Here is a 107501-nt window from a genome sequence, read left to right on the forward strand (position 1 = left end):
ATTTAAACTCAAAACCAAACTTGTTTAATGAAAGCTGTTTGATAATGTGTCAAGGTTTACCAACACGGAGAAAGTTCTCGAAAATTGCAATGCGAAGCCCAGAAAATCGCTGTGCACGTGGTGATCGATCTTTGTCATATTCTGTTCAAGTGATGACAAACTCATGTTTCGGAATAAAATTGTTGCAACAAGTATAGGAGATGACAATGTCTTTATTGCTGTGTGTTGGGTGACAATTGATTCATTGTACCTGCCACACGATATACGCTATACGCATGCAAAAATGGTCATTGGCATAGTAAGCTCTCAGTTAATAACTGTGGAAGTGCTCATAAGAACACTAAGCTGAGAAACAGGCTCTGTCCCCGTGGGGGCGTAACGCCAGAAAGAAGAAGAAAATTAGTCAAACTGATGGTTTTATATTAAATTAAAACATACTTCGAACATGATTATTCAATATTTCTTAAATAATTAATATTAGCTTAGCTTAGCTTAGCTTAGACTGACTACACATATCAATGGTTGCTATTCCGTGATTGACCGAAGTCAGTGAAAATGCACAAAGAATCAACTAGAAGTTCGGCTGGGATTGGCCATAATCTTCTTCAGTGTGCATAATTCAGTGCCTCTATTTATACAGGGTCAATAACGGCGCCGGCCACGTCCTTGCAGTCAGGTGGGATTGGGGGAAGGAATGTTAGTGTGTAACCTTTGCTATTTGGAGACCGTGTTTGCCTCTGCATCTCCACAAAGGTTACTGGGAGGGATGTTTGTTAATGGGGAGGATCGTTGGGTCATAGGATTCACTTTGATAAGCGATTAGACCATGATAAACAATGATTTGTGAGATATATACATGCTTATACGTAAATATAATATTTTCTTTTGATATGAACAATTTCTATGTAGAGGAAAATTATGCCGACACTTGAGGTGACGAACCATTCAAAGTTTGTTGAACAAATACCTAAATGTAACATTCCTACAGCTGTCAGGACGCAAGCATGTGTTATTATATTTTACTCATTTGAAAAGAAACAAAAAACTCGATTGGTTGGGACATCATAGAACACTCTCATTCTTATGCCGACACTTACAGTGGCGAACCATCCAAAGTTTGTTGAATAAAGTGAACCTTTCGCAAGTCTACACTTGTAGTGTTGAACCATTCAAAGTTTTTTTAATTACAAAAATAAAGGTATATAAGAGGTGTTCTGAAAAAAAAATGTTAAACATAAATAAATCATGAATCAGAGTTTGTGTCGACACTCACAGTGACGAACCATCCATAGTTTGTTGAAAAATCATATTTGCATCCCACCATTGTAACGATTGAATGTGCAGTCATACATATTTTATAGATTAGAAATAGTAGCATGAAACGAGCTCACCAATTGATCCGTTATCCTTGACTGAGCAGCCACAATCCACTTTCGGCTTCACTCGTTTGCTCGGCTATAAAAAAGCACTCAGGAAAAAAAAAAAAATAAGCGCGCGACCCAAAAAGAATAATAAAAAAAAACTGTTCGGGCTTTCTTGACGCACTGCCCAGGAGCAAGCGTCAAGGTCGAAGGATCAAACAGAACTAACCGATCGCGGCACTTTTTCAGTTACTCCAACCGAACTCACCGATCACGCCACTTTTTCACTTACGAGACCGACGCGCGACATGTTTGATCCTGCCCTCGTCGCTTGCCCCGGGAAAAGCAAGTGTCAAGGTCGAAAGATCAAACAGAACTCAATATTTCTTAAATAATTAATATTTTCTATTAACCCCTCTACCGGCAGCTTCATTTTTACCGCTATAAAAATATTCAAATCGCGATAACTCTTTTGTTTCACGATATTTTTGCACCATTTCTTAAGAACCATTAAGTTTAAGAATCTGTATCGATATTGATAATTCTCGATTACTTTTTCAAATCGACGTAAGTAACTTTCATACGGTTTTGAGAAAGTTAATTAAGAAAAATCACAACCTTCTTTTTAAACCTGTTTTAAAATAAATCCCCTTTTAAACATTGTTTACCGTGTATATCGCTTAAATTTTGCATGCAATCAGCTCGCGTTAAAACCCTAGGTAGTTCCTATCATTTCCCACAAAAAATATGAAAAAATGTGTGACAAAATGATAAGCCGTTTCAATCAGCTACTTACGACGTTTTTGTACCAGTGTAAAATCGTAGTGTTTTGTTTTGATTCGTGGTTAAGTCACTTTGACTCCCATACAACGGAGCAGCGAAAGTAGCGGTTAGGTTGCGAAAGTGGAGAATCTTACTTTCGTCGTTTCGTAAATCCGGAAATTAAACGTTCTAAAAGTGAAACATCGAATTGGTTTAGATCGGAACGTGTAGAATTTCGACTGCGAAACACGTAGGATTGATAAAATAAGTTTGTTAACTTTTCTGACTTGAGTATGTTTGAATAAGTCTTCGAGAATTGGTCAGCTGGATCCGGAGATATTCCAAAACTCCTTGGGGGACCAACACGTAGCCATAACCCACTCAAATATCTCAGACTACAGAATTTTTATCGTATTCGGATATTCACGCCTTGGAATGATACATCAATGCTAATATGTTGGGAAAAATAAAGCAATTTAGTGCAGCCGTCTTTAAGTAATGGGCATTTATGTTTCTGGTACCATGCTGGACAAATAAAGATCTTGAAACTCTAAGAAACCTCACTTCGTAATTTCAAGATTTTTCCAAATATACAGAACCGATTTGTATGATTTTTTCAGATTAGCTCCTTGTCACCTCCCATTGTATAGTACACATTTTATTTTCTTGGTAAATTGATACCTACCTAACCTTGGTAAATTGACCAAAAACAAAACGGCCGCCAAAAACATTTTGTATGGAGAATATCGGTCCCCCAAGGAACATCGGAATATTTTGAAAACTAGATCAGCAATGGTTAATATTAACACGGATTCCTAAGCTAGAAGAGTTTTTTGTGATCTTGTGAAAAATGGTTAAAAATATCATGAAACAAAAAGTTATCGCGATTTGAGTATTTTTTAACGTTAAAAAATGAAGCTGCCGGTAAAGGGGTTAATATTTGAGCTTCACTGTCAACCTTTGCTAACTTGAACCGTAATTTTAATAGTTTATTTATTTGCAAAATATATGAAATTTGTTAAATTAAAATAAGAGTTTTGTGATGCAAAAATGTGTCGATTCCGAAATCCATATGAAATGGTTACCTATGTTTTTATGGACAGCACACCTCCACATTTTTACAGAATGAGTTAAAAGCTGCAAGCTGCGTACGCGGATAAAAGTGTTGACAACTGTACCAACGATTTTGAATCAACTTCAGAAACATAGTCAACATCACACGATAGCAAAGAAAGTTAAAGTCTCGCATAATCTGAGATAACGCCCTAAAAGCCATTGGTAACCACGTGTGTAGCTCATTGTTTCTGAGCAAATTAATGAATAAGCATCCAAACCAACACCACCGACAGGTAGAGAATGATCCTTTCTTCACCATAGAGTTGTTGAATAAAGTGTAAATCTATTCAAATGCTCAGAAACAACGAGCTACACACATGGTTACCAATGGCTTTTAGGGCGAGATCATAGATTATGCGAGAAGTGTTCAAGCGATTAGGGAGGGGAGGCATTAGAAGTTTTGTCCGACCTTTGTATGAAGGCACACCACTGTGCAACCGTCCTTAAAGCAAATTCTTACAAAATTGCAGGCGCCACGACAACTTATGACCGATACTACGTTGCACTTGTTCTAGTCGGTTTAGTCCCCGACGGAGGGTCTAGTTTACTCCGATCGTGACCGATGTTCTCTTCAACAGACTGACTTGTCGAATGCCGAGATAGGTCCGACGATTCCGGTGAGATGTTGGCTTTGGGTTCATCGCAGGGTGGCCACCGAATTCCGATTTTGAAATTCCCGCTTTTTTCCCGGTTTTCCCGGTATATTTTACATAATTTTCCCGGTTTTTAATCCATTCTTACCAACGATTTTAATTAACTTTTCCTATATCAAAAACCGTTTCTATTAAAAGCACTGCAAATTTTTTTTCTTAATCGATTTTAAATTTTTTAGCTGTTTTATTTTCGCGTTCGTTGAAAATCAATGGAGCTCTGGAGTTATCTATCATGGAAAATTATGGAAATTATAATTAATTATGCTAATAAAACAGATCCAACTCTTGACACGACAGGAATTTAATTTGAATGCTATTTGAATCATATTTTCCAACAATATGCCCTTTAATCCAAACTTCGAATTGCCAAGTTCAAGTTTTAAGATCTACAGAATCTGACAACCGTTCGCGGTGAAAATTTGATGGATTGGTTGCATGATAAAACGCTCACAATTTCAGCTTAGAAAGCCTGGTTTGGTTCTCAAAACTCGTGCTATTTAAATTTCGAGGTTTGGCTTATAATTATCTTAAGTGCATCTTAATGCTGAATTTCAGATATTTGGCCGACAAAAGACCCAGGTGCCTGAGTACATCATCAAGATGCCCAAGTAATTCTTCACTGTAATTGAAATTATTTCAATTCTTAATCCTCTGAATTTTCTTCATAAAAATAAAGAGTTCTCTAAGGCAAATAAGTTCAAAGCTTTTTGTATGAATATTCTACACATTTCATACGAGCTGTAACAGCTTGATCGTTTTTAAAATCGTAAATGAGCCCTTATTCAAAATGTTGTCGATTGGATCACTACTGACACATTAGAAGCATTCATAGATAGGCTTGTTTTCCAAATAAGTTGTGGTATTGAGTAATTACAGAAGAATGATAAACCAATCTGCAATAAGTAATTAAACTTTGATTCAAAACGTGAGTAAAACAAGTAAGAGAGTTCAAAAAATATTAGCCCTTACCGTGCGAGGACAAAAATTAAAATTAAAATGTTTCGAAACATTGCTAAGAAAGGAAGGAGTGAAACATTTCTAAGAAATATGGTGTAGCATAGTAGAAATTAAATCATTAATGTTTGAAAGCAATTGGTTCAAAATTGCCGATGCCTCATGGAAATATCATTAAGCATAACTACTTTCAATAACTTATTTTGGAGGTTGGTTTGTAGATTACAGCTTGAAGATGTTCGTTCAAAACGATTTTCCCGGTGATCGTCTCAAATTCCCGGTTTTCCCCGTCTTTTTCCCGGTGGATTCAAATTCCCGTCTTTTTCCCGCTTTTCCCGTTTTTCCCGTTTCGGTGGCCACCCTGTCATCGGTGGCCACCCTGTCATCGGTGATCCGATGACCCTACGTCAATCGCTGCTCTCTGCGTCTCATTTCGCTACTTTGCTCGCCAGTTGCGCTGTAAGCCAGACAATATTTATTTGCCATACGATGTTGGTCATCATATTCCAAAGATCGGGATACCATACTTCTACGCTGAAGTATTCACCGAAAGCAGCCGCCACCGTGTTTCGTACTATGTTGAATTACGGGCAGTCGAAGACAACATGTTCTGGCGTTTCTTCTATCTCCTCAGGACAAAATGGTGAAAACGCATGGCCGAATCGATACAGTTGTTTGAAGCAGCCGTGACCTGACAGGAACTGTGTCAGGTGGAAGTTTACTTCTCGGGAGCACCCAGGCCGATGGATTCGGGATGTGCTTGTTTGTACACTTTCCTTTCTTGCTGCCACTTAGACAGCGAACAAATTCTGGCCAACTTCCTCGCCTGCCTGGTTTCTCTTTGCTGATAGCAATTAATGTCTTCGGTCAAGATGATGCAGATCGGGATCATCCCAGCGATTACGCATGCCGCCTCTGACGATATAGTCCTGTACGCGTTTACAACTCACATAGTAAGTCGGAACGCGCTCCAGGATGGTGCACCGTACCTTAGTAGCGATGTTGATACGGCAGCCATAAGACGCCTATTACTGCTTCTAGGACCACCTATATTGGGCATAATTCTTGTGAGCGCATTGCTTCGCCTTCGCCGCCTTATCATATGTATAATCGACGTGACCGTTGAAGTTCAGCCGATCGTGTAGCATTATACCCAGGTGTTTAAGGGGGCAGGATCCGTCATCAATTTGGGATTTTTCAAAAGCAGTTTTTTCGTTCAAAATCATAAATTTTCTCGTGAAAATGCGTTCACTGTATTCTATTCTCCAACCAAAACACAGTGAACACATTTTCGTCGAAAATATTTCAGTTTTGAACAGAAAAACTGCTGTTGAAATTTCGATGATGACGATGATTACGATGATAGCGTTGAACGTTAAGCGTTCGCTGTGATGCTATGACAGTGATCTCGGCGTGCATGACTGCTTTGCAGTCGCTAACTAGTAGCACCGCCGTGTAGTTCCGGCGTCCAGAATAGAACTACGGACAACCCGTTCCGGTGGTAAGAGTCCACCAAACGGGGTAACCCCAATTCAAGGTGTGATGCGAAAAACCGTGCTGAGGAATGAATGGTCGAAGGGGTGAAAAAGATGTTCGGCCATTAACGGAGCCTGTGGGGCACCTGGGCACCCCTCACAGTATTTTGTCCCTTACCGCGTTAATGCAGGGCTCTGGCGTGGTGGACCTCTTTTCCCGTGCTACTCGTGGGATTCAAAAATGAGTACAATATCTAATCAAAACAATAGTAGTAGTGCAGGTAGTAGCAGTAGTAGGGAAGCGAACCCCTTCGCAAGAAGTGGGCTAGCTAGATCTCCGTTGAGGAGAGTAGAAGCAGGAGGAGGCAGCAGTGCACGTAGTGCCAGTGCTGGAACCCATATTTCATCCCCGGCTAACGCATCGGGTGAAGTTATGGATGGAGCGTGGTTGATGAGGGCCATCAATAAAAGTAGAGATGGGCTCTCTGCGATGGAAGTGGCTGCACAGCAGCTCGACTCCATAATTGACTTTGCGTCCTCGAAGTCTAACATCAGCAAGGACCTCAAGCAGGCCTTGCTTAGACTTCGTAAGTCAATGTTGGCGGCCAAGCAGAACCATGCTGAACCCATGGTGACTGTGGCTGCGGCAGAACCCGTGGAACTGAAGGTGCCGAAGTCTACCCAGACGGAACCCTTCGTTTTCGCGGGCAGCCCCAAAAGCGTGGAAGCGAATGCTTACAGTAAGCAATCGCAGAAGCGCGCGAGGCAGCCGTCAGGGGAGGAGCTACCCGGCGGCGCTCGTAAGGCCAGGCGGATACTGACCCCGAAAACAGGCAGAAGTGCCGGAAAATCGGACCCCAGCCAGGCGTCCCGGAAAGCCGAGAAGGGTGGGCCCGAAAAGGCTGGCCCCTCACGGAGTGATGGGAACAGGGGGTTGCGACCTTTGAGAGGTCCTCCATCACCACAGGTCAGGGCGGAGCAAGGGGGGGACGCCCCCTGGACAACCGTAGTGAGGAAGAAGAAGAAGAAGAAACAGGAGAATCAGGAGCGCAGGGATACCAGACCTAAGAAAGGTAGGAGGGTAGGTGCCAAGCGCGAAAAGGGTGATGCGATCATCATCAAGACGGAAGAGTCCAAGTACTCGGAAGTCCTGAAGGCGATGCGCAGTGACGCGAAGCTTGCGGATCTAGGAGCCGACGTACGCAGTGTCAGACGCACTCGTACAGGTGAAATGATCCTCGAGCTTAAGCGCGACAAGGAGCGCAAGGGCGCCGCCTACAAAAGTTTGGCGGAAGAGGTCCTTGGCGCTGGTGTTGAAGTGAGGGCTCTGACGCAGTCAGTGACTCTGAAGGTGATGAACCTTGACGAGATCACTAACGCAGAAGAGCTCGTCACGGCACTGCGGCAACAGTGCGAAGTGCAGGTGCCCACCACCGCCGTTCAGCTACGGAAAGGTCCGGCAGGTACTCAGGTGGCCTTAGTACACCTACCTGTGGCAGACGCAAATAAGTCCGCTAAGGTAGGTAAGATCAAGGTTGGTTGGTCAGTATGTTCACTGAACATACATGAGCAACCAGTGATCTGCTTTAGGTGCAGGGAACCTGGACACAAGTCCTGGGGCTGTAAAGGCCCTGATAGGACTAAGTTGTGCAGGCGTTGTGGTGAGGAAGGTCATAAGGCACTAGGCTGCAAGAACCCTCCCAAGTGCTTGATTTGTTCCGGCAAGTCCGTGAACAACAATCACCCAACGGGAGGCTCAAGGTGCCCGACCTTCAAACGAGCCATCAACGAAAAGTCACAGTGCAGGTAACGCAGCTGAACCTGAACCACTGTGACGCAGCTCAGCAACTGCTGTACCAGTCAGTTGCTGAGTGGGGGACGGACATCGCCATCATATCGGACCCATACCGAGTACCCGCCGGCAACGGCAACTGGGTCGTGGATAGATCCGGAAAAATGGCGGCGATATGGACAACGGGTAAATACCCTGTCCAGCAGTTGGTGTCTACTACCTACGAGGGCTTCGTGATCGCCAAAGTAAACGGGGTCCTCTTCTGTAGCTGCTATGCGCCTCCGAGTTGGTCGACCGAGCGGTTCACGCAGATGCTGGACTGTATGACGACCGCGCTGACAGGGCGAAGGCCAGTTGTAATAGCGGGTGACTTCAATGCCTGGGCCGTGGAATGGGGAAGCCGTAACACGAACCAGCGAGGTCAAATCCTGCTAGAGGCACTGGCCGTGCTAGATGTCGATCTGGCTAATGTTGGTGCCAAAAGTACCTTCAGCCGTAACGGAGCGGAGTCGATTATCGACGTTACTTTTTGTAGTCCTGGCCTAACGAGTAGTTCGAACTGGAGGGTAGACGATGCCTACACTCACAGCGACCACCTGGCGGTTCGCTACAGTATCGACTACAACAACAGCAGGCAGCGGGTTGAGGAAGCGGCTAGGTCAAGGCCAAGCCCTCGTAGGTGGAAGACATCGTACTTCAATGATGAAGTACTTAGGGAGGCGCTCCGCCGTGAGCGTAACCTACTCGGACTAAGCGGGGACGAACTGGTAGCGGTGCTTACGCGTGCATGCGATGCGACCATGCCTAGAAAAGTCCACCCTAGGAATGGGAGACCACCGACATACTGGTGGACTCAAGCTATTGCGAACCTGCGCCGTGCCTGCCTACGGGCCAGGAGACGGATGCAGCGAGCACGTACCGAGCAGGAGCGTGAAGAACGACGGGCGGTGTTCACCGCTGCCAAAGTCGCGCTGAAGTCCGAGATAAGGGCAAGCAAAAAGGCCTGCTTCGAGGGACTCTGTCAGAGTGCCAACGCGAACCCGTGGGGTGATGCCTACAGGATCGTAATGGCGAAGACAAGAGGTGCAATTGCTCCTACGGAGCAATCTCCACAGATGCTGGAGGGGATCATCGAGGGGCTCTTCCCGCGCCACAACCCTAGCCCATGGCCTCCTTTTGTAGGACAGCCGGGGATTGGGGCTGGCGATGAGGATAGAGTAACTGATGAGGAACTTGTAGGGATTGCAAAATCCCTAAGCATGGGGAAGGCACCAGGTCCGGACGGAGTTCCAAACCTGGCCCTCAAAGTCGCAATCTTGGAGGCTCCCGGTATGTTCAGATCTGCTATGCAGATATGCCTGGACGAGGGAGTATTTCCAGATGCGTGGAAGAGGCAGAGCCTGGTACTATTGCCAAAGGCGGGGAAACCACCCGGTGACCCGTCGGCGTATAGACCAATATGCTTGATTGACACGGTGGGGAAAGTGCTCGAGAAGATCATCCTCAACAGACTGTCGAGGTACACCGAGGGTGTAAATGGTCTCTCAGGCAACCAGTTCGGCTTCCGGAAAGGGAGGTCCACTGTAGACGCTATTCTGACGGTTAAGAAAACCGCTGAGATAGCACTCCAGCGTAAGAGGAGGGGTATTCGCTACTGCGCAGTAGTGACTCTGGATGTAAGGAATGCATTTAATAGTGCCAGTTGGGCGGCTATTGCTGATGCGCTCCTGCGTCTGGGGATACCCGAGTACCTGTACAAGATTCTCGGAAGTTACTTCCAGAATCGGGTATTAGTCTATGACACGGAGGTGGGTCGGAAGTGCTTTCACATAACCTCAGGAGTCCCGCAAGGTTCCATCCTGGGTCCGGTGTTATGGAATGTCATGTACGACGAGGTGTTGAGATTAAAATTCCCGGCGGGTGTGGTCATCGTTGGCTTTGCCGACGATATTACGCTGGAGGTCTACGGTGAATCGATCGAAGAAGTGGAATTGACTGCAGCCCACTCGATCGCAATTGTGGAGGAGTGGATGAGCTCCAGGAAACTGGAATTGGCTCACCACAAAACTGAGGCTGTTGTTGTCAACAACCGAAAGTCGGTGCAGCAAGCGGTGATCAGTGTAGGCGACTGCACAATCACTTCGAAGCGCTCCGTCAAACACTTGGGGGTGATGATCGACGACAAGCTTACCTTCGGTAGCCATGTCGATTATGCCTGCAAGAGAGCCTCCACAGCTATTGTGGCACTGTCCCGGATGATGTCCAATAGCTCTGCGGTGTACGCCAGCAAGCGTAAGCTTCTGGCCAGTGTCGCCTCGTCCATACTGAGGTATGGTGGCCCGGCTTGGGGCACGGCTTTGAGTACCGATAGCTACCGTAGCAAGCTAGAGAGTACTTATAGGCTAATGTGCCTGAGGGTTGCGAGCGCGTACCGTACCGTGTCACACGATGCACTTTGTGTCATCACCGGTATGATGCCTATTGGTATCCTTATCATGGAAGACATAGAGTGCTTCGAAATGCGCGGCACAAGAGGCATACGCAGGACTGCCAGACTGGCCTCCATGGTCAAATGGCAGCGTGCGTGGGACAGTTCCACCAAGGGAATGTGGACTCACAGGTTGATTCCGAGGTTAGATATCTGGGTCAATAGGCGCCATGGGGAACTAACATTCCACCTAACACAGGTCCTTTCGGGTCATGGATGCTTTAGACAATATCTACACCGTTTCGGTCATGCGGGTTCTCCCGAATGTCCAGTTTGTGCAGGTTTAGAGGAAACGGCGGAACACGTTTTGTTCGTGTGCCCGCGTTTCCGCACAATGCGTGACCGCATGTTTGCCACATGCGGTCGGGACACGACTCCGGACAATTTGGTCCAGAGGATGTGTGCAGACGAGTTTGGCTGGAATGCCGTTTCATCGGCTATCACCCACAACGTCTCGGAACTCCAAAGGAGGTGGCGTGTGGACTCGAGGAGTGACTAGTGCAGACGCTAATCAACAGGTAGTCCAAGGGTTCGCAGTCGGCTACGTAGGTCATACCGGTGCCCTACGGTCGAAATCGACCCTTACAGCGATTAAGTGGCCGCGGGGAGAACATCCTGGTAGCGCTGCTGTCGTGGCGCCGGCCTACTGGGTGGATACGAGCCTCTGGTTGTTCGGGGCAGGTGGAGGCCCCTTCGTCAGCAATCCCAGCTCGTGCTAGCTGATAGGGCCTGAGCCTTCAGTAGGTCAAATTGCGAAGCCCGCAGTATCAGTTCTTGATACCTGCGGTGCAGCTGGGCGCGGGCTTAGTGGTCGACCCTGCCCGCCTTCAGCGGACAACGGGAGGTGAGGACCACCCGGGAAGCTGGCAATGCGCCAGCATGCTACCTTGGTGGACCCCCATAAGCGTGTCATCGATGTTCGTTGCTGCATGGCTACGCAGCTAACCTGGAGGATGCGATGTGCAATAGCCCCTCTCCGAAGCAATGCCTTCTTGGTGGTCCCGGAGAGACGAAGGGTTTGGCGGCAATGGAAATGGTTTAGTGGGTCGGGGGTGTAGTCCTGTTTACTGCTTGTACGTAGTAAATGGTCCCCAACCCCACACTCCCGGACCTCGGTCCGGAGTCTGTTGAGCAGATTATCCCCCCATTGCTTAGAAGGAAAAAAAAAAAAAAAAAAAACTAGTAGCACCGCCATTTTGTGGTGGGCAAACTCCAGCTTGACTCCCATCTTCAGCTTGACTCCCTCCATCAATATTTCGACCAGGTCAATTGCCCCCGTTGCCAGCATTTCTACTTCCTTCTGCGTCTCACCTATTACCGTTAGGACAACGTTATCGAAGCCGACGACCCCGACCCCCGTGGGTAGCTCCAGGGATAGGACAGCGTTGGACCCATTATGGGACTCGTGCCGTTATTCTTGATTCCTTCGGGCCTGCGTCGGTTTCATACCACAGTACTTGGTGCCTTTGTCCAGGCATTTCTGCATAACCTTCAGAACCATATATGGGTACGCAAAGACCACAGCTTTAAGTGCCACGTTGGGGATTCCGTCCAGACCCGGCGTCGTGTTCAGCTTCAGCGCTTTCACCGCTGCTATACACGGGAAAAACATCTGTGGTAAAAATAACTATTTTAGCTGACTACGCCCATTCTTAAAACTACCATGGAAATTCAGACCAATTTACTATGCTTACGGTACACCCCACCGCATTACTGGTAAATTAATTTACAACAATCTGATTCCAACTACAGACAATCAAGCTCATTTCTGGTCTGCTGAAAACTACCCCCTAAAATGGTAGTTTATACCGCACAATTTTTTTTTCCGTGTATGCTCATCGTTGGAGATCTGACGAGCTTCGGCATTTCCTAGCTCTTCACTGTCATATGGTGTGACCGGCCACATTGTAGGGTCATGCTTTGGAAATATGGGAATGGGACGATGACTCTCAGCTTGCCCACGCACGTTTCGACCGGCTTCAATGGGCCCATGATTTTCGCCATTATCATTCGATAGGCCTATTCAAATGACGTCTCAAATCAGCTGATCGGGAAGCACTTCTTCTATGAAAATGACAGGCCCGTGTTAGCACCGGTCCTCCACCGATGTAAACAAATGCATAGACGGATCTGTCACATGAAAAGGCCTATAGGCATACCTCCAAAGATTAGCATCATCTGCTCGGCACAGCTCTTTGAAGCAGTTACATTTGCTCAGCTTGTTCTCTAGTTTCAAAACCGCTCTGGCTTGCTCTCTGATATCGTCTTCTGGCTTTAAGACAAGCAGCGCGAAGAGTGCAGAGTGCAGAGTGTTTGGTGACTTCCGTTGGCGCTCCTGAAACGCGAGGCAGCAAAAGTTGGACCTGTGATGAATGCGTCCAAGACAAGGTACATGCTAGTAGGTGGAGCCGAGCGTGACAGGGCAATTCATGTTGCAAAAATGTTGGAAGAGGACCACAGCGAGGGAAACTCGATACGTGGAGCTGCAACGTGATCCGTCTAGGAAGCAGTGTCACGATAGACGGGAACTCTTTCAAGGTGATTGACTAATTCGTCTACCTCGAGAAAGATTCACCCCGCACTAAATGCACGATATACAAAATGCTCAGAGGACCGGTACTCCTCTACAAGCATGAAACGTGAACTATGCTCGAGGAGGATTCGCAAAACCTTGGGGTTTTCGAACCCCGGGTGCTAAGGACGGTATTTGGCGACGAAGGATGAACCTCGAGCTCGTCCAACTCTACGGCGAACCTAGTATCCAGAACATAGCCAAAGCAGGTAGGATACGCTGAACAGGGCATGTTCCAAGAATGCTGGACAACAGCCCTATAAACATGGTTTTCGCTTCGAAGATGATCGGAACAAGAAGGCGTGAGGCACAGCGAGCTAGGTGGATTGACCTGGAATCCTGGAGAGCTTGGGTCGAAGTCGACGATGGAGAGAGGCTGCCATGAATCGAGTAAATTGGCGAAATATTGTTGGCGAGGTTTTATCAAGTTAATTGATAAAGAACCAATCAAATAATAATGAATATATAAATAATTATTTCAGGAATTCCTGCAGGAATATTTCCAGGAAATTTCTCCAAACGAACTTCTAGAACTTCCACCCCTGGATACCTCACCTCAAGGAATTCGATCTATAAACTTATCTAAACATTTCCACAAAAAAAAACTACTACAGGGAATCCTCTTAAAATTTCTTCTAAGGATTTATTCAAAACTTCATCAGGTGTTTCCGGTAAGATATGCTATAGAGATTTCACTAGAATACCCTACACTGATTACACCAAATCACGTGGAAGAATTATTTACACAGTACTTTTTCCAGAGAATCAAAGTTTTTTAAGTTTTTTTTCTATATCTAAGCAAACTTCTAGAAATTTGGTCAACATGTTGTCCAGAAATTCGAACAGTAATTTTTCAAACGCTCCTTCCAGCAATGTAATCAGGGAATCATCAAAGGTTTAACGGAAGGTTTCAGAAGTGCTATTAAATCCTGAACAAGAATTTTGAGGAAAATCCTTGGAAGTTAATGCCAGATGAATCCGCGAAGGGATGCTTGGAAGAATCCCATATGGAATTGTGAAGGAGTTTCATGAATAACCGATGCATTTAATTTATAATTCCTAGAAACATTTTCTACAAATATTTAAGAGAAATTATTATACCAAATATTATTCAAATAGCAAAATTTCCAAGTTTTTTTCTAATCCAAATCCCGCGTTCAGTACTATGTAGGCATAAGTGCAATAATGGATTTCTCTTTATTGATTTGTGTTTGAACTGTTACGCAAAACTCAGACGATTTCCATTACTTTGCAATATTTTAAGAATCGTAAGTCGTTCTACGATGAGAACTGAAACTGTCAAAATCTTTCGCCAGGCCTAGCTATGAGCGGTAGAGAAAATTGATGAAGAGAAATTGATCTCTGCAAATATGCCTTTATGATACTAAACGTGAGAAAAGATTTTTAAACCAAAAAAAAAATCATAGTAATCAAAGTAAAATTTCAGGAATATTTCATTTATGGAAAGATTTACAAAGAGATTACGGTTTTGACACCAACTTGTCTGCCTATTTAAAAACGGATTGTTTTTGTAGATACTGTTGGACGGTGATATATCACAAGATAGTTCGAACACTGCTGCCTCATATTTTCGAATAAATCATTTATTCAAAACATTAAACTTTCATAAATACATCATTAAGACACTACACATATCATATATAGAAATCCTATACTCCATTTCAACATTTATAAACTAATAAACATTAACACTCTTGGAGGTGTAGTGTAAAACCTCGTAGTACAAAAATTCATACATTCATCAGCAATCAAAAACATACATTGTTTAGGCTTAAAAAGGGGTTCAGTTAGACTAATTAGGCACTTTTAAACATTGATTTGTTTGGGGTTTGTTGCGTTTAAAATGCAGCATCAATAAATAATACTTGCCATATGAAGTCTTTCTAATTACCAGTGAATTACCATTTCACCTGTTATATGCTTAACAATCGACAGTGAAACTTATCGTACAATTGACTACGATCTTAGCTTAGCAAACTCAACCTTTCGCTGCCGTTCTGGAGAGAGCGAAAATTACCGTCAGCATACAAAATAGGGGTGCGTTACGCATAACTTACCTGCTCTTGTGTACGGATTCTTATGTGAACAAGCAGGGTTGCCAACTCCAACTCCTCGCTGTACTTATTTCTTAATGGAACACTTCGATAACCTGTGCGTAATGCATTTACCTGTTGACGGAAACAACATTGAATCAATTGAAGAATTATGTACATAAAGGGTTACAAACTTACCGGAAAGATTGCTTGGCCTATAAAGTTAGGCTCTCCAAACATGTCTTCATCTTGCACCTCGAACCGTAACAATGCAAAGTATGGATTGATAACACGGAATTCGCAAATTTCATCCCATATAGGATTAAATCCATTGTCAGCTGCAAACAAATGAAATATAGGTTCGCTATTATACACCTACTGTTATAAATTGATATCGAGTCTATTAGTTTGAAACGTGGGATGATTTGAAGAAATTCAATCTGTACCTGCATCCGCTAACCGAGATGTGTAGGGATAAGAATGGAGGCACCTTGACGGACGAACGTAAGGTGATTGAAATGTGGAAACAACACTTTGTTGAACACCTGATGATGTTCTGAGTCACAGACAAACAGGGTTGTTATATGCAGGAAGTGTTCAGTGGACGATGTGAACCAACCAGCATGAGGTTAGTTAAGGACGTCACCAAACAACTAAAGAACAATAAAGCTGTTGGTAAGGATGATTCTTCTTCTTCTTTCTGGCGTTACGTCCCAACTGGGACAAAGCCTGCTTCTCAGATTAGTGTTCTTATGAGCACTTCCACAGTTATTAACTAAGAGCTTTCTTTGCCGATTGACCATTTTTGCATGTGTATATCGTGTGGCAGGTACGAAGATACTCTATGCCCTGGGAATCGAGAAAATTTTCTTTACGAAAAGATCCTCGACCAGCGGGATTCAAACCCACGCCCCTCAGCATGGTCATGCTGAATAGCTGCGCGTTTACCGCTACGGCTATCTGGGTAAGGATGGTATCGGAGATGAATTTATAAAGATAAGTCCGAAGAAGCCATTCCTGTGCGCCTTCTGATAGGCATCTAGAAACAGAACAGCTACCGAGCAAGCCTAGCGCCTGCCACTTGCTCGATCGAGGAGTAAGTAATATGCCGCATCAAAATAAATGAAGAAATAAAAAAATAACACTTTTTTCATTTTAACAACATGTGTCCACATCATCCTATTCTTATACTTCTCATCATTGACATGACTAACAGGCCCTCGGTTTTGTGGCTGTTTGACTTCGGTTATCCGTGCTATCGATTGCGTCAACTTATTTGTTTCGACATCTCTACCTCTTCTAGCATCTTGCCTATCTCCGTCAGTGAAGTGTCGTTCGCAAAATCAAAAATCTCTCACTTTATAAGCAAACTTAGTGTCAACTAGTGTTTGTATGATACTACCCTTAAAGTTGTGGCAACGACAACGGTACGGGATTTGATTGGTGCTGGTCAATAACGAATTGCTTTAGCTTTTGCTTCTGCAAATCTGGAGCGTCTGTACTCCACAGTGTTGTGAAAAACTCAATTTTTCATAACTCACGCTTGAGATTTTCCATGCGTGAGTGGTCAATTACGCAACTCACCAGTCAAAAAATCATGGATGAGTTGGGTCACCTTTTTGACTCATTGTCTCGTATTTCCACAGTTTACTCACACACGGCAATAATTTCTCAATTCATAAGGGCGTAACTGCAATGATCGATTTCTCTTCATCGACTTTCTCTTTAGAGAATAACTTGGCTGGGCAACTATTTTTGACTAATATTTTTGATTCAATAGAAGCTACTCATCGTCCTTAATCATGCTGCATCGTAAAATGTTGTGAAAATCGATTGAATTTCGTGTATTAATCCAAAGAGAAAATCGACGATGAGAAATCGATCACTGCAGATACGCCTGTATGATACTAAATGCAAGAATTGGTTTAGCCGCCTCCAAGAATATGGCCATTTGTAGCACCTACTTCCAGCAAAGCCTTCCATACTGATACACCTGGAGATCACCACGGCAGACAGAATCACAAATCGACCATGTTCTGATTGATGGACGGCACTTCTCCGACATTATCGACGTCAGGACCTATCGTGGCGCTAACATCCACTCTGATCACTATCTGGTGATGGTTAAGGTGAAGATAAATCGAAGCCAAACCTCAAATTTTCAAGAGCATAAATCTGGAGAATCAAACATCCGTTTAAGTTGAAAACTTAATCGATTGGTCACTGACTGGTGGTGGTTCATCTTCACCTTTAACTGCGCTCAAAACTCTCCGTCGCCGCCCCGGTACGACCTAGAGCAGCTTAAGCATCTGGATGTCGCAGCGGCATACGCGCAGCACCTCGAGGCTGCATGACCGTAAAAGGGTGAGCTGGATGAAACCCCTCGTGGTGACTGATGAAGAACAGTGAAGGCAGCCATCAACAATGCAGCTGAGAGCAACGTCGGGTACGTGGGACGGAGTCGACGTAACGATTGGTTCGACGAGGAACGTAGGCAGATTCTGGAGAAGAACGCAGCGCGGGCGGTCATGCTGCAGCAAGGGACCCGGCAGAACGTGGAGCGCTATAGACAGAAACGGCAACAGCAGACCCACCTCTTTCGGAAGAAAAAAAACGCCGCATGGAAGAAATGGAGTGTGAGGAGATGGAACAGCTGTGCCGGTCTCAAGAAACACACAAGTTCTATCAGAAGCTCAACGCATCCCGCAATGGCTTCGTGCCGTGAGCCGAGATGTGCAGGGATAAGAATGGGAGCAGTTTGACGGAGGAGCGTGAGGTGATTGAAAGGTGGAAGCAGCACTTCGACGAACACCTGAATGGCGCTGAGAGCACAGGCAAAGAAGGTCGGGACAACGGAGGAAATACTTTCGTCGATACTGCGGAGGATGGAAACCAACCAGCCCCTACTTTGAGGGAGGTTAAGGATGCCATTCACCAGCTCAAGAACAATAGAGCTGCTGGTAAGGATGGTATCGGAGCTGAACTCATAAAGATGGGCCCGGAAAGGCTGGCCATTTGTTTGCACGTTTGCACTGGCTGATAGGCACAATCTGGGAAACAGAACAGCTACCGGAGGAGTGGAAGGAAGGGGTGATATGCCCCATCTACAAGAAAGGCGACAAGTTAGATTGTGAGAACTTTCGAGCGATCACCATTCTAAATGCGGCCTACAAAGTATTATCCCAGATTATCTTTCGTCGTCTGTAACCTATAGTAAGCGAGTTCGCGGGAAGTTATCAAGCTGGCTTCGTTGACGGCCGATCGACAACGGACCAGATATTTACTGTACGGCAAATCCTCCAAAAATGTCGTGAATACCAGGACCCAACGCATCACGTTTTCATTGATTTCAAGGCGGCATACGATAGTATCGATCGCGTAAAGCTAAGAGAAATCATGGACGAGAACAGCTTTTCCGGAAAGCTCGCGAAACTGATAAGAGCGACGATGGAAGGTGTGCAAAATTGTGTGAAGGTTTCAGGCGAACATTCCAGTTCGTTTGAGCGGTGCTGTTATTTATGAGAAACGAGTGAATGGGGCACCACTCAAACGCAAATTAGTGAACTCGTGCATCGGACCATTGGTCCATTGATTTTGAAAACCAACAAAAGCAACAAAGTTTTTTAACGATGAAAATGGTTATGAAGCGAGAAACAGAGTAAACAGAGACGATGACGGTCGAACTGTGGAGAAATGTAAAGAATTGAAAGCAAGCTGAATAACTATAAGCCTGCTAGAAACCACGAAACCTCGGTCGAGCAGTTGATTCAATGAGTACTTCCGAAGGTATGAGGGGACGAAGATTTAATGGTACCTCATGCCATCGGGATTCATTTTTAAATTAAAATTCTAGTCACCTTACGAACAACAAAAAACGTACATCAGGTTACCCCTTTGGCTGTTCCATTTCACTTTACTCCATGAGCTAAATGACGTTTAGCGGAATTTGGGGCAAGTGTGCCACCCCTGATTTTTGTAAAAACTACAAACTATATTTTTTATTTGAGCTTAACAATATGTTCCCTTATAGTCCATAATACAATGCACAGTGGTCCAGGAATCAGTTTTACGCGGAAAGATGCATTTTGAGGTTTAGAATGAAACATTAGACAAAAACGGTCTTCTACAAAGTTGTTTGTATTAGTTGAGCCCTTTGTTTGGTGTTATTGAAAATTAGGGTGGACAACATTTTCATAGAAATTGTGTAACTAACTTTCTTATTTGTAGAAATTATATTATACATGCTTCAGCAAAGTTATAGACCATTCAATTTCAAGCAACTTTGCCAAAAAAAGTTTTTTTGTATCTCTTAAATTGACTGATTTAGAGCTTTTTTCCTGCAGTGACATAGGGTGGTCCGAACAAAACTGGTTTTCTGGCTCTAGAGTTTTCAATTCAAATTTTTCATCAAAGTAGTCTATGAAACACTTTTGGAGCTTTGAAAAATGCGTAATTTGGTGAGTGAAGAAACTCGCTATCTCCTTTCGTTTAGGAGTTATTGTTGTTTTTCTCTCAAAAACATGCCTACTTTGATTGTGAATATCTCTGATTGGGGCAAACATAAAAAATATCTTTTGACGGCATTCAAAAGACAAAATAAAATTGTATATTATATCAAAAAATTACAGATGTGTTATTGTAACTTTAATAACTTTTGAACTAAAATAGATATCAACAATATTTTTGCATGAAAATTTGCATTTTGTTAAGTTCTAAAAGTCGTTCATAGACCGCTTGGACGAGAAATCTGAAATAAGAAAGATAGGGCTTTAAAACTATTTTGAAGATTTTCATAGTATGTATTTCTATATTATTTTGCATTTTGAGCATGAAAATGAAATTTTAGACAAAAATGATCTTCTACAAAATTGTTTCTCAAAATGTAAGCTTTCATACTGTGTGATTTGAAACTAGGGTGGTCCACAATATCACACATATCATATTATCAACTTTTTTATTTGCAAAAATACTAGTATATGCTCTTAGGCAAAGCGGTAGAACTTGAAATTTTGATCAACTTTGCCAAAAAAAGTTTTTATGTAGCTCAAAATTTGACGGATCTAGAGCATTTTTTCCTAATCATCGCAGGGTGGTCCAACAAAAATTAGTTTTTCAACTCTAATTTTTTTAATATTATTTTCTCGTCAAAGCGGTCTATGAACGACTTTTAGAACTTAACAAAACGCAAATTTTTAATGCAAAAAGATTGTTGATATCTGTTTTAGTTCAAAAGTTATTAAAGTTTTTGTGATAAAAAATATTTGATTTTCAAGACGTTTTATTAGAGTTACAAAAATAACACATCTGTAATTTTTTGATATAATATACAATTTTATTTTGTCTTTTGAACGCCGTCAAAAGATATGTTTTATACTTGCCCCAATCAGAGATATTCACAATCAAAGTAGGCATGTTTTTGAGAGAAAAACAACAATAACTCCTAAACGGAAGGAGATAGCGAGTTTCTTCACTCACCAAATTACGCATTTTTTAAAGCTCTAAAAGTGTTTCTATAGACTACTTTGATGAAAAATTTGAATTGAAAACTCTAGAGCCAGAAAACCAGTTTTGTTCGGACCACCCTATGTCACTGCAGGAAAAAAGCTCTAAATCGGTCAATTTAAGAGATACAAAAAAACTTTGTTTGGCAAAGTTGCTTGAAATTGAATGGTCTATAACTTTGCTGAAGCATGTATAATATAGTTTCTACAAATATGAAAGTTAGTTACACAATTTCTATGAAAATGTGGTCCACCCTAATTTTCAATAACACCAAACAAAGGGCTCAACTAAAACAAACAACTTTGTAGAAAACCGTTTTTGTCTAATGTTTCATTCTAAAGCTCAAAATGCATCTTTCCGCATAAAACTGATTCCTGGACCATAGTGCAATGGTCAAAATATGACACAAATTGCTCTATTTTTCACGCATTTACATCGACTTTTGTGAAAACCATAAAATTTCAGTGATTTTTTATAAGATTTCGTTCGAGGTAAATTATTAACGAATTTTTCAAACGTACTGTACATTGTGAAGCTATACAAATGTGTAAGTAATTGTGGCATTTGAACGAAAAAAATATTTAGTTTTACATACAAAATCCATTTTGGTTGAAATCTATACTTTTTGGGGCAAGTGTGCCACCTATTTGGTAAACAAAAATGGTTGGGGTGAAATTCATAAAAATGTAAACATCATCAACAAAATCATGATAATGAACCAAAATAAGGCATCAGTAGTGGTTTTTGAAGTGTAGAAAAGGAATAGCGAACATTTTTGCTCCCACAATAATTATTTTCTCCAAATATTCGATAATAACATGGTTTTAGGCGTTTTAAGAACTATTTTACTTATTTTCATCAATATTTTACCTTTATTTAGTGCTGATCCAATGTAATATTATACAGATCCTCCATAATGAAAGAGTAATTCATATATCGCATTGAATGGAGACAAAAAAAACCAATTGTAGTTATTCGAATTGACTAGTAGAGAGTTCCACATGTGATGAACCTTGTTATAAAGCATCCCCTCATGACGGTAAACCTAAACATATTTTTAAAATTGTCAATTAGGCTCTGATTTGTTAGCAATATTAACAGGAAATAATGAAAATTTCATTACAAGTAGAATTGCATGAATGTTCATTCGATGGCCGTCTTGCCTCATAAGGGTGGCACACTTGCCCCATAGTGTTGAAAATCAGGGTATTTTGGATGATATTTGAGGAGCTCCAAAACTAATACTTTTTGAAATTATTTTCTTTTTAAATGGCACAGTGCTTATGAAAAGATGTGAAACTAACATCGTGAGGCTGAATTGGCGGGTTTTTTAAGCTTTAGACAAAGTTAGAGAACAATTTGCTTAAGGTGGCACACTTGCTCCAAATCCCGCTAAACTATTTTTAATCTGAACGATGTGCAAATTGAAAAGTGTTCAGAAAGATGATCAAACCTGCGGGGGTACCCGTTATCATACACCTAATCTACAGATAAGGGCACATGCTGAAATACGCCAATTACAGAGAGATTACCTTAGTCACCTTGTAAAAGATGCAAGATAAATTGCGGTAGTACAACTTGCAGACCCATTATCTGATCATTTATTTCCAAGCAGCGTACGGTTCTGAAAAAAGTTATAAGCTGTGGTAGATAATGTATGAACATGGTTTTCCGGCGAAACTAATTAGGGTTATAGAGATTGCAGATGAGATGTCAACTTCGTGTGACACCATTGGAATAGATCACAGGAATTTTGTGAACACCACACTTCGAAAGCATTCAAACCAATCGATGAAGCTATCGGATACGCCACATTATTGAAGTTTTTGCAGGAACACTATCAAACGCCGCCTTCCATGCCAAATACACTGCGTCCACCTGTTTTTTCCAACTTCGTGGGAATACTCGGCATCCAAGTGAACGATTGAACAGCTTCACCAGAGATATAAGCAACGCTGAGCATCTTTTTAGTAACGCTGGTGGAATTCCGTCTGGTCCAGGAGTGTAGGAAGACTTCAGCTTGGTTATCGCTCTTCCTACTTCCCATTGAGAGATATCAAACATTTCATAGCTGAACACATCACGGCTAGTATCATCCAATGCAGCATGAACTTGCGATTGCGCAGCAACGAAATTGTTGAAAGCGCGTTGGAACTGTATCGCGAAAAGTTCGCATTTGTCGTAATTGACTGTTAGTTGTTACAATTCATAAAACTATCGGCCATATTCGGCCTGATGACCCTTTCGCCCTAACGGCATTCGGCCCAATGTCCATCGGCTTAAAGACATTCGGTAGAATTGGATAGAACCCCTTCCCGTTCCCGTCCGCTACCAATGCCAGAAACTTGCGATTAACCCCTGGCTCTTAGGTAAACTTGACGCATCATCCAATAATCGAGAGCTGTGCTGGCCACGTCCTTGCGAAAACGGAGGGTTTGGAAGGAATGGTTAATTGAACATCTATTTATGAAAGAAGCATAGAACTCTTCGACCTCTCATTGGCGTAACGAGATATTGTAGAATTTAAATAAGAAGGGAAAAGCCATAGGATCCTAATGTGATATATAGCGCATTGATAGGTTCCGTCTGGTCGACCTTTTGGGAAGTATATGGAAATTGCTACCATGGAGACAGAGTACTAAGTACATGGTTAGACAGATACAGTGAGAGGCCCAATGGTGTAAGTGTTGAGAAAGTGTTTGGTGAGGATGTGACTGAAGCTATTGTCACGTATACGTTGACTGTATGCAGTGGAAGAGGATTTGAAAACCCTATATGTTTGAGTCAACTGGAGAAGTATCGCTTAAGACCAGCGAAGATCAAGATCTACAATACGCTCGGCAATTTCGTGGAGCTACGTTGTAGCCTACAACGTAAGAGGTAGGTATAACTCTCTTACAAGATAAAGTATATGCATGTTATGGCATAACGGTTATGCCATCTGTTTGTTATGCAAAATAACCAAGACCTTAATGGTTACCGTAAAACGGGGCGAATAGAAAAAGTGGGGCGAATAGAAACAAAGCGACCTTTAGTTAAAAATGCGACTATTATGCAATGATAAACTTTAGAAACCTACAGAAATAATTTTTTTTCATTATTTCAATAACAACAGAGTATCGCTAAACTATTTTCAAATTAAAAATTTTGCTACATTTCTCATTAAAAATTTGAGAAGAAAATATTGAAATCTCAATCATTTTTGATAGCTTGAAACATCCGCCATTTTGGCTGATTTCAAAAATGATCTAAAATTGAACTTGGTTTCAAAAATTTTAATTTTTTTCTTCACTAAGTAAATACATGTTGATATTTCTTCAAGATGCAGTTAAAAATGTGTTTATTTTCCCATTTAAATAAAAAAAGTATTGATATTTACTGAACAATGTTTCTATTCGCCCCATTGCGGGGTGAATAGAAACATACAACATTTTCATAAATATTTGTACGATATAATTTTTATTTTTAACAGCGATTGGGGTCTTAGTAAAGGAAGACGCGACCCATATTTAAGACTAATAAAATTGGATTTTATCCACACGGTTTAAGTTGTACACATTCAAACATGTCGGAAAGTGTTTCTATTCGCCCCATTTTACGGTATGTGGAATAAAATCTGAAAAATGAGGATCACCTTGCTATTGAAAAACAAATCCCAAAAACGTCACCTTGCTCGTTTTTCGTATACTAACCTACTGCTCGGGTTCGATGTTTTATGCCGCTATCGAAAGACGCACCAATCAAGTCAATTTCCACCAGGGGACTTGTAATGTTTCGGCCTCCTTTACAGAGATGCCTTGCGCCGATGATCCGTATTTCGATCACCTTTTCCTCTACACCGATCAAAGTGTTTGGATCATTAGGATCAAACTCATCTCTAAACATGAAGTCCGGCTTCAATATATAACCACATGCTCCGTTGTCGCGGAATTTAGCCTGATTCAACTGCATGTTTTTGTCGGGCGTCTGGTAGTTCAGCGCAATCATTTGAGATCCTGTGTTCCACAGCGGAACCGGGTTGTAATTGGAAGAATCCAATCGTTGACCTTTTGGATAAACCCGACTAATTTGATTGCGATGATACCGAACAAACAGTTTTGTTTCCTGTTGCAGAAAATATTTTTCCGCCTTCGTTTCGGGGAAACTGGACATCTCATAGAACACCCAGCCGCTGTTTTTGAACGGAACACTTCGACAGTAGATTATCATGTCGGACATTTCTTTAGCAACGCGAGAGTTGCGTTCCATCTTTTTACGTTCGTCCTCCAAAGCGCTGGCATTTTGAGCAGCTTCCTTAATGGCGCACATCCATTCGATGGCTTGCGCCTGGGTTTGTACTCCAACTTCAAAAACGTTCTGCATTGATGGGTTTTGTATGCGCAGGACCCGTTCCAACTCTGGCATAGGGCCGTACGTTAAATCTACTACCGCTCCATGAACATCCAGAGATCCTGCAACAGGTGCATGCGTGAACAAATGAAACGGGAAACTGAGAAAATACTGTAACGTACCTTTTTGTAGACTTCCTAGCATTAGGCAGTCACTACCACTGTCATCACTATTGCCATCTGAGGTACTAATCTCTTGTACGTAATTGGCGGGAAAATAATGCTGCTTCTTGCCACCGTAATCTCCCGTCCACCACTGTTCGTTGCTTTTCTTCACGTTAGTGATGATCGCGTGCTTACAAAACGATAGTTCGTCTTCCCTTCGAGCCTTATAGTCGTAAAGAGCTTTGACAGTGACCTGTAATACCAGGGGTTTAATTATTTCATAGATCTTAGGGCCGATTTCTTCACCTTAGCTTAAGCCGTAAACCACGTTTATCCATACGATTAAACCAGGTTTAGGGCCTAAGCGGTGGTGAAGAAACCGCTTATTAGAAATGTTATTCAAATTACCTTCTCATTGATGCACGAAGGATCCATATAGCTGTACGCACCGTTGTCCTCCGGGCCCTAAAAGCAATGTTCTGAATATTGAAACTAGTCACCGAAAACAATAGAAATCACGTACATTCATAGTGTTGATGCGTTTCAGCATATCCTTGGGAATCGGATGCGTTAGTTTGACCTTTTTATAGAGAGGATGTTTCATGTAGAAATTGACAAGATCTATCAAGCTTTCGAAATCCATGCCGCCGACTCCGTACAGTCGTCCTTCAACTTTAATCCGACAATGCTTTATTTTTTTATGAGCTCTGCGAAAAAACAAACACGATAAAATTACCTTTGTGGGATGGATTAGTTTAAATTATTCTACACGATATTCTACGCCAACAATATCCACTTTATAGGAAGTGATCACATAGCAGTATAGAGGAGGGTTTCGTTCTTTTGAAGAAAGATACAGAGAGGATACGCTTAGCTATAAGCTCTCTCTATCAAAACGATGTACAATGTACATGGTTGCAGGTAAAAAAAAAGAGGTACGTATTGAAGTGAGTTGGGAGTCATGAGTTCAATTCTCATCGAGAAGACGAATAACGATTTCGCAAATTTAATTTTAAATTGTTCATTTAATTCAATTTCACAGTATATGTTGTGTCCAGATACTCAGTAGTTGTTCAAACTTCTACTTGGCTGGGTAGAAGCAAATGCGGAAAAATAATATTAAAACAGAATGTGGGTACCATCAGTGCACCAGATTCCGCTAATTTAAGGGAAGTTATGTGTTCAAATGTTTATTATAAAATAACTATTGTGTCGAACAATACTATTTTTATGTCACAATGTAGCTCCAAGTATAGGTAATCAGCGGCAAAGTAATAAAGAATTTGAAAAACTTTCATGAACAAATATTCAATTGCATTTGTTACTGCATCTAAGTGTTCCTATTTCCGCTCACGGTAAACAGGTTTCGTGACGAACTTACTAAAAAATGCATTATTTTGAATTTCGTTATTTATCCTGATATTTTTTTTTTTGGTCAAATCATAGCTACTACTGCAATAAGGAAGGCTGTATACTAAAATCAACATTTCTTTAAAATTTTGTTAAATTTTTTGCATAAGCGGTTATTGGAGTGTTTTCAATATAAAGAATTATTTTATCAAATGAAAATAATGTCAGACGACTATTTGAAAGTTGTTAATATTGCTAGAATATATCTGTGCGAAAAATGTTGGTTTTGACCATTGAAATAGGGGCATGAGCGGATACTGGTGCACTGATGGTACTATCAAGTGATCACTATTACAAATGCCGCCTACGGAATGTTATCCCAGATCCCATCTTCTGTCGTTTATCACCAATAGCAAACGAATTCGTTGTACGTTATCAAACCGGTTTCGTTGACGACAGACAAATCCTCCAAACATTCCGGCAATATCAGGTTTCTAAGCGATTGTAAAGCGGCATGCGATAGTATCGATCGCATAGAGGCCATTCGCGTCAAATAATGCACCGGGACCCGATGGTATTCCGGATGTTGCCCTAAAAGCGACAGTCAATGCGGATCTGGACATGTTCAGAACCACAATGCAACGCTGCATAGTTCAATGAACTTTTCCGGATGTATGGAAACGTCAGAAATTGCAGCTACTACCAAAGACGGGAAACCACCAGGTGACCCGTCGGCGTACAGGCCTATCTGTACTAGATACGACGGGTAAGTTTTTGGAGAGGTTGATCCTCAACAGGCTAGTACCGTATACGGAAGGTGCGGACGGCCTGTACAACAACCAGTTTGTATTCAGGAAAGGTAAATCTACTCTGGACGGTATCCAGTCGTTCGACAACTGAGGTGGCAATCGAGCATAAAAAAAGCGGCATCCGTTACTGCGCAGTTGTCACCTTGGTTTTGAAAAAAAATTGCGTTCAACAGCACAAGCTGAGAAGCGATAGCCCACGCACTTTACCGACTCAAGGTACCCGTCCAGTTGTGTAAGCTTCTAGAAAGCTATTTTGATGATGGGATTCTACTGTATGACACAGAAGAGAGGCAAAAAAGTTTTAGGTTCAATTGTGGGCCCGATGTTATGGAATGTATGATGTAGGACGGGTGTTAAGATTATTGGTTTTGCCGACGACTTCACCATAGTCGTCTAGTGGCGAATCGAAGGAAGTCGAGTAGTCAACTCTGAGGAATGGATGAGGTCTACGAAACTGGGATTGGCCCATAACAAGATTCAGGTGGTAGTGGTCAACAACCGCAAGTCCGAGCGCTTATCTCGGTAGGGTATGCACCATAGCGCCCAAGCGATCTCTTAGGCATCTTGGATCCACGACAAGCTCAGCTTCGCTAGCCTCTACTGTAATTGCCAGCAATCTCTTGCCAGGCGTGACGCTACCCATACTGAGGTACGGAGGGCCAATCTGGTCAAAAGCGCTTAGAACGAGCAGAAACCTAAAGCGTTTGGAAAGCACGTACCTATAGGAGCATCAGGCATATGGACGAGAATAGCTTTTCCGGGAAGCTCACAAGACTGATAAAAGATACAATAGACAGAGTGACAGCTGATCAGGATGCAAGATTTGGTGAATGTGGGATGCAGCCAAAGATGGATGGAGGACAGCTGCAATCCGAGTAATGTACGCCAAACATAGACCTCAATTTACCACTGTGTTGTACAAAGTAGGTTCACAACTCGGCCTCGTATTCTCTGTAGCATATGTAACATCAGTGTACCAGATTCCGATTGTTTCGTGTACCGAAGGAGTCATGTGATGCGTGAACATATTTGCAATCCTTTTCCTTCCATTTCTATCCCGCGCGTGTGGAGACTTTTCTTCCACGCCCCACCTTCATGCACGATCACGCCACGCAAGGCTCTGTGCAAAGGAAGGAAGTGTGAAAAAGTACAGTCTTCAAGAAAGTGTTGATAGCAACCAACGTGTTGAGAAGAAAGTTCCAACTCTTGTGTTAATTAGTAGTTAATACACAGTAGTTAAGTACAAAAAACAGTGTTTTAGTTGAATTCCCAGTAACCCAGTCCTAGTATCGAAGAAGTGTCCTCCCGAAGCCGTAAAGTGTATCGGCTACAAGACGAAGCGTCCAGCGAGGGATCCTTACCCTCTAGCTTCGGCCGTCCTCCCGGAAAAGTGTTACAGTCCACTTTGCTCGTTCCCCCAGACGGAACATTGGTCCTTCGAGCCGGATCCGTGATCCGGTAGTGATTTAGTGTGTGTGATCCTCCTTGGACTGAGTTACTGGTGAAAAGAGAGACAGACTCTAAACGTGAAATTGACGAAACCGGAAGTGAAAGTGTTCCAAAATGTCGCTCGTGCATAGCCCTAAAAAGACCCGTTCGGGAGTGCAGCACGGCGACACAAGTGAAGAAGAAAGAGAAAATCAGAATCGTTTGGCCTGCGCAAAGGAATCGCTGATCCGGAAGATTGGTGTCCTGAGCCGTCAGCGTTCCAAGGCAGCCGATAAAATAAAGCGGATCGGAGGAATTCTGATCGACGACGATGCCGACGTGTCCGTGCCGAAGCTGAAGGTGTATGCCAGAAACGTGGATGCCATCTACAGTGAGTTTAACGATTTCCACAACCAACTTGCTGAGATCCTGCCGGATGATGCAATGGATGACCACGATCAAGCGTACACCAGATTCGAGAAAGATTACCACGAAGTGTCGACGTACATCGAAGAGATGCTGATGGATGCAACGAAGAAGGAAATTCCTGACATCAAACCCCAAGTAATCGTCCAGCAGCAGCCGCTAAAAGCACCGATACCAACATTCGATGGCCGATACGAGAATTGGCCAAAATTCAAGGCGATGTTCATAGACATTATGGACAAGTCCAATGATACTGATGCCATCAAGTTGTATCATTTGGACAAGGCTCTCGTCGGAGCAGCAGCAGGGATCCTCGATGCCAGAACAATGAACGAGAACAACTACGCTCAGGCGTGGAACATTCTCACAGAGCGATTCGAAAATCCCCGTGTCATCATCAACACCCACATCCGCGGCCTGCTATCCTTGAAGAAGATGACGAAGGAGTCCTATCGTGAGTTGCGCCAGTTATTAGACGATTGTTCCGGGCATATCGAAAGCCTATGTTATCTGAAGCAGGACCTCCTCGGCGTGTCGGAACTGATCGTGGTGCATTTGCTTGCATCAGCCTTGGATGCCTCTACCAGGAAGCAGTGGGAAGCAACCATCGTTCGAGGAACGCTTCCGAAATACGACGACATGATGAAGTTCCTAAAGCAGCAGTGTAACATCCTGGAGAATTGCGAAACATCAGCTCAAGTCCCTCCTCCTCGTGCCGAAAGATCGAACGTGAAAGCCGCAGACCAGTTGAAGTCAAGTCCGAGATTCAATCCGAAAATCCTAACCGCTAATAGCTGCGGCAGTGCTTCAAGTGAAGAATGCGACTTCTGCGGCGAATTCCACAAGAACTTCCAGTGTGAGCAGCTGAAAAACATGAGCGTACCTGAGCGAGTCGAGAAAGCACGTTCCTTAGGCATGTGCTTCAATTGCTTGAGGAAGGGTCATCGACTGAAGGATTGTCCATCCGACAGAAAGTGCTTGAAGTGCCGCCAACGTCATCATACTCAGCTTCACGACGATACGAGATTTAAGTCCAACCAGCCTGTAAGCAAGATGCCTGAACCGACAGCTTCATCGGAGTCCACATCGAGACCAGCTGTGAAAGAAGTCCAAGCAAACACATCCAGTGCACCCACACCGCAAGGTTCACACAGCGTGACGTCATCGTGTTCCATCCAAGCAGCTCCAACCAAGAAAACCGTCCTCCTTTTAACAGCAGTGGTGCACGTTTACGATTTCCAAGGTAAGCCTCACTGTTGTCGAGTCCTGCTAGACTGCGGGTCCCAGGTGAACCTCATAACGAAGAAGATGGCCGAAGCCATCGGAGCGAAGATTTCATCAGCAAATGTGAAGATTTCCGGCGTCAACAATCGAACGACAACCAGCATGGAGAAGGCCATCGTTAAGTTCCGATCCCGTTATAGTGATTACCGTGCCACGATAGAGTGTGTTATCACCCCAGCAGTGACTGGCAGAATTCCGAGTACCAACATCGATGTGTCCGATTGGTGTATTCCACCCGGATTCCAATTGGCGGATCCAGACTTCAATGTGCCTCAAGAGATTGACATGCTGATTGGCAATGAGCTCTTCTTCAAGATAATCAAGTCCGGTCAGTACCAGTTGGCAGAGCATCTACCAGAGCTGCGTGATACTCATCTTGGTTGGGTATTCACGGGTGAGCTAGAAGAAGTGTTTCATCAAGGTCCATCGTATTCCCACACGATCACCGTCGAAAACGTGTACGAAGCTCTGCAACGTTTTTGGAGCGTAGAAGAAGTAGCTGATCAAGATCCTGTGACATCCGAAGAAGTAGAGTGTGAGAAGCATTTCCGCTACACACATGAACGCAGCGACGAAGGGCGATTCGTTGTGCAACTTCCTTTGAAAGAAAACGCCTCCCAGCTGAAAGACTGCAGGTCGGTCGCTTTAAAGAGATTCCACCTCCTCGAACAACGCCTCGTTCGAAATCCGTGTCTCCGTGAGCAGTACGTGCAATTCATCAGGGAGTATGAACAGCTCGGCCACTGCAAGCAAGTAAGTGAATGCAAAGATCCTCCCAACGTCCAAAAGTGCTACCTACCGCACCACGCTGTCATCCGTCCAGATAGTTCCTCGACGAAGTGTCGAGTAGTGTTCGATGCTTCTGCAAAGCCATCGCAGAACAGCCTCTCCCTCAACGATGTCCTCAAGGTAGGTGGTACTGTCCAATCCGATATTCTCGATATTGTCCTGCGATTCCGCAAGCACAAATATGCTTTCACGGCTGATATAAGTAAAATGTATCGCCAAATCATGGTTGCTGAGATGCATCAACCACTCCAACGAATTTTTTGGAGAGAAAGTCCCGAACAGCCGTTGAAAGTGTATCAGCTAACTACCGTTACATATGGCACAGCGAGTGCACCCTTTCTCGCAACTCGCTGCCTGGTTCAGTTGGCTGAAGATGGCAAAGAGAAATGTCCCCTGGGAGCGATTGACGATGTGTTGTCTGGCGACGATACGTTGAGTGCAGCAATTGAACGACAACAGCAAGTTAAGGATTTGCTGGCCAGTGCTGGTTTCCCGATCCATAAGTGGTGTTCCAATTCCGAGCAGTTGCTGGAACGCATTCCAGAGGGTGATCGTGAAACTCCCAAGGTCCTCGAAGAGCAAGGTATCAACACCGTCATCAAAGTGCTTGGTATTTTGTGGGATCCTCACAGCGATGATTTTCTGTTCTCGATCAAATCTCCAAATTTGAACTCCGAATCCAAAGCCAATACCAAGCGAACGATATTGTCCGAAATTGCCAAGCTGTATGACCCACTTGGATTCTTGTCGCCCATAATTGTTCTCGCCAAGTTACTAATGCAACAGTTGTGGCGTAGCAAGGTGGGCTGGGATGAGCCTGTCGAGGACGAAATAAGCCAACAATGGATGCAGCTGAAGAAATCCCTTGAAGCAACGAACCAGGTGCACATTCCAAGGCGTGTGCTGATTGATGATGCTGAATGCTACGAGCTTCATGGTTTTGCTGACGCTTCGATGTCAGCCTATGGAGCGTGTGTGTTCATTCGAAGCGTATTCAACGAGTCGGCGCAACTACAATTACTCTGCAGCAAATCCAAAGTAGCCCCTTTGAAGGCAGTGACGATTCCACGGCTGGAATTGTGCGCGGCACTCCTGCTTGCGCGTTTGGTGAATAAGGTTCTGCAGTCAATCCAAATGCCGTTTCATCGTGTGGTGCTCTGGTCGGACAGTCAGATTGTTCTGGCTTGGTTGCGCAAATCTCCTGATCAGCTTCAAGTGTTCGTGCGCAATCGTGTTGCTGCAATCCGAGAAGAAACAGAAGATTTCGAGTGGATGTACGTCCGGTCGGAGTCCAATCCGGCTGATATAGTGTCGCGTGGGCAAATGCCCATCGAATTAGTGAAAAATGAGTTATGGTGGCATGGACCAGACTTTTTGAAAAAAGTGAACATTGAAAATAAGCCACCAGAAGAGATTATTGAAGACATTCCGGAGCTACGTGTTGCTCCAACAGTGTTACCTGTAATTGAAGAAGAACAGTTAGAAGTGTTTTCGAAGTACAGTTCGTACAGAAAGTTACAACGTGTAATTGCGCTGGTGTTGCGTTTCGCCAACAACTGCAAGAAGAAGGATTCAGCTTCACGTGTGAATAAGCCTATCCCTACCGTGGCTGAACTTCGTCTTGCAATGAACGTTATTGTGAAAGTGATACAACGAGAAGAGCTCAGCGATGAGATTGCTCGAGTCGAATCGGGTGAACAGTGTCGAAAGCATGGTTCGTTGGGACCGATCCTTGTAAATGGGGTGCTTAGAGTCGGAGGACGTTTAGAGCATTCCAAGCTACCATATGGTGAAAAGCATCCGATCATCCTGCCGTGTAAAAGTACGATTGTGCGAATGTTGATTCGTGCCCTACATGAGTAGCATCTGCATCTGGGACCAACTGGTTTGGTTCATGTGATCCGAAGAGAATTCTGGTTAATCAATGCTGCTGCGACTGTTCGTGGAGTGACCAGATCTTGCGTGAAGTGTTTCAAGGTCAAGCCCATCGATACAAGCCAGTATATGGGAAATCTGCCGTCCTGTCGCGTGACACCTGCGCCCCCTTTTTCCGTCACTGGCGTAGATTACGCTGGACCGTTTCATATCAAGCAGGGCTTGCGTAAGGTGACCACAGTCAAGGGATATGTAGCGGTTTTTGTATGTATGGTTACTCGAGCCGTGCATCTAGAGCTGGTGTCAGACATGACTACCAGTGCCTTCATCGCTGCGCTACAGAGGTTCGTGAGTCGGCGTGGAATTGTGCATCAGCTGCATTCCGACAACGGCACCAATTTTCGTGGTGCACATCATGAGCTGAATCAAGTCTACCAGGCGTTCAAACAGGAGCAAGATACCCACCAAATCGAGTCGTTCTGCGTGTCCAAGGGAATTGAATGGCAATTTATTCCGGCGGATGCCCCCGAATTTGGTGGTATATGGGAAGCGGCAGTCAAGAGTATGAAGAGTCATCTGAAGAGGATCATTGGAAATGCATCCCTGAATTTCGAGCAGTATGTAACTGTCCTGGCAGAAATCGAAGCGATCCTGAATTCCCGTCCGCTATTCGTGACATCGTCAAGGTCGGACAGTCCAGAAGTGATTACGCCTGCCCATTACCTTATCGGGCGTCCTCTCACCGCAATACCAGAGCCGTCGTATGAAGACATCCAAGCCAACCGATTGGATAAGTGGCAGCACCTGCAAATGCTCCGAGAGCATTTCTGGAAGGCTTGGTCCCGCGACTACCTGAGTAGCTTGCAGTCTAGAAAAAAGAACCAGAAACTCAAATCAAATGTTAGTCCTGGAATGATTGTTCTGGTGCACAACCGGAATTTGCCCCCTCTGCAATGGAAGCTGGGTGTCGTAACCAAGACCTTTCCTGGAGTAGATGGCTTGGTACGAGCCGTAGATGTCTACAGCGACAAGTCAACGTTTCGCCGCCCGATCAACAAATTGTCAGTCCTGCCGATAGAAGACAACAAGGCCTACTTCGGCCAATCTCAAGTTTTGAAATAGACATTTCAACGTGGCGGTGAATGTTTCGTGTACCGAAGGAGTCATGTGATGCGTGAACATATTTGCAATCCTTTTCCTTCCATTTCTATCCCGCGCGTGTGGAGACTTTTCTTCCACGCCCCACCTTCATGCACGATCACGCCACGCAAGGCTCTGTGCAGAGGAAGGAAGTGTGAAAAAGTACAGTCTTCAAGAAAGTGTTGATAGCAACCAACGTGTTGAGAAGAAAGTTCCAACTCTTGTGTTAATTAGTAGTTAATACACAGTAGTTAAGTACAAAAAACAGTGTTTTAGTTGAATTCCCAGTAACCCAGTCCTAGTATCGAAGAAGTGTCCTCCCGAAGCCGTAAAGTGTATCGGCTACAAGACGAAGCGTCCAGCGAGGGATCCTTACCCTCTAGCTTCGGCCGTCCTCCCGGAAAAGTGTTACAGTCCACTTTGCTCGTTCCCCCAGACGGAACACCGATCATTAAAGGAAAGTCCAAATGTTTATTATAAAATAACTATTGTGTCAATCAATACATTTTTTTTATGTCACAATGTAGCTCCAAGTATAGGTAATCAGCGGCAAAATCAAATAAATTTGAAAAACTTTCAAAAAAAATATCATTTCTCGAAAACTTATTCATACAGACTAAAGTTAAAAAAGTATACAAGCTTATTTTATCGATCCTACGGGTTTCGCAGACGTAATTCTACACGTTTCGCTCTGAACTAACTCGATTTTTCACTTTTAGAACGTTTAATTTCCGGATTTACAAAACGACGAAAGTAAGATTTTCAACTTTCGCCGCCTCGCTGTATGGAGAGACAAATGTCGTTTTCGTTTTTAGGAACTGAGTCGGTGATCAACACATAAACAAGCCAACGTCAAGCAAATTGTAGTTCGGTCGAACCTGAATCGGGTTGGGGTTGGAACTGTGATTCAGAACGGGTTGCGCCAGTTCCAACCTAGGTTGAAAAACGAATTCGACAAAAGTGACTTAACCACGACTCAAAACAAAACACAACTTGAGTCGATTTTACACTGATAGAAAAACGTCGCAAGTTACTGAATAAAACGGCTTATAATTTTGTCATAAAATTCTTGTGTGAAATAATACGAACTCCATAGTTTTTGAACGCGAGCTTATTGTATGCAAAATTTCAGTAATGTACACGTCGAAAAAATGTTAAAGAGGGTATTCATTTTGAAACAGTTTTAGAAGACAGGTTGTGATTCTTCTGAAATCATTTTCTCAAAACCGTATGGATGGTACTTTCGTCGATTTGAAAAAGTAATCGAGATTTAATTGCATTTATAACTTCATCTAAGTGTTCCTATTTCAGCTCAAATGCATTATTTTGAATTTCGTTATTTATCCAGATATTTTTTTATGGTCAAACCATAGCTACTACTGCAATAAAGAAAGTTGTATACTAAAATTGACATTTCTTTGAAATTTTGTTTAATTTTTTGTATGAGCGGTTATTGGAACACACAAAAATACCTAGTGACCCAAAAACCACTCACGAGGTCTTGTGTTTTCAATATAAAAAATTATTTTATCAAATGAAAATAATGTCAGACGACTTTATTTGAAAATTATCAATATTGCTAGAATATATCCGTGCGAAAAAAATAGTTTTTGACACGACAACTCAATTTTTACACTAGTGAGCGGAAATAGGAACATGAGCGGATACTGGTGCACTGATGGTAATCGTTGGGAACTAATAGGTAATACATTTCAACGGAGAATAAACCTTACCTGAATGAAATGACAAACGCATTGGGTCCTTTATCACTGGGCCTGACTAGGAACGCTCCATCGGTCTGGATCTGGTGCAAAATGATTTCAGATTGCTCCCGTGTGGTGTTCTGATGGTACCATTCTTTACTTTCATGCTTATTTGGTTGTGGAACAGGCTCCTTCAACGTAATGTAAAATTCCTACGCAAAAGAAGATCGATGTATTAGTCAAAAGTTTAAACGGGGGCTGATTGTTCGACTTACTGAGCTTCGCAAAGGATTCTGGCGGTAGTAGATAATTAGGCTGTACAAACTATCAAACAAATTATTCTCCATCAAATAGTACTTCGTTACCCCTTTGTCCTGCTTGAGCTTAATCCTGAAATATAGCAAAGCGATTGGTTGGCCAATGTTTGAACAGCGATACAAGCATAATGTAAGAAGCACACCTGCAATGATTAGGCTTTCCTTGACGCCAAAACGATAAGCAATAGTCTCCGACAAATGTGACGCTCTCGCGGACGAGAAATGTTCCATCACCAAGATGAGCATACTGGCGCAGGAGATTTTCGGCCTCCTCTCGCCCGCCGGACAGTTTGCCGTGAAACCAATTTTCTCCAAAGTGCAACTCATCATTCGTTACGCTTTCCTTTGGCCTCGAAAAGCTACTCTCAAACTCGTCATCACGCACATCTTCCCGCTCCGTTCTGCATGAAATTATGTACAATGATATAGGTATTTAGACGGATACATGTACAGCGACGGACATAACCATAAGACCACCTCATTCAAGTTTTGCATAATCGTTGAATAGTAATATTTTAGCATATTTCCATTGCGAAATAGCGTCGATATTTGCAGGACATAACAATAATAAAATAAATTAGCAAGAACATAGAAAAATTGAATTATTGAAAAAAAACGCGGCTTAAAACAAAACTGGAATATAAGTGTTTTACAAAAAAATGTGAATTATAATAAAACAACATTTTGATAATAAAAGAGAAAACTACTAATTGAACATTAACACTTCACTTTTTGCAAAAAATAAATAAACTACTAAAGTCACTAGTAAGGCGAGTTAATACCTTTAAACTCTAAAATGTTGTTAAAAGGTTTTTACTCGCCTTACTAGTGATCTCAGTTTTTTTTTGGCAAAGTGAAGTGTTAAAGTTCAATTAGTAGTTATTAGGAACTAAAAAGAGACGGAAAATGGATCGAACAGGGAACAGAAAAACAGAATGTAACCTAAAATGAACAAGAAGAAAAGAGAATCAGTCCAGACATTTATCTTTTTTTTTGTAATTCTTCACTATGACATTACAACAGTGATCCTGCTTGTATTACTGTATCTATTTTTTCATGATTTTTTTCTAGGAGTTTTGTGAGAATTTGGATATTCTCCCAAATATTTTGAGATGATTCCGGAGGATAAGTTATTATTTCCAGTGGAAATCCTCCAAGAATTTTTCTAAGGAATTTCTCCAAGAATTTTGTTTTGGATATATTACGAATATAACCTGGATTTTAACAGGGATAACTATAGACATTACCTAGGAATTTCTCTAAAGATTCTGTTAGATATTTTTCAATGAAGGCCTAAGTCCTCCATGCTTGTATCAAGTGATTCTTCCATTGATTTTCTTAGTAACAACTGTTGAATTCGGTTGAAAGAATAATGAAAAAAATATTTGGAGGAACTCCTAGTATAGTCTTTGTAATAAAAAACTCGGGGTAATCCCTGAAGAAATAAATGGAGGTGAATCGAGTGCTCAAGGTTTTCTTGGGGAAAGTCCTCTAACCATCCTTTGCAAAATCGATGGTTAAATTTCTGGGAGTATTGGTAGAGGAATCTCTAGAAAAAACTTTAGAGGGATCCCAGTATGAGTCCCTGAAAGTATTTCAAATGAAATCTCTGGAAAAATCACTAGAAGATTTCTTGAAGTTTTTCCATGAGACATGTGAGAGGAAGTTCTTAAAGAACCTACTGAAAAGCTGCATTAAAGTCTTTTTTTCTCTGGATCCCGTAGAATTTTGCATCAGGATTCACTGCAATCTTAATGAGGGTAAAAGAGACTTTGAAGAGAATTTTGATTAAATAGAGACCTTAGAGATCTTGCATTAAAAATGGAGACTATTCAGAGACTTTTAATCAAATAGAGACTTAAGCCTCTAAAAATACCTGCTAGCAGCCCTACAGCAATTTCTTCAAGCCAAAACACTTAAATAAATCTGTTTGTTCAACAACTTGAATAATAAACATGAATAGAATAAGCATAATTTGAATTAAGGTACCTATAAGAAGAGAATCATCAAAGCGAATTTTGTTGTTGTCGAATAAAGCCCAAAAACATTGAATTTAACCTGTAAACATAAAAAATCTACTGTGATGTAAACCTTATAGAAACATTACAAATATCTAGTCTATGCTATGCTAAGATATCAAACTGTTTTTTTTCTGGGAATACAGAACAAGATAGTGGTCCCTGGGCATTTGTACACGGTTGTCCGACATTTTGCGGTAAACCATTCCGCGGTCAACCATTTCGCGGTTAGTACCATTTAGCGGTATGCGCAGAGTTAGAAACATTAATGCGCAGACTAAAGAGGTTTGCAAATTATTTGTATTTCGTATCATTGAATAGTAAAATGAAATTATTAACTCAAAATCGCAAAAAAAAAAGTAAAAATAAAATACAGTATTCCAGCGCTTGATCCAGCGATCATGAAAATTTGTAATAATGTGGCCTTAAAGCATTGTCCGTAACTGTATAGCTGATAACGAACGGAAACATTTTTTGATTAATATACTTACTTTTGACTATCCGTGTAAAACAGTTTGTTCTGCGTCAAGACAAAAAAGTGCGGATTCCAAACCTTGTCCACGGGATCCTCAAGGAACAGTATACCATTTTTCACGGTATTCCTAATATCCAGCTCAGTCTCGTCAGCCCTAACTAGGGCCCCATCATTCGGCACTGCACCATCCTCAAACTTCCCCCCATTCTCCGGGAGCTTCTTGTGTTTTAAAATAATTTTTCTCCTTAACTGGTACGGAGTAGGTAGCTGTAGCTCATTCTTTTCCACTTGCTGCGTCAAAAGCATATCGCCGAACACTTCCTGCATTGCGTAGGCCATCTTTCTCTGCTGCGTTAAGGAACAGTTTTGTTCTATCGACAGTATCACCGGGTATTCTGAGGTAACGAAAGCATGTTCTTTGATTGTTTTAATGACGTCCTTAAATTTAATTTTCGTTGTAAATGTGTGGCCATGGAAGATCAGTGGCATGTTATCGGGTCCGTCCCAGCAGTCAAGTTCTATACAGCGACACCCCATACGCAAGGCCCGGGCGTACGCTTCTACTGAAGATTCGCTCGAGAACTGATCGCCCGTAAGATACGTATTGTGCGACGATGAAATCCAGTAATGGGCAAGCGGTCGATTCATGTCCTGGTAGACTTGATCGCAGTCACTATTCCACACTTCGTTTTGCCTTGAAAATAGGAAATCTATAAACTGAAAAAAAACGATAAATATACGCAATTAACTACAGAATAACTTTTGGTAAGGAGATGCGTTTTATTGTTAATATTGTATGACACGTGCTGCAATTTCCTAGATACCAGCTAAGATCTTATTTCCATAAATTGTTGAATTTTCAATTATAGGTTCGGCGGGACCACAATTTCCATTCAGTACACGGACGAATTACCAATTATAGTTACGCTACGGTAGCTTGAAGTATTTGGGTAATGACCATTTTTTTAGCATGATGTTATCACAATTACACTTAATTTGGCGTACAAATGTCAATATTGATTACCTTTCCCCTAAAAGGAAAAAATAGCTGACTGCAAATGTCGTAACATAAAATAGAGGTAACCAATTTTGTCATTCGAATCAGTCTATATTGATGTAAGCAGTTTGATATACTTTACAAAATCATGTTGGAATATAGGGGCTACCCCGTTTGGCATAAAGTCATTTGGCATAAAGCCATTTGGCATAACGTCGTTTGGAATAATGGTCATTTCGCATAATGGTCACTTGGCATAATGGACGTTTGGCATAAAAGAAAAGAAATTAGAAATTTAAATAGTGCTACTTAAAAGATCTGATATCTGGTGATCAAAAGAAGGGAAAATCGTCGATGAAAATGTTAGTAGTTATAATGGCAACGTAGGAAAGGAGGCAAAATTGTCAATGAAAATGTTAGTAGTCACAATACAAACCACTAGTTTAACAACGTAATGATAAAGAACAGCCTATGACCAAAAGAAGGGAAATCACATATGAGAATATTAGCAATGGCAATGCCAAAAACATAGCAACTCAGTTTTCAATGATTATGCCAAACGTCCATTATGCCAAATGACTATTATGCCAGACGACCGTTATGCCAAATTATTTTATGCCAAACGGCTTTATGCCAAATGACTTTATGCCAAATGGCGTCCCCCCTGGAATATAAATTAATTCATTATTTTATTCCTTCGACTTTTATTTCAAACACACCATGTATAATTGAAAGTCATTGGTGTTTTTTTTTCTTGTTTTCATGATTTGATATTCATTTGCAATTCTCCTCTATCTACTTGTCTGTACTGTAGCCCACCAAAGCATCAGCCATATGCAGGTAGATATTAGAGTTTCATTGCAATCAAGCTAATCAGTACACGGGTTTAGTTTGTGAATTGATAGCAAGTGATCACAAGTGTTGATAAAAGAGAGGGAGAACATTTGCACATATCACATCGCTCGTGGTATTAGACTGGATCATGCGCCTCAATCCCGTGTATGGCGTTAGAAACTTCAGTTCAATGAAAGACTAAAATTATTTCAAAATTCGAAATTTTATCAACTGCACAGTTGACGAATTTTCAGAGTGCAACAACGCGAATAAAAATACTGGATTGCTTCAAATCATGATCTGATATTCAGCGTATCATTCGCACCATTATCATTACCAGTCCTCAAAAATTTGAGGTTAAGAAGGACGACACATTATGTTCAATCAATCATAATTTTTCGTACTTTTGGACCAGTTTATTACAGCATAACGTAACGAATCGTAACAATCATGCGTATGGCATATCGCTCAGACAATGCCGTAGCAGGGGATGAGGCTCCATATTATAATTAATATTATTTCTTTTTATTTAGATGAATTTTTATCCTCGGCGAGTTCTTCTCTTTTAACGTCCGATAGACATCACACCCTTTATGACAGGCCTGCCCCTGAGACGAGTTTTTTTATTCCACTCTGTATTTATATCAATCATGCGCATCACCCTTAGGCGCCGTCCCCAAATTACGTAACGCTCTAGTGGAAGGGGAGAGCAGGCCCAAGCGTTACGGCTCATACAAAATAAATAAATTCTCCATACGAAAAGCGTTACGGATGGGGGGAGGGGGTCGACAATTCCCAATTTTAGCGTTACGTAATAAATGGACACTGCTTTACATGAACATCTCAGCAAAAAAATATTGCATTGCATCACACCGTAGTGAGTGAAATTTCATGCCAGCAAACATAGCAGACATTAGAAATAACTGGTCTTATGCTCGGATTTATCAACATCTTTGAAATAACTGCTCCGCTGACTAAAGTTTTTAATAACAGTTTATTTTGAATACAATACTTTTCACTTTTTCAGCCATAAAAACGACTGGCTGCATTTGACGTTTCGTTAGAGTGAAATTTGAGTTGCATATGACGTTGATATTTTTTTCTCTTCGCAAGTCTCTCTCAGACCTGCCCTATCTAAAGATCACATCTGTAGCTTACCGTAGCAATTTTACAATTGTTCCATTTTTTTCTCTAAAACTACGTGGGTGCTTGAAATTTTCTGTCAATTTGGCGAAACATATTTTTACCGCTCTTTTTAATCTATTGTCGCAGACAAACAGAGCTGAAAAGAGCTTTATTTACAGGCTTAACGTATTTTTTGAAACTATTACTTATTAAATGGAACAAACCTGAAGTGTATGGATGCATTGGTTTCAAAGTTATTGTTGTTTGAATTTTACGAATTAAGTTCGTCATATCCATTATGTTGGGCCGAATGGGTATTAGCCCGTTGACGCCAAAGGTATCTCACAATTGGAATTCAACTCCGCATTTGTTCCCAAAATCAAACCTTATTTCAGCAAAAAATATCATGTGCAGATCCAAAAAAAAAAACGTGAAAATGTGTCGTCTATATCTACTTGATTTATAAGATTGTTTTCGAGATTTGTCAAATATATTTCCATACTGTTCAACCCATTATAATGCAAAGAAGTTGAAAAAAATGAAGATTAGAGGTCATTCATAAATTACGAAGATGGGGAGAGTGAATATGACAAAATTTTGCATAACGTAATTTATGGACGTTTCCTTATTTGGAAATTGAAACTGAAAGATTGGAAATTTCAGAGCTAAAATCATTCAGTGACTTCAATTCAATTTTCTGCTCTACCATGTAGTAAGTAAGACACAGACATACATACATTCATAACCATACAGACGTACACACTTTATACCAAAAAATAATCAAAATCTTACGTCAAAAATTTTGATTATGATATAAAACGTACAAACGTTTCCGGCAAGACTTTTAAAAAAGAAATTATAGAACTTGCCAACTGAAAATTAGAACATTTTTATCGAAATATTTTCTCTGAGTCGAGCTGCATCATAATGTCATTAACGCCTAACAAAACTTTGTCATTCAGAACAATGAGAGTTGTGATGTTACTGTCAGCTGCTTTTGTTTCTGAATGGTTATTTCCTTGATGCTTTGGACATAATGTCAATTTCCAACATATATTTTTTTTTGGCGAAAATGTCTCATTAAGTTGAACAATTTTGTCGAAGGCACGATATTTATTTCTAATCACTGGACTTCAATATAGTCGAACAATCTATTTTCTGTTTAGCGCCATGATGGGAGTAACTTCCGAACTAAAATGGTTTTAGGCGAATAGATCACATTTAGTTGATCAACTTTGTCGAAGACATCAACTTTCGATTTAATCACTGGACTGAGATATAAACAAATAAAATGTTTGCCCACTAGTGACATTTTAGGGGCTTTCGAACTAATAAGTTCAGACAAATAGGTTTCAATTATTTTTTCAACTTTGTTGAAGACATCAACTTTGTATTTTATCATTGATTGATATATAAATGAACAAAATGTTTGCCCACTAGCGTTATCTTGGGAGCGTTTTCCGAACTAATTAGGAATAAGTGAATAGATCTCGAAAAGTTGATTATTTTAATGGAAAACACCAACTTTATATCTAACCGCTGAACGCTGAACTAACAAAAGCAATCAAATATCATAAATCATCGCTTCCTGGAAAATAGAATCCCAATCCCAGGGAGAATAAAAAAATGAAATAATTCCACAAAGAATTCATCCCCAAAATTCTGTCAAGGATGTCTCCAAAGAATTGTCAACGAAATTCGTCACAAAATTCCCGGAAAATACGAAATGTATTTCTGAGATAAATCGTAAAGTCGCTGTTGAATATTTGTAGAAGTTCCAAAAAAGTTCGCGCAAGAGTCTCTTTTCAAAAAAACTTTCAAACCACTAGAAAATAACCTAAATGTAGGATTTTTTGAAAGAATTCCTTAAAAAACATTGTTCGGAATTTGTTTAACAAATTTTTGTTGGAATGATAGGTGGAATTACTGGAATAATTGCTGTATTATTTGCTAATAATAAACATTAAATACACAATTCATTGACAAGTTCTTAATGGGTTTTCTATAGAATTCTTGTTACAATCCACATTAAATAGCAGACAGAAAGGGTCAAAAAATCCTAGGAACACTTCTAATTTCTGTTTTTTGTAAAATCACTCTTCTTAAAAAAATCTGGAATAAACTTTTGTAGAAATATTTGGAAAATATCCTAGAGTAGCAACTGAAGAAATTTGTGGAAAAATCGATGGGATAATTTCCGAAGAAAATCATGGGAAAGTTCTTGGGAAAATTTTGAGTAATCTCAGTGGAAATTACTGATAGTAGCAATGGGATGCTGATATCAAGGAGAAATTGATGGAGAATTACCTCTATGCATCCTTTGAAAAAATACTGAACCAATTTCTGAAAAAATCTCCGGAGAAATTTAATGAAGCAGTCCCTGAGAGTATCTTGATGATATCTCTAGAGAAATCACTAGAAGTGTTGGGAAATCACTACTAGGAGAATGAAAACGCCTTCTTAGTAGCCTGTACTCAGTGCAAGTTTATTAGGGCTGAAAGTTTATTTCAAACGATAGATTAACACAAAACTGTATTTCTTTATATAGTAGTTTAACTTAAGTTTATGTTTGTTTTTACAATTCTGGTGAGCTTCCCAATGTAGTGTTGACTCCAACCGATCAATAAGTTTCGATTACGTACTAGCCGAATCGGGGTTATTCTAAAAATCGCCTCGCTAGCCGTATATCACTCCAATTTCTAGATGTAATAAATTTAGTGAAAAAATAATGACATTTCAACATATGGTCAAACTTGCCTGACGAGAATTTCACCCCAAAACTTTAAATTTCTATTTATTAATTATTTAAGAATAGAATTCACTTAAATATTCCAAAAAATACCTTCCTTGCTCATAACACGTATTGAACTATCTATGCTCCATATGACATACAGCTATGCTCCTGTTCATACGTCACTGATAGAAGATATACGTCAGTTTGCGAGATCTCGGTACTCACACTATCCAGAATCGGTCAGTAGAGGAACCTGAGAAGAAAATTCTAAAGAACCTGTGGAATACTCGCATAAGAGTTTCTTGGAGTTTTTTTTTTTAATGCAGCATCTAGAATTCTGCACCTGAATTCACTGCACGCAGAACCACGAAAAAATGACTTCAGATTTAGAGATCACTTTGATTAAAATAATTCGATTGGAAATAAAGGCTTCTCAGAGACTTATTTTAAAATAGTGACCAAGTCTCTAAAGATCTTGTAGTCCCGCATAATCAGTTGATTTACAATCAATTTGTATTATTTTCGAATTCATTACCCATATTAATTCAAGCGTGTGCTAGAATAAGGGCGTAAGTCGCATGGTCGATTTATCTTCATCGATCCTCTCTTTTGTGAATCAAGACGACAAGACGCAAGTTTGTCAGCATTTTTTCACTTCAGGACGCAAGATTGCATCGCTGCATATTCTAGGGGTAGTCGGGGCGATTTGGCCAATGGGGTGAAATGAGCACCCCTTGAAAACTGCATAAATTCTTGAAATTTCATCTGAAATAACATGCAATCCTAAAGCTGACAAGGAAATGAAGCAATAGACATGCTACAAGTCAGTGTTCTAAACTCAAAGAAAAAGAAAGAAATTAAATTCAAAAAAACTGCCCGTATTGCCCCGAATGGCTCTTTCAAATTTCATCATTTTAGAATGATGAAATTTGACTGTTAGAATGTTTTTTTTTTTTAATTTAATCTTTTTACACGGAGTATTTATAAATACTAACAACTTTCAAGTGTAGTGAAAAAAATAATTATTTTTTTAGATTATATGAAGGGTGAAGGGGTCTCCCAACCTGTGCAGTCAGGCAAGTACACAGAATGTGTTGACAGTATACTACCTGACAATCTCATACCTTCCAGTCTGCGCATCTACTACCAAAACGTCCGTGGCTTGCGTACAAAAATCGAGTCCTTCTTCCTAGCTGTTACCGAGCTGGATTATGATGTGATTGTTTTAACCGAAACCTGGCTAGACCATCGCATATTGTCAGCTCAGCAATTTGGAAGTCACTACTCCGTGTTCAGGACAGATCGCAGCGCTCTAAACAGCAATAAATCGAAAGGTGGCGGAGTCTTGATAGCTGTTTCTTCGCAATTCAATTGCTATTCGGACCCTACACCTGTCAATGACCAGCTTGAACAGCTTTGGGTTAGGATCCTGTTGCCTGACAGAAATGTGAGCATTGGGGTATTTAACCTACCACCTGACATGAAGAACGATGCGGATGTTATTCGTTGTCATATTGAGTCAATCGCAGCCGTTCACAACAACCTCTCAGAAAACGACTTAATTCTTCAGTTTGGTGATTATAATCAGTCAGACATCTACTGGGCTGCTGAAGCGGACAATCGTCTCTCTATCGATCTAGATCGCTCTCGTATGTGCCCAGCGAGTTCTACACTTTTGGATGGGTTTTGCTTCCATGGACTCTCTCAGGTCAACACATTGACGAACACGACAAACCGTACCCTCGATCTCGTCCTCGTCTGTGATACTGTGTTGTCTAATTTCACACTTCTTGCAGCGGCCGAAGCACTCACGACACTTGATGACCACCATCCTGCAATTGAGCTGATAGTCATGTGCCCGTTGCCAGTTACATACGAGATGTCACACGACTACACTGGATTTAACTTCCAAAAAGCTAATTTTTATTTTATTTTATTTATGCACCATCTTCGGCTACGCCGTACAGACTGATTTCTTAATAACTACTTAATCTAAACCTCTTATTCTAACACTGAATACATTTTTGGACATATTAAAATCAAACTCGTCACAGACATCATTGAACGAACGCAAACACATATGAAAACAGTTGCTGTATCCAAAATTAGATCTATGGAAAGGAATCACGAATAACACTGAATTACGAAGACGTCTGGAAGGAACATTCCACGGAATCAATTCTAACAGATCAGGGCAGTCTATATTGTTTGTGATGAGGTCAAAAATAAACAATCTCTGCGATCTGATGCGCCTTGCAGAGAGAGATTCTAAGTTAATTAACTTAAGTCTTTCCGGATAGCTCGGTAAGTTTATCGGATCTTTCCAAGGAAGATGACGCAAAGCAAACCTTAAAAAGCTTTTTTGGATACGTTCAATTGCCAGATTATGCTTTACGTAGAATGGCGACCAAACCGGTGATGCATACTCAAGAATGCTGCGTACTAGAGAACAGAATAACGTCTTAAGACAATAAATATCGGTAAAACCGGAAGCATGGCGACGGATGAAACCAAGCACGGTAAATGCTTTGGCAGTTATGATGCTTATGTGCTCGTTAAATCTCAATTTTGAGTCATTAAATGCCGCATTAATGTCTGTTGACTGGAACCATCTGGATTCGATCCCTGATATTAATGAAGCTGTTGATTTCTTCACGAATTCTGTGCTCCAAGCAGTCACGAATAATGTTTCACCGCGTCGCCCGCCCAGCAAGCCGCCTTGGTCTAACGGTCAATTACGTCTGCTTAGGCGCCGACGTTCTGCTGCCCTTCGGTGCTATTGCAATAATCGATCGCAACAGACAAAATTGGCATGCAATGAAGCAAGTCGTGAGTACAGGAATTATAATGCTTTACTGTATGCTCGCTATAAACGAAGAATGGAACAGAACCTTCGTACGAACCCAAAACAATTTTGGTCGTTCATAAATTTGAAAAGGAAAGAAAACGGCCTACCTACATCGATGTACCTAGACGAGCAGTCAGCCGACTGCGCCAGCGACAAATGCGAACTCTTCGCGGCACAGTTCCAACCTGCTTTCAACAATTTCGTTGCTGCGCCATCGCAAGTTCATGTTGCATTGGATGATACTACTCGTGATGTCTTCAGCTATGAAATGTTTGAAATCTCTGAACGGGAAGTAGCAAGTGCGATAACCAAACTGAAGCCCTCCTACACTCCTGGACCAGACGGGATTCCGCCAGCGTTACTAAAAAGATGCTCAGCGTTGCTTATACCTTTGGTGAAGCTATTCAATCGTTCACTTGGATGCCGAGTATTCCCACGAAGTTGGAAAATGTCGTTCCTATTTCCAATCCATAAAGAAGGTGACAAACGTAGCGTGAGTAATTACCGTGGTATTACTTCACAATGTGTCTGCTCAAAGGTATTTGAAATTATCATCAACGACTCCTTATTCAATAGCTGCAAACAGTACATCTCCAGTGATCAGCATGGTTTCTTCCCGAAATGGTCGGTCACTACTAACCTCGTTGAGTTTTCAACGCAATGCATACGAGCGATCGATGCTGGTAAACAGGTGGACGCAGTGTATCTGGACTTGAAAGCGGCGTTTGATCGTGTTGACCACGGAGTCCTTCTACAAAAACTTCGTAAATGTGGCGTGTCCGATAGCTTCATCGATTGGTTTGAATCATATCTCACCAACCGATCGTTATGCGTAAAAATAGGCTCTAATGAATCGAGCTCATTCACGAATTTATCCGGAGTGCCACAAGGCAGCAATCTTGGGCCTTTGTTGTTCTCACTATTCATCAACGACGCATCTCTAGTCTTACCGCCCGGGACCAGGCTGTTCTACGCCGATGATACAAAAGTCTATATGATCGTCAACTCCTTGGATGACTGCCATCACCTTCAGAGATTGTTGAATGCTTTCGAAGCGTGGTGCTCACGAAACTGCATGACGTTGAGCATTGAAAAATGCCAAGTTATATCGTTTAACCGAAAGCGGAACCCTATTCATTTCCAATACACGCTATCTGGTACAGCGAACGAGTACAACGTATCCGTGATTTGATTGGACGAAGAATTCACGTTCAACTATCACTTCAATGACATCGTTTCGAGAGCAAACAAACAGCTTGGTTTTGTTCTGAAGGTAACAGAAGGTTTCAGCGACCCGCTGTGTCTGAGATCCCTTTACTGCGCTCTAGTTCGTTCTATTCTGGAATTTGCTGCGATAGTGTGGTGTCCGTTCCACGCCAGTTGGATTACCCGAATTGAATCTGTTCAGAGAAAATTCCTGCGCCACGCCCTTAGAAATCTTCCTTGGCGTGATCCCAGTAACCTGCCTCCTTACGAAGACCGCTGTCGTTTATTGGGGATTGATACTTTGGAGAACAGGCGTTGTGTATCGCAAGCCGCTTTTGTAGCCAAGTTGCTTCAAGGGGACATCGATTCGCCATCCCTTCTGGCTGATGTTAGCATCTACGCTCCGGAGCGGAATCTACGTAGACGGAATTTTGTCAGTCTCGGCAGTCGGAACACTCTATACGGACAGCATGACCCAACTAGATATATGGCAACGAAATTCAACGAAATTTATCATCTTTTCGATTTTAACATCACTATGATGACGCTTCGTAATCGATTTGCTGAATACTTTAGACATAGTTAAGTGTGCATTTCATGTAATGTTGATGTTTGTTGCTCGTTTTGTTTTTTAGTTTTACTTGTATTCATTAAGACAAATTTTATGTCAGATGGATCAAATACAAATAAATAAATAAATAAATAAAAGAATTTTACAACCACAAATAGGGAGCTCATTTCACCCATCGGTAGAAATCGACTCAAAAAATGACAAATTTTGACAAATCTCTCATTCATTTGGGAGTCTTATAAAATTCCAAAATGAATGGGAGATTTGTCAAAATTTGTCATTTTTTGAGTCGATTTCTACCGATGGGATGAAATGAGCTCCCTATTTTTAATTGTAAAATTCTTTCATATAATCTAAAAATTTAATTATTTTTTTTTCACTACACTTGAAAGTTATTAGTATTTATAAGGTACCGCGGGGCAAGTGGGTAAATGGGGTAAGTGAAAATAATATGTATATTTATTAATGATGTATTTATGTATAATATGTTAACCTGTCAAATAGTACTCCGTAACAAGTTGGCGGCGTGCAATCTTATTTCAATATTTTCAGCGAAAAAAAGTTGCGGAAAATAATTTTCTGTACCACTTCTAAGTTGTCCCCTATGACAGTTTCAAACTGCAATAAAAACAATTTTAGAATTAATTCGACGTAGATCTAAAAATAACTAAATTGAAACACCGTCAATTTTCTTATCAGGTGGGGCAAGTGAAAAGTTTATCATTAGAGATTGAATTTGTGTTTTCTCTTCAAGTAGCTATGAGTAAACATGGTTCGCAATTATCATAGAAAAACACAACGTGCTGATAATTCAAGAAACACTATACTCAAAGCGTTAAAAGCTATTAGAAATCATGGAACTTCTCTAAAAGAGGTTGCCAAACATTACGATATTAATATGTCTACTTCGGGCAGCCGATTAAAAGGAAGACATTGACTGAAAAGTTGCAATATTAGAGAACGCACGGAAATTTCGTGGAATATTCAAACATAAAAATGGGGTAGGTCTATCCACATAAAAAAGACCCTAAATACGTTATTGAAGGATTCCGTTTGATTTCTCCCGAAGAGTTATCCAACGTCATATCCGATTTTCTTAAAAACAAATAACGAGCGGTGAAAATTCTACAGAGCAGAAATGTAATTGCTGCCCTATAATGTAAGAACTAACATTGGAAATGTTGCAGTTATAATGTTGTCGAATCATTTCAATAAACATAACTGAACAGAAGAAAATTCAAGTGAAAAGAATAAAATTTTCTTTTTTTACATGTTACTTATGTTATTTTTCCTTGGGACGCCTTAACAAAAGTTAAAGCTAATAGAAATCGTGAATATAACTGTTTATTTTTTAATTTATTGTTCAAAAGGATAAACTTTTCACTTGCCCCACTTTCGGGGCAAGTGAAAAGTAAGGAGACATTTTTCAATAACTTTTTCTGTATTTTTTTCTTTAATTTTTCATAAAAATCAATTTTAGCATACTGCTAATATTTGGTGGAAGTCAAGCTAAAAAATATACACGACCTCATTTGTTTCAATTTTAAGTCTCTAGAGTTTGGAGAATCTCAACTATGCGAATTCCATTACCCACTTGCCCCACGGTACCTTAACGGAAATCATACAGATCTAGTTTATTGATCTAAGAAATGTTGAAAATCATGCAAAAATTCAAAGTTTCCATAATATTTTCATCACCTTTATCGACTTTCCCCTACTTGTTAATTTTTTTGCAATTCCGATAAATTTACCTGAAATCTAAAAAATTTTGTTTGAGTACATTTTATTTTAAGCTTTCTTACCGTCCAAAACATTGAAACAAGCCACGGAAGAAAGGGGCTAAACCCCTTTCTACAAAATGCCACTATCCGCTTATACGCCACTGGCAGCTATAAGCGTGAAGCGAATCAATTAAAACATCAACAATGCTGATAGGCTCGCTTCGGACTAACGAAGTAGCGTTCCTCGATATGGGGTCGTCCTTAAATTACGTAAGGATTTAGGGGGTAAGGGGAAGGGGGTTGAGATTTCTTATGGACCATACAGTTTATTTTAAGCTATCACACAAACATTTTACCATGGGGGAGAATCTCTAAAATTATATTACGTAATAAATAGACGCCCCTAGGTGCATCGTATTCATCATCGCTTTTCACACTAAGAGAGCAGTCAAATAAGGGGCCCTCTGCTGTTCCGTTTGATGCGTAGGTTCTGTGTTTTGTACGCAAACGTTTTTTTTCCTATGCTTGCCCTGTGCGAACAAATTGCATGTGCTTGTTGGCAGCGATGATAAAAATCTGGCACGTTCTGCATATAGCTTGCCAATTACTACTCATAGAGATAACAACAACACATGATTCGCCCACTGAACGCTGCTAATAATGACTAATAAAATTATCACACATATGCTTTATGCGATGTAACTCATTCTACCAATTGACATCGGTATCAAGGTTGATAACGATATCGATTTCAGGGAAAGATAAGTTTGCGTCTAGGGGTGTATTATCCAAAGATATAATTATTATTTGGTGGTTTTGTTTAAGTGGCTGATCGTCCATAGTGAGTTCGCCGCTCATCCGAAGATATTATCTTAAACTTCTAATTGTATTTATCTTTAAAGAATTGAGCATTTCAGCAATATTTATGAAAATAACTCTCTCTGTGAATCGGATTAGCATACTGTATCCCGACAAATAAATGCTGTTTATTATTTCACACTTTTCCTTAAATTTCAACAGAGTGCTCATCTTGCCCCACAAATGCAAACTTTTCTATATACTCAAAATAATTGAAATATTTTTCAAATTTTATAAAAGTTATGCTACAAATAGGGTCAACAGAAGATTGTTCTATACGGGCGAAAAAGAATGGAATAATTAAGCAACAAAAATATAAGCTTTAAAAATGGTTAAATTTAAATGAAAAAAGAAATTTTTTGGACTGTAACGTACTTTTCACAATATTTGCTAATGTTGAATACTACTTACCTCCTGAATCTTCAGATAGGGTTCTTGCACGTCCCGAATGGGGTCCTGAACGTACTCCCGGATGAAATTGGAGGTCGCCTTCTCGTCGTTTCCGAGCGGATCGTTTTGTACTTTCAGGAGAAATTTTTGGAATTCTTTCAGTGTCACGGTTTGTCCATTTGAGCACGGCATGGACCCTTCGAAATAGTCAGTGTTGGGCGATGTCATGAGCTTCTGATAGAGCCGCGTAAAGTCGTCGAAACCGAGCTCGTTCCGGCGTCGACAGTCCACTTCGTGGAAGGTTTCGTTCAGTTTGGCGGTGGTTATTTTGCAGTTCACTTTTGGCAGGAATGATTTGACCTCCTTCAACGTTACGGTTTCACGAGGATTCTCCATAGCGTAGAACTCCTTTCGGAGCCACCTTTCGACTTGGAGCCAGTAGGGGGCATTGATTGTGTCAGCGACCATGTACTTTAGGCCCTTTATCCACATGTCGCATTCTTTTTCCGAGAGAGCTGAAATTACAGAGTTATGAAAAACATGAATTGAATTAGGAATGTTTTTTTTCTAGATGATACATAAAATGACAACGTTTCCCAAACTAAAAACGGTTTTTTAGCCCATAAATCGTCTCAAAAATAAGAAATTTAGAGACCTAATGCTGGAAAAACACCTAATAGAAACCAGAAAAGCGAAAAGAGGGTAGTAGTATGGGGCCTTCCTTAGCCGAGTGGTTAGAGTCCATGCAGAAGGTGTCTGGGTTTGATTCCCGGTCGGTCCAGGAACTTTTCGTAATGGAAATTTCCTTTACATCCCTGGGCATAGAGTATCATCGTACCTGCCATACGATATACGAATGCGAAAATGACCACCTCGGCAAAGAAAGCTGTCAGTTAATAACTGTGGAAGTGCTCATTGAACACTAATCTATGAAACAGACTCTGTCCATTCGAGGACGTAATGCCAAGAAGAAATAAATAGTAGTCTGGGACGGCCGTGAAATAGAAAAAAATCACTTACCAACAACTGAGAGTGAGCGAAGTTTGAATTCGCTGCCGTAAAATACTACGAAACACTTCCGGAGTTCGATTTTCTTCGTCTCTTCGGGCCATTTCTCGAAATCCTTTGAACTTTTACCGAGACGTACTTCTTTCACTTCCCGCAGCTCCAAAAAATCCTCGAAGTTGGCTCGACTGTTTTGCGACGGCGAAGACCACGTTATCTTTCGAGAAAAAAAAGAGGAGAAAATATACGAAATCAGACTTAAGCGAACCATTGCAACACACGTACGCATCAAAACGAATAATTTAGCGGAAGCATAGAATTTATTACACGATTCGCTTCCACCCCTACTCATTAGGGTGCGACTCATTTCTCGAAAGTTCTCAAAATCAAAAATTCTTGTGCTCTTCTGAATTCAAATCACATAAGAAGAGAAACCTCAAAATATTCGAGCCAAAAGCATATTATGGCCTTTCATGAAGTTTACATAACTTCGATATTTTTCAACCAACTTGACATTGAAGGGTTTTCCTTAGCCGAGTGGTTCACTTCTACAAAGCAAAGCCATGCTGAAGGTGTCTGGGTTCCCGGTCGGTCCAGAATCTCTTCGTAATGACTTCGTAATGAAAACTTCCTTGGCTTCCCTGGGCATAGAGTATAATCGTACCTGCCAAACGATATATGAATGCGAAAATGGCAATTGAGGCAAAGAAAGCTCTGAGTTATTTACTGTGGAAATGGTCGATGTGGAAATGGTTATCGATCCTTATTTTACGAACAACAATTTTTGTTCGACCATAACTTTATAAATACTAAACCAATTTCAAATAATTTAATTTAGCTGGCGTTCGTAAATCGGTAGATCACCTGTGCTACCATGGAAAAAAGAGTTTTAACAAATAGCAAATAAAATTGGGAAACTTCCCAAAACATTAACATAAGATTGAATAAAGCTTTTTTTTATTTCTATTAAAGCTTCCGTTAAATTGAAGGATTGAAACGTATTTTTCAAATAAAGCTATCGACCTCAAAATCGTACGGTAACAACTGTTTAAAATAAGTAAAGCGAACAGGAGACTGAAATAGATGTAAGCCAGGAACTTTCAACTTACATTCGTTTCATCGGATTTGGTAAAAAAAAATCTAAACTAAGAGAAACTTTAGAATATTTTGAGACTGAACATGCAAAAAATTTCAATACTATTGTGACTTTCAGAAAATCATTGCAATTAGTCCTATAAGCTTTTCTCAAATTTACTTTGAAACACAGATGAAGATGAAAACACAGTGTCAGCTTAACTTGAGGAATTTAAAAACTCGACATAAGTTTTCTAAAGTTACTGATTTGTTAGGATATACGCTTCCTCGTAACTGGTTCGGAGCTCTATCCACATCAGCCTTCATCTGAATCAATATTTATACCGTATCACAACGTAGGATAAGCAATATCAGGTGTCTACTCATTTACAGAAATTAAATTCCCTTATATTTCTAGGTTTTCTCCGGGTTTTAAAAATTCGAGGTTTAAGAAATTCTCCAAAACACATGACAAATCTATATAAATAAAAATGGAAAGGTGTTTGTATGTCACGAAATGGCTTACGAACGGGTCAGCGGATTTGGATAATTCTTTCTTCATTTTGTTCGTAAAGGGTTCCGACGTGTTTGTGTGTATAAAAGTTGCAGGATATTCACCGGGAAAGTCGGAATAACGAGAATGAACGGAACTGTCATTTTGTATGGGACGATTCGTAGTGGTTTTCAACAGCCTACTTGATGGCAAGACGAAGTTTGCCGGGACCACTAGTAATAGTTAAATATCAAATCTAAAATAATCTGAAAGTGCGTTTAATCATCAAAGTTAGGTATGAAAAATAGTCTATTCGATATTAATGAAAAAATAGCCTTTCACTTAAAATGGAATTTAGATTTTTGGACAGTAGCTTATACATTAGACATACACTTATTCAAAATATTTTTTAACTTTTAAAAAGGAAGAACTATCTAACATTGAGAGATTCTCTTCTCTCTCGCTCTCTTTCGATAACAACGGTGCGATACTGAAGCATTTGGGAAGTTCTTACTATGGACCGAAAGTCGATGTCCTTAGATAGCGTTTCATACAATAAACGCAACTGAAGAGATTAATTTTGCTCAGTTATTGATTAATGGGAAAATAAACAAAGAGATCCTCTTAATGTTAGACAGGTCCTTTTGAAAAGTTACGCGAGTTGGAAAAATCAAGGCTGGGATTGATCGTATTAAAAATAAAAACTTTAACGTTCAACGCTCCGTCATCGTAATCATCGTCATCATCGAAACTTCAAAAGCAGTTTTTCTGCTCAAAACTAAAAACTAAACTAAACTAAACTAAAAGAATACAGTGAACACATTTTGCTGCAAATTTTCTTAATTATGAACGAAAAAACCGTTTATTTCTGCTAGACACTTTTTTCAAAAACTGCACCAGCCGAATCTAATAATTCGCGGAGACGATGAAACCGTGACAGATCAATTTTGCATCAGGATTCACTGCAAGCAGATTTTTTTTTTTGATTGAAAAGATTTTATGTCAAAAAAACGACATATTTTACTATATAATACTGCTTCAAAATAATTTCCCATAGTGTAGCCAAAATCCCTGAGAATTACAGGTTTTTTCAAGGTTGGATTCTATAACATTCCCCAGAAAACCATTCCCCAGAATTCCGTTCCCCAGAATGAACCATTCCCCAGAAAATCGTTCCCCAGAATGTAACATTCCCCAGAAAGCTATATGAATATCCATTTTTTTCTTTTTTTAATTATTGCTTTGCGTGAGTCACTTATGTGGGGGCCCAGATAGCCGTAGCGATAAACGCGCAGCTATTCAGCAAGACCAAGCTGAGGGTCGTGGGTTCGAATCCCACCGGTCGAGGATCTTTTCTGGTTGGAAATTTTCTCGGCTTCCCAGAGCATAGAGAGTATCTTCGTACCTGCCACACGATATACGCATGCAAAAATGGTCATTGGCATAGTAAGCTCTCAGTTAATAACTGTGGAAGTGCTCATAAGAACACTAAGCTGAGAAGCAGGCTCTGTCCCAGTAGGGACGTAACGCCAGAAAAGAGGAAGAAGAGTCACTTATGTGACAGGCTAAGGTCTGATGTGACAAAACAAATATGTAGGTAGGAGGGTTAGGGTCATAATGAACACACGGGGCGAAATGGACACCCCCTTACTCTCTGGGAATATGCATATTTCAGCAAAACTTTATAAACTGTACGAAATCTGTATTGTATATGAACGTTTTGACGGTATAAAAGTTTACGCTTTGCTTCATTTGTCCTCTGAAATTCTACTATATTTTTTTCTCAGCTTCAAATTAGTTTATGAGCAAAGCGGAGGAAGCGGTGGATTTAATTTTAGAGCAAAGAAACATATTTCCATTCTATGTAAAATAAGCATTTACCTAATGTGTCCAATATGCCCCTAATCCCCCTATTCATGAGTATTTTGCATATTATAATAATACACCCTTCTTTTAATACATTCCCATAAAATAGTGATGCACCCTTCTTTCAGTATTATCTCAATAATGATATAGGCAAAATATATCGATGGAGAGCCCATATAGCATAAGGTCACTTGGCATAAAATGATTTGGTATAAAGCCATTTGCCATCCAGCCATAGCCTTTTCAAAAAGGATGTTCTTCATGTCATGCCAAATGGTAATTGGCCAAATTACCATTATATCAAATGGTCCTTGATCATTTAATCAATCATGCCAAATGCCTTCTTGCCATTTGGTATCCTTACGGAAAATTTTGTCTATATCGTCAACAGGATAAGACTGAAAGAAGGGTGTATCACTATTTTGTGCAAAATTAAACAAGTCATTTGTAATTTAGACTTGACGCAAAGAAGGGCGTATCATTTTAATGTGCAGAATAGTAAGTTTTTATTCTGCCGAGTTTACGTAATCATTACATCGGAAACGTATAATATGATACTACGAACGTCTTTATTCTAATCGGTGTAGCCCTAAAATGTAAGAGATGATGCACCTTCTTAAAACATTGATGAAAAGCTGCATACATCACTACATTTGATAAAAATTGGACACACATGTGAAATTATACATTTGGAAACTACTATACCGAAAGAAGGGTGTAGCTCTATTTTGTGCAGAGTAGGATGAGTTGTATACCGTGACCTGCTCTAATTCCGTGTGTTGCCTAATACCGTGTATTTGGGAATTATGTGGATTTCTAGCATATTATATTATTTATTTTTCTAAAGATCGTCACAAACGTTAGCACATTAAGTAGTATTTAGAAAGCAATGACAAACTTGAACTAAAGTTGCACACACAAACAAAAATAATGTTAGAATGTAATCGCCTGGTGCCAACACACGGTATTAGGGCACGGTTGCTTATGTGTTCCAAATACCGTGTTTTAGTTATAATTCCAAAATGGCGAAGTGAAATATATATATTTTATTTCCCGAATCAATCATGCCAACCTCAATACGTTGTTTGATAGAAAAGTTTTATTTTTGATGCGCTTCGTTCGTTCAAAAGAGAGATGTTTCAAAATGTGACCCGGCAGTCGGGGTCAGATGCACGGTATTTGAAATACTGGTATGTTTAACAACATCAACTGTAACTATGGTTAAATATTTCATAATGGTTCGAATCATATTGTTTATGCAAAGTATATAAAACGGTCTACTATATAAAACATGAAAGACTTGAAAATAATCATACGTTATTTTTATCTGATCGATTGAATCTTGAGTTTTTTTTAACCTCACGGTAATAGAGCATGTCACGGTGTTCTTTTAAATAAATATTGGATATTGTGTTTCCCCATAGACTAATCTATCATAATTAGCAGCACCAATGCTAATCTTCTCATGTACTTGTAAACAACTTTGTATGGAGTTTAATTTTCAAGTTTTTTTTTTTAAATAGATACTTTAGTATATAATTTTCTGGGGAATGGTTCATTCTGGGGAATGGTTCATTCTGGGGAGTGAAATTCTGGGGAATGGTACAGTCTGGGGAATGGGTTTCGGGGAATGGGTTTCGGGGGAATGGTTTTCTGGGGAATGTTATAGAATCCAAGGTTGTATTAAATTCTCAAATAATTCCAGGTTTTTTCAGGTAGTAGACACGCTGAATATGTGTTTTTATCTAGTTAACAATAAATATGTGAAATTGGTCCTGTTGCTTCTGGAAAGAAATGCTGCGCATCGAACCTCTCCGATCTACCACTTGCTTGATTATAAACAACACCTTTTAGCGTCGTTAAATCATTGATTTTAGGTAAAAATAAGTAAATTGTTGTCTAGTTTTAAAATGTGTTATCATAAAGGATGACTTTTTTATTTTGATTTTTTTTTTTTCAATTCTTTATCATGGTGAATTTTAGCATATGGACATATGGCTAGTTTTTTACCTGCAAGTTTTGTTTTTTTAATTAACAATAAGACAAGACAAACGGATTATACACAAAAAATCGAAATATTCATCCAAAATGTAGTTCAACCACAGACTGTCTGTGGTTCAACTATCTCGATATATTAATTTACTTTTGCTGGCGTTACGTCCTACAAGACATGACCTGCACCACAATGTAACGCCAATAAATTCGGCCCATAGCTGCTCGGCTCACGTTTCTCGATCGTCCCACAAATAAATTTCTGGGAATCCACTTTAGAAACTAATTAAAATTTGTATTAACAATTAATGTTTATTCATATTAGGGATGGTACACAAATTATGTCACGCTAAATTTCAACTTTTTCGACCCCCCCCCCCTTTTGTCACACTTTTTTGTATGAGTCCTACGAAAATTTTGTAAGGCTTGTCACTCTTGGCTCGACCCCCCCCCCCTTGGAGCGTGACGTAATTTATGCATGACCCCTTAACAGAATTTTGAAACTAAACTAATTTCAGAGGGGACAACTTAGAAGTGGTACATGAAATTATTTTCCGCAACTTTTTTCCGTTGAAAATGTTAAAGTTCCGCCAACTTGTTACGGAGTGATAGTTGACAAGTTAACAATACTTCGCTCTATTATGCAATAATGGCTGAAATTTTTTTGAAATCTCTTACCTATCGTAATGTTCTTAATGGCCTCAAAGGTTTACGCATGAGTTTAAAACGTTAATTCACATATTCAGTAAAATATACCAATTTTCACTTACCCCATTTACCCACTTGCCCCGCAGTACCTTATTCAGCAAGTCTGTCAGATATTTGTCCTGATTTTCGCTAAAATTTATTTAAATATTTCGGCTAGAAAACTCAGCCTAGAAACGCATCTTAAGTTTTTCCAAAATCTTTTACAAAAATGTTTGTATTTTCTTGTATAAAAGTCTCCGAAATATTGATTGAATTTTTCCAGAAAGTAAATTAGAAATCCCTATCTTTTTTAACACTTTGATATACAAATCAAACCATAATAAAAAATATATAAATTTCTTCCTGTTTGTGTTTGAAAAGCTGTCCCAACCTTAAATTTCATTATGATGCGATCACAAAAATAGAGACTTAAATAATAAAACAAGTGACTATAGTGAGTGTTTGTTGAAAATAGTGACTTTTTAGTGACCAGGTCAGAACAAGTGACTCGCTTTCAGGCCTGTCACTACTATTCACGAAAGCCAAGTCGAGTAATCTGCCATTAGAAATACGAACGTTATAAACCTGCTGTAGTCCAGTAGCGACCATGTTCTCAGTTAAAGAAAGCCGGAATGTAGGAGTCCTCATCGCCGTCGTATGACAATAGTAAATGTGGAAAAATGTAGTCGCCAACAATCACCACAGAATCGCCGTAACTTATTTTATTGATAGTTTGCTCAACACAGTCGGAATGTGCGGCAAATTTACCAGAATCTCTGTTGTGTCTCAAATAGATTCCACAAACATAGACGGAATTGGTCGGCGAAAAAACTTTTAGAGCCCCCTCCTCTTTGGAAACAACTACTCCTACTGCTTCAGTCGCATCGATAGATGTTATAGTTATAGTTCAGTGTTCCGCACATCGCCGCGAAGTTACGTTTCTGCCAGCACTATAACGGCATAGTCACATTTTTTTTTTATTTTTAAACTTAATTCAACATTCTATATTAGTCCATGTGTTAAATATTTGTTTCATAAACAGTTGAGAAATATTCCTCAGCCATAAAAAGGGACGTCTAACAAACACTTTATTTTTCTTATTTGAGTTCCAATGAAATGTTTTTAATTTGGTGGATACATTTTGTCTCTTGTCAGCTTAATGTAAATTATTTTTATTATTTATTCGGAAATTTCAACATGCATTTTTAGGTATTTTTTTTTCTAATCACGAGTTTAACCGTAATAGTTATTTGACCACAGTGTTTTTTTTTGCAGACTTCAGTAATTGACATAATTTAAAAAATAAGAAATAGCTCTACGGCATCGCCAGCAAAGTTGACGAAATAAACAAGTCTACTGAAGACACATTGTCTCATATAAATCGTTTATGATTTCTCAGAACAGCACACGAATTTTACGCTTTAAGAATATTCGGAAAAAACAAGCCGCACCCTACTTACTACTCGATTCTGCCTAGTGACTGCCCGCCCACTCACCTGTCGCGTCTCCCGACGGAGCATCAACGTTTTCTTTTCCGGTTTCCGCCTGGGGTAGAACTTCTGGATTAGCGTTCCCCGCTCCAGACTGCAAATGATCTGCTCCATTTCGCCCAACCCCGGCAAGCTAACGCTGCTGCTGAAACTCATCCTGATGGCCGCAAATTGTCCGGCCAAATCAATCCGGCAGTAGGAGCAAAAATAGAACTAAACTATCGCGCCACTAAACACTGGGTTGGCTTGCGTAGGTTTATGCACTTGAACGGCTCAGCCGCGAATGAATGATTAATAACCAGCGATCGTAGAAAACAGCACTGATTGCTCCACAGCACAAATCCGTCGAAAACTGCTTCCTCTTGCTTCGCTGCTTGTTGAGGGCGGACGGGACACAAAAAAAATCGCTTCGAATCCGCCGCACGTTCGTTTGTGTACGTCGAATGAACAAAAACAACTCCGGTTCACGTCGTGGGGCGTTCACTCGATTCACTCACGGTAGCAGGAGGGGGAAAGTGAAAAGAAACCCGAACTCTTGATAAAAAAAAAAATCGTCGGAAATCCGGAAACAAAGAAAGTGGACACTTTTCACTTCGAAACTGTCGGGTTCAAACCATTCTCTTCAACCACTGCACTATTCATTGTTTTTCCTGTGCTAGTTCTACAAATTGCAGCAACTTTTGCAACTAAAACCAACTAAAAACGAGTAAAAAACGGAAATCCATGCTAAACGAAGCGTTGACCACGGGGCACGACTGAAAATCTACTGAAACATGTGAAAAGGACCTAGCTCATATTTCGAAACGCATTGCGATTCGTAAGTACCTATCTCATTACCTCCGATGAGGCTACAAACACAACACACTTTGGTAAGGCCGATTTTTTCTCAATCTGCTGGTCTGGAATGCTTCAATCTATTGTAGAGAGATAGGTCCCATACAAATTAATCGAATATCGTTTTAAAAGATAAGTGGGTTCCTTTCATATGATGTGGTAGGCGATGTTCACGCGAAGGCTCTCGGAAAAGGCAAGCAGAAAGTGTCAAATATGTGCATCATGAACACACGTGCACTGAAGCAAGAGTGCATTAATGAACTTGCAGGGCTGTTACAAAAATTCATTTTACAGGTATGTTCCCTTTTTATCAACACGATCGGCGATTTTCAGTTGACAAAAACGGAACCGTGACAAAAACGGAATAATTTTCTTAGACAAAATATTTTACTTTTTTGAGAAGAAAATTGCAGTTTTGTCACATTTTCATCATATAAATGCACAGTATTGATATTTAGGAGCTGTGAGAAGCATTTAGATTGTTCATTTTTATAGGTTCGTAATGAAAGTTGATTGCAGACTCCTATCAATCAATATGATTTTGTAATAAATCATTAATAGTTTTATTTTTTTTGGTTAGAATTTAATATTAAAACAATTATCACAACAATTATCATATCAATAATCACATAAATGTCCTATACATCACAAGATACGTCATATTTGTTAAAACAATTACGAGTGAAGTGGAACAAGCTGATCATAGTTTTTTTTTTCTCAAGAAAGATTAAACAAGAAACAACTTTTTGTCTACTGTTCATCCTCATTCTTCTGCTTCTTCTTTTTCATGGCATTACATCCCAACTGAGAAAGAGTCTTTTTCTCAGCTGGGTGTTTTTATAAACACCTCCGCGGTTATCAACTGAGAGCTTTTTTGTCAAGGTACATTTTTGGCCACATCCGATTGGTGATTAAATAACTCCACATTTTGCGAAAGTTTTGCGAATTGAAATGAATACTTACGATTTCCTGTGCTTTGAATTGCCAAAATCTTATCAGTAAAATTATTGTGGTGATCTTTCTTGTAAAGTTATTACAGTTAACTCTCCCTTACTCGATATTCCGTATCTCGATATCGAGTTAGAGAACCATAGTAAAAGTTGGTGTTCATGGCTAACTCGATAGTCCCTTGAAACGCAGTTGCACTGCTTTTGTGTTCTGTAACTCGATACCTCCCTAACTCGATGGTCCCTTCAATATCGAGTAAGGGAGAGATGACTGTACTATCAACTTCGAAAAGATTGCACTAATCACCAATCTAGGACAGCACCACCATCGCCTTTCAGCTTTACGTTACACACTTAGACCAAATCACCGAATTCGGTAACTCATTTACCGAAATCTCAACAGCTGACCGTTCGGTAACCGGTTTGGTAATCGAAAGAATCACCGAACTTTCGGTAATTTCCATTTTGATGCGCAGCTGTCAAAATAACCGAATGTTTGGTAATCCTTTACCGAATATCTGTAATTCGTCGCAGGATGCTCAGCAAGAAAAACAACAAAATAGGCGAAATTAAGCAAACTCATAATTTATTATCGTTGGCATAATGAACTAATTACTATTGTACACAAGCCGCGTAGCAATCGAGTGTTCAGAATCCACAGTAAGGAATCATTTTTGCACATTTGTGTCACCGATGTTTCCTTGGAACGCCATAATCCTGACGATGTTTCCCTCTCACAACGTAAATTTGGTGATCCGCATGAATTGAGCGGACAGAACTGCATAAATAAATATATGTTTTTTACTCGTTAGACATTCAGAGGCTATTTTTCACTTACCTTTATCGTAATTACATGTGCACAAACTTAAAAAAAAGTAGGATGCGTTTCTGATCTGGCTCTTCAGAAAGAAAATTCCACTGCACACCACAGAAAACAAATGACAATTCGATGTTGCCAACATCCAGAACTATCGATTTCGGTATGTAAGAGATTAATTACCGAAATATCAGCTGAATATTTTATGGGTTTCGGTAATATTGTCGATTCACAGAATTTTCGGTAATTTGTTGGTATGTCAACGATAATTTACCGAAATTCTGTAAAATTATTAATGGCACGCTGTCAGAAACCGCTCGTTTACCGAAATATCTGTGATTTCATAAATTACTGATCGATTTCGGTAATTATTTTTACCGAGCACGCACAGTCTGTTTAACTGTATACGCAGTTTTTATTTATTTATTTGAACATCAACAGGCTCCTAGCCCCAATGATGTATTAATTGTTGTCGTTAACATTAAAACAATAAAAAAACACAATCTTACTGTCTACCCTAAAGAGTTAGAAAACCTATAGCGAAGCAAATCACGGGACACATTAAAATCAAAATCAGTTGCCACCCTATTGAATACTCTTTGCAAGCCTGTAATTGCACTGTTCATTCCGTAATTAGTCCTGGAAGTGCGAGGATGCAGCTACGCGTTGTTCCGCAACAGTCTTGGCTGGACGTAGAGATTTATCTGCTGCAGAATTTAAGGGCAATCAACACGGCCCTGAAGAATGTCGGATACTAAAACAGCATTGGCGACATCTCTACGAGTGCTGAGGGTGTCCATTAGACTGATGCAAATTTTGAAGTTTTTGCTCCCCTATGCTTGAACGGTGTCAGTTATGATGAAAATCATTCTCCCAAAATTTGAAGTGATTTGGAAGAAATTTGTTTGTGCACACGTCATTTGAAGTTTATATGAAAATTACTATGGAAAAGCCAAAACCTTTGTGTTCAGTCCTCTATCTGCTCGTCATAATAATATATGAAAAAGCGAACACACTCTTCTCATGTAAAATCTTCCCAGCTACAACTTTGCCGAAGACCACATTTTGTTTGGACGTAAGGATAATTTGTTATTCTTGATTCCAGAGTCTAAACCATGCTGAGATGATCATTCAAATACTTTCAGAGCAGCACTGCTTTTTTGCTGTAGAACATAGTAGCCAGGATTAATTTGATCTATTCTTCCCGCCAGGAGCACCACTGTTGCCTGCCGAATAGTTGGTGAATCTAACAGAAGGTAAACCCACTTTATGATGATGAATAACAATTTTTCCTGACGTCCAATCAAAATGTGGTCTTCGGCAAAGTTGTAGCTGGAAAAATTTCACATGAGAAGAGTGTGTTCACTTTTCCATATAATAGTATGAAGAAGAGATAGAGGGCTGAACACAAAAGGTTGGCGTTTTCCATAGTAATCTCCATACAAACTTCAAATGGCGTGTGCACAGTCAAATTTCTTCCAAATCATTTCAAATTTTGGGAGGTTGCTTTTTACCATAATTTTAATCCTTTAAGCATAGGGGAACCTGAATGGCACGGAGAACACAGGCGCCGAGGGTCACGACAGCGGAGGAAGTGGCTACGTCAGCACGGCGGATGAAGGAAACCAACCTGCCCCCACATTGAGGGAAGTTAAGGATGCCATCAACCAGCTCAAGAATAACAAGGCCGCTGGTAAGGATGGTATTGGAGCTGAACTCATCAAAATGGGCCCGGAGAGGTTGGCAGCCTGTCTGCACCGGCTGATTGTCAGAATCTGGGAAACGGAACAGCTGCCGGAGGAGTGGAAGCAAGGGGTCATATGCCCCATCTACAAGAAGGGCGACAAACTGGAATGTGAAAACTATCGTGCGAATGAATGCCGCCTACAAAGTGCTATCCCAGATTATCTTCCGCCGTCTATCACCAATAACAAATGAGTTTGTGGGAAGTTATCAAGCTGGTTTCATCAACGGCCGCTCGACAACGGACCAAATCTTCACTGTACGGCAAATCCTCCAGAAATGCCGTGAATACCAAGTCCCAACGCATCACTTGTTCATCGATTTCAAAGCGGCTTATGATAGCATCGACCGCGAAGAGCTATGGAAAATAATGGACGAGTACAGCTTTCCCGGGAAGCTCACAAGACTAATAAGAGCAACGATGGACGGTGTGCAGAATAGCGTGAAGATTTCGGGTGAACATTCCAGTTCGTTCGAATCCCGCCGGGGACTTTTTTTTTTTTTTACTTAATCATTTATTTATTAGGCTCATGCGCCATTAGGCATTACGGAGCCGAGTTCTTTTGATTTTATTTACAAATTCATGGTGGTTTCTTAATTTTCTATGTTAGTTTTGGGGAACCGAAAAACTCGCGGTTTGGTCGAGGTTAGGGGTAACAATAATTTCAAGGATGGGAAAGGACAATGGGATCGTTCCGTTGACATTCAGCAGCTTTAAGTTGTGACGTGTTTGCTTTGCTGCTGGTCGGACGTTGAGTGGACAATGACAACCTGTAACGATACAAAAAGACGGGTTTCGAGGGGACACAAGGTGGACAAGTGGACCGACAAGAAAGGGGAGTTAAACAATGATGTTAGCTTGTTTCAAAAAATTGTACATCAGCTTCATGTACACAAAATCAAGTTTACCCAACACATCTCTAATGTCTTCCTTTTCTGGTTTCCCTTGTGCCCTGAGGGATGCACAAAAATCAGATCTGGCAAAACCGTATTCGGGGCATTCCCAAACTACGTGGTTGATATCCTGGTAACCTGCACCGCAGCTGCAGTGATTGCTATCTGTGAGCCCTATTCGATAGAAGTGAGAGCCTAGAGAGTAGTGATTGGACATAAGACGACACATTACCTTAATAAAGTCTCGGCTTAAGTCCAACCCCTTGAACCACGGCTTCTTCGATACCCGCGGGAGAATGGAATGTAACCACCTGCCCAACTCTCCGGCATCCCACTTTTGTTGCCAGCTGACCAATGCATGTTGACGAGCCATTGAAAAAAATTCATTGAAGGCGATTTGTCGATCATAAATATCGCCTTCCATAGCGCCCACCTTGGCAAGCGAGTCCGCTTTCTCATTGCCCGAAATCGAGCAATGCGAAGGGACCCAGGCCAAGGTGATAGTATATGATTCATTCGATAGAGCACTCAATGTAGATCGTATTTCACCGAGGAAATACGGAGAGTGCTTTACCGGCCTCATTGAACGAATAGCCTCTATGGAGCTAAGGCTATCCGTAAAAATGAAATATTGATCAGAGGGAAGAGAGGCAATTCGCTCTAATGCGTAATGTATAGCCGTTAATTCTGCGACATACACGGAGCAAGGGTTCTGAAGTTTATATGCGGCGCTATGAAACTCGTTATATACACCAAATCCAGTGGAATCATTTGTTTTTGACCCGTCTGTGTAAAACCTTTTATCGCAGCTGGCGTGACCGAACTTGCTTGCAAAAATTTTTGGTATTTGCTCCGAACGAAGCAGATCTGGTATTCCACGGATATCTTGCTTCATGGTCAGATCAAAAACTACAGCGGAACTTGAGAAGTCAGGGAAGCAACCGTGATTGGGAAGATTCAAAGAAGGGTTAACCTCCAGAGTCATGTACGCGTAGTACAATGTCATGAATCTTGTTTGAGGATTTCGTTCGATTAGCTTCTCAAAATTTTCAATTACCAACGGGTTTAACACTTCACAGCGGATGAGGAACCTTAACGACAATTCCACGAACCGATCTGATAAAGGCAGTATTCCTGCTAATAACTCTAAGCTCATGGTATGAGTCGAGTTCATACAGCCTAAAGCGATCCGAAGACAGCGATACTGAATACGCTGAAGCTTCAGAATGTGTGTTTTCGCGGCGGATTGGAAGCAAAAACTACCGTATTCAAGAACCGACAGAATCGTGGTGCGATATAGCTTTATCAGATCATCCGGGTGGGCTCCCCACCATGTTCCTGTGAGTGTACGCATGAAGTTGATTCGTTGTTGGCACTTCTGATACAGATATCTTATTTGTTTTCCCCAGGTGCATTTGGAATCAAACCAGACCCCTAAATACATATGTGATAAACCTTGAGAGAGTTCCTTACCCATGAATTGAAGCTCTAGATCCGCAGGATTACGCTTCCTAGAAAAGACAACTAACTCAGTTTTCTCCGGAGAGAATTCGATACCCAGCTTCACAGCCCATGCGGACAAATTGTCCAGAGTATCTTGCAACGGTCCTTGCAAATCGTCCGCCTCTGGTCCTGTAACAGAAACAACGGCGTCATCCGCAAGCTGTCTTAACGAGCAATTTCTCATGAGACAATCATCAATATCTCTTACGTAAAAATTGTAAAGAAGAGGACTTAAACACGAGCCCTGGGGGAGACCCATGTAACTTATTCGCAAAGTTGTCGAGTTTCCATGTGAGAAAAACATATACTTCTCAGACAACAAATTGTACAAGTAGTTGTTCAAAATCGAAGAAAGTCCACACTCGTGGAGTTTATCTGAAAGGACATCTACGCAAACTGCATCAAAAGCCCCCTTAATATCCAGAAAGACTGAGCCCATTTGTTCTTTTTGAGCATAGGCCAGTTGAATTTCTGTAGAAAGCAACGCAAGACAATCGCTCGTTCCTTTGCCTCTGCGGAATCCAAATTGAGTATCTGAGAGAAGGCCATTCGATTCAACCCATTTGTCCAGCCGAAAGAGAATCATCTTCTCTAACAACTTCCGAAGACACGACAACATCGCAATAGGACGGTACGAGTTGTAGTCCGAAGCAGGCTTTCCTGGTTTTTGGATGGCAATAACTCTCACTTGTCTCCAATCATCCGGAACAATGTTGCTCTCCAAGAATGCATTGAATAAGTTCAACAAGCGCCTCTTCGCGACGTCTGGGAGGTTTTTGAGCAAGTTGAACTTAATCCTGTCCATACCTGGGGCAGAATTGTTACATGAAAGGAGAGCAAGTGAGAATTCTGCCATCGAAAAAGGTGAGTCCATTTCATTTCTTTCGTCTGGATAATCTCGTGTGATCGTTTGCACTTGGACAGAATCCGGGCAAACTTTCTTCGCGAATTCGAATATCCATCGAGAAGAGCTTTCACGATCCTCATTTACCGATACCGCATTGCGCATTCTTCTTCCGACCGTCCAAAGAGTTCGCATCGACGTTTCCCGTGATAGACCATTAACGAAATTCCTCCAGTAACCGCGTTTCTTCGCTTTCACGAGGCTCTTGAACTTGCGGTCAAGAGAACAATACCGATCGTAGTTATCGCGCGTGCCACGTTTCCGATATTCTTTAAACGCATCTGATCTTTCACGATAGACTCCGGTGCATTCGCCATCCCACCACGGGGTGGGTGGCCGACGTCGTACTGAAGATCCTGGAACCGGTTTACGCTGAGCTTGAAGAGCACTGTTCATAATCAACGCGGATAAGAATTGATATTCTTCCAGCGGAGGAAGTATCTCGACCGATTGCTCACCTACGGAGATCGATTCAGCATATTTTCCCCAGTCGATATGCTTCGTGAGGTCATACGCTACGTCGATCTGGTGTGTTCGACACGGATTATTGGTAACTGAAATTTTGATAGGCAGGTGATCACTACCATGGGGATCCTGAATTACTTTCCACATGCAATCCAATGATAATGAATTCGAACAGATTGAGAGGTCTAACATACTTGGGGGATCTGGAGGTTTTATACGAGTTGCTTCCCCAGTGTTTAAAATTGTCAGATTGAAGTAGTCACAAAGATCATATATCAATGTTGCGCGATTGTCGTCCCTCGGTGACCCCCAGGCTGTACCGTGAGAATTAAAATCTCCTAGGATCAACCATGGCGCAGGCATAGCTTCGCATATTGCCGCAAGGTCTCTGCGAGATACTCTAGCATTTGGCGGTATGTATACACTGGCTATGCTGAGGCTTTTACCTCGAGCTGTGATATGACATGCAACTACTTCAATGCCTGTCATCGAGGGGAAGTCGATTCTGTAAAAGGAGTGGAGTTTATTAATCCCCAAGAGCACCCCTCCGTATCCATCCCCTCGATCCAGACGAATAATATTGAAATCGTGGAAAGAGACAGTTTTATCAGAAGTGAGCCAGGTTTCACAAAGAGCAAATATGTCGCAGCGAATGCTGTGAACTAAAAATTTGAACGCCTCCATATTTTTCATAACACTTCTACAATTCCACTGTAGCACTTCGATCATATCTCCGACCTCATTGACCATATTAGCCATCGAAAGATATAAACGAGTCAAGAATCGGCCACTTTGAAGCTATTTGCTTCAGAAAAGGTTTCACCAAGGAAAGTGCCATGTTGAGCAGGTTCCTCGTTTCGGGTGAGAATTGAAACATTTCGAAAATGAAATCCACTATCCCAGAAAGAGTCAGTTTTCCGGAAGCATTATTTCGCTCCTGCTGACGAATTGGTTGTTCTTCTGGGCAAAAAACTGGGACAACTGGGGTTTTAGAAGTTCCCGGAAGTGACGGAAACTCTCCAACTGAAAACTTGAAGCCTGGAGGTGACCCCTTTTTGGTGATTCCGCCATTTCTTGATTTAGTCAAAGGCTTTGAAGAAGCGTTTTGATCAACAGGGACGTTCTGAGAAGCCTGTTGCTTCAAGCGCCGTTTTGTAACAGCACGCTTCCTTTTCGTCCCTGTCTCAATTATTGTATACTCTTCTCCATCCTCAGAGTCAGAGCATTGGTCGTTATCCGGCAGGGATGCGAAGATATTGCTACTTTGAAAGGTATGGGCCGATGGAGCAACAGTCGGAGCGATCTTTTTCAGCATGTCTGCATAAGAACGTCTGGACCGCTGTTTCAGAGAGTTTATGGTATGTTTCTCCCGCTCTATGTACTTCGGGCATGCACTGAGTTCGTGAGGAGCTTGGCCGCAAGAGGTACATTTTGGCTCCATATTGCAGGAACCTTCGGCATGTTGTTCGCCACACTTACTACAACGTGGTTTGTTGCTGCAGTAAGGTGCAGTGTGGCCCAACTGCCGGCACTTTTCACAGTGCATAACCGTCGGTACATAGAGACGAACAGGTAACCGAAGACGCCCAATCACGAGGACGCTTGGTAAGGCCGAACCAGAGAAGGTTACACGGAACGAATTTGACGGCTGTTTTGAGCCATCAGGCAACACTTTGTTCATTTGATTGGCATCAAGAACAGGAGCCAGCGGAACGGCACGATTTTTAAACCCACCAGCTCCCGACATGATGTCTGCGCGAGTCAAATTGTGCTCCGTGACCACTCCATAACATTCGACCTCGCGACTGGGAATGTAGACTCTGTACTCCATCGAAAAGAGCTCAAAGGCAGCAATTTTGTTCGCCTGGTCGCGATCACTGACGGTGACACGCAACTTATCACGGCTGGGTGAATCTATCTCGAGGATACCTCGAAACGATTTTGCCAGATCCCTTTCAATTTGGAGTTTGTTCAACGGTTTTCCATTCGCTTTGGGCCGAAAGAAAACCAGAAAGGGACCCTTAGATCCGGGTGGGTAAGCTTTATGGCGGGGGGGTGCCGGGTTCAATGAGGAACCAGAGGGGGAAAACGCATTGGATTGGCTTGAACTGCCAAGCAGACCAGAATTAGTAACCGTTTGCTTTTGAGACGAATGCGGTGAGTCATGAACAGAGAGATTAACCGTAACATCTCCTGACAATGCAGTACCTGAGTGTTCTGAAGGCACAGCTGAAGGAGATAAAGGAGGAGAAGGAGTACCATCATCGATGGTCTCCATGGCCTCACAGTGTTGGGTTTTCAGAATTTTATTCATCTGACCCAAAACTAACTCATCGTCAGAAGAGACTAAATATTCCGGCGTGCCCCCGCCAGTATCATTTGGTTCCATTGCGGAGCAATTTTTGCTCTACCGCAAAGGGAGATCAACACAGCGCTAATGAGCGAATTAACTTCACTTAATTTGATCACACTATTGCCAAAGGAATTAAATAAAAACCAACTCACGTACTACAACTAGTTTGGCGAGAAATTCCTAATAGTGTAAAAGATATTAACGAGAGAAAAAAAAATAATAATAATAACAAAAAAAAAAACAAAACAAAAGAAAAAAATATATTAATGAAAAATAAATATTTACAGAAAATAATATTTCATAATAAAAAAAAATATAAAAAAAAAATAAAAATATATACAAAAAAAATATAAAGAAAAAAAAACAAAAAAAAATTGCGCAATAAAACACTCCGAGACCACTGTGTCACTCGGTGTGTGAAATTTACTTCAACAAAATGTTTTGAAAAAAAAATCAAAAATATATCAATTAATTGAGCGAAAGTACACTTCGAGACCACTGTGGGAATATCACTCAAACAACGGAGACTAACAGCAACCAAGTAGTGCGGATGGTATGCGACTGGAGAGGAACAATACCTACAATCTCCTTTCTGCTGTTGTAGCTGCGCTGCGAGGACAGATGTACCGGCGTGGTGCGATCGTCTATTTCTGCAGCTTGGTTTGAAGCGATGGAATGATGACGCCGATCGCTTTTGTTCTACCACGTGGTGCGATTTTGATGATGCCTCTTGTGGTATTATCGCCACCGATTAATGCTGGTGGTAATGATGATGTTAAAGATGTTCAGTCTACCAATCTGGGCTCGGCCAATGGTAGCTGCTCCTTGTGCGGGTGCACTATCGGCGGTATGATTTTCAATCGGCCAGCGAAAAAACCCATAAACTTGGGAAAAACACTTGGGAAAAATAAACTTCGATTGATCGTAGATCACAAAGCGCGATAGTCGACTGACTCGGGCGAGCACTCAACAAGGAATGCCGGGGACTTCGACAGGGTGATGGACTTTCGTGCCTGCTGTTCAACATCGCGCTAGAAGGTGTCATGCGGAGAGCCGGGTTCAATAACCGAGGTACGATTTTCACAAGATCCAGCCAATTTGTTTGCTTCGCGGATGATATGGATATTGTCGGCAGAACATTTGGAACGGTGGCAGACCTGTACACCCGCCTGAAACGTGAAGCGACAAAAGTCGGCCTGATGGTGAATGCGTCAAAAACAAAGTACATGCTGATAGGCGGAACCGAGCGCGACAGAGCCCGCCTGGGAAGCAGTGTTACGATAGACGGGGATACTTTTGAGGTGGTTGATGAGTTCGTCTACCTCGGATCCTTGTTAACGGCTGATAACAACGTTAGTCGTGAAATACGGAGACGCATCATCAGTGGAAGTCGCGCCTACTATGGGCTCCAGAAGAAGCTGCGGTCGAGAAAGATTCACCCTCGCACCAAATGTACCATGTACAAAACGCTTATAAGACCGGTGGTCCTCTATGGACATGAAGCATGGACCATGCTGGAAGAGGACCTGCAAGCACTTGGAGTGTTCGAACGAAGGGTGCTTAGGACGATCTTTGGCGGAGTACAGGAAAACGGTGTGTGGCGGCGGAGAATGAACCACGAGCTCGCTAGGCTCTTCGGCGAACCCAGTATCCAGAAGGTTGCGAAAGCCGGAAGGGTGCGCTGGGCAGGGCATGTTGCAAGACTACCGGCACATAACATATGTGGAACTCCGAAGGGAAAGCGAGTTGAAAAGTTGTACCCACTTCCAGCTGCTGGCAAGTGGTATATCTAGTATAGAAGACATCGAACTGTCATTACCAAGTGTTCGAGCCGTTCGCCCCGAATGAATTTTTTGTCAGTGCATCGCCCAGCCGCAGCCTGCTGAGTTGCGTGATGCACGAAAGGACATCGTGTGATGCAACCAGCCGCAGCCGCACGAAACGAGCGCGCAAAAAATGAGCGCGTAAATTTTGAGGATGTTTTCTACCCGCGATTGGAAGACATCTTTGTTCGCCGTGCTTCCAACGTGTTAAGACGTGTCGTTGCAACTTTAAGATTCAAAGTGAATTCCGTTTTAACTAAGGTTATGTAAATAGTTTGTAAATATAAGTTTGAACTGTTAAGCAAGTGTTTTCATCCGGTATCGGTTCCCTGGTTAAGTGGTCGTCTCGGAGATTCGTCGGTCCGCCTATGTTGAAGTTTTTTAAGAAATACAGTCCACTCTCGTACATAATTTGGTCCAGTCGAACCGGATCGCGCGTGGTAAAGTGTCTTTCCGACTGTTCCGGAACCGGATGCAGAACCAGGAAGTAGAATAGTGAAGTGCGATTCCGAAAAAGTCGGAAAATTTAAACTATAATGGTGTGAGCAAAATGGCCGCCATTGAAGAAGTGAAGTAGTGGAGCGACACCGCCATTTTGTTGAAGAGAAGTGTGGTGTGTTGTCGCCATTTTGGAAAATGTGCTGATGGTTTAAGCCATCGAAGAAAAGTGGTGTTACGAGCAATTAAGTGCTCAACTCCTGGGGAATACACCCCCGCTAAGCGAAGAAACGAATTGTGAAGCCTTGGTGTTCCGGATTGGCCACTGTGTCCATTAGTTAGTGAAATCGGTTGCGTGAGCATAGACTTGGCTGTGTTCCCAACCAACGCCGAGCAGTGGGCTTGGCTTGAAGTGGTGTCCGCGGTGTCATTCCGGAAAAGTGCGTTGTTTCGAAATCCGAGTTTCGGTTCGGTCACTTGTGCCGATTAGTGTCCGGTTGCGTGAGCATAGACTTGGCTGTGTTCCCAACCATCGTCGAGTATAGGGCTTGACTTGATGCAGTATCCCCGGTGGTATGCCGGAAAATTGTGATTCGAAGCAGCAGCAAATCGGAAAATCCGGAGAAAGTTCTGTACTTGGACAGTCTACTCTGGATTCCTCCACTCCATCAAGTAAGAAGCAGAAGAAGAAGTTCAGGTTGACTGAAAAGTTGGCCACCATGGAGAACATGCAGAGACTCGTCCGCCGTCGTGGCGCAGCCAAAGGTAAGGTTTCTCGTATCCTTAATACTATTCGCCCAAATGAAGAGGAAGTGGTCCAGCTCACGGAGGCTGAGATCAAAGTGTACATGAGGAAGTTGGAAGCTGCCCATAAGGACTACAACGATGCACACGATCAAATCACTAACGTGGTTTCGAATGATGACTACGAGCAGCATGAGCAGCAGTACGAGGAGTTCGATATCCTTCACGATTCCGTTGCAATTTTGTTGGAGGATCAGCTCAACAGGATCAACGCAGCTGCTGTTGTTAATGCAGACGCGAGGAATCAGCAGGCACCGGTTATAATCCATCAACCACTTCGCATGCCGGTTCCCACATTTGATGGCCGTTATGAAAGCTGGCCTAAGTTCAAGGCCATGTTCAAGGATCTCGTGGACAAGGGTCCAGATCCGCCGGCAGTTAAGTTGTACCACAGATAACAGATGTTTATGTTAGAACAAAAAACTTCTGAAAACTTGTGTAAATATTCAAACTAAAACACGTTGAAAACACTAGCGCCGCCACACAACGTATTGCTGCAATCAGTGGTGAATATAAGTATCTTGAAATGTTTCATATTCACCACAGACATTACCATGGGAACTTAGCGATAACAGCGCCACCATGATGTTGCTACTTGTGTTGCCACTTAAAATCACCATTAATTGTCTTACACAGTTTTACAATCGGACATAAACATCTGTTATCTGTGGTTGTACCATCTGGACAAGGCCCTAGTTGGTAGCGCAGCAGGTCTCATTGATGCCAAGACTATCAACGAAGGCAATTACGCCCACGCGTGGCAAATTCTGGAAGAGAGATTCGATAATAAGCGTCATGCTATCGACTCTCACATTCATGGTCTGCTGAATCTCAAACGCATGACGAAGAAGAGTCATTTGGAGCTTCGTAGTCTGATGGACGAGTGCAATAAGCATGTGGAGGGTCTCAAATTCCTGGAGCGAGACTTCGATGGTGTAGGAGAGGATTTCGTAATCCATCTGTTGGCTGCAGCGTTGCATAACGATGTGCGCCACATGTGGGAGTCAACCATTAAGCACGGTGAGCTTCCCGATTACGGCGAGATGCTGGCATTCTTGAAGGAGCAGACTTTCATCTTGGAGAGGGTCGAGGCCAGTAATCAGAAATCATCATCAGTTCCTGTTAAGTCTGTGTCTGTAGCCAGCAAGCCGTCGTTGCAGAAAATCCATGCAGCCGTTTCTTCAAGCGAGACGGAAATTAAGTGTGATTTTTGCGGAAAGGCACATGCCAATCATAATTGCGCTGAATTCAAGGCCATTCCTGTTCCGCAAAGATTGATTAAGGTGAGGGAGCGAAACGTATGTTTCAATTGTTTGAAAAGAGGTCATCGTGGAGTCGACTGTTCTTCGGACAAATCCTGTCTGAAGTGCAAACGTCGGCATCATAGTCTCCTTCACGCCGAAGAGAAGCCCAAGCAAGTTCCAGAACCATCAAGCCAGCCGCTCCCAAAGCCGGCTGTAGAGCAAGAACCAACACCATCGACTTCGACGACAGCCACATGTTCCAGTCTGGCTACCCGCTCGCAGCAAGTGCTGCTTCTCACAGCAGTAGTGGACGTTATGGACAAAGGCTACAAGCCACATCCATGCAGAATATTGTTGGACAGTGGTTCTCAAGTGAATTTGATTTCACGAGCGATGGCAAACATGTTGGGCTTGAAGTTGAACTCCTCGAACGTCACGATGTTTGGGGTGAATAGCACGCAGACTCGGTCGTCTAATTGTGGTGTGGTACATCTCTCGTCAAGGTACAAAGATTTCCACGCCAAGGTCAAGTGTTTGGTAACTGATAAGGTAACATCAGATCTTCCTTCGTCGGTTATCAATATCAGCGCATTGGAGCTTCCCGCTGGCGTTCAGCTAGCCGATCCGAAGTTTTTCCAACCAAGTAAAGTGGACATGCTCCTGGGTAATGAATGGTTCCTGAAGTTGATGATGCCCGGAGAAATTACGTTGGCTGATAATCTTCCCGTTTTGCGTGAGACCCAATTTGGTTGGGTTATTGGTGGAGTGTTTGAAGAAGGTGCGTTAGCTGATGAAGCAGTTTACTCGCACACAGTCACGATGGACGAATTAAGCCAGTCCATTCAACGCTTTTGGGAAATAGAAGATGTGATTGGTGCCGACAAGCATGGCAGTGAAGAGGAGGAGTGTGAAGAGCACTTCAATGCGACTCATCGTAGAGATGCTTCCGGTCGGTACATCGTCGAGCTGCCTTTGAAGGAGTCCGTTAGCGAATTGGGTGATTCTCGATCACTCGCATTGCGAAGGTTCCATGCGCTGGAGCGTAAGCTTTCGCAGCATCCAGATTTGAAGAAGCAGTATCAGGACTTCATGGACGAGTATGAGAGTCTTGGTCACTGTAAGGAAGTGGACATAAGTAAGGATCCAGCAGGTATCATCAAGTGGTACTTACCTCATCATGCTGTGCTGCGGCCATCGAATACCACTACTAAGTGCCGTGTGGTGTTTGATGCCTCTGCGAAGGTATCTGGCCGGTCGCTCAACGACGTTATGAAGATTGGAGCCAACATACAATGCGACCTGCAGTCTATCTGTCTTCGGTTTCGCCTTCCATTACATGTGATGGCTACTGACGTGGCCAAGATGTACAGGCAGGTTCTGGTCAATCAGCGGCATACGCCGTTGTGTCGAATATTTTGGAGGAAGAGTTCATCGGATCCGCTACGTGTCCTAGAGCTGACAACGGTCACCTACGGCACAGCTTCCGCCCCGTTTTTGGCAACGCGGGCACTCTTGCAGTTGGCTCTCGATGAAGGCTCCAAGTATCCTGTTGCTGCTGACATTGTGAAGAATAGCTTCTATGTGGACAACGCTTTGTTCGGGTTCGATAGTTTGAACGAAGCAAAAGAGGCTCAAGTGCAGTTGATCCAACTACTCAAGGCAGGTGGATTTCATTTGCACAAGTGGGCTTCCAACAATCCTGTGTTGATGGAGCGGATTCCGGAAGGCGATCGGGACGAGCTTGTCAGCATCGATGAAAGTGGTTCAAGTGAAGTAATTAAAACGTTGGGACTAATGTGGAACCCAAAAATGGACGCTTTGCAGTTTGTATCCCTTCCAACAATGAGTGAAAATAGAGCAACCAAGCGGCAAGTGCTGTCGCTGATATCGAGAATGTTCGACCCATTGGGTCTTGTGGCGCCGGTTATCGTTATCGGCAAACTTTTAATGAAGAGTATCTGGAAAGAAGAGTTGGAATGGGATGAAGAGCTTACTGGTAATCTGAAGAAGAGGTGTGATGAATTCCTGAGTGCATTAAGAAGTGTTACCAATCTTCGAATCCCTTGTCACGTGGTTGTTACTGGGGCCGTTGCATTTGAGTTGCACGGTTTTGGTGACGCAACTTTGGAAGCCTATGGTGCCTGTGTGTACATCAGGTCAATTGTACCTGGCCAAGCTCCTGTGGTGCAGTTATTATGTGCCAAATCGAAGATCGTTCCGAAAACAGTGTTGACCATTCCAAGAAAGGAACTTTTAGCAGCGCTTTTGCTGCATAGATTGGTGAAGAAAGTGTTGGCAGCATTAGCGCTGCCCTTTCAAGACATTTCGTTGTGGTCGGACAATCAAGTGGTGCTAGCATGGCTAGCGAAGAACCCGGAGCATTTAGAAGTGTTTGTGCGGAACCGGGTTAGTGAGATTAACTCTACCGGACATCAGTTCAAGTGGAAGTATGTGAATACACTGGAAAATCCAGCTGACGTAGTGTCACGTGGTCAGTCTGCCGAAGTTCTAGGCAAGAACGATCTTTGGTGGAACGGACCATTGTTCTTACGTAGTGAAGAGTATCAAGTGGTGGCACCAGAACCACTGTCTGATGAAGATGTTCCGGAGTTGCGGCAAGTCGCTGCAACATCTGCGGTGGTAACTTTGGAGAGGTTGCCAGTATTCACCAAGTACGAGTCCTTCAGGAAGCTGCAACGAGTTCTGGCATACGTTTTGCGTTTTTGCCGGAATGCAAAGGAGAAGGTGGCCATGAAGCGAATCGTCGCGCGGTTTCCAACCGTGCTTGAAATGCGCCACTCGTTGAAAGCCATCATCAGGTTGGTTCAGTTGCAACATTTTGGTAAGGAGGTAGCCATGATCGAGTCCGGTGAGTACTGTAAAAGATTTTCTGCGTTAAATCCCTTTTTGGACGATGGAATGATTCGCGTCGGCGGACGACTGCGACATTCAAGTTTACCATACGGCGTTAAGCATCAGTGGGTCTTACCTAAGAATGATGAAACCATCCAGCGGTTGATTCAAGTGATACATCGTGAGAACCTACATATTGGACCGTCGGCGCTGCTGGCCCAGCTTCGTCGGCAATTTTGGATCCTGGGAGCCCGTTCTGCTGTACGCAAGGTAACACGAAACTGCGTGCGGTGTTTCAGGCTTAACCCCCCGTGCGCCAGCCAATTCATGGGAGATCTTTCCGTCGCAAGGTGCGACAAGGCTCCCGCTTTTGTGAAGGTTGGTGTTGACTTTGCGGGCCCCATACTTATCAAGCAGACTGGAAGGAAGGTGGCCCCCGTTAAAGGATACGTGAGCGTGTTCGTCTGTATGGTGACCAAGGCCATTCATCTGGAGGTGGTAGAAAATCTATCGGCCGATGCGTTTATTGCTGCTCTGCAGCGATTCGTTTCTCGTCGTGGTGTGCCAGAACAGATATTTTCCGACAATGGGACAAATTTTGTCGGTGCACGCAACGAATTGAACGAGCTGTACCGTCTCTTCAAGGGACAAGTAACCGAGTTCAAGATCAATGAGTTCTGCCAACCCCGGCAGATCGAATGGAAGATGATTCCCCCAAATGCGCCACACATGGGTGGAATCTGGGAGGCAGGAGTAAAGAGCGTCAAGACCATTCTCAAGAAGAAATTCCAATCAAGCCTCCTAACGATGTCCGAGTTTTCGACTTTGCTCTGCCAGATCGAAGCTCAACTCAACTCTCGGCCCTTATACGCTCCCTCTGAAGACCCTTCGGAGCTCGAGCCGTTAACCCCAGGCCATTTCATTATTGATCGTCCACTGACTGCCATTCCGGAGCCTAGCTATGATGGAATCCCAGCTAACCGGCTCTCCAGATGGCAATACGTCCAGCGCCTGCGTCAAGAGTTCTGGAAGCGCTGGTCCGAAGAATACCTGTTGGAGTTGCAGGTACGACAGAAGTGGAGCAAGAAGAAGGAGAACATTCTACCTGGAACAGTGGTGGTAATCAAGGATGACAACTTACCGCCTCAGCAATGGAAGTTGGGGAAGGTCGAGTCAACCTACACAGGATCAGATGGACTGGTCCGCGTGGTAGATGTGCGTACCAAGTCAGGAGTGCTCAAGCGTCCAATCCATAAGCTGGCTCCTCTACCTATATTGGACAATCAGGCTGTCAACGAGAACAAGGTTCCCGCGGGGGAGGATGTTCGAGCCGTTCGCCCCGAATGAATTTTTTGTCAGTGCATCGCCCAGCCGCAGCCTGCTGAGTTGCGTGATGCACGAAAGGACATCGTGTGATGCAACCAGCCGCAGCCGCACGAAACGAGCGCGCAAAAAATGAGCGCGTAAATTTTGAGGATGTTTTCTACCCGCGATTGGAAGACATCTTTGTTCGCCGTGCTTCCAACGTGTTAAGACGTGTCGTTGCAACTTTAAGATTCAAAGTGAATTCCGTTTTAACTAAGGTTATGTAAATAGTTTGTAAATATAAGTTTGAACTGTTAAGCAAGTGTTTTCATCCGGTATCGGTTCCCTGGTTAAGTGGTCGTCTCGGAGATTCGTCGGTCCGCCTATGTTGAAGTTTTTTAAGAAATACAGTCCACTCTCGTACACCAAGAGTAAACAAAAAACATATGATTCGATCAGTAGACCAGTTGCTGCGAAGATTACATACATTAAGATCGGGGAACGGTCGACAACGTTGGAAAGCAATGTCTGAAGATAAAACATATTTATTTTTTCATAAAATGTATTTTTTTCTGCCATACTATTTAATATTCATGTTTCATAACCACAGAATGTGATCGTTTCGAAAATATTATTTCCTATCAAAAAACTTCCTGTTTCGTAACGTGAAAAAGCTTTTGCTTTCGAAAATCCTTCCATTCATTCACCTAAATAATATAATTCTAGCATAACAACATAGTTTGGTACACAATTGATTTTTTTGATTGTCGAGGATTGTGATACTCGTATTTAAATACGTTGGACAGCGTGTCCACACTCCAAGGGTTCAGGTCACTAGACTGTGTCTTCGTTTATTTACCTAAGGTCTTAAATACTAGATTACATTTGTTCAGGTAACTGTTTATTGTGTATTGTTTGTGTTTATAAATAACGGTGCTCAAGAGCGGGTAGCTCTTGGCATTGGATGGATGGTTTGGGTTTTTTCTTGAGGCTGTCATAAACAAGCGGTTTATGGCGGTCGGGGTTTTTGGTAGTTTGCAAAAAAATGGTTTGTTGCTGATGGCTTGGAAATTACTGACCTAAACGAGGTAATTAGTGCTTGCTAAAACTAATCAGTATTTATTGATGCTAAACAGTATTTATTACTCTACTTGGTATACTACACCTCCCCCCTTTAGGAGAATGGTGTAACCATTCGGAAAAAAGAAAATATTAGTCTTAATGTATCGGTAAAAGTATTTAACTAGCTTTTAAGCTTTTATTAATCTATTTTTATGGACTTTGGTAACTTTATTCGTTACAGTATGTTTGATGAAGCAATTTGGCTCTTCTAATTTTACAATTTCGTATGGACCTATATAAAAGGGATCTAGTTTCTTCCTGTTTTCGTTTGTGATGTATACTTTATCTCCTGCATTTAATGTGATGGGGTTTACATTTGCATTTGCTGTATTTTGCCTTTTGTGTTTATTTTTAATTAAATTGTTTCTTGCTATTTTGTTTGAATTTTGAAGTCTAAATTTTAGTTCTGCATCATATTGTTCGAAGTTATACATTGGTTCGACTTCTAAACTTAAGTTTTTAGACTCTTGCGGTAATCTTGCCTTTCTTCCAAAAATTAATTCATAAGGAGTATAACCATGTTCTGTGTGAGGTGTTGTATTAAATGAAAATTCATAGAATTTGACCCAATCATCCCAGTCTGTTTGATGAGCATTAGTAAAGCATCTCAGATATTCGTTTAAACATCTGTGATTTCTTTCTAATGTTCCAATAGACTGTGGGTGATATGCGGTGGAAAAATTTTGTTTTATTTCTAGGAGTTTACAAATCCGTTCAAGAATCTCGTTGTTATATTCTGATCCTTGATCGGTTCTGAGCTCCAAGAATGTCCCATAAATCAAAATAAAATTGTATACCAATGCTCTAGCTAATACTGCTGCTTCTTTGGTTGGTACCGGAATTAGCACGATGTACTTGGTTAGATTGCATTGTATTGTTAAAATATATCGGTTACCATTATTTGTTCTTGTCAGTGGTCCTGCAGTGTCCACTGAAAGTACTTCAAATGGTTTAGATGGAGTTGTAGTGACAACTTCTGGTTCCTTAGTGTGTCTTGTTATTTTGTTGATTTTGCATTTTTCACAATTTCTGACGAAATTGGATATTAAATTTTTCATGTTTTTAAATTTGTAAATTTCTCTTAGTTTTAAATAAAGTCTGTGTTGGCCTACATGACCTCCCGTAGGTGTCATGTGATACTGTGATAAGATTTTAATAATTTCTTCTTCGTTCTCTATAAACGTCGGAGGTGTATAAAGAATTATCTCATACGTGGAAATGGCATTGTTTGCGATTTCCTTTAGTGTATGTAAAGAGATGAATTTGAAGATTTCGTTTTCCATTGATAATGCAAGCTTGTCTCTTTTGTAAAATTTCATATATTTCATTAATTCTAGAAGAGCAAACTCTAAGGCTTGACTTCCATTATCGCGCGTAAATTTTGTTGTAAATTGCTTGAGTATCTTTCTGCTGTTATGATTTAATAATATTATCGTTAATTGATTATGGTGCACTACACAATCAAGTTTTAAAAGTTTCTGGACCTCAGAAGGATTTTCAGTTTCACGCACAACCAGGTGATCAGTCTGTAAATGTGGTTCCACTAATTTTTGAGGTGTCACTTTATCTTGCCCTAAATTTTGTTTCTTAAACATGGATCTAGTATTTACAAATAAAATGGATAGTTGCTTAAGTTCTTCGGAGTTTAGGACAATTCGTGAAAGTGCATCTGCACCCACGTTTGCTTTTCCAGGAACGAATTCTATATCGAATTCAAATTCCTCCAAATCTAATCGTATTCTAGTCAGCTTAGATGTAGGTTTTTTCATATTAAATAAATAAACTAATGGACGATGGTCTGTACGGACCTTAAATCTTCGTCCATATAAATAAGGTCTAAAGTAATCGATTGCCCAATGAATGGCGGTTAATTCTTTTTCTATAATTGGTTTATTTCTTTCGCCTTTTGTAAAACTTTTACTGGCGTATGCTATGGGTAAGTCTCCTTCTTCGTAGCGTTGCGAGAGGATTGCTCCGCACGCCACGTCTGAAGCATCGGTAGTCACTATGAATTCTTTAGTGAAATCCGGGTATCGTAATATTTGGGGTGACATTAAATACATTTTTAGTTTATTGAACGCTTCGTGGTGTACTGAATTCCATTCAAATTTTGTGTCTTTTCGTAACAGATCATTCAGTGGTTTTGCTATGTTTGCAAAATTCGGGACGAATTTGCGGTAATAATTGCAGAAAGCTACAAATCGACGAACTTCGTCTGCATTCGTAGGCGTGGGAAAGTTTTCCACGGCTTTGAATTTGGAATCATCTGGAAGAATGCCATTGCTTGTTATTTTGTGACCGAGATAAGTCACTTCCGTTCGGAAAAAATTGCATTTGTTCGGGTTCAACTTGAGGTTGTAATATCTCAGTCGTTCGAATATTTTTCTCAAATTGTCAAAATGGTGATTGACAGAACATCCTACGACAACAATGTCGTCAATGTATACAAATGCGCATTCTGGCGTTAAGCCTGCCATTGCTATATTCATCATCCGTTGGAAACTATTTGGACTTATATTCAATCCAAACGGTAACCTTGTAAATTGGAAATGTCCGGATGCTGATGAAAAGGCTGTATATTTGCGAGAGTCTTCATCTAGTGTTATTTGATGAAAACCCGCCATCAAATCTAATGTACTGAAATACTTGGCTCTTCCCAATTGGTCAAGTATTGTGTCAATACGTGGAAGTGGAAATTTATCTGCTAAGACTTTTTTGTTTAACTGTCGGAAATCGACAACAAGTCTCCACTTTTTTGTATCATTGTCCGATTTCTTCGGAACTAATAAAATTGGTGAGTTGTATGATGAAATAGATGGTTCTATTATTTCATCATTCAACATTTTCTGAATTTGGGCTTCCATTTCGCCATTTTGTGAGTGTATATTTTTGTAGTTGGGGATATACACAGGGATTTTATCGTTAACATGTATACTTTGGCTGTAAAAATTGTTCGTGGGTAGTTTTTCATCGGGTAGACTGAATATATCTTGGAATTCTGTGATGAGCGCTTGGAGATTTTTCCTTGCAAATTGTGGTACTTTATCGAAATTTATTTGTGAGATAACTTCCTGTACTCTATCTGAGTTCTGCGTTTTACTCAAATGATTGTGTTTAATGGTCACATAATGATTTAACGGTTCAATTTTTGGTTTAAAATTTTGTATTAGTACTTCTTTCTCAGTAGTGTTAATGAATTTTACACATGGTGAATTTTGGGAGACTAAAGTGTTTCCACAAAAAACACCGGGAAGTATCTCTTGTGAATGCACTAAGGTGTCCTCTGAGACATTGAAGTTTGGAATTTTTCGTACTACTTCGCACCTTGCTGGTATAAGTATTTTTCCGTTGTAGTTGTCTTCAATGGGAATCGATATTTCCGATTGTTGAAATTTGAAATTTAGCAGCCAATGCTCGTAGTCAATGGTGCACTTAAATGTTGTCAGGAAATCACGTCCGAGTATGCCATCGGTTGGAATGGGGAAGTTAGATTCTACTAACTGGAAATTGTGGTTAACTATTAATCCATTATTAAATTTTAGAGGCGTAATGGCTTCGGCTAATGTCTCTTTTACGCCATCGGTAATTCCGGTTATTCGATAGTTTTTGCTCCTGTCTACTACTTGGTGTGGTAGGAGTTTATCTACTTTCATGATTGATATATCTGCTCCACTATCGATTATAAATGAACATATTGAGTTGGTCATACCAACAAATACGTTTACGAAGTTTGCTGCACTTAGATTTAGTGCATATATTGGCCCAGATTGGCTTGGGATGCCAAATTCCCTAAAAAAGAGTTGTTGTTTGTTACAGGTTGAGATTGCGGGATTTGTGCAGAATTTGTAAATTGTTGTTGCATTTGTGGTTGATTTTGATCTGTTTCTATGTTTGTGGCATATATCCGACGGAAGGAGTTATGTCCGCCTCTGCCGTGATAATTGCGATTGGATTGTACGTTTTGTGGGTGATGTGAGGATCCATTACCTCTTTGATAATTTCTGCCAAAATTTTCCCTTTCTTGAGGTTGTTGACGTCTAAAATCGTTATTTCGAAATTCACGTCTGTTATTGTTGTAATTATTGTTGTAGTTAGAATTGTAATTATCATTATAATTGTAATTGCCGTTATAATTGTAATTACCTCGGCTCCGATTAGTGACACTCCGGTTCCTATTGAACTGCCGATTGGTATGAAAGTTTAATATTTGGGAGTTGTTAGTGTTGCTGTTTGCATTTTCAGCAACTTTCTGTATTGCCTGTTTCACGTCTGTGAAATTTCCGGCTTTTAAAATAATTCTGGTCTCGTGGTTGGTTACTCCGGTTGCGAGTGCATCTACGCCTGCTATTGTAGCCATTTTCTTTGCTACGTTGTCGGGAACTCCGCTTGCTATGTAAGTCGCACGGAGTTGACTGCAGAGGGAATCGACATCATTACAAAGACTGTCGATATCCCCTTTTTGTTTTATTGTTTTTAGTTTTGCCAAAACACTTTCAGGTGTTACTATTTCTTCGCACCTTGACTTTACGTTGTCAATTAAAGCATCGATGGTTGTAAGATTGTCAGGCAGACCTAGTCTTGCCTTGCCAGTTAGTCTGGTACGTAAAAATTTTATTGCTGTTTGTAAATTTGTTCCGTCGACCGATTCTTTTAATAGATTGGCCGAGTCTATGAATGTATCTAGTCCATTGGGCGAACCATCATACGGCTGTACAATGGCGGTAGCCAATTTGATATCGAGAGGCATGGTGGTGGTAGTAACCGTTACGTTAACTTCTTGATTTTTGAGGCTCAATCGATTGCAAATAATTGCTGCTTTGGCTATTGCCTTAAATGTTGGTAGTATTTTGGATCTGTCTAGAATTGTGTGACATTCCTCAAATATTAACTTTAGTTTCTCGTAGTTTGTTACTTCAAGGTCCCAAACTTTTGGTGTTAGTCTATATTCGTATGACTTTAAAATGGTTTTGTACTCGTTACGAAAATCTTTTAATTTTTCGGATTTTTGTAAGATTCCTTGGAGAGTTCTAGCCCTGTTAATACTTTTCTTTAGGTTTTGGTGTTCCCTCTTTGTTTCTTCTTCAATATCTCTTAACCTATTCATTCAAGAGGCTTTTAATTTACTGAGTTTCTCGTTAGGCTAGTTTGCAATTATTATTATTGTCGTTTTTTTTATTTTTTTTTTTTGTTGTAATACTAATAGTTATTTAATCCGTTTAATAAAACATACCGTTTTCTGCCAGTTCCATCCGGGTTGCTCATTGCTCATTCCTCTGCTAGCTGGTTAAAACATGCCTGTTTCTGTTAGTCTCGTCTGGTTTGCTTATTGCTCGTTCTGCTGCTCGTTTGTGACATCTGCGATAATCGATCGATGCGCTGTCGCGATGATGATCTGCATTAATTTACTGTTCGCACTTTGCTTCTTTCTTCTTTGTCTGTCATAGTATACTAGCGCAATTGCTAAACAAGCTAGTGCTATCACTATTATTACCGTTAGCACAAGCTCACTGTTAATGTTCGATTCAATTTCGTGCACTGTGGTCGTTTCGATCGAGGTGCTGCTCCACGATGTTGTTGGTATCGTCGTTGTCGTCGTTGTCGTCGTTGCAGAAATTGGCCAGCAGCCACTCATTCCACACACTATTTCGAACATTTGCGTATTTTACGGGTTTGGTCACTTTAAACTTTAGCCTGCCACTTCGTTTCCATATTGTTCATGCGGATTTCTTGTTGCATAGTGTTTTGTAACGATTTCTTCTGATATTTGTTGTATAGACGTAGGATCAGGTATCCAACAAGCACGACACTGATGGTAATGGCAACACCGACCATAATTCGGATTTCTGTTGTCGGTATTTCGACGGTGTTCGAAATGAAATTATCCGACGTGAACCATCCCATTGTGTTTGACTTTCTTTGCACACAAATCACTGGAGTTGGGAGTTTATTGTTGCGACGATAATTGTTCAAAGTCGTGATTTTCACTTCACTTCACTATTCCTCGAGCTGTGTTGAGAAGAGGCTCAAGTCACAGGTCGCCATTTGGTACACAATTGATTTTTTTGATTGTCGAGGATTGTGATACTCGTATTTAAATACGTTGGACAGCGTGTCCACACTCCAAGGGTTCAGGTCACTAGACTGTGTCTTCGTTTATTTACCTAAGGTCTTAAATACTAGATTACATTTGTTCAGGTAACTGTTTATTGTGTATTGTTTGTGTTTATAAATAACGGTGCTCAAGAGCGGGTAGCTCTTGGCATTGGATGGATGGTTTGGGTTTTTTCTTGAGGCTGTCATAAACAAGCGGTTTATGGCGGTCGGGGTTTTTGGTAGTTTGCAAAAAAATGGTTTGTTGCTGATGGCTTGGAAATTACTGACCTAAACGAGGTAATTAGTGCTTGCTAAAACTAATCAGTATTTATTGATGCTAAACAGTATTTATTACTCTACTTGGTATACTACAATAGATATCTAATACATTGACTAAATTATCTCGAATACGAGTGGTGTGAATCTCATTCTAAAGTTGTACCATTAATAGTTATTTTCATTCCCTTCGTTACCACTCTGGATATATGTTATCTTTGGTTCATTTCAATACAATGCAACATTGGGCCAGACCGCAAAATTAGATGAAAAAAAAATTTGATTATGAAGAAGATTTTTTAAAACACTAAGGCAAAAATGTTACATATGATGAGGACTACATTTTGACATTAAGTGACATTAGGGTGGTGCAACAAAATACGGAAATATTTTTGCAACTTTTATGCTTTGCAATTTAACGCTTATATAAAGTTGATCTTTGTTTAATCTTGAACAACTTTGCCCAAGACGCTAATTTTGTAAGTCTACTGTAGCCTCCCTACTGAAAGCTTCCTATGGAATTTTCAATGATGCAGGGTACACAGCAAAAAATAATGTAATTTGCATCGACGTAATTCATGCCGATGTAATAAAAATTCGACGTAACCGCTTGTTTCAAATGCAAAATAACATCTTCTTGATGTAATATTACATCGCTACTAAATTACACTGAAAAAACTTTACAATTTTTCATCACATTGAATTTGTGTAATATTCACATCTGAAATACATAAATATTACACAGAAACAGCTGCAACCAAGTCATTCCGACATACTTTAGTGATATTACACAAACTCAATGCTTTTTCGCATGCGATACGAATACAATAATAAGTCTCGCAACACTGCCCACTGACACTGCTCGGTGGTTTCGGTCGAAGTGTCATGGCGGCTTCCACGCGCGTCCGCGATCGCTTCTTTTATTTGTAATTATTAATAGTTCCGGCTTTATTATAATACCTAACTTGATTCAAAGGTAAGTTGACACAAATTAAAAATTCCTTCAGAAGTTGTTTTAGGATTTTTTTCGGAAGATCCCCCAGGACGTCATCCAGAAGTTTCTTCAAAAATTCCCCCAGGAGTGTCCTCAGAAATTTCTCCAGGAAATATCACGTAAGTCTACGAACAAGGCGATCTGGGTCCTTCGCAGACAATCCGAACTGTGCTGAGCAAGACCAGTACCGACATGAGTCAGCTGGCGCAATAGCTGCTCGATCACGAGTACGAAATCATGTCCGGAACAACCGTCAAACCGCAGGAGAAATCCGTGGCCCCGATCATTCTTCGCGCACAAGGACTTGACCGAGAAGAAGCTGTCGGTGCTTCAGCAGGATCACGGAACGATCACCGCCCGACTGCAGAAACAGCACGACGAAGTCTGCCAGCGGCTCAAACAGAAAGAGAAGGAATTCGAAGAAACGCTGTCGCTGCTCACGAAGGCCTTCAAGGACGAATGCTTCGAGCGGTTGAAGGTTCATGCCAACGAGTACAAGAAGATTGTAGCCAACCTGGAACCGCTGCACGTGCCTCAGCCCAAGGATGAGAGAATCGAACAGCTGGAGCAGGAGATCGCCAAGGAGAACCACGACTGGATAATGTCCCTCGTCCGCGGCGCAGAAACGCCCGTGACCCGGACCCCGGATCATCGACCACGAGAACCAATAGAAGCGCAATCAGCAGCAGATCCAAACGGAAGCTGAACAGCTGGTGTGCGAAATCCTGGGCGAGTATCTGAGCAGGAAGCCTCACAGTGCGGCTCGGGGGAGACTTTGCTATATTCCCTTCAACCGAGCTGACTTGGCTTTCAAAATGAACATCAAAGTTTAAATGCGACTGCTTATTGGTAAGGTAAGATTTGCTGTTCCACACTTGAAGCCTACTTAGTGATGTTTTCAGTTTAATTTCTTTGTGTTATTTATTGCAACACTGGAGGTATAACAGAACCTTCAAAGATTCCTTCAAAAATTCCATTACGAGTCCATTCAGACTTTACTTCAGTGGTTCCTTCAGGGATTCCTCCAAGAACTTCTCAAATATTTCTTTCAGCAATTTCTCCAGGCGTTCCTTCAAGAGTATCTTCATGATTTTAATGACAAATGAAGGGAATTAGGAGTTCCCTAAAAAAATTCTCTAGAAAATACTCTAAAAAATCCAGCAGAAATTTTGATTAAATGCATCCAGAAGTTTCTTACCCTAGTTCCTCAAGTAATTTCTTCCGGAGTTCGTACAGTAATCTCTCCAGGATTTTCTTCAGAAGTACCTCGAGGAATTCATCTCGGAGTTCCGTTAGGAATTCCCTCGGAGTTCGTTTGGGGATTCCTCCAGGTGTTCCTCAAGAAATTCTTGAGGGAGTGCCTCCAGGACTTCTCCGGGAATATCCTAAGGAATTCAGGGTTGCGGATAAGAGCATAGAGTATCTACTTAATTTAATAGAGCAAAAAGCCGTTCTATGATTAGGTAATGTTTAGCGGTCTTCTATGGTGTTCTAGTACTATAAAGTTTTTCACTCACTGTGAATTCTGGCCTTGATAATATCAATAGTGACTGTTGAAGGGACCATCGAGTTAGGGAGGTGTCGAGTTACAGAACACGAAATCAATGCAACTGCGATCCAAGGGACCATCGAGTTAGCCATCAAAATCCACCATAATTAAAAAAATGTTTGTAGAATGTTTTCGAAGAATTTTGAGAAGTAGTTCCTTCAAGAATGCGTCTCGGAGGTCCTTCAGGAATTCTTCTAGGACTTTTTTTTTTTTTCGAAAATATACCGAAGAGTTATAAGATGCTTCACGAATTAAATAAGGAATTCCTCCAGGATTTCCCTGTGGATTCCATCAAAAGATTTGTTCATGGATTTCTACAAGAGTTCCCCTTGGAAGGGATTCCTTCAGAAATTCTTTCATGAGTTCCATCAGAAATTCTGTCTGGATTTTATCAAGCAATTCCACCAAGAGTTTTTCATTAATTTTTACACGAATTTCATCAAGAAATCGACCAGTAGTTCCTACAGGAACTGTCAAAGAAATAACTCTAGAAATTCCTCCAGGACTTCCCCAAAAAATTTACGCGGGATCCAGGCATACTTCAAGAAATTCCATAAGAAGTTGCTTTGATAATACCTTTCGGAATTCATCTAGGAGTTCCCTAGAAATTTGTCCAGGAGTTTATCCAGTAATTCCATTAGGGGTTCATTCAGGAATTCATCCAGAAGTTCCTTCGAGAATTTCTCCAGGAATGCCCCCAGGAGTTCCTCCAGGGATTCTGTTGAGAAGCTGTTCCGCTGAGACCACGCAGATCCTAGCGAGGCTGGCCCGTCCACAACCGATTGAAAATCATATAGGTAGAAAGAAGGTTGTTGCAGAAGTTGTACCTATCACCCAGACAGATACTGACTGATACCTCAATCAGCATTCGCTTTATTCAAACCGGGTATACATTTACAATTCAACACCATACACAAATATCATACCTCTCTCAACGAATCTGCCTTTTTTTTTTATTTCTGTTCGGAACATAAACCACTGCGACCAATATTTGATCTATTGTAGTATATCCCGTGTCCGTGTATAGTGCATGTCGTGTTACTTTGTCACTATCGAGAAGTGATAAAGTATTCGTTTTTTTTACAGTTGTCATTCCTAACTTGATCACAGGAAAGGATTCTAATTGAAAGGTTCCGCTTTTTAAACCCTTCGAAGGGTGTGGTGGGTATACTCTCCGCAGGCGCGCCCCTTTATCAGTCGAAATCGGATCCCTTGATAAAGTCGGGAAGTGACACCGATATTGTCCATGCATCAGAATCCTAGTCCTTACTTCTTCAAACTAGAGAACAATAAATAAAAGATTAGAAAACAACTTGTTGATTTCGACTCATTTTTATCCTTGTCTTAAGGTCATTCTCGGCTACTGGAAAACCGAGACTTGTCACTTTTAACAAGGTTTAAAATGTAACAAGGACTAATACTGTTCCTTTGATTACTATAGCATCCTGTTCTCTTCGTTTGAAGCAGTCAGGACTAGGTTTCATTGGTAGATCTTTACCCCATAACGCACCACGAAAAGGTGATCTACCCGCGTTATGGGTAACGAATCTGCCATACTTTTACCTACGATGACGCATGCTTCTCAACCGACGCGCTCAAATGCTCTTCTACCTAGGTGCGACAGTATCGCGATTCCAACAGATTCCACTAGGATTTCCGTCAGGAATTCCACTATAAGTTCATTCATAAATTCCTCTAGAGTTCTTCTCAAAGTTTCTATAGGTATTCCACCTTTGAAACAGAACTCCAAGGTCCTCCATGGTGTATCTCCAGGATTTCTGTCAGGAATTCCACCAGCATTTCTCTCAAAAATTACTAGGACTAAAAATTGCCACAGGAATACAACTCCCATGCTACCATTCCTCTGAAATTCCTGAAAGTTTCTTCAAATATTTATCCAGAAATTCCTTCAAGAATTCCTCGAAGAGTTCCTTCAGGAATTCCCCCAGTATTTCTTCAGGAGATTCTATAGGTTTCTCCAAGTTTCAGGAGGTTTTCCAAGAAGTATTTCACTGCAAAATACTTTATAAATTTTTCTAGCAGTTTCCAGAAAATCATCCAGGAATTCTTCCATAAGTTCTTCTATAAGTTCCTATGTATAGGGGCTTATATCAACCTTTTTTATCGAGTATTCTGCGAAAGATTAGGGGTAGTCGGGGCGGTTTGGCCAATGGGGTGAAATGAACACCCCTTGAAAACTGCATAAATTCTGGAAATTTCATCTGAAATAACATGCAACCCCAAAGCTTATGAGGAAATGAAGCAATAGGCATGATACAAGTCAGTGCTCAAAACTCGAAGAGAAATAAATAAATGATATTGGAAAAAACTGCCCATATTGCCCCGAATTACTCTTTTAAATATCATCATTTCAGAATGATGATGTTTGACTGTTAGAATGTTCTTAAAAAAATATATCTTCTTGTACGGAGTATTTATAAATACTAATAACTTTCAAGTGTAGTAACAACATAATTAAATTTTTAGATTATATGAGATTATTCTGCAATCAAAAATGGGGTGCTCATATCACCCCATCAGTAAAAAATCGACTCGAAAAATGCCAAATTTTGAAAAATTAATAATTTATCCGTGAACTTTATGAGACAAAAGAAATCATGTGGATCTAGTGTATTCATCTAAAAATTGTTGGAAATTATCCAAACATTCGAAAAATTCCTTAAGGTGGCCAAACTGCCCCATTTTCCCCTACATCATATTTTTAGTTCAAATAGAAGATTGATTGACAGTTCAGGGTGTCTACTACCTGGAAAAACCTGGAAAACCTTGAAATATCAGGGGATTTTTTTAAACCTGAAAAAAAACTGGAATTCTCAGGGAATTTCAGCTACACTCAGGGAAATTATTTTGAAACAGTAATAGATGGTAGAATATGTCGTTTTTATGACACAAAATCTCTTCAATCAAAATTTGTTTCGGCTGCGCCGCTATCAAAACACTAGTTAACATGTTCAGTCCTTTCAACGATTTTTAATTATTCAATATAAAACATGTTTAGACAGGGAATTTTAAGATTGCCAAATTGGTAAAAGAAACTACAGCCCCAGATGGGTGTTGTTCATGAGCAGACAATAAGTTGAAAACATTAAAAAAAATAAAAAGTAAATACAAGCTTTTTTCGTCTAGGGTAGATGTACCAATAGTGGAGGTACTAAGCACGATTGAAATTCATTTAACCGCCTGAATTCAAGAAGCGCAATTAATGGACATGTTGATTTTGTAACGGGAAGTAACGACCATTGACTTAATGAGAAAAATGATTTCATCCTAGTAATCCACGGCATGTCAGTGAAAAATAATACCTCCACTATTGGTACACTGTTCCTTTAGTTGCGCTATATTTTTAATTTGTGTTCATATAGTTGCGGTATCCGTTGTTTTCTTATGGGATCCTCAACTATAGGAACACTTTACCGCAACTAATGGTGCAAGCAAGAAGAGTTTTAGCAATTTGTGTGATATTTCATCAGTTTTTTAGCGATTTGAACGCTCTTTTCAACTATTCCGTGTATCAACAAGCCAATACATCGATTGGCAGTGTCGGTTCTGTAGTTAATGCAATAAAATCAGTGAAAACGGCACTACCGCAACTATAGGAGCACCCACAACTAAGGGACCCTATTATATAAAAATAATAAACTTCGTAGGGAAAATTACAACAGGCACGACAAATAGTAGATTTTTCAAGTAAGCAAATTTTCTTTTGAAGTCTTGGTCATTATTTAAATGTAAGTCTCTATTTTCGGTAATGGTCTCTAATTTCTCTATTTCAATGAAAAATATCTCTAAAGTCACTTTTTTAATATACTTGCAGTGAATGCTAACGCAAAATTCTAGAAACTCCAAAAACTATTAAGCAACTATTCCACAAGTTCTTATTGATATTATTCTTAGATCTCGCGAGGAATACTTCAATAATCCTAGTAATTTCTCCTGTGATTACTTCTTCAATACTTCCAGATACTCCAGAGATGCTACCAGCGATTTTTCAATGGATGCTGAGAGAAATTTCTTCAGAATTTGGTCCAAAATCCTAGAGCACTCCAACGCCTCCACAAAAGTTTATTCCAGAGTTTTTGGAAAAAGTCGTTTCGAAATTTTTTCACAAAATCCTACAATAACTCCTAAGCCGATTTTTTCATTTATTACAGGCATTTTCATAAGGATTTTTCAAATATTCATCCACTATTACTCTCAGGAATTGCTTCAAAAATTATTTAATGATATCTATTATAAACGTTTCCAAGAATTCCTCGATTTATTTGACAAACGATTCCTCATTAAGTTTCTCCGGAAACTTCTCTTGGGTTGTCTCCAGCATATCATAAAATATTGTTGCTGCGATTCAAACAATTCTCAAATATTTTGTCAAATGAAACTACTCAATCTTAATTATATATTGTTAAAATATTTTATTAAGAATTTTATCAAAAATTTAGAAAGTCTTCCAGAGATACTAGTAGAAATCCATCAAGGCGTACTTGGAACACACACACTTTTGTTTTCAAAATTCAACGCATTTTTTTTTTTATTTTCTCATGATCTAAAAAATTTCCTTGATCTTTCGCTGGATGAAACAATATTTGAAGGCTTCATTAAAAAAAAATTAAATAAAAAATGGAGGCATTCTTGAAGGAACTTTCAATTCTTGAAGCTTTCAGAGCAGCTGGAGAAAGTCCTAGGGAAATCAATGAAATATTTTTTGATGGATGATTCCTGATGTGATTATCCTTAGAAAAAATTCAGGTTGAATTTTCAAAGGTATAAAATCGAAATTCATGGAACCTCTATTACTTAGAAAGTTCATGACAAATTTCAAAACAAACTCCTGAAGAGATCTGCGGAGTAATATGTGAAAGAAATCTATAGTAAATCGAGCTGTTCTACTTGTCGTAATGTCATGAGAAATTCCAAATAGGGACTTGAAATTAAACTTAAAAAAATTTCTGTTCAACATAGGAATCTCATCTCGTGCTTTCTCTTATTTTTCAAGAAAGAGGTTTATAAAGTTCTTATTTTTAATTTTACCAGCCCTGATTTCCCCAAAGAAAACATACAAAACGCTCTCCAGAACTTCTGAATCCCATTTAAGGGAAAGGATATTTTTTTCTTAAGATCAAATAGACTATTTTTTCATATCTGACTTCGATGATTTAAGGCACTTTCAGATCATTTGATAAACATTCTTGATTTTCGTGGCTAAGCTGAGAAACAAGCTCAGCCCCAGTTGAGACGTCACGCCTGAAAGAAGAAGAGGGTTATTTGACCATACCAAATATTTTCATGAACGAATTCCAAAGTTAAATGTATTCCCAGACAACCAGAAATCGCATGAAAGTTCACGTTACAACTCGTTTATTCATACTAATTACATCAAACCCGCAAAACACCGTGGATAAACTCGTCAGATTGATGACCTTCCTCGCATAAAACACTTCTTTTCTGAGTTCACTTGTACATTTTGTTTCGTCTCGTACACTCGTACAAACAAAATCGGATCATTCCGTAGCAGCTGTCAAATCAACATTTGTTATCATAAGTTAAGTCGGATAAGATCACAGGTTAGTTCGGTAGAAAATTTATACACTCGCATTGTATATTATTATTCATCACATAATGTATGCACGTATATCGCCTCCACTTTTGTACGTAGAAGGCCTTTTCGCGACATCTTATAAGTGAAATGTTGCACATATAAAGCCTCCAGGTGATTTCGTTATACGTACATTTTGGTTGTCTGGGTTATTTTTTGACAAAAATTCGAATTGATACCGTAAAATGGGGCGAATAGAAACACTTTCCGACATGTTTCAATGTCTACAACTTGAACCGTGTGGATAAAAACCAATTTTATTAGCATCAAATATGGGTCACGTCTTCCTTAGCTGAGACCCCAATTGATGTTGAAAAATAATAATTGTAATATCCAAATATTTACGGAAATGTTGTATGTTTCTATTCACCCCGAAATGGGACGAATAGAAACACTGTTCAGTAAATATCAATACTTTTTCCATTGAAATGAAACAATGACCACTTTCTCAAGTGCATCTTGATGAAATATCAAATTGTATTTACTTAGTGAAGAAAAAAATTAAAATTATCAAAAACAATTTCAATTTTTATTCATTTTGGAAATCGACAAAAATGGCGGATGTTTCAAGCTGTCAAAAATGGTTGAGATTTTAATATTTTCTTCTTATTATTTTTTATAATAAATGTTTTTTTTTATTTGAAAATGGGCTATCGCTACTCTGTTGCTATTGAACTAATGGAGGAAAATATATTTCAGTAGGTTTTTAAAGTTTATAATTACAGAAATGTGACTATTCTAACTGTAGATCACCATGTTTCTATTCGCCCCACTTTTTCTATTCGCTCCGTTTTACGGTACATCTAAAATACAAAAACCTGGTCTAAGAGTAACTTCAGCTAGTTCTGACAATTCATGATAGTTTGCATAAAACATCTCTAGGTCTTTTATATTCTCAATCATTGTTTTATATCTTTAAAAATTTAAAACGATTATAATCCACAGTATTTTAAAATTTTCTTTATTTTTTATTCATAAAGTTCTTACATTAAGTCCTAAAAAATTGAGCATTTTGTATGACAGCGAAAAAGTTGCCAATGTTTTGTATTAACTAATATTTGATATTCAAAAACAAGCATTCTAAGAATTAGTGATTAGATTCTAATGAACCTCTATTAAGGTACCGTGGGGCAAGTGGGTAATGGAATTCGCATATTTGAGATTCTTCCAATTCTAGAGACTTAAAATTGAAACAAATGAGGTTGTGTATATTTTTTAGCTTGACTCCCACCATATATAAGCAGCATGCTGAAATTGATTTTTATGAAAAATTGAAGAAAAAAATACAGAAAAAGTTTTTGAAAAATGTCTCCTTACTTTTCACTTGCCCCAAAAGTGGGGCAAGTGAAAACTTTACCGTTTTGAACAATAAATTCAAAAACAAACAGTTATATTCACGATTCCTATTAGCTTTAACACTTGTTAAAGCTTCCCAATGAACAATAACATAAGTAACATGTAAACAAAGAAAATGTTATTCTTATCACTTCAATTTTCTTCTGTTCAGTTATGTTAGTTGAAATGATTCGACAACATTATAACTGCAACATTACCAATGTTAGTTCTTACATTATAGGACAGCAATTGCATTTCTGCTTTGTAGAATTTCCACCGCTCGTTATTTATTTTTGAGAAAGTCGGATATGACGTCGGATAACTCTTCGGGAGAAATCAAACGGAATCCTTCAATAACGTATTTAGGGTCTTTTTTATGTGGATAGACCTATACCCCATTTTTATGTTTTGAACTAGCTTTACATAGACATTCCACGAGATTTCCGTGTGTTCTCTAATATTGCAACTTTTCAGTCAACGTCTTCCTTTTAATTGGCTGCCCGAAGTAGACATATTGATATTGTAATGTTTGGCAACATCTTTTAGAGAATTTCCATGATTTCTAATAGCTTTTAACGCTTGAGTATAGTGTTTCTTGAATTATCAGCACGTTATGTTTTTCTATGATAATTGCGAACCATGTTTACTTATGGCTGCTTGAAGAGAAAACACAAATTCAATCTCTAATGATAAACTTTTCACTTGCCCCACCTGATAAGAAAATTGACGGTGTTTAAATTTAGTTATTTTTAGGTCTACGTCGAATTAATTCTAAAACTTTTTTATTGCGGTTTGAAACTGTCACAGAGGACAACTAAGAAGTGGTACAGGAAATTATTTTCCGCAACTTTTTTCCACTGAAAATATTAAAATAAGATTGTACGCCGCCGGTTACCTTGTTACGGAGTAACAGTTGACAGGTTAACAATTTTTCACTCTATTATGCAATAATGGCTGAAAAATCTCAGAAATCTCTTACCTATCGTAATGTTCTCAATGACCTCAAAGGTTTACGCATGAGTTTAAAACGTTAATTCACATATTCAGTAAAATATATCAATTGTTTTCACTTACCCCATTTACCCACTTGCCCCGCGGTACCTTATGTATAATTCAACATTTCTCGAAAACTTATTCATACAGACTCAAGTCAAAAAAGTATACAAACTTACTTTATCGATCCTATGTGTTAAGCAGGCGGAATTCTACACGTACCGCTCTGTACCAACTCAACTTTTCACTTTTAGAACGTTTAATTTCCGGATTTACAAAACGACGAAAGTAAGATTTTCAACTTTCGCAACCTAACCACTACTTTCGCCGACCCGCTGTATGGAGAGACAAAGTGACTTAACCACGAATCAAAACAAAACACTACTTGAGCCGATTTTACACTGATAGAAAAACGTCGAAAGTAACTTGATGAAACGGCTTATCATTTTGTATAATTTTGTTTTGGGAAATAATAGAAACTACGTAGTTTTTGAACGCGAGCTGATTGTATGCAAAATTTAAGTGGTGTACACTGCGAAAAAATGTTAAAAAGGTGATTCATTTTAAAACAGTTTTAGAAGACAGGTTATGATTCTTCTGAATTAATTTTCTCAAAACCGTATGAAAGTTACTTACGTCGATTTGAAAAAGTAATCGAGATTTATGCATTTATGCATGCAATGGTATTGCTAATATTTTCAATATTTGACAATTTATAGCATAAAAATGAAATAGTATTCTGATGTTATTAAACTACATAGATTTTTTGATCGGTAAAAAAAATATTTGAAAACATTGGTTCAGAATCTATAGTTTAAACCCAAATAATTTGAAAATCATATATCAAAATTTTCTGCTAAAATGTCTAAAAAATATTTAGTTGTAGAACTACGATAATCCAGTTTTAAACTTTTGGACATCTGAAAAAAATCCGGGATTTGAACACTGATTTTGAGTGGATTCCCTGCACTCAGGCAAAACGAATTTCATAAATTTTCCCTTATAAAGCATTAAAATATCTATAGAACTCGAACACATAAGGCTATAATGGATTTCATACCGTTTGAATGATAATGAAAGGTAATAAGTTGCTAATTATTCAACTAATTTGAAAACAATACGGAATTAAATTTTCAGATAGAATTTCGCTAGAACTGAGTAAGATCGTAACAAAATCATCACCATCGTTTACATCCCACATAATGCGGCAGCTTCTTTAGAAGTCTCCAGAAGGAAGTACGACAATGAACAATTGTGGAGATCGGAAAATATAAAAAGAAAAAAATAACAAAAAATGACAGAAATATGAAATAATAAAAGGAGAACAATGGTTCAATTCTATTGCATATTTCATTATTCTGTTTTGCTTTAGAAAATGGCTTGACCAACGTGTGAAAATCAGATTTTCATTCTTCGTCGTGTCACAACTCGATATGCAATAGTACTTTGCTATTATTGTAAATCAAGCAGCAACACGACAAAGTAAGTGGAAAATTGATTTCCACACGTTAGGTAATCCTAATATTAAGTAGACGAACCCATTACAAATTCTGTAAATAATACGTATAGTGAAGTAATAATTAGTTTCATGAAAAGTAATGTAGTTTATATTGCTGATAGAAGACATTCTTAAATTATCATATCAATGTTCATAATGCTGTTTTATGAAATAAGCAAGACACCACATTGGCCTAATTCAGATCAATTCATAAGGTGAATCAATGAAATACTTATCGATTTCTTGTGGCTAATAAACATAAGGGAAAATAATGAGTATTCATAGTAGTTTTGCCTGAGTGTGCATACGATTAGAAAATGCGAAAATGGTCAATCGTCAAAGAAAACTCTATCAAAATCCTACGTAGCATCAGAAATAAAGATAAGAATGCTTAGAGCAGTGACCATTCATTTATTGAAAAATGTTTGCTTTGCAATTTGCGAATACCATTCATGAATTGCAATGCATATGCAACGTCAAAATAACACTAAAATGCATTCAAGTACATTTGATAGAATATTGACAGTTGAATCAGTTTTTAACTTATTAGCTTTCTAATTCCACCCTGTCCTTCGGTTCAGAATGGGGTACCTAGAAGCAACACTTAAAAAACCTTCTGGTCAAAGATGTTGCGTTGCCTACTTTCCAAACTCTAAAACCCCCGGTGTATTATGGAAGGTGTTTGTTTTTAAACTTATGCTGGAGACTTTGCCCCTGACCCCTTTGTACACCAATAAACTAAAACTTATAAGCTTTTCAATTTCAACATGCCTCAATCAGCAGATTTGCAATTAAAAAAGCATTGTACATTTTCTGAAAATAATGAGATATGAATTCCACAAGTGGTCCACTAGCTTTTTTTTTAGATTATCTTACTGCGATTTCTTTAGTTGATACTCTACTCGGTCAGATCGGTTAATACAAAATCAAGTTCAAGACTTTCAAAATCGGCCTCTTGGTGACAAACACATCAGGTGTGTATTTTAACACATTCTGAAAAAAAAACTGCTCCTGGGATTATTTCTTCTTCTATTTTGCAAAGTATATGACACATAAAGAAGCTCTGCAATACTAAGCATCTTTGTTCGTTGTGAAGTTAAAAAGCAAAATTCAGCAAACATCGATTATCAGAATGTGAGAAAATAACACACACGGTGTATTGGCCCAGAAGAGATCGATTTTGTGTAACTTGTTTTTTAAGAGAGTATGGGATTTTCCAATACTGAAATTCTATAAAAAACATACGCAAAGCAGATTATTTTAGAAATTCGTTAAGAGATTTTCCCACGACACCCACCATTTCCTTTTGCGATACATCAGCAGTGGGCTGAAAATCCAGTATTTTTTCAATTGAATTTGTATTTTGAATTATTTTTATTTATTTAAAAGGAATTGAAAGTGTTAAGCAATTTTTGCTGAGATGTGTCAAAAATTTATAAAAGTAAATTTCTCAAGAAGGTCATAAGTCAGATTTGTTAGGTATTTTTTCAGCTATTTTCGTAAGAATTTCTTTAAAAATCCAATCACAGTTTCTTCCTCGAATTGCATAAAAAATCCTCGAAGGTTTATTCTAAGAATTATATTTAAAATACATATTTTAGTGGTGAAATTACTTTTATGAAAGCAATTGATTAAAATAATGTAAAGTTCAAACATTTTAAAAATGTGTGTTATGTGTCTCGGCACCACCTTTACTCGATGGTCCTTTCAATATCTAGTTTGGAAAATCTTACTGCATTGTGCAAATCACCTAATACAATTATTTGAACTTCAAGAGGAATCTGTAGTGGAATTCATGGTGGAATGGGTAAGTAAGAGTAACGCACATGCACTAGTGTCTATGCACGAAAAATCGCTAAAAGGTAACACGAAAAATATTTGTATGGCGAAATGCATCTAACGAATTATTTTTCAAAATTGGGAACTATTTATGAAAACATATTTGGTACTGCATGTACGAAATGATAGTGACTATCACGCATACCAAATATTTTTTCGATTAATGCTTTCATTTACAAGAAACTGGAAGCCTTTCCCCATACAAAATAAAACGAGAAAATTTCTGCTGATCCATTGTGGACAAGAGCAAAGCAGGTAATCCATTCTCGAAGCGCTTATCTAACGAAAATAAACTTGAAAACCTCAGAGGGATCTCGGTTGAAATTTCAACAGTATGACCAGAAGAAAAATTCCTCAAAAATTATTATATAAGAAAACTGTTTCAGAATTTTTAAAATTTCAGGTGAAGTTATGGTAGGAGAATTTCCTGAAGCGAATTAGTTGAAACCTTTGCATTTAGGAATTTTCCTAAATCAAAATGACATTTCTGTGAAATATTCGAATAAAACTTCCATTTCACATAACAATACTTCCTCGAATATTTACTATAGACTTGTCGATCCGTTAATGTAGAATACTAAAATCCTAAATATGTACTTATATAATAATTCGGTATTTTCTTTTCTTTTTTTAGATCGGTGCGAAAACATGAACGGGCTCTGTTGAAGCTTCCCAGCCATTATGCTCCATCATTTGAAAAACTATTCAATGCAACAAAAATGTTATAAATGATGCAATAAAATAATTGATGATTTAAATGACTGTACTGATATTTTTTGTTTCAAACATATTTTATCTTTCTCCCATTAAATTCTCTTCAATGGTTGATTAAATTGCTTTTAACAATTCCAAAATTACAATACTAAATAACTCAATCTGCAAGCGAAAAACTCGATTTTAAATCATAAATATGATTTAAGATCGAAAAAGGATAAAAAAGCAATTTAAACCATTGAACAGAATTTGAGATTACTTTTTTTCTTTTCAATTGCTTAGATTACATAGCTTTCATATTACATCGCGTCGATTACATCGAATTATGTACGTTGAAATTATTACATCGGAAAAATTACATCGGTCGTGTTATTACACCAATAGCTCGCGAGTACATCGGGCTGTGTAATATGACACGACCGAGGGAATGACTTGGTTGCAGCGGTTTCGATGTAATATTCAACAACTTTTTTTGCTGTGTAGGGTAGTCCATGAAAAATTAATATATTGCCCATATCTTTTTTATTTTAAATTCTATCAAAATTACGTCCTCTACAAAGATTTAGAACTAGTTGAAACGCGTATTTTGGTGAAATGATTAAGTGATTATATTCATTCGTTTATGAGTTATGACCATTTTCATTCAATAAAGTTTTGTATGAAATGGAGTAGGCATTGCAATATGCACAGAAAAACCGCAGCAGCAAAACAAATCCAGTGAAAACTATCGACATTTCAATCAACAATCTTCAATTATTGCCTACTAAGACTAAACTATAAAATTGATAGCCAAGAAATGTCAAAGTCAAATCACCCCCCGTTGTTTTATAGCTAGCGTAAAAAGCTGGATTGTTTTGATAAAATTCATTGTTGTTTCAACATTTTTTTTATTACAACAAATCGAAAACACTTATTGAAAACAACAAAAAAATTTATTATTTTGAATAGCTGTCAATTCTCTGCGTGTTGAACATTACTGTAAAGTTCTAAACATAATTTGGTTGAAAACGTTTAAACTGAATATTTTCTAGCATATTATACTTATTTAGATAATGTTTAGATTCATATTCCGAACACTTGCGGCTTAGACTGACTTGAAATGCAACTAATAGGCACAAATCAGCCTGAATTGGCGAAAAAAATATCAATATATCTCCTTTTATTGTAAGTTTTTCTTAAAAGTATTGAATAATATTTTGTTTCCATTGTCAATCACTGTGATTATTCTGCCGCATATTCCAAACAGCACGAATAAATCCTATTCATGTAAATAATTCAGCATACAAATTAATTTAAGCTGGTTTATCTGACATCGAGCTAGAAAGTCATTACTACTCCCAGGGTATAAAATAGGTTCAAACACAATACATTTGAGTTGCAATTGACTTCCACTTCCTGGGAATTGGATGACATATATCAGTGAAATATTTCAACCACCACGCCATACAAAATCCGCTTGTTCGGAATATAATCCCTCTTTTTTAATCATCAATGAAAACGTTTTGATTCGTTGTACATTTCCAATGAATAGGTTGTGTATGGTTGAAAGTGATCAAATTTAATAAACAAATAGACTGTGAAATTGCAATGCTTTTTGGTTTTGTATAAAAAAATACTTTGCAATTGATAAGCATGTGCTTGAGCTTGGATCAATTTACATTAAGGTACAGTGGGGGAAGTGTATCAGTGGGGTAAGTGGATCTTTTGTCCATATTGAGCATAAATACTTGAATATGTTGAATGTTTTCGCACCATTGCTTCGTATTAGGTTATGTTCTTACGTCCACATTGATACTGATGCAAAACTGGTACTACACGTACACTAATACAAGCAAACTTGTTGGCTGCAAAAATCAATTCATTTCAAAATTGTTTTCCGTCAATCAAAAATGCATTGTATCTCTGCCTTAAATCAAATTCTACTAGTTTTTTCAACGCATGGTGGACATTTCAGTTCTAATTGAATGAATCACAATGAAAAATATGTGATTTTATAAATAAATACATAACTCTTTCACCAAAATGCGTTTTTCAACTAGTTCTAAAACTTTGTAGAAGACGTAATTTTGATAGAATTTGAAGTAAAAAAGTTATGGGAAAAATATCAATTTTTCATGGACAACCCTACCCTGCAACATTGAAAGCGCCATAGCAAGGGCCATAATAGACTTACAAGGTTGGCGTCTTGGGCAAAGTTGTTCAAAATTTAACAGAGAACAACTTTATAGAACAGTTCAAAGCACTAGCTTGAAAAGCATAAAAGTTGGAAAAAAATATTTCCGTGTTTTGTTGGACCACCCCTGGGAGGGAGAAACCAATATAAAATTTCTGTACGTCACAGTGAGCCGAGATTCCGCTGTCACGAACTGTCACTGTGAGCCCAGATCTCAAACATTGGACTAACATGGAAAAAGCGCGTAACTGGTTAAAACACATTTTCGCATTTCATCAAAAGTGACAAAAATTTAATGAAAATCAATTCATACACAAAATGTAAGTAATGTCACGTGAGCACCTTCCAACTGATTGAATATAGAGCGTTGAAAAACGCATCGTTTTACTTTTTCCAATGAAAATTATTATTTATTGCATAGAAAACTGTGGCCCTTTTTCCATGTTTGTCAGAAAAGATCGAAAGTACACAACAAAAGAAAACTAGCGGTTTTCCCCAAGCCTGCCTTGATTGTTGTTGGCTAGCTGGAGTTATCTTGCAGTTCAAACAAACGTTGTTCTATATTTCGTGTGTAGTATCGGTGCCTCCCTCCCAGGACCACCCTAATGTCACTGAATGTCAAAATGCAGTCCTCATCATATGTAACATTTTTACCGAAGACAGTTTTGTTCTAAAAAATCATCTTCATAATCAATTTTTTTTTCTCCTAATTTTGCGGTCTGGCCCAATGTGCAATGTCGATTGATGTATTGGTGGTATAACACTTTTGACATTCCGATGTCCTTATACCAGCATGCAAATATTAAAGTGGGTGCCACTTTTTGAGCTCGAGCTCCACTTATGTTATGTGGTACCGGACAACAATCCTGCAAAGATGGTGTTCGCGTCGAATCCGGTTGGCACAAGAAGGCGAGGAGCACAGCGAGCGAGGTGGCTTGATCAGGTGCAACAAGATCTGGAGAACGTGGGCCAAAATCGAAGTTGGAGAGACACAGCCATGGACCGAGTAAATTGGCGTAACATCGTTAACGTGGTTTTATCAAATTAATTGATGTAATACCAACTAAATAAAAATAATAAGCATAGGGGAGCAAAAATTTCGAAATTTGTATCACTCTAGTGTCCATACTGATTAAACGACACCGGTTCTCATAAGAAGGGAGACGAAGCGGGTCATGCCAAGGCAACAGACGAAGAGCAAAACGGACAAACCGTCTTTGAATTGACTCGATTCTCAAAACTCCATTTTGGTAGTACGGACTCCATACGGTTGAACAGTACTCCAAAGTGGACCGAACTAATGCACAGTAAAGCGTCTTTAAGCAGTAAATGTCCGTAAATGATTTAGTGATACGAAACATTAAACCAAGTGATTTGGAAGCTTTGTCCACTATATATGATACATGTTGTTTAAATGTCAATTTAGAATCGAGAATCACACCTAGATCTTTGATTTGATCTACTCTACTCAAAAACACGCCATTGAGGTCATAACTACAGGCCATAGGGTTCTTCGAACGAGAAAACGTTATTATAGAACATTTTTCAGGATTCACAGTCATGCGATTCACATTACACCAATAGACCATTTCCGTCAGACCTTACCCCCTATTTTTATATTTTTCTTCGAAAGACGATTATTTTTAATGATTATTGACGCTTTCAGATCTAATTTATATGCACTCCTGATTTTATTGTAAATTTTTGAAAATTCGAGAATTTACCACATTTTGAGTAGTGCGGCACAGTTGTTTCAACCCTGTGGGTAAACAAAGTGGAGATTTTCCCACAACTTTCAAAACCCCTGCGCTGAGTGTTTGTAGATATGACGAAATGTCAATGTCAAATCAAGCACACGAGACGACACGACAAAATGGAGAAATCTGAGGTCCGATGGGCAAGCTTCGTTGTAAATGAAGCCCATCCTTTATTATTGTACTTATAACAAAAACTTTTACCGGAAGACGACTGCTAATAGACTGTTTTAAGCTTAGCAAGTGATGGAATTCTCCTTGGAAGCATTTCTGCAACGCTGTTGAACGTTTTCTACAAGAGGGGCATATTGGCCGGTTTGTTTTGAAACGTCAAGAATTGGACCGTTTGCAGATAACGTCTTGTACTCGTTTTAGAAGCTACCTGGCAAGAGAAAGTTGCATGCAAAGCATGATTAACTAAGTAAATAACACTTTGACACCAAAAACTGTATAAGTAATGGATTTGCCACTGCGATAGAGCAGTTTTTCCTTAGGGGGGCCTATACCTGTTTACCCTACCGTTTGATATCTGCTGCTTATGTCGTCAAGCTGTTCCGGAACCATATGACCAATGGATTATACATACTTCCCCATTTTACCACTCTCGTAGGTCTCCCCGAAAAATCTGCAAACGGTCCAATTCTTGACGTTTCAAAACAAACCAGCCAATATGCCCCTCTTGTAGAAAACGTTCCGCAGCGTTGCAGAAATGCTTCCAAGGAGAATTCCATCACTTGCTAAGCTTAAAACGGTCTATTAGCAGTCGTCTTCCGGTAAAAGTTTTTGTTATAAGTACAATAGTAAAGGATGGGCTTCATTTACAACGAAGCTTGCCCATCGGACCTCAGATTTCTCTCAGATTTCTCCATTTTGTCGTGTCGTCTCGTGTGCTTGATTTGACATTGACATTTCGTCATATCTACAAACACTCAGCGCAGGGGTTTTGAAAGTTGTGCGAAAATCTCCACTTTGTTTACCCACAGGGTTGAAACAACTGTGCCGCACTACTCAAAATGTGGTAAATTCTCGAATTTTCAAAAATTTACAATTAAATCAGGAGTGCATATAAATTAGATCTGAAAGCGTCAATAATCATTAAAAATAATCGTCTTTCGAAAAAAAATATAAAAATAGGGGGTAAGGTCTGACGGAAATGGTCTATTGGCAAAGGCAGTCAGCTGTTATTGCAGAAACTGAGCATCAGCGTCAGAGCGGATTTTACAATAAAGCTTAGAATCATCCGCAAAAGAAAGTCTTGGTCCTTCGAGCACATTGTTGACATCATTGAAATACAGAAGAAACATCAATGGCCCTAGATGACTACCCTGCGGGATTCCAGATGTCATTGCAAAATCAGCGGAGAGTGAATCATCTATCATAACTTTTGAACGGCGATCATATAAATAGGATTGAAACCAACACAATAAACTGCCTTGTATGCCCAACTTTGCCAGCTTTGCTAAGAGAATTTGGTGGTTGACCTTATCGAAAGCAGCAGAAAGATCCAGGTAAATCACATCAGTTTGTGCATGTTCGAGCATACTGTCAGTCACGTAGGAAGTTAAACATAACAAGTTTGTTGCAGTTGAACGTCCTGGAATAAAGCCATGCTGGTCTGGACTCAAGACTTGCTTGCAATTGAAACAGAGCCGATCCGTAACGACAAGCTCAAAGAGTTTAGAGACTGCACATAACGCAGAAATTCCACGGTAGTTATCGATGTCCTGCCTATCACCTTTTTTGTGTACTGGAAACATGTAGGCGCTCTTCCAGCAGGATGGAAATACTCCGGTCGAAAGTGACAGATTAAAAATCCTTTGCAGGGGTGCAAGCAAGCTGTCTATGCAGTTTTTCAAAAATACCGACGGAATTCCATCAGGTCCTGAGCAAGTT

At 40.1% G+C, this 107501-nt stretch overlaps 1 protein-coding gene across 1 annotated transcript; it reads right to left on the reverse strand.

The window, feature by feature from the left end:
* Nucleotides 1-14766: 14766 nt before the first annotated feature.
* LOC5564766 (1-phosphatidylinositol 4,5-bisphosphate phosphodiesterase gamma-1) lies at nt 14767-61504 on the reverse strand. Its single transcript, XM_021854922.1, has 14 exons — nt 60734-61504; nt 53141-53342; nt 52142-52635; nt 38853-39553; nt 36487-36744; nt 36302-36416; nt 36057-36238; nt 25746-25929; nt 25631-25687; nt 25241-25475; nt 24422-25180; nt 15426-15565; nt 15252-15362; nt 14767-15191 (listed from the first exon to the last, which is right to left on the reverse strand). The coding sequence occupies exons 1-14, from the start codon at nt 60881-60883 to the stop codon at nt 15159-15161; spliced, it is 3621 nt and encodes a 1206-aa protein (XP_021710614.1). The 5' UTR covers nt 60884-61504; the 3' UTR covers nt 14767-15158.
* Between the last annotated feature and the right edge of the window lie 45997 nt (nt 61505-107501).

The sequence above is a fragment of the Aedes aegypti genome, chromosome 3, assembly GCF_002204515.2.
Source record: "Aedes aegypti strain LVP_AGWG chromosome 3, AaegL5.0 Primary Assembly, whole genome shotgun sequence".
Lineage (NCBI taxonomy): Eukaryota > Metazoa > Arthropoda > Insecta > Diptera > Culicidae > Aedes > Aedes aegypti.

Bases quoted from the DNA above. Each gene is read 5' to 3' on its own strand.
- LOC5564766 (XM_021854922.1), bottom strand. From the start codon at position 60,883: ATGAGTTTCAGCAGCAGCGTTAGCTTGCCGGGGTTGGGCGAAATGGAG. The intron at 25,930-36,056 runs GTAAGGTTTATT...GTTTTTTCGCAG, and splicing joins GCGTTTGTCATTTCATTCAG to AGCTCATAAAAAAATAAAGC. The intron at 15,363-15,425 runs GTAAGTTTGTAA...TTCCGTCAACAG, and splicing joins TAGGCCAAGCAATCTTTCCG to GTAAATGCATTACGCACAGG.